The sequence below is a fragment of the Opisthocomus hoazin genome, chromosome Z (genome assembly GCF_030867145.1).
Source record: "Opisthocomus hoazin isolate bOpiHoa1 chromosome Z, bOpiHoa1.hap1, whole genome shotgun sequence".
Classification (NCBI taxonomy): domain Eukaryota; kingdom Metazoa; phylum Chordata; class Aves; order Opisthocomiformes; family Opisthocomidae; genus Opisthocomus; species Opisthocomus hoazin.
The window spans coordinates 65,306,169-65,450,347 of NC_134454.1; the positions used below are offsets into that span (position 1 = coordinate 65,306,169).

General features: G+C 41.5%; 1 protein-coding gene across 7 annotated transcripts; it reads right to left on the reverse strand.

Annotated features, from left to right (window-relative positions):
- Positions 1-37,339: 37,339 nt before the first annotated feature.
- Positions 37,340-102,245, reverse strand: PIK3R1 (phosphoinositide-3-kinase regulatory subunit 1). 7 transcript variants are annotated; one of them, XM_075446831.1, is made up of 16 exons: positions 102,227-102,245; positions 96,607-97,367; positions 64,948-65,040; positions 63,170-63,244; positions 60,427-60,558; positions 59,338-59,539; positions 59,059-59,138; positions 48,337-48,439; positions 47,553-47,651; positions 47,247-47,427; positions 46,664-46,789; positions 45,479-45,621; positions 45,026-45,202; positions 44,850-44,918; positions 42,343-42,513; positions 37,340-41,885 (listed from the first exon to the last, which is right to left on the reverse strand). In XM_075446831.1, exons 2-16 carry the CDS (start codon positions 96,938-96,940, stop codon positions 41,696-41,698), a joined length of 2,175 nt encoding a protein of 724 aa, XP_075302946.1. In that variant the 5' UTR covers positions 96,941-97,367; positions 102,227-102,245; the 3' UTR covers positions 37,340-41,695. The 7 variants fall into 7 exon arrangements, with proteins under 7 accessions (XP_075302946.1, XP_075302943.1, XP_075302945.1 ...); XM_075446828.1 differs by lacking the exon at positions 102,227-102,245 and adding an exon at positions 102,083-102,177; XM_075446830.1 differs by lacking the exon at positions 102,227-102,245 and adding an exon at positions 100,934-101,248.
- Between the last annotated feature and the right edge of the window lie 41,934 nt (positions 102,246-144,179).

Sequence of the window (144,179 nt, forward strand, 5' to 3'; positions counted from 1 at the left end):
ACCCAGCTCGGTATGCACCACCAGCAACTGTCAGCATTGCCCCTGAAGGTGACTGATTCATTGAGAAGTCTTGAAACTGAGTCCCACAAGCTTTCTCCTTTGCCACAAAGCATAAACTCTGATTTATCTTCATGACCATGCACAACTGCAAATATAATTGCCTGTGACAAAAATAAGCTCCTAGCACCCATTCCCAGCTTTTAACTCTGGAGCTGTTTCTGAAGTGCGAGCCACACATATTTACAGTTCTGCTGATGAAAGGTGGGGTTTGGAGGACAGCGCATCCTTCTGGATTGCACCATGCACAACCCAAAAGAACTGAACATCTTACCCTTTCCTCCCCGAGTGAAAGGAGTCAGCAAGAAACTGAAAAAGATACATTTGGCACGTGCAATTAAGTTGAGTTTGACTGAGCTCCAGAAACATACCACATGCTTGTCAACCTATGGAAAGCATTTACGCACTCCAAAGGTTTGGGGTGGTAGACTTGAGGACTTGACAAATGTGGTTGGTTAGTGGTAAGGTACTAGAAGTTGTACACAATGAATTTTCGCGTTCATGCAATGGAGATCCCTGTTCTGCTGCTTACAATGCACTTTGCAAAACTTGCATCTGCAATGCCTCTCCATGTGAACAGGAATTCTCCTATTTCCACGGATGAGGAAATTGCATCACAGAGAGGCTGAATGATTTTCCCTCAAGTCACACAAAGTCAGAAACAGACTGCAGGAACATCTGATTCATCTTCCTGTCTTGAACCATCAGATGACAGTTCCTTGGGATGAAGAAAACAGGCAGATTTTTCAATAGTAGGTCGTAATTTCTCCACTACAGGGAAGACTGTAAGGCCATTGTTCATGGTGTTTGGAACTATTAAGCACATCATTTTAAGAGATTAATAAAATGTGAACCATCATTATGAAAAGATTGTTCCCATCTCTGTTCCTCTTGGTGCTGGCATTAGCAGTGTGATTCTCTGTGCCATTCTAAAGCCACGCAGTTTTTCTCCCTCTTCTTACTCTAAGGAGTTCTCCCACAGGCTCTGTGGATAGGATTGCTATTTTGGATAAACAGTTTTGAGAGGGGTCTTAGAGAATATATGAGTGGTCAAACCTTGCTCCCTGCATATGGGCTTCCAAAACCCACCCTAAGTCAGCACAATAGTGTATTAACTCCCGACAGAAACCAAGATTTGACAAACCAAATTCTTTTACAAACTTTGAGGGAGCCTGCACAGAATACAGTATCATCTTTCTTTCCTTAAGTGCTCAGTTTGGGTCGATTTAAAACAAAGAAGGTGGGAGGAGGGAAAGAAAAAAATCCCAAACCTATGACTATAAGGAAAAAAAGAGAAATGAGTAGAACAAGGTGACAGATAACTAATTTTCACAGTGAAGAAGTATGGTTTTGGGCTTTTTAAGCTGACCTCTGGCATTTTATTTGATCTTTGGGGTTTCTCTTTCTCTCCCACTCTTGTTTTTCTTCCCCTTCTCTGTTATTTCTGAGAGAGAGACAGAGTTCAGAAACTCCAATCCTTGAAACTCATAGAAGCTCCCCTGGACTCCTAAGAGAACAAAATTAGGACAGTTATCTTGTGCTCAGTGGGAACAGATCATGGAGCTAGATTACAGCCTGGAGAGCTGCAAGCAGCTCTGTCTGGCTCTGTGCTCCATGCCTGGCTGCTCCCCGGATGCTGTGAAAATCTCTCTGTACGCTTAGCTACTCAGATCAGAAGTAGGCAAGGAATGGAAGGATGACGAGAGGATCAGTGTTTCCCCTCCTTCCACCACAAAGAGGGGGCGTTCATTTCCAGGATGTATAAGCTGCCCAGAGGATAGACTTGCCCTGCAGAAGAGGCCCTATTAAGAGTCATCAAGGTTAGTATGGCTATGAGAGGTCGTAGTCTGAGGATTCACCGGCATGTGAAGTAACAGGAACGGCCTTTCCATTTCTGCGACATGTTCTCCTCCTTGTGTTTTGCTTTCATTTCTCATTGAGTGTGATAAGAAGGAAAACATTTGGACGTGGCTCCACCGCAAATAATGCCTTTTATTCACATTTGTATGGATTAGCCCTGGTGTAAGAAAAAGAAACTTGGTCAAGGTCCCAAGCTAGTAAAAGGAGTGCTGTGTTGTATCTTTGTACCCTTGGAATAATTGGTGGACAATCATCCCAACAAAGTATAACTTTCCTGAAGAAAGGGTTTTCTTCCCTCTTTCAACTTCCTGTAGGTTATTCTAGTCTTGGGACTATAAGGGGAAAGATTTTAAGGAAGCGCAAAAAAAATAACTCATCTGTCCAATGTAATGCCATTTGTCTTGTAATCAGTGTATTCAGGACCCTTCTTTGCTTGCTTGAATTTTCATCTGGGTTCAGTTATTTTTGGGGATGAAGTCATCTACATTACGCATATGCAAAATGATGAAATCATCTACATTTCCCTGAACCTTTTGCTTCACCACCCTGTGGCACATCCACTGCATGGTGAGACAGTGAAGAACAGCTGGCACAAGCAGAATAAAAGTGTCTTGTGTGCTACTGTAGGATTGTTTCTCTTTGTCTGCTTCCAGTTGTGGGTTGTTAAATGCATTTTGGGCTTGCCATTAGAAGCTAAACACTCAGCACTCACAGCTATTCAGTTGAATCAAATGCTCATCTAATGCTCAGTCTTTAGCTCAGGCAAAACAGCCTGGAGGAACCAGACACCCTGCTGAATTGTAATCTATTCTGATGCTACAGGAGCAAACTCCTTTGATGTAGAGGCATGTCATAAGATTGTTGGCACTTCTACAGTAATTATTACCTAGGTATTTTTTATTACTTCAATTTGGTCTTTGCTCAGATTTTACCCGCTTCCTGTTATTTTGGTGCTAATGAGAACTAACCTCTTTCAAAAGTTTCTTCTTCAACCCCTTGAACAATTTCTGAACTGAGATGAGTATAAAATCCCATGAGCAAGCACACGTTTTTTAATACATTATAGGTAGATGTTAACCTGTAAGTGGTACCAAATGTGTTGTGATACCATGAACTAGTCTTAGAGGCTTGCCTAATGGTCAAAAGATTTAAAAGAAAATATTTCTTTGGTTAGTTCATAATCCCATTACTCAGAAGTGCTTGGGAGCCAAGCATGATTTATAGGATCAGTCAGATCCAAAAACTGTTCCTGCAAGATGCCTAGCTCTGGTTCAGGACAACCAGCAAGCCACCTTCCTCATGGTGGTGTTGACAAACTCTGTCAGTAATGGTGCTTGTAGGTATTTTTCATTAGCTATGGCTGGAATGGGTTTGACTTACATGTGGCGACTCTGATTTCTTTCAGCACTTCTCTGATGCCTGGCTCTGTTAATGTGCTGAAATCTGGAAGAAGGGGAAACATATCCTCTTGTGTATTTTTTCGATGTGGTCATGCAAAGGGCTTCTGCAGTGCCAGGGATGCCTGATGCTTATGTCTGCCGGTCCCTGTGATTGTGCAAAGCTGATTTCTGGAAAGGCTGGGCAGCACTGAGGGCTGACAAGTGGATGTAGAGGTTGGAATAGTCTGGAGTGTGGGAAGGAATTTAGCTGTTGCAAAGGCAGAAAGGAGACATCTCCCTGCCTTTGACACATCCACAATGGAGAATTTTGGGAACATTTGGAGGATGTCTGAATCTGATCATCTTTTCCATGACTTCTGTTTTATTTTCCTTTTTGATGTTTAAACTTGATTTTTTGTGCAGGCATGATTTTGGGACAGCTTGCACTCCAGTGATAGCAGTTTTTCTTGGTATTTAGTTATAATTCCTTATCAGTTTTTAGATGCTCCAAGGAAGAAGTAAGATTCCCACAATGTACACTTCAGCTGTGAAGCAATGAAGGCGTTTGTAGTAGTCTGAAGATGAAAGAAGAGGTTAACACACAGAAAAGATGCATTACTCTGTTGAGTTTTAAGGTACAAAGGGAATAGTGCTATATCATAAAATGATATCATTCTTTCTCCCTGTAGTATAAAATGCCTTGTATGTCTCTGTGCTTCTCTTCTTCTAAAGTATATAAAGAACAGCAAATGATTAAAAGAGCCCCGGTGCACTAAATAAATAACAAAAAAAAAAAAAAAAAAGGAAAAAATCTAACACACTACAATTGTTTTGTGATAAACTGAATTAATGTTATTTAAACCGTTAGGAGATTCTATGCTACCTGCCCCAACATTATGAATACCAATCCTTCCTGAGGACTCAGAGAAACGTTGGTTACCTACTTGTTGAAGTCGTTACAGAACAACAAGCTTTTGGGTTTGGCTGGATACTTAGGGTGCTTCAGTCTTCCTCTTCTTAGACTGAAAAGAGTTATACATAGACCCTGAGAGTTAAATAAAAAAATAAGGGGACACACACACACACACATCATAAATGAGATTTGGATCTTACTTATGCTTGAGAGTATCCAAACAGAAAAGCTGAACAAGCACACTGATTGCAGTTAAGGACTTTGTGTTTCTCCTCTCAAACACAGGGTTTAATACACCTTTCACTAAAGAGTGGCTTGCACGGTAACGCCCCTTATCCAACTGTTCCTGTGCTTTTGTAGCAGAGGCTCCAGTCAGATGTGTTAGTGCAATAATTCATAGCTCATCTCTCTTGGGCCTGATCAAGCCTTTAGCATATCCACTAAAACCTCCCAAAAAGAAATCCTCCCTTCTGTTTGGCCCAAATGTAGTCCTTTCCCACATCATCAGAAAAATTAGCTCAGTCCTCATTTAGGAGAATTACCTTTGGGCTGTTCATCCTATGTCCTCTCTCCCTGCAACTGCATTCTGCTTCCTGCAGTGGAGCTGAGTTAAAGGTCATGTATCGCAGTGACCAGTGTAACCAGTGCCAAATACCTTCCTCAGTAATCAATATCTGCCTGTAAGTGATGAACCTGTTGACTTGTGAAGAATAAAAGATTTGGTCATTCATGTTCGTGTATTTTAGACAGAAGACCTTATTTAAAATCAAATAATTAAAATGTAGTGATTCCATCATGAATTTCAATTCAGAAATAATGGAGACTTGTGGCCCCTAACCAGGGTACATAATAGCAAAGAAGAAAACCCAGACAACATCTTTGATAGCAAAGAGGGTGACTGATCATCAAATTCAGTGGAAGAGTGGAGCAGCCTGAATGTTATCTGGCTGAGCAATTAAAAGGTGAAAGATACACAACTGTGAGTTGGAGATTAAAGAATTGCCCTGTTATTACAATGCCTCACTCTTTTTAAGAGGAGGAACGATTTGATCAGGAGCTTCCAGGAAAAAATAAATTCACAGGCAAAACTTCTTTCTGAAAGACTACAAGTGGCTTGGGAAGACAGGTGAGGGTTTAGCCTACACTGGGAAGAGGGAAAGATGGCTCTTTCCCACCAGGTTTAGCAGAACCACTGCTCTGTCTGAGCAGTGTTGGGGGGAGGAACGCAGTAATACAGGTTAAAGAGCTAATGAAGAAGTGGTCTGCAGACTGCTGCAGGCATGGGATTTAGAATAACAACTCAAAATGAATATGTAGTCAGGAGAGGCAGCTTCTGGAACAGGAGGAGCATAGAAAGTGTTGGAGAAAGTGGTGGCAAAGGCATGTCTCCCTCATCACTGGCACAGAAAGCAGTAAGCAAGCGGAGAGGACCTGCACGATGAGCTCTGGATAAAGACCATTTTTGGCTCTGTCACTAGCCTGTGTGTGTGATAACAGCCAAACCATTTTACCTTTCCTGTGCTTTCCTTCTCACTACGTAAATGCCTGTTTCTCCAGGTTTGCATGATTCTAGCACAGGAGGGCCTCAGCTTTTCTAAGGCGTTCAGGAGCCATGGCAACAAAATATTACCTAATTACAACAGAAATAATAGAAAGGAGGCCACATCCAAGTACAGGCCTGGAAAATGAAGGTAATAACACAGAGGGAAAACACAAAATGTCCATAATCTTTACTAGGAAGGAGGAGTGCTCATCGACTTTGAAATCTCTGGATCTCCTTCCTTTTGTACGTCCCTTTCCCTCTTGTCATTCCTCTTGTATTACGCCTTCATTTTCATAGCTATAAACTAACATTCAGCAGCTAAAATCTGCATGTATCATTCCCAGCTATAGCTTGCACATTGCTACAAACTGCCTCTCTAGCCCTGTTTCCATGGAAATGGAAGCTAGTAGCATGACAAAAAAATAGGAGAAAATCATCAAAAGAGACCAGTCTAATACCCTTATCTTGCTTCTGCTTAGTAGTAACAACAAGGCAAATGCTTTCTATCTAGAGCCACTTCCAGTGGTGGATCCCAAAGTGCTTTCCAAACGCAGCTGTAGTTAGTCTTAAAACATCCCTCAGGTAAATAGTAGTCCCATTTCATAATGGGCAAATAGGCTCTTTAGACCTGAATCTCCCTTCCTAAGTACATACAGAGTCCTTGCTTCACACTGGGTCTTTCAGGCACCGCACAGCAGTGTCACATAGCATGTGACATGACAGGATCATGCTAATGTGTTCAAGAATAGACCCCAGGACTGCTCATCGCATCACCTTCCCCAAGGACAATCTTCTTTCTAGGAGCAGAAGGAAGTAAAATGGCCTGTCCTGGCTTCCTGGGATTACAGATTCAAATTCAATACCACCAAAAATGACAAAAATGGAGTATCTGACTTTCATTCCTACTTCCATTCTCAGGAAAAAAATGGGAATACAGAATGAGAATGGCAGAAAATAACAAAGCATTTCAAGCACCTTTAAAACAATTGCCTATACCATATGTCTGACCTTCTCACTCCCATTTCCATGGAAACAGAGCAGAAAAAAAAAATCAGTAGGATGGGACAAAGGATAGTTACGCAAGTGTAAGTAATGGTTCTCACTAATAGCCTCCAATTTCAGCTGGGTGCATTTTAAGCATGGAGGTTTAAAATCTGGTGGATGTTTGAAGGTGGATCTCTTCCCAGTACAAATCTTCACCAGCTAGTCAGCTCTCTTCTTTCTTGGCATTCATATCACAATCAACTTTATTGCATTGATTGATTCAGCTCGGGTGATTCAGCAAGGTGCTGGCTGCACCTTGTAGTCCTCTAGAACAAATGCATTAGAACAGGTACAAATGTATGCCACAGTCTTAAAAGAAGTCTCTGACACATTGAGAATAAGTCTGTCTGTCTATTTGTCTATCCATCCACCTTTTCATTACCTGTGCACATCTGTGTTTCCACTGGGCCGAGCATGTAGCACTGATTTTATAGGTCAGCTGCCACGCGTTTTGCTTTGCTTTCAGGGGTGGATACAAGCATTGTAATGAATGATATTATTCACTCTGGACAGTACCACAGCTTAATGGGAACACAACAACATTTTTCCTGTGGGTATTTGTTTTACTTTCCTTTGCTGAAAATTTGTATGTCCATCAACAATTCTATGGGAGGCAACAGGTCTGGGATTCCTGGAGCAGAAGGCTCCCAACTTCCTCCTTTGTTTGGCAGAGAGATGAGACAAAGTGGCAATGATGGGTTCACACACACTTGTTTATTTTGTGTCACTGACAGAAGCGATGACAGAAAATTCCAGAGCAATCTGTAATACACAGCTGGAATACCTTAAATCGGTTGAACTGACATTTGGAAAAAAGGAAAGAAAAGGTGTCCAGAGCTTTTTGCTGTCATCCTGGCATGGAGATAGTCCTGCATGTGCATGAGGGGACACTTCTGCACGAATTGACTATTGCAGAGGTCTGTCGGGGCTCAGAAGTTTGCCTGTGGGCATCATTTTGTGTGTTAGAACGATTGGTCAGGAAGGTTGCATTCACACCCTCCTAGATGAGGTATATCCTCCAGGAAACATTCCATCCAATAGAGACGAAAGTGGGGGATGCTGACTGTCAGGACTTTACCCATTTAAACAGAGTTTGCCCTCAGGAAGGACTCACTGAGCAAGAAGCCTGTGAGGCCTTCTACAAAAATTTTAGAAGATGCTGTAATTCTTCATTACAGCTGCCTCAGAGCTACTTCAGATTCTCCTCTGCCCTTATTACGGACCATTCAGTCAGAAAATAGGGAAAAAAATGCCCTGAGGCCAGTAGCAGCCAGCTACTGAAGGCTTAAGCTACTGATGTTAAAATATCCGAAGGAGCTCAGCAAAGGAGACTGAGGGATTTCAATGTGCAAAGGGGAGTCGCTGAGGTCAAGAGAGGGGCAGAGACTCCCAGGGAAAGAAGAGCCACTTAAAGGAGGAGGAGGAGGGGGAGCAGGTCACAGAGTATAATCAGCCTTGCAACATACTCGTTGGGAGAATACAAATGCAGAGTAAGTGATCGGGAATTGTGGTCTGCTTACGGGTATTCTGGAAGCAGACAAACGGGCTGACTTAATTGAATAAGTCATTAACCGTGAATTATTCTTTCCACCTGGATGATTAGCAAGTCTGTTTATTCTTGTAGCCCATTTTGTATTTCTTCACGGATTTCGCTGGTAAATGCAGAACTGCTTGCTTAGGTAAGGCATTTTGATAAAGTAACAAAGTAAACTAGTCAACTTGCTTACAATGGCTTCCTGCCCAAGGACACTTGACACAGATTACATTACACAAAGAAATAATTCAGATGTGACTCTGAAAGAACCGCATGACTCACATTGAACCTTTATTAGAAACCTTATTAATTGTTTACATGTACAATTAAAAAGTCTGTACCTCATTTTGGCCTGAAGAGAGCCAGTTCAATTCACCTTGGACTTTACTAGGGAAAGTCTGAGTTTAGACCAAGTAAAGCTAAGATATTTTGGCAAGGCTGATCTGAACTGTAGACAGCTGTTAAATAATAGTGTCCTTCCACTCCAGCAATGGCAAGCAGGAACTGCCCTACTCACTGCCTAATTTATTTATCTTCAGATTCTGCATGGAAAGAGAATTGCTGTCCTAGGAGAGCCCTACATTTCCGGTTCTAGGAAACAGTCAGGGCAAGCTTGGTCAGGAAAAAAGGCATAGCATTTAATTTCAGCCTTTTTTTGCACAGTTTGGGCAAGCTTTGCTTTCTGCCCCCTCGAAATTTTCAGTGAAGTCAGATCACAGAAAATCTAACAGACTTCTTGCCTGTAACCCAGGGCACCCAGAGCAGTTTTCGTCTTCTGAGAGAGGGAGGACAAAGCTCTGCTCTTGGTCTGATCACCACGGTCATCCACCCTGGGCCTGCTAGGCTTGCCTGTACTTCTGTGAGGGCATGGTTCACCCAAAAACACAACTTTAGATCCAGATTGTGCTTGAAGCTCTCCATATGGCCTTGCAGCCTGCATGGCTCATGTTAGTCCTTCCTTCATTATCACCGCTCTGCTCCAGATGTGTTTCCTTTGTTCCCATAGCCCACGTAGAATGGCTCATTCACTACGTAGGTCCTATCACCAACAGTGACAAGATTTTTAATTTGCTTATAAGAATATTTTGGGTCTGGTGCCAAAGATTCTTCACATGTGAAGAAATGAGGGTGGGTGACCGAAGTTAGCTCCTCTGCTTCCCAGCCTCCCCAATGCTTGCTCTATGCCTGTCTTCCTGTTAAACACTTCTTTGTTTCACAGACTAGTGGTTCTTTCCAGGTCACTTGTCCCCCCAGCTGCCTGAGGAGGAAGGTACAGGGGTCCAGGCACTGCAGGGAGGAAGTCTGATATCCACCCTTAGGAGCTCACTTCCTCTTTAGTCTTGCTTAATGCACCGATGAAATGCTTACCTTAAGATATGTAGTGATGCTTCTGCACTTTTTTAGGGGAATGCGAACTTCTTTGCCGTGCGTAGCTCAGGGCCAGTCCTGCAGGGAAGGGCTGTCCTGCAGTGGGTCCTGTGCCCCAGAGTGTGTTTGCTCTTGGTCCACTAGGACACCCTGCATTGGTGCCTTACAGGTGGTTTTTGGGAGCCAGGTCCCTTTCTTAGAAGATTGTGAAACCTAAGCTCTGGCTTTCTTCCATGACCTGTAATAAATATACCAAAATGGCAAAGAAGGCATACATTGGAGCAAGGTGTGGTAAATCTGAAGGTTTTCTTGCTTGACTCTCTTTTGGAAGCCGTGTGGCTTATTTACTGGACATCCTTTGGGTCTTTTGAGAAGCGAGTCATACACTTACAGAGACAGTCAGGTCATGCCTGGATTTCAGGAACTGTGTTTAGAGCTGTCTCTCTGTTGCCGAGAGCAGCTCAGTTCTAACTCTTTCACACCACAGTGCTCCAGATTGCTGTGGTGCAGTGTCAGGTTGTACTGCTGGGAGATGGCACCAGCAATGCCCCGGGTATGCCATGCTCAGAGATCACAGCTATCAGACACTAGGAAGAATAAGGATGTGGGGCCATCCATCTCCTTAAAGAGATATAGCTGCAGCCCTCTTGCTTTGCCTTTCCTGCTCATGAGGTTGGGAATTTAACCTTGGAAATGCACTTTGATTTTGCAAATATTACCTTCCGTTTCCAAACATTCTTCAGGAATCTTATCAACAATGCTGAATGGTTTTTGCATTGAGCTAAATTGCCAAAATAGCTGTTTAGTTGGTTTGTGACTCAAAAGATCTGGCGTCTGTTCAATGCTCTGCTACTGAGTTCATCTGTGGCCATAAGTAGATTCCTTCTTCTGGCTATAATGCAGAGGGTTGAACTAACAGCAAAGTGGGGGGATTTAATTAGCTAATATTTTGCTTGTTCAGATGCAGAAATTGTCATGGGCCATAACATGTTAAGAAGGAAGGCAGTGAGTGAAAAACAGTGATAAGGTCTGCATAGCTTCAGCATAGCACTGGAGAGAAGAAAAGGAAGAAACACGTTTCTAGAAAGTTCCAACCAGTCCTGTAGCCTTTGGAAATGCTTTAGCATTTATCAGGTCAGAACATTTATCAGGCTAATGTATGAGTTCATTAAAAAAAAGAAAGCAAGCATGTGTGTGTATGTATTCATATATGTAGTTGTACAGTTACATAGTTGCAATTATAAAAGTAGGTTACAGTGGCATAGGTAGTTTAAAGTGATAGCATTTTTATATATAACTCCACACATACATAACCAGAAAATCACACACACTTACATATATATGTATTTTTTTCTGGTTTAAAGAAAGAGTGAAGACCACTCCCAGTGTAACAAGGGTCTCTCTTGAAAAAAAGCCAAATACAAAACCAGCTCAAGTCTATCTCTCTGCCCTTCTAAATGTGGTATAAATCAACTAGTCTATTCAAAACATATTGAAGAGACGGCATATCAAGAACATAGTCTTCACTGCCTTAGAAAACCAGGCCAAAAATCAAGCTTAGCATTTGGAAAGATTTCTGTAGTCCTCACACTCTATCACTTGAAGAAGCAGAAATAATTTTCAAATGTTCTCACAGAAAAACTGTTTTATCAAATTGTTTACCTCTTTACACTCTAATTTCACTGGATTTTTTATTGTGTTTTTCAGACTTGCCTTCCATTTTCTGCCCCTTTCCTTTTTTCTGCTGCAAATAACTTATAAAAGAGACAGGCAAAAGACTGCATAGCCTCAGATTCAGGCCAGGGATACCTTGGACAAACTCCTCCCTACCTAGCAGCTTTGTCTTGGTCTACAAGTAATTTTCAAACTAGGCCTGTCCAGCTGGCTGGTCAGTGACTGTACCCATCCTGTGAGCGGATTATGTCCAGCTTCCAACAGTCTTCAAGTGCTTCTTTGTGTGCTGATGCATGGCTGTGTCCTGAGTCCCTCAGCCATTGCTGCGTCTATATGTGCGTCCTTAGTCCCTGAGCAATTGTTGCATTCAATTGACTAACCCATAGCATTGGCCTCAAAATTGACATCCCAGTTTTGGAAAGATTGGCTGACACTGGACTCAGCTTTGCAGGAACAACTCCTCAGTTGTCTTCCAGCCAATACACGCAAAGGCTCTTGTTCCTTTCCTCCCATTGCCCCAAAAGTCCACCAAAGAGTACTACAGAGTTTGGGCACATGGAGAAATATCAAGAGAGATTAGGAAACCATGAAGAAAATGAGAAAAGGGCAAAACCACAAACTGCTTATATTATTCACTGTTTAGTTTTGACTCAGAGCATTTATTCTTTCTCCTCAACTCCAATTTCAGAAATATTTTGTGTTATTATCTACATGGCGTATGAAGCTGGCTTGTACTGAAGAAGAATGTGGACGCATTGCTGGTTGTCACTGAGGAAGCTTCTCCAAAGTCTTGCTCAGACTCTCTGCGAAAGGAATCAGAGCTGTTCCCTCAGCTTTCCAACCACAGACTGCTAGCAAATCCTGTCCAAAGGTTTTCAGCAGTGGCCACAGGGCTGAGGGCATTTTCTGGGAGCATTCTCACTGAAGAGAGTTCCAATAGTGTTACTTCTTCACTCTACAGAAGATTTTATGGGCAGGACACTGAAATGTGGCCAAAGAGGCTGGACTGACCTCCTACAGACAGACTGATTGCGATCTTCTGGTACTCCTGAGCATCATCCTGCAAGGGGCTCCAGCCTGACTCCAGGGATGTTACAGAAAGTGGAAGGAATTCAGCACCATGTATACAGGGTTTGACCCGAATAAAGTCTTCATTGCCTTTGGGTGGAGCAATTAATTTGGACTGCTTTCAGGGCATGAAAGACATGCTCTAAATAGACTCTCACAGATGATGCAACATATATCAGACTAATCAAGAAAGCTGGGAAACATTTTGCTTTGGAAGAATTTTATCATTTCAAATTGCCTCTCAGTACTTTATGTATTCATCAAACTGTATTTTTCTTGAAATCCATCTGTTTTGTACAACATTTTTTGGGTGATCGGGGATTGAGAGTACATATGGCCATTTTCGACAGGTTCCCATTTCTTGTGAGATCTGAACTGTGGGAACCAGTGCAAAAGGTTCCTTTAAGTCCCACCCAGACACAAGTTCCCTTCCTTTCCTCTCTACTCCACCACTGTGATCCCATTATCAAGCATAGGTTAATTTTCCTAGGCTTCTTGCTCAGCAGCTGCATTTCAAGGAATAGGAGAAGTCTTTGCAGCCTCCTGACATGACCATTGACTAAACCTTGTGTGCTGACACTGCTGATATTCTACGAGGTTCTTTACGTGCTGTGCGGGCACTGGCTTTTGGTCACTTCTGTATCCTTTTGTAGCAGCCTTTGTGCTCCTTGCTCTGCCAGTTTCTCTACTCTCCTACTCCTCCACTTACCTGTTTCAACTCCAGTGAACACTGTCTAATGACATAAAACACAGCAGCTGCAAATATTTGCATAAAAGCACAATCATCTGCTGTGGAACAGTATGGCCACTGGAAAGCCCAAGTACTTTACTTTTCTTTCCTGTACCATATTTAATTAGATCTTTCTACTTTTTAAATTGCTTTTGTAAGCGTATAAGGACCAAGATGGCTTTTTTTCTTCTGGTTTTGCATCTTATTGATCAAGGTGAACTGTGTTCAGTAATAACGTAATACGTTACAGTGAGATGGCAATGTTTGTGGATGTAGTAGGACATAAAGTGAAACTGTGCCAGCCTGGAAGAAGCATCATGGTTTTTGAAGCTTACTGGTAATCTCTTATGCATGTCATTAATTGCTCAGAAACACCAGAATAAATGAATTATCAGACTTTATGCACCTCCCAGTGCTTCAGTAGATGTCCTGTCTACTGCAGAAAATAAACTTTTTTCCTGAAGGTATTCAGTTGCATAAATAACCTGTTAAGCCCATCAGCATGCAGGCTGGGCTAAAGCAAAACATCCATATGACACTTCATTTTTGAGACTATGTCTTTCCCCCATTCTTCGTGGCTGTATTACTAGTCCTGGATCTGACGACTTTTTTTTTCATCCAGTCACAACAGGAAAAGCAGACAAGAGCGTTTTTTGCTTCTCTTCCATGCAATGCTGTGAGTTACTTGACTATAATCCTGTTTCTATTTTGTACAAGAAACCAGCTGCTCTGATTCTGCTTGTAAGCACACATGAAGTTAGTAAAAACCCCAGTGATCTCCAAATTCAGTTATGGCCTTTCCCATTATGTTCTGATGGAGTTAGAATATAGTTCAGTCTCCTTCTTCTTCAGGAGTCCTATGGGGGAAAAAAATCACCAAGAAAAATATTTTTTGAAATTCTGCACGTTGTTAGATGGATTTAGGTCCACAAAGTTTAATGAAATCAAGAATATCAGATCAGATTATATTGACAGAGAATGAGGAAGGGGAGTTAAGCATGTTTTAACTTAGTGAAACACCTTGAAAAATCTCAGTCACTGAGTGGAATAATGCTCACTGGACTCAGCATACTATTGAAGGTTATTTTTTGCAGTGCAGCCTTAGCCTAAATACACCTTCCCTGCTGCTGTAATCTGTATTAGTTGGACACAGATTCTTCAAAGAAGATGAAACACTGTTCAATACTGAATTTCACATTTATTAAAAGATTTCATCTTCTCCTGTGTGATGTTTGCATCACAACACAAATCATCAGCTTGCTTTGACCCTGACACCATTTTATAGGCTTAATAATAATAAATCTATGTCCTGAAATAGTTTCTGCAGATTACAGCAATCAATCAAAATTCAGGGAGCCTTAAACCATTAATGTCATCGGCAATGATCCAGCACCCTGGGAATCCATCTAAATCAACCATTATTACTGAAAACGCTCCTTAAGAGCGTTAAGATAAAGGTAGTATTTTGGAGCATAAATTGCAGTTCTATTTATATCAGCCATTGAGGGATGATTTTCATAGCCATTTTTTTGTATCTGTTTTGAACAAGACAAAGCCAGAACAATTCTTTCTTTTGCCTCATGCAGCTGTTTTGGTTATTGTAATAGAAAATAGAAGCCAATACATAGCAGATTGCTTTGCTAGAGTGAAACTGAAGTATTTGTTATGTAAAGCAGTCTCTGGATTTTTTGAAGGAAAAGGAGAGAGCTGCCATTACAAGTCCTTAGTGCACTTTATGCTGAAACATTTCCAGCGCAAGGCAATGCTCCTAAGAGAAGCTGTGCCTACTTTATTGGACTACAGATATCTACAGGCTTGGTAATTTCACACTCTGGAGTTATGTGACATGGAGAAACAATGCAAGAGTTCAGGATAAAGCAATTCCTTCACTCAGAGACACATCTACAGCTCTTTGTCTTAGGATTTTCTACAGCCATCCATTAACACAGTACCTGAAAGCCTACCATGTAAAATCAATGGCAACAGTGAAATCTTGCAGAACTCAGATACCTTTCTCTTTTGTGGGTAAAACTCTGTTTACTTTCTGGTTTGTGTGCAAATTTTTTTAACTGGTTTTCTTTTACCCGTTTTAAATGTGTTTGCATGTGATATTTTTTTTTCTTAGCTGGTTGGGTTGAAGCATACTGGTGAAACAGAAGGGCCACGTGCTTTGGGGTAGGGTCTTTTGAAAGTGTCTAAACTATGTCCTGCTGATTATCATGCCTAATGTGCCCTGAGATCTGCTTTCCACCCAGCTGTGAGCACACAAAACATCTCAAACACAACAATGCAGGCTCTGTGATCAGCATTATCCTGAGAACAGCCATCATGTTATAAAGATCAGAGCTCCATCACTAGTGTGAATGGATTGAAGATGCCATTGAAGACTAGGTCTGGCCTCACAGATTTGTTAGAAGCTAGCTGATCCCCCAACAAAGTAAACCTAATAGACAGTGCTCAGGCAGTCCAGCAGTCTCCATCTTCAGCAATCAGTATCTCAGCAGAGCTCCAGCCAGATAGCTACAAAACTTACCAGCAAACTCAAAGTCAGAGGAGGAATGTTTAAGTCATGTTGCTACAGATAGGAATGTAAATCTGCTAATCAGACTGTCTTTATCACAAGGCATCTCTGAAAAGGGAACAACTTTTTTTTTCCAATGGCCTGATTTATCCATCAGTATAGCTACTGTTCTGTTGTTTGTGCCTTGACTTTTCCCAAAAATAGAGCAAACACAAACTGCATGGACGATTTTGAACCTTAATATCTAAAAAAGTAAAGAACACAGAAAAAACCCTGTCTCAGAAAGCATGTTGTGTGAGACTCACTGAAAAGCAGTGTAAATTTTGATCTAATTCGAAGGAAATACATCTACAGACAGGTTTTCAGCCTCCCACTTCACACTAAAAAGTGGAATGTGTAAGAGAATAATTTTCTGGTTCCCTACTTGTGAGAAGCACTCTAGTCTCACTTGGTGGCTCCCTGTTTTTGCAACTGCTATAATTCCCTGATAAGAGATTAGCTGCTGTTCTGCACTTGAAATATGACATTGGCACTGTTGTCTGATAATGGTTCAAATCAAGCTTCAGGTGTCTAGGGAGAAAGGTTTCCACAGCTGACTCATTCCCAGTGAGAAATTCTCTAACCTTTGCTCCCCATCACCACAGAGGTCTATAAAATTCTGGTCCCACCAGAAGCAAGCCAAGTTCCTTTACTTGAAGCTGGATTATAGCCTGTGTAGTCTATGCAGTGACGAGAGGCAGGTGTAAGGGGAAAACAAGTACTTATTGTTCTTTCTCATCTGTTCTGTGAGTTAATGGAAGAATAATCTATGAAAATCATAACCTAAGGAGCATGCAGCTAAATCACCTTCTCTTGTTCTCCCCTTAACCTTCTATTTCCTCAAATGATACACTTGACCTTTTATGTCTTTTACATTTGATAGCAGTATCTTTCAAAAACGGACAGGAAATAGTGACCTCGACAACGTCAAATAATTTTATCTACCATTAGATGCCAGTCCTTCTCATTTAACTGATTTGCATTCAGGACTGCAGCTCTCCCTGAGCTAGGTGGCTGTTAATGGGGCCTGCTGCTGTGGTTGGTGATGCAATGAGCTATAAATGCAACCTTTTATTTTAGCTTTTACTATGCAAGTAAAACCAGTTACTGTAAAAGCTGTTTGGGAAAATGAGTGACGAAGCTCGTAAATTGAATAATGTAGCTCATTCTGTGTCTGAAATTTTGCTACAGGAATTGCAGTTAAAGGCTGAAGGTGGGGACCAAAAAAGCCCCAAGGCCAAGACTTTGGAGGTGAATAACTGCTACTTTAATGCTTTAATGGAGTAGAAGAACAAGCAACAAAGATTTTATTAGGTTATTTCTGAGGAAAGTTTCCCAGATGTACTGAACAAAGCACTTTGCTAAAGAGGAAAAGCACATGAGGAGTCATGTAATTTCTTGGGGTTCACAAAATTCCCCAGTGTCACAATTTTGAGGCTGCTCTAGGCTCCATCTCATGGCTGCTACCCACATGGTAGACAGGACAAATGCAGATTTCTCTGGGTTCTTCATCTTTGCCTCTGCTGAAAGATTGATATTCTGGGATCATCTCCTCCAAACTCAGGTGCAATGCATCCCAACAACGAGGAAGTCAGGCAAAAACACCAGGATACCTCCATGGATGAACAAGGACCTCCTGGACAAACTCAAACACAAAATGGAAACCTACTGAGGGTGGAAGCAAGCACAGGTAGCCTGTGAGGAATACAGAGAAACTGTCTGAGCAGCCAGGGATCAGGCTACAAAAACTAAAGCCCTAATAGAATTAAATCTGGCCAGGGATGTCAAGGTCAACAAGAAAAGCTTCTATAGGTACATCGGTGATAAGAAAATGTGGACCCTCTCTGGAAGGAAAGGTTACTTGGGGTATGGAGAAGGCTGAGGTACTCAATTACTTTTTTGCCTCAGTCTTCACTGGCAAGTGCTCCAGCCACACTGATCAAGTTGCAGAAGGTAAAGGCAGGGACTGGAAGAATGAAGAACTGCCAACTGTAGGAGAAGACCAGGTCTGAGACAATCTAAGGAACCTGAAGATGCACAAGTCCATGGGACCTGATAAGATGCATCTGCAGGTCCTGAGGGAACTGGCGGATGAAGTTGTTAAGCCACTACCCATCACATTTGAGAAGTTGTGGCAGTCCAGTGAAGTTCGCACTGGCTGGAAAAGAAGAAACAGAAACCCCATTTTTAAAAATGGAAAAAAGGAATACCCAGGGAACTACAGGCCAGCCAGTCTCACCTCTGTGCCTGGCAAGATCATGGCAGGATCATCCAGGAAGCTATGCTAAGGAACATGGAAGATAAAGATGTAGTTGGAGACAGCCAGCATGGCTTCACTAAAGGCAAATTGTGTCTGATAAATTTGGTGGCCTTCTACAATGTGGTTACAGTTTTGCTGGACAAGGGAGGAACAACTGACATCACGTACCTGGACTTGTGCAAAGCATTTGACAGTGTCCCACACAACATCATTGCCTCTAAACTGGAGAGACATGGATTTGATGGATGGACCACTCAGCGAACAAGGAATTAGCTGGATGGTCACACTCAAAGAGTGTTAGTCGATGGCTCAGTGTCCAAGTGGATATCAGTGATGAGTGGCATTCCTCAGGGGCTGCTATTGAGACAAGCACTGTTTAACATCTTGTCAGCAACTTGGACTGTGGGATTGTGTGCACCCTCAGCAAGTCTGCTGATAACACTTAGCTGTGTGGTGTGGTTGACACACCTGAGGGATGGGATGCTACCCAGAAGGTCCTGGACAAGCTGGAGAGGTGGGCCTGTGTGAACTTCAGGATGTTCAACATGGCCAAGTGCAGGGTCCTGCACTTGGGTCGGGGCAACCCCCCTATCAATACAGGCTTGGGGATGAAGGAATTGAGAGCAGTCCTGCCAAGAAGGACTTGGGGGTACTGGTGGATGAAAAGCTGGACATGAGCTGGCAAACTGTACTCACAGCCCAGAAAGCCAAACGTATCCTGGGCTGAATCAAAAGCAGCATGGCCAGCAGGTTGAGGGCATTCCCATTCTGCCCTCTGCTCCACCCTGGTGAGGCCCCACCTGGAGTCCTGTGTCCAGCTCTGGAGACCTCATCACAGAAATACATGGACCTGTTGGAGTGGGTCCAGAGGAGGGCCACCAAAATGATCCGAGGGCTGGAGCACCTCTCCCATGAGGAAAGGCTGAGAGAGTTGGGGCTGTTCAGTCTGGAGAAGAGAAGGCTACGGGGAGACCTTGTTGCGGTCTTTTAGCACTTAAAGGGGGCTTATAAGAAAGATGGGGACAGACTTTTTAGCAGGGCCTGTTGCGATAGGACAAGGGATAATGGCTTTAAACTGAAATAGGGTAGATTTAGACTGGATATAAAGAAGAAATTTTTTACAATGAGGGTGGTGAAACACTGGAACAGATTGCCCAGAGAGGTGGTAGACATCCAATCCCTGGAAGTGTTCAAGGTCAGGTTGGACAGGGCTCTGGGCAACCTGATCCTAGTGGAAGATGTCCCTGATCACTGCAGGGAGGTTTGATAGAGAACCTTGAAAGGTCCGTTCCAACGCAAACTATTCCATGATTTTATGATCATTAGCAGAACAAGCAAAGGTTAATGAAATACCTATACTATCCAAACAGGTCTGGAAAGATTTAAATCCCTGGAAGCTCTTGGGAAGAGCACATGGACTCTGAACAGCTAACACTTGACACAGTATCCCTGCTCTCAGAGGAGTGTTATCTTATCTGAGAAAAGTGGTAATTTGCACTGAGTTTTATCTCTATGCAATCTAAACAGAAAAAGAGTATTTTAGAACTGGGACGTCTGGTGTGTGTGGACTTCCTGTACTTATGAACATTTAGTCTTTTGCTTAACTTTTGACCTTTCAGTTCTGACTGTCTGGGTCTGGAAATCTGAGGGTTTTGATCTATGAACTCATCTTTCACCTAAACTGCAAATTGAGACATTGATATCAGCACAGCAAAGGAGAAAAAACCACAAGGATCACCTGCATGCATGGTATGTTATATGTCATAGACCGTCCTTCTGGCAACTAACTCCATCCCAGAGATTTCTAACTCTTTCTTGGTTCTTTTGAGGAGCAGTGCAGATTCTGTCACGTTGCACTTTGGTGAAATTACATAAAGGAGATTTGTTGTATCAGTGACAGTGCATATACTACAGTACATAAATTAGATCACTACCTTACAGATCTACATCTGATTTTTAAAAATACTTACATGCATTAATTATTTAATGTACTGAATGTATTTTGTCCTGTTCTACATTCTCTTGGTTTTATACCATGAAAAAGAAATCAGTGAAACCCTTGCAATAGTGTGATCTTCCTGGGGACTAGTGAAGACAAATTAGTATACAAAGACCTCTCTTAAAAGCATGTATGTCTTGGTAAATAAATCAAACATGATCTTTCTGAATTTGGATCAGTTTAATCTTAGCAGATTTCAGTTTCCTTATTTCCAGGTTCCACACCCTAGAAGATACAAAATTGTTCTGCTGGTCCAAGCAGCTCTGGGGTGTCCCAGTTCTGCTGGTTTCAGCACCACTGAGAAGCTATGCTGTAAGGCACCCCTTCCCTCCAAGTGCACAGCTCAGCCCTACGTCTAGTGAAGCTTGAGAAGCTCCTGAATAACATCAAGTACCCCCTGTAGGAGCTGCTAGAGATGTGAGGTCTTGAAAGACTTGAAATAAAGAGTGTGGTTCAGAAATGGCACTGGGGTATCCAGCCGTTACTCCTGCCTGCAGGAACCTAGCCCTACTACAGCTAAAAGACACAACAATCCAGCCCACAAGTTGGAGTGTGTGTTGAAGCTAAAAATTTGAAACTGAGCAAAAAGATACGCATAGTCATAAAAAAATGTACATAGGAAAATTCTTCAAAACTTCTGGAGGCTTTTCTGCTCCTAATCTGAAAACCTAAATCTCTTCCTCAGTGAGCTGGTTCTCCCAATACCTGGCTCAGTCCTTCTGAGTATTTTGTCACTGGATGAAGACCAGAGAGAGGAAGCTGTAGGTGAAGGCAGGCTGGTAGCTTGGGAGAGAGCAATACTTACACTATTGGTTTTATTGAGAGTATAACTGAAGGACTTAATGCTTATAGCTTATAGTTTATGAGGCTATTTCTGAAGCTAAAGATTGAGGGAAGGATTATTATTTTAATTATCATCCTGCTGAACATCTGAGAGGGGCATTTAAAAATCTCCAAACTGTCCATGAGGAAGTGCTGGTTCTCCCTGGATTTTCAGGAGATTAGGCAGGCTATCTGGCGTCTGATGCTCTACAGATCCAAGGGCGAGGGGGGGAATTAAGTACAGTAATGAACAGTAGGATTACAGTTCTTCTTGAGAAAAAACAAATATGATCTTGTATTAAAAAGTGTTAAAAGTATCTCTCAGTCTTTCACTACTGTGTAGACATGTGCTGTGATTCTCCTGGGGTTGAGGTGAAGTCTGGATGGGAGAAGAGAAAGCTGAGAGTATGAAACAGTGTTGCCTGCACAATTGTAGAGTAATGGTCCATAGTCCCAAAATATTTTAAGCATTTAGATTTGATGTTGTGATGAGGATCAGTATACCTAAGGCCTAATGAGGCCTGCAGAATAGATTGGCCATAATAGAGAAGCAACTTTCATCATGTCTTCTTTTTTATGCGTATTATTCTAGATATAACGGGAAGCAACCTCAAGGAGTTATAGCTCTGAAGTGTCTAATAAAATTTCTTAGTCTCGGAATTTGAAGTGTGAAGTTTTTCCTTCTTCAAGATGAAATGTCAGGTGGAAGTGTTGCCTGCATGGTGGATGACGAATTCTGAGTCCAGTGAGGGAGCAGAGAGCTGACAGCTATACAGTGGAGGGTTTCTGAAAACTAGCTGTGATTTTCAGTCACTAATTGTACAACAAGCCTGTGCTTGGCCTGACATCACGTGCATCTGTTAGCAGAGATGTAACAGAGAAATATGTCCCATTCAGTGATTCCTCTTTTAGGGCTTGCCAGTGTTGTATAGTTCCCAGTGGTGACGAATGTTTTTGAATCTGAAGAAGTAAAAAGGCTCAGTAGGTGCTCAGCACCTCTCCTCTCTGAGGACTGAGCCAATGGGCTCATTGCAAATCAGGTCCCAGAGCAGTGCAGGTAGGGAAGTGTGTATCTGCTGGTGGGCAGATGATGAAAGGTCTATAATGCCCTGATTGACATCAGCCCAGGCAAGCTCAGATGCAGTCCTGGGGTAATGCAGCAGTTTGGCTTTGTGTAACAGAGAGCTGGACTTGGCTGGAAGTCCCATCCATCCATGCTGGTCCTATGCTGGTCAGCTACCAAACAGTAGTTTTCCATGCTTTCTTGCCTGCAGCACTACAAAGTGTGTTGTGCTTCACTGGCTGTGTAAGGATATGGTTGAGTTCAGGACCAGAAACCCAAACATTCACAACCATTTGTGATTTTGCCTGATTATTTTGCCGGGAAGAAAAAACAATCCACTGCATAAGCTTATCCTTTAATTTTGAACTCTATTCCTACTTCCTCACAGATCCTGTCTCAGTGGGCTAAAAAGTGTCATTTTTTGCTCATGTTAGCTCAAGCAATGCAACCCATGCAGCTCAAAAACTATGTTAGGCTGCAGGCTAATAGGCTCAAAAACTTGTTAGCTGCCCATATTTGGCTCAGGGGGGAGTTTTGGCTACAATGCATTGAGTAATAAACCTTTAGACTTTGCTTTGCTCTTAACATCATATATAAAAACAGGAAACCATAAGTGTGTAAATGGATTCCAAAGACACACACCCATCACTGATATGTATTCAGATAGATATACCTATAGCTTTACTATCTAACTTCTCTAGCAGGTTTCCAGAGTCATTCACAACAGTTAAATGAAAGCCCAAGCAAAAACTACTGGATATTAGAGAGATACTAAAATTTTTGTAAGTTGCAGCTATGTACTGTATGGTCTTTTCAATCATCTTCTGTTTACTTAGCTGCAACTTTTCTACTCCTAAAGAAGGATCAAAGACTTCTAATCAAAGATACCTTTTCTATATCCCTGACTTGTGGTGAATGAGACTTATTGGACTGAATAGTCAAACAAAAGCAGCATGACAGCTCTGTTTTACTTGAATAACTGTACAGGAAATATGTTCTGCCGTTGTTCCTAATGCACATGGTAGCTTAATACAGGTAAATTCATGCAGTGGTTTGCTTCCTGGCTGCTGATTTCAAACCCATACCAAGAACCAAACTTCAACTTTTTCAAGGATTTAGACTCTATTCAAGGAAGAGATGAGGGCGTTGTGGATCATTACCAATTCAGACCCAGGGTATCTAAACACACAGGTGAACTGGTGTATTGTTACTGCTGCAATTTCATCCCAAGCATACAGCATGATACGGATTTTCTGCCTCCCCAAACCTTCTGGCAGATGATAACTTTTGCTGTTGTGGTGGTTCAGTTTCTGTTTGAGGTAAACAGCAACCATAATACATTATTAAAACTAAGCAAAATATTTCCTATACCACAGTGGAATAAGATTTCATGGGCACAGGGCAGCTCCTAGAACATGCCCTGCCAGGAATCTTCTCCCACGAAAGAGACTCTTCTGCACCAGCCCTTTGGGGTCTGTTACCTCTGCCCCGCTCCTTATGCTTGTGCTTGCATGCCTTCCTTCTCCACGCAGCCTCCACTACTAGCAAATCTTCTTGAATGCTTTCTTTGAAAATCTAAGTAAAAAATACCGAGAGTCCTCTTCCAGTCTTTCCTATTACTCATAGCTTTAAAATAACTAAGCAGTTTGTTTTAAGCCACTCCCTCATCTAATTCCGTGCCTCTAATCAAATTATTCTGCTGTTAGCTGTTCTCCAGTAATCCTCAAAAAATTGTTTTCCAGCTAAGCTGATTTGTAACAAAGTCTCCTCCACAAGCTCAATTCTGAGGCCAGAGCTCTTGGTCCCTACACCCTGACCCTGAGCTTTTGAAGTCTTGAATGTTTCCTCTTGAGATTGTTTTGCCTGGCTGTAGAGGAGAGGAGGCAATGCCACACTGCTGAACAGCTCCACCAGCAAAGCCTATTTCACATGACTTCAAAGTCCATTTGCAATAGCCCCTGGCTTCCTGCTATAGTCCAGAAGTCACTGAAAAGGTATCATCACCTGAGCTGAGGCAACTCGCCAGCTGGGATGCAGTTGTTTTGCCACATCAGTGGCAGGCAACAGTTTACTTCTCTCATGAAATTAAATAAAATATAAATAATATTACTGTTGTTTGGTGAGAGAAAACCCAAGGGGAAGGGAGACCAGTCTTCTGCTCACTAGAATGGCTAATTGCTAATAAGCCTCTGTCTCTGAGTCAGTTTCGGGATAAAAAAGCATCTTTTTCACAATGTAGTGGAGTAGTCTCACCATGATGCTAATAGGTACTTGGAATAAGACTTTTTAAAGAAAGATCTCTTGTTAGTGCTGTTAAAGTAGATAAACAGTGTCTATCAGGGCATATAAATAATCAAATGGGTGCCAGAGTAGGATCTTGAACCTTGTTCTCCTGTATCCCCCCAGTGAGAGATCCAGCCACTAGGCCATCATATCCCTCCAAATTGCCTTCCTTGCTCTGGACCTGTGAATGTTTAATTACTTCTGTGGAAAAGAATAACTCCCACAAAACAGATTGGCATTGATGGAGTCTGGTAATGATGTTGGTTTGCTGAACTTAGTGTGTGGTTACAACATCACAATGCTCTTCCACAAGTGCAGTGTCCTTGGTCACTGGAACCTGCTCTGGCAGGGCAGTTGGACTAGAGGAACCCCAGAGGTCCCTTCCAACCCCTACCACTCTGTGATTCTGTGATTTCTCTCAGACACTAAAAGTGGATACTTGGCAATTATAGAGCCTGTGGAAATTGCTTCTGTTAACTTTGAGAGGTTTTTTCTTTTGTATGTGCATGTGTCTAATTTTTCACTTTTCATTTTGTATGGATTGAATGTTTGCTTGTGCCTTTCCTCCCCACCTTAAAGAAGCATGTGGCAGAAAGCTAAGAGATAAGGCTTTGCTGAAACAGGGAAAAGGAAGAAATGTGACCACTTGTAATGACAAGCTTGCACTGGGTAATTTAGTACACACTCAAATGAATTCCTGCTTGCCTAACACACTGTATTAGTCAGTGTAGCAGTCAGATGGCCCAAGAAAACACAAAACACAAGGAAAAAAGAAAGAATCTGAGGAGGAAAGAACCCACCCATATTCCCAAGGAGGGGTGAATACATTTTTGGTACACAAATACTTCAGGTGAATTGTGTCCACTTTTCCCCAGAGCCATCTAAATCAAAGAGGCAAGTTGATGCGAGTCAGCAGTGGGGTTCCCGTGAACAGCCTGATCTGATAGACAGCTTTTGAACAGCTTTCTGCCAATTAGCTCCTATTGTCACACAAGACCAAAAACGAAGTAAAATGGCTGCAAGGCTACTGAGTGAAACTGAGGAATAAAAGGATAGGACAAAGTTTATCAGACCCATGTTACATAGTGTCTCCTTAACACAGCTTCATCTAGTGCCTGGAATGAATTCCAGATATTTCTTCAGTACCACTGAATAGGAGGAATTGGGATATTTGACTTCAGAGTTATTCAGAATTATATAATTTGGTACCAGTGTGACTCTTTATCTAAAAAGCTGCAGGGAAAAATTGGTTTGTCACTGTCATCATCTGAAAGAGGTTTTTTTTTCGTTTCGGCTTGGTTTTTATGTTTGCAGTGTTTGGAAATAGAAAGAGATTTGATTTGACTAGTACTTGTTCAAGTAATGGAGAATGAAAAAATAGACAAATGGCAGGAGGGAATACAAATTTAGAAATGCATCAGATGGAAATGCAATGACTGATCTATGTTTATTCAGGAATAAATGGGCTGAATCTGACATGATCCTAGGGCTTTTGTTCTCCCTCCTTCCAATCCAAGGTAAAACTTCCTCTTATGGGTAAACACTGGGCAATAATGAAAAAAAATCCTAATTTTTTATTCTTTTCAGAGAGTTTTCCAGAAGCAAAAGGATGGAGGAAGCCCTATTTGAATGACTGGAAATTAGAAGGACTAAGTGATCAGGAAGACGCTTCTAACAAAGCGAATGTTATTTTCATGCAATATGAGTTCTGAATATATGGGCAGGCAATTACCCAATCTATTATAGGCCACTGCGTATTGGATGGCAGTTACTGAACTCTTGGCTTCAACACATTTGAATAGAGCAGTACCTTAATTCTTCTTCCCCTTTCTGTTAATGGGAAGAACAGCAGCTGGGAGGAACATTTGCTGTGGGCAGAGTGTAGATTGCATTAAGGATCAAACATTTAAGCAAAACATTTCAACAGGGATGCAGAACCCATTTAGATTTCAGCTGTGAACATGTTCAATCTTGTTTAAAACTGAGCCTCTTAGAATGCTTCTCCAAAAGCTGAGAAATCCTAGAAATTAAGCTTGCGTTTATGTTTGAAGCAAAAGGTCATAAGAACACAGTAAGAATATCCCCTTATTTGTTTATGTTGACAAATACTTGGTGTAATTTTAGCATGTGCAGCTATGGTACTGTACACCCCAGAGTTAGAAAGTGAGTCTCACGTCCTCTTGGGGAAATGGCATTCTGACGGATTTTTCCAAAACTTTTATTAGATTGGTCATGAGCTCCTGGAGACTCAAAAAAAGAAGAGTAATATTCATGAGACGAAAGATTCTGAAAAAAACCCAAACTGGAACAACACTCCACATTTTTAAAGGTAAAAGTTGACATAACTACATGAAGCTGAATATTGCAGCTGAAGTTATAATGAGCCTAACTCCTAAACCCTTAAAAAATTTGGAATCCAGGTATGAATTATCTCAAAAAATTTTTTTTCAGATGCTGATTAGTGCCCATATAATAGCTTCCTTGGTTTATCATTGCTTCAGTTGTACCCACAGTCTAAGGATTTTACTGCCTTGCAGTTGTAGCAGCAGTTTTTTGCCCAGTAGTCCTGATGGATCTGACTGCCATGAATTTTCCTAATCACTCCTCAGTAGTCACAGTTTCCCGGGTGAAAGCATTTCACAATTCACCTATGTATTATTTGCATTCATTTGTTTTAAATCAACCACCTGTTAAGTTAGTTTGATGCCCTTGAACCTTCTGCTCTGAGAAGCAGTAGCTAAATTTTCTCTGCCTTCTCTCTGTGTTTCAGAAGTGGTTGTACTTATCACACCTCCTCATCAGCCCTTTTTCCAAACTAAAGCACCCTAGTCTAGCTATCTCCCCTCTCAGTGAAGTTGCTCCACACTTTCAACCATCTTTGTTGTCCTACTTTGTACTTTTGCTAGTTTTTTAATCTGCTTTTCTAGATGAAGGAGACCACAACAACCATATGTAGTCTTAGATTTCCACTGTCTTTGAAACAGCTGAATTGCTTACCAGTTTATGAACTGATCTTCTTTGGGTTGGGTACTGTATAAGGGCTTTCTCACAGATTCCGGTTTGATAAGGCAACAGACTGAGGTGTGAATTTCCATGGCCAAGCTGAGGAAAAAAGGTAGGTACAGGACTTCTGACTGATTGTGCTTACAGTGCAAGCTGGTGCTGCAGCAGTGACAATTACTTGCTTGTCCTACATGCCTATCTACACACACAAAAACCCCCGAGCAGCTTTCTATTCTGCACTTTTAGAAGAGGAAATGTACAACTCCCTTTGCCCGTACCACTAACAAAAAACCCACTTCCTCTCCCCCCCACCTCCCAGCTAGCTCCATAATAAAACAGAGACAGAAATACTTGAACCTTCATAATTCAGGTGACCACCACAAGCATATCTTTTCACCAGCCCCTGTGAATTTTCTCTCATACCAGCTGTTTGTCCCATCCCGAAATTGACTCCTGACGACCAGGCAGGTCAAGCGTCTGATCAGACTGCTAATTTCCCCTCTCTCTCTCCCTTACCCCGGTTTATTTTTTAGGCAGGGAGGTGAACATGCAGAAGAACATCAAAAAAAGAGATCCTCCCTGTGGGAACAATATCTCAACAAAGTTTATAGTTCAGATTCAATGGAGAAATAGCTTAAGAGACTCAGGCATCAGTAAAAACAGTCAAGCTCTCTACATGGGTAATACAAGTTCTACTTTCCATTGCAAATATCATTCAGGCACACAAAGTGCATGCAGTCAGGCACACGAGGAGAACAGGTTTCTATGACACTAGTACAAAAGAACTTGATGGGTGCTTGTAGCAGCAAAAGTAGACAAGACTGATAATTTACACTTTCTCACTTACAAATGCAATATCAGTGCTAGATAAATTATTGAAAAAGTTGTCAAATAAATTGCCTAGGGGCTATTATGACCATTTTGCTGGTTGAACAGCATTTGAACAGGTATTCCTCCTGTACTCTCCAAAAGGTATTATTTAAGTTTTAACGTGACTCTTCTTTCACTGAACTTTCTTTAATGAATACCCTTGGTGTAATTTTATAACCTGCTCAGGATTTTTACACTTTGATACCGCTTCCATGCAAATGACCGGAGAAAACTTTCTCCTTTACCAGACCATGCATGTCTTCAAGGCTACGATTCCTGAACAGTGATTTCTGTTCACTCATATTTAAAACTGTTGGTAGAGAAAGCAGAGACCACTTTAAAATATTTTTGCTTAGCAAACTGTCAGTAGAGAAAGCAGAACCACTTTAAAATATTTTTGCTTACCAAGTAGGCAGGGCTAATCACTTTAATTTAACAGTAAAAATAGTAACCTGAATGGCAGCCAAATCTGTCTAGAGGGAATGAAGGTAAATCTGGGGAGATTCTTGTGCTGGGATTAAATGGAGTTAGTGAACCTAAAGAGATTTTTGGCATACACAGCCCGTCATGTGTATTTGTCCATTTCTAGTTCACATGAATTTTTGCTGGGATTGGAATAGTCTGGTGGGAAGGGGTTTGAAACAGAAGACCCAAAGATCTTTTCTGATTTGGAGCTTCCAATCAGTTAACAGTTAGTTATGCTGTGGTATATTTTCAGAGCCATAAAAGCTTGTAACACATTCTTTGCCCTTTTTGTTACTGCTGTGTTCAAATCTTCATTCTTCTGATCCAAAAGATTAGGCAGTATTGAGCTTTTCAGTAAAAATAGGCCAAACCAAAACTGAGGATCTGAAATACCTTTGATTTCTGGGCGGATTAAGTACAGTTATGAAAACACCAGTCCAGTCTGGTTTCTGTGTCACACTCAGATCTGGCTGGGTTTGGTTTCCTGTTCTGTTTTTAAGTTCTGTCTGTTCGAAGCAGAAGGTTTGTGATTTCTACAATTGCATGAGATGGTGTCTCAGGTCGGAAAAAACTCCCAGACTTTGGTCCTTTAGAATCCAAAGCCAGACTCACATCACAGACCAGCTGGGCCTTGAAATGTGAGTATGTAAGTACTTCTGATCTAGATGTCACTTCTTGAGCTGTGATACTCAGTAAAAAACCAAGAAATCAAATTGCTTAGAGAAAAACACCACCATCTTTATAGCTATACAATTACCTGTCTAAGCCTAAGCCTGCCTAATTTTCAAGGAGCTTGAGGCTTCCTGCTGTACTCATGGAGTAACCACTGAAGCAGGGATGTGAATTCCGTCTTCCCCTGCTTCTGGTGAGTACCATGATGTCTGGGCACTATAATCAGTATTCTTCATCCCGATATTTTTTATTTACTTGGAGTAAAACCCCCAGCGAATTGAAACTAACTCTTTGGTGGGGACACCTAGGATGCCTTACCTCTGATTTCAGCCATTGCTCACTGGAGACTCTCCTAGACCTCACATATGCTAAGTGACTACTAGCACGGTCACTATGGGCTAACTGGCTGTATTAGATGGACAGTGGAGTCCTGCTCTTAATTTTGAACACTGAAAAAGTACTGCTGAATCCATAACCCTTGTGAGGGTTTCATAACGAAGAAGTGTGTATTTTTTAATGAGAAGTGTCCTTCTAGAACTATTCTTGATCAACTCTAGTACGTGCATGCTGAGCCTTACACTTCTAATTTCTAAGAAAGGATGCAGAATGATGACATCTTATTCCTGAGTGGGCCATTTATCTGACACAGGAATGTAGCCCTGTATTATCACATAAGTGAGCACTAACAAACACATCAATAACTTTAAATTGCTAAAGATTCTGAGCTGGAAAATTTTGCCCTTAATGATTTGTAGATCAAAATTATAAAGATGAATAAATCCAAGGTTTTAGAAGACTATGTGAATAGAAAAGTAGTCAGTAACGATCTTAGTATACTTCTTTGCTTTGACCCTTCCCCTTGCGTTCAAGTAGATCTCCCAGGAAAACAATCCACTGGATATGGGTAGCTCAGGAAAATATTGGAAGCAAAGTTTTTTCCAGGTCTCATGCTCCCTTTGTCTCCATGGAAGCCAGTTGTCAGAGCTCCAGTGCCAGGTTTGCTTCAGAAGCTACAGAGGTGAAAGAGTAGGGAAACTTCAGATGTCAAGTATATGCTGGGACTGATACCTACAGGTACCCATTATTTTTCTCGAAAGGAGCCTACAGTCAGCTATTTCAGCTTCAAAACTGTACAGAGTAGAGATGACATAAAAAAATAAAAATCAAATGAAACCAGCTGCCTAACTTGTGCTGATGCTTTTTGTGAGCTAAAAAGCTTTGAAGACGACAGCTCGAAGAAGAAAACATGTATGTTTAATTAGGCACTGGACATGCATCTCTCAAGGCCTACCTATGTATTACCACACATGGGAGCACTTCGCTTGAGTTTCTAAGAGCAGACATGTTTCTCAGGTGTGTCTGGATTTCATACCAGGGCGTAAGATAGCCACCATCTTCCCTTGCAGCCCCATTGCCACAGGAAACAACCCAGCTGTGTGGGTGGGAGCAGCTTTGGCCTGTTTCAGCTTGTTCCCCTGTCGGTGGCTGGAATATTGTGATTTGAGGACAGTCAAAAAGACCCCAGTCTTTGTTTTTTGACTGAAGATGAATCCAGCAAATCTGGTGTGGAAATCTTAGATACATACAGTAAGGATGGGGTGCAGTGATGGCGCTGTGGTAGACTCACTTTCCAAGCTCCAGATCATCTTTTCTGGAAAACTCCTACAGCACTATGTTTCACTCATGCAGTGTGGTTACTTTACCGAGATACTGACATGGATTTCTCAGGCTTCTCAACATGCTTTTCACCAATTTTATACCATTTTTAAGGGATAAATGAATTTCAAAAATGAGAGGAGCTTGGCATTTTGAAATGAGGACTATTCATTGGCACAGCTTGGCTAAGAAGCTGAATACATTCTCAGTTAGTCAGCTTGTCTTTAGATCTGAGTGCACGTTACTGGTTGTATTCAGCTAAGAAATGTCAGGTGAGCCCAGGTGTGCGCACAGTTATTGTAGCCACAGTGTCTGCAGCATAGGTATGCTGAGGGAGCGTGTGCGTTCACATTGCTATAGATGTTCGGAAAATAAGGGGGGGAAACCTGTTCATTTAATTGCCACAACTAACCACCTTCCCCAGTAAATGTAGTTTTCTTGAACCATCTTAACAGATGATGTGCTTTTCTGTCTGTGACACCAAAAGGAAGATTCTTGTGAAAAAATTATCTTACCAAGACTTTAACAGCTATCCCTTTGTGTTCCCGTCTGCTTGCTCCCTCTGAAAACAGCTGTTTTGAGCCAGCATTACCCAGGACCTGTCATACACAGCTGGCCAGAAGAGCACACACGTACCCAAGCGACTTGCGCTAACGGAAGACAACTTGGGTCCAGCCTCCAGCCACACCCTCATGGAAGCCCATGTGGCCCAGCCAGATAAGAGCCATTTTCTCCACTAGAGAGCTGTGGATGAGACCTTGCTGGTCTGTGCCTGCCAAGATTACAGTGGGAAACAGACAGACCGTAACAAGATTTCAGTTTTAGTAACACTGTTACTCATAGCGAATATCAAGACATTCTGAAATATCAACATCATTTAATTGTGTGTATTTGTACACCAGTTCGCTTTTTTTTTTTTTTTTAAATCAGTTTGTCCTCTTGTCCCCTCTGAAATACTCACAGTCCTGCAGGACAGTGGCTGTGCACATTTATTCACCTGCTAGATCAGTCTGTCTTCACCTAGGAGCATTTTTCTTTTGACCAGAAACATACAGAGCCTACTACGACGAGATGCAATGCTGTGAACCTATTCTGAGGATCTTATTCACCTACCCTGAGGACTCCTGATGCTTTTGTTTGACAGTCCATGGCTTTCTTGTTTACATTGTCTGTTATCAGTAGAGCAACAGCTGTTTGCATAACAGCTCCTCCTCTTTCACCTCAAGTCTCCTGAAACTTCTCCCCAAAATATTGTTCCTGCCTTAGATCTGTCACTGCATCTGCTCTAGCCACTGAGGCTATGCAAGGCCCAGTCTGCCTTTTCACCAGACAGGGAAACTCCCCACGAGGTCTGTAGACTCTTTTCAGCAGAGCATTCTCCACTGAAAGGTTTGGTTTAACTGGGGGAGGTATGCATAAACTCCTGTACCAAAAAAAAATTGTAGGGCCTGCCTCTTTCATGAATTGTCCATGTAGTAGATGCGTGGGGAATTCCAGACAGCTCCCCGCCCTCAGGCAGAGCTCAGCGTGACTGAAAGGTAATTTGACTGAAGTCCTTCATATCTTAGTTTTATTGTCATAATATCCCACCCTGCATTCCTGGCTATGGATCAACTGGAAGGAAAGGAAGTCAAGTTCCCTAAGTTTCCCCTGGATAAGAAAGGAAATACAGATGTGGTGACTAACAAACTGATCTCACTTGGAAAAAACAGCAGCATCTTCTTCATTCATGCCTTTTCAGCTGACCACATGGCTGGCAAGAGACCAAATGATTCCCCAAAAGACAGGTCTACGGCCTTCACACAGACAGGCCGTTGGAAGGCACTGATAAGCCAGGTCTGAAGCAGTGCCAGGTTTTGCCCTGGAGCAGGCAGAGAAGCTGGCATTACTGCTTATCCACCTTCCTCTGCGTGGAGTCCAGCATTACAGGTCCAAGGAGGACAGGGACCAGCATCTTTTTGAACCTGTCTGCTACCTTCTCAATTATTATAAGAACCAAGTTCTATAAACCAGCTGAATTTCCAGCCCCTAATTAATTGTCCCTTATCATTACGCCTAAGAGCAGAAAATATTGCAGCTGGTACTGCAGAGATTAAAACTGAACTGCCTATCAGCAGGGAAGGGACTGACTTCATCTAACCTCAGCCGCCTTGAAGCTGCATGTCTAGCGTAAGCCATTTGCCTGGGCTCCCCCTCCAGTCAATGGAGTGACTCCAGAGTGTGATTCACAACCCGCTAAGAATAGTGCCTGAGGTAGGTGGGCTGAATCACCCTGGGGAATTGCCTGGTGCGCTCTGTGAAGACAGCTTTGCCAGATGGCTTTGATGACAAGCCTTTCTTTTAGGTGCTTAAAATTAGATGAGATGAATCCCACCTCGAAACGTTCAACCTCACTGCTTTCCAAAAAGAGGGATGAGCTGCAAACTGCATGGGTATGCAAACAGCCACTCTTTTTAAGTGGCAGCCTTTACCCAACAGGTTATCAACCATGCATGGATTTCACAGGGAAGGTGGAAGGGCCCAGGAGCCCCAGCATGGTGCAGTCTACGTCCTTGGCCAGCAGCTGTGGTGAGAGGTACGAGGCTGTTCCCTTCGCTGCTGCCACCTCGTATGGCATGGCTGGCTCCAGTTCTGACAGCTGCTGGATTTGCATTCCTCTCGTATTTCCACTTCATGCCCTTTCAAGTCTCTTGTCCAGTTCAGCGTCGTAACATACAAGCTGCTAAGTGTTGCTCTACCCACATTTTAGATAGGTAAAGCTCATGCCTCGTTGCCTTTAGTGCAGTGACAGGCCTGAGGGCACACGGACACCAGCATCACGTTGTGATGAAGCACTGCCACGGGTGCTGGACAGGCAGGGGTGATGGAGCACCCTGTCACACAAACCAGCTACATGATTCCCCACAGAAGGGGCACCAAACGTTGACTCTTGGTGCGTCTGTTCCACCTAACACCCCATGGACAAATCTGCTGAAGTACTTTGGGTAATTCCAACATAGAAAAATCTGGCAACCTTCACAGAATGTTTCTTTTACACCAAGAACAAGATCTGTGGAAAAATAAAGTAAACCATGTAGGAAATAAACATTTATAGAGGAAAAAATGCTCTCAGGTATGAATTAATTATCTTTCTTCTCAGGCTACAGTCTGCTAATGAGTTAGGAATACCAGACACACGACAGTGAACCCATGATACGAATTAACTATATTCTTGTCCCGTTTTGTCAACATTGTTTGTTCAAAGATCTGAGGATGGCAAGTTTTAGATCCTTTTGTGTGCTACCTGTTAAATTTTTCGTCTGTCAATATTTGCACATGCTTAAATGATGGGCCTAAACTCCTCCTCTTTTAGTATGCAAAGGCAATTTTTTTGTTGGGGGAAAGAACGGCATGACAAGAGGACTCCTTGCACTGCTGTCCTGGCAGGAAACACAGCCTGCCGCAGCCATGGATAAAGCCTGCTTTTTCAAAGAATCGTCAGGACATTTCTGGTTATCTGATTGCTGTTCAGAGGTCAAAGTGCTGGTACTTGCAAAGATTATCCAGAGTTTGAATAGTGGCTGATCAATCGATATCTGTTTACCCAGAAGGTCCCTACACAGTTTCTATTTTTGGTAGTCTATGTATTTGAGGACACAGGTCCTCAAAGGGATTAAAAAAAGGAGAGACACCAGAACCACGTCCTCAGCAGCGCTTCCAAAGTTCATGCCTTCTGTTGTATGAGAGGCAACAGAAAAGGCCGAGAGCCTTTTGCACAGCCCACGGCTGAGGGGGAGCGTGTCTGACCCCGCTCCCCCACGTGCTGTCCCGCAGGGAAGCCAGAACTGCTTATTTTTAGCAGCCAAAGACACTAGCAGGATGCCATTTCTTCAGTTTCCACCCTCTAAATGGGAGCCCCCATGAGGTGTCGGGTCCCTGGGGTAAATGCTAGGTGTGTCCTAAACATAATCATCTCAGACGGGTCCCTCTGCGAACAAGCTGGGCTCTTCCCCATGTCGTAAGGGAGGGCTGCCTCTGCGGGAAGCCACTGTGGGCAGTGAGAGGCAGCCCAGGGCCTCAGCAGGGCTGTGCCGCAGGGCTGTCCTCACGCCCACCATTGTGTGCCCAGTTACTCCTGCCTGCAGCTGTGGGAGTGCCAGCATCTGCCCCCGCAGAGGGGTCCACAGGCACCCGTCCCAGCCCTGCCTGCCCTCCTGCCTGGCCCATTCGCCTTGCAGGGACCCTGGCCTGCCAAAGCCCACCTTGCCCACCATCCCGCCGACCAGTGCTGGTGTGAAGTTCACAGGGAGCCCGGTCGGCTGGCTGAGGGAAGCTCAGGGGACGACATGCCACGTATCACTTCAGCGAGGCCAGGGGAAGGTAACAGTGAGCGGTTCTAAAATCTCCTCTTCTCTTTTTGGCTTCCCACCTCAGACAAAGGGATTTGTGTGAAGTTAACTCGCACACAACTTCACACCAGTCAAGCGGTTTGGCGAGAACCCCCCTGCCTTCCCGCACCCCCCCAACGAGCATTCCCAAGCCTTTAAAAATATCACACCCACTTGTAGCAGCACAAAGACAGATTTAAGCAGTTTTTCATATTCCCTATGAAAAATGACCACCAAGGCTCACCAAGAAAGCAGAGAGGGAAAATGGGGGTGTGTTTGTCCGCAGACAGCAAAAATAGAATGACATTTTTGCAAACTATTTTTCCAGTCTGCCAAGAGTGATTTCTATACAACAGATCATACAGGCAAGAAATCTGTTTGTCCATAGATTTCTGCAGATTATGATCAGCCAGTCTTCATTTCTCTCAGTCGCTGGTAATGGACAATGTGCGATTCATGACCTAGCTAACCTTCCTTTTAGATGTTGAGCTCCGTGGCTGCAGAAGACTTTGTGTTGTCCAACATCGGTGCAGGGAGCAGGAACGAGATAAACTCAGCAACTGTTTAAAAGAATCAGTCTACTGATTCACCCCATGCATCAGCACAGGCTTGGGGCAGACCTGCTGGAGAGCGTCCTGGTAGACGACAGGTTGACCATGAGCCAGCGGTGTGTCCTGGCTGCCAAGAAAGCCAATGGGATCCTAGGATGTATTAGGAGGAGTGCGGCCATCAGGTCGAGGGAGGTTCTCCTTCCCCTCTACACTGCCCTAGTGAGGCCCCATCTGGAGTACTCTGTCCAGTTCTGGGCTCCCCAGTTCAAGAAAGACGAGGAGCTACTGGAGAGAGTCCAGCGGAGGGCTACAAGGATGGTGAGGGGACTGGAGCATCTCTCCTACGAGGAAGGGCTGAGGGAGTTGGGCTTGTTCAGCCTGAAGAAGAGAAGGCTGAGAGGGGACCTAATAAATGCTTACAAATATCTGAAGGGTGGGTGTCAGGAGGATGGGGCCAAGCTCTTTTCAGTGGTGCCCAGTGACAGGACAAGGGGCAATGGGCACAAACTGAAGCAGAGGAAGTTCCGTCTGAACATGAGGAAGAACTTCTTCCCTCTGAGGGTGACAGAGCCCTGGAACAGGCTGCCCAGGGAGGTTGTGGAGTCTCCTTCTCTGGAGATATTCAAGACCCGCCTGGACAAGGTCCTGTGCAGCCTGCTGTAGGTGACCCTGCTTCGGCAGCGGGCTTGGACTAGATGACCCACAGAGGTCCCTTCCAACCCCTACCATTCTATGATTCTACTAACTGAGAAAAACTGCAACAGGTCCACTCATCAGCAACCTAGCCCCACTTTGTATTAGTTGGACTGAGAATATGATAACAGACTTTAATCTAAATTTCTTCTAAGAACCTCTAAGGGCCAGTGACAATGTTGTAATTACTAAAAATTATTTCAAGCCTGTGCTACCTGAGTACTTCAGTCAGGGTGTATTACGTGACTCCTTTGAGCAAAATGTGGAGAGATTTTGGAATGGAAACCTTGGACAGAATGAGAATAGGAATCTCTGCTTCCAGTGTGGCTAGCTGACTTCCCCAGAGGCTGTCTCCTGGGGCAAGATATAAACGGGCTTGAAGAAGTCAGATACCACATACCAACAACAAGGGGACGAAAACAACGCTCAGAATCTGTCTTGCCCAAACCCCCTCTCACTTCTTCTGTCTTCTTCATCCTTATGTTGGTCTTCACAATTAGATGCAGCAAAGAAGCTGGTTAATGACTTCTAACTACAAAGGCTGACAGGCTGGCTTCATGGAAATCAGGGACAAAACTCACACTGATTTCAGAAGAACCAGAACTTTATCTGCAGTGTAAAAGACAGATCATAGATCATGAAAATTTTACTGCTCTTGCAAGAGTACGAGATCAGTGGATTTGTCATTTTGGCACTGTCTGACATGAGACTATTTTGGAGCTGCTCAACTACTCATCCAGTTTAATACTTCGGATGACTGTGTGTCAGATGAAGTTATTCGCTCTCTAGTTCCCCCTAATAATATGAGCATTGGGGTCTCATTTTCAAAGTAGGCCACATACAGACAAGAATAGTCAGCTGGCAAATAGATACCTCAGTCCTTACTGAAGCCTCAACAACTGAAATGCAGTTTCAAAACAATCTTTATTCTGCTTGAAGACTTATTACAATTTTTAAAGCAACTTAAAAACAAAACACAGCTCCATCAACTCTACAGCTTGAACAAAATTTCAAGGAGGCATGTTCTTGTTGTTGCCTTGTAAAGGCAATTTACAACCCACTTTACCCTCCACCTCCTCAAAGACCATTTGAAAACAAAGTAATCTTAATGTTTTAAAGACATTTAACAGAACAGAGCTTTATTTTTAAAAACAAGAATAAAAACAAAATAGCAGCATCTTGGGCAGCTAATGCAATCTCATTAGGACAAGTGCAATGTAACATCATTAACTCCCACAGTCCAGTTTAGTCTTTCAACTGAAGTAAATACAACATAATTCTACATAAAATGTTGCATTTTGGAACCTTGTCCGACGGGAGGCATTGTGCTTTGAGCTGCCCATTTCTAAAGTGACCCTGAAAAAAAATAATATCAGGATTCACTTTCCGAACTTAATACCATGCATAGCAAAAGCACTGTGTGAAAATCGGCAGAAGTTTTCCCCATTAGAAGCATCTGAATGTTTTCCCAAGCATTATTGTTTCATTGCCAATTACAAGACAAAGCCATTTCTTCACTACAGAACAGTTGACACCAAATAGAAAATTTGAAGACTTGGTTTTACAGATTGCTTGACGAGATTTCTTAGATAACTGAACCATACAGACAAGCCTTTTTTTTTTTTTTTTTAAGAAAATATCCAACAACATAGAAACTCAGTTTTCTAACTGTATTTGGAAACATGCTGCACCCACAAAGGTCTAGTGTGCATGTGTGTGTGTTTTTAAACAAAGCTAATGATATCACTTACTGAAACAAGCAAAATGATCATGTTTGGTGAAAATGCACCTATACTGGGATCTATTAATACATAAACAGAGCAGGTGTGCACATATATGCAAGATACACATCCCCAAACCTCCAAATTCAAATTTCAACTTAAGGAAATCAGAAACTCTTAATTTTGCTTGTGGCTTTTGGCTCTCTGTCTTATGTCTCATACTTTCAAAGGCCTTATGAAAGTGCTGCTGCACTGCAGCTTAACTCAGGGATTTAAAATAAAATAAAAAATCCCCCAAAGCAAAAAACCCTAACAAAACAAATCCCACCCTTGAATGATATTAGATGGAAAAACTACATGTCAATAAGAAATACAGAAAAGCACCGTGTTTCTTCAGTTACATCCACGTGCTTTTCTTCTGTATATATTAGTCTGTTTGAGACCAAATCAAAACTGGAGTGAACAATATGGTACATTAAGGACAAACAACTCTGCAGTGAATAGGGCCTTTGGCAGGACTTAGCTCTGTGCGTTAAGGAAGGAGAGAAATGCAGAGGTCACACAATACGCAAGTACCAAAGGAAACCCACTCATGCCAATCTGAGGGCGTAAGTGATCCTCACAAATTGCACAGACCCTGTGTAGGCACAACTTCCCCTTAGGAAGCCCTAAGCACTCATCCTTACAATATAGTGCTTATTTCTCACTGTTGCTTGTGCAAGAAAAGCAAGTGCCAAATTTGCACACACACTATTTGTTTTCTCTGCTACAACCACAGATGAAGAGAAGTTGTACAGTACAACAGGAACAAATGATATCCCATAATGGGCTGGGCATGCTACGGATATGGCCCACTGACACAGCAGAAGTTTTCTTAATATGAGGAAAATTAGATCCAAATGCCTTAACTACGATAAAATTTCTTGACAAATGCTATGTGAAATATCAATTCAGATTACATATATTTTGCTTACAGAGAAAAAAATACAATTTTACTCTTAAAATATTTAACATTCAAAAATTAATATATGTCCAAAGAATATCTTGGATTGCTACAAGTGTTAAATTGTTGTATATTGAACTAATTTGTAACTTCAAGCCCAGTAGTATAACTGGCATGCTAGAGTAATTGTTGGTGCTTTTCATAGTAAAAAACACTTCTTAGTAAACCAAATTTACATGGTCCTACAGGCCCAAAAAGAGTGTGGAATGAGGAAGGGAAGGGATGAAGACTAAAATTCTATTCAGAAAAAACATTCAGAATAATCTTGTAAGTGGTGACTATCCTGGTTGAATCTTGTTTCCTGATACAAATTCTGCTAAGAAAATACATCTGTAGGAAAGCAAAGACAACCCACCAAAAAAAAAGAGCACAAAATCAAAACAAAATCAAAAGCCTTACAGTCTCAGAAATGAAGGAATAATGTAAAAATTAAAAGATAATATATAAAAACTACTGGTGACTGGCAAATTTCTTCTTATTATTTCCAATAGCTTAAGAAGCACTGCATACTTTGAATTGAAACACATCTATCTCTAAAACAGAGCTATTATGAGAGAACTTCATGGGTCTTAGTCTTTTGACTGTGTGCAACTCCCTTTAATATTAATGGTCTTGCCTTTGCATCGTGGGGGAAGAAAAAATTCTTATGTTCACTTAGTTAAAACTTTTCCAAGATTTCTCTGAACTTCATTACTCTATCAATTATTTGAAATGTGTGAATTTTGTAAGTGGTCAGGACAATAAATAACCATTGCAAACCACCCACAGTGACTTGTCCCAGAATTCCAAGTAAGTTTAGTCTAGCGGGATTCATGTATTTGTTTCCTTTAACTAAACCAAAATTCTGTAAGTCTTTGGTGCCTGAAATCATAGAATTCTTCACTTTGATACTGCCTCAGCCTACAAACTTATGAAAAAAAATCTAAAATGTTAAATGTAATAGCCTAATAATTTTCAAAACAAGGCATTTCCCAGTCTTAATTAGCTCTATGTTGTGTCCAAACGTTCTCAGTAAAGGTGGGAGCTTTTTTTCACAATACTAATACAAAAAACAAACCTAGGCAACAAATTAGAGAAACTTCCTTCATATGAAATGAAAATACCTTTACATGCTGACAAAAATTCTGCCACAGTAAGTCAAGAAGTAATATATTCACTATAAAGTGTGGATTCATTCTGAAATCCAAACTATCTATCCCCATAGCCAAATCTCCTATTTTTTCTGCTATCACTATCAGAGAACGATACACAATTTTTCGTCTTCCAAATACAAAGACGATCATGATAGAAGTTCAAAATGCTTCAAGAAGCAAACATAGCGTAGTACCGTATTCTAAAGATATCTCTGAAACAATATTGTTGGACTCAGTGATATTTTGTAATGTTCATACATTTTTTATTGAATAAAGCAGCTTTGAAGCTTATCAGGCACTGCCCAAAAAAATATTTAGTCAAAAAAATTTACGAACTTTTAAAACTTTGAGCTAGTAGCTCAATATTCTATACAAAGAAAAATGTAAAATATTTCATAGTTTTAATTATGAAGCCAACTCTTGCTGGCTTCCTGTACATTAAAAAAAAAAAAACAAAAACAACAAAATGAATAACAAAAAATAATCATCAGCAAAAATATTCTCAGGCAAAAGAAAGAAAGAAAAAAGAAGACAAGGAAACAAGAAAGAAAAACAAGCTTAACCTGCAGATACGCTTGAGAGAAGACTACAGCCTAAAGAAAATACAGTATTGCATAGCACAGTCTAAGAATCTGGCTTTCAGCAAACAGAAAAGGGAAAAGAGAAGCAGTTTGGTATTGATAATTTCCATCAATGATAGTTAGTCATCCAGTACTATGTACATTATTATATACTGTATGCCATTGAAAGTCCTGTTTTCTTCAGTCTTAAATATATTCTTAAAACAGGATTTTTAAATGTCTAAACAAAACACTTCCTGGCACTTTGCTATTACAATTACGCTGAACAACATCCTGTCACTGAAGTCCTTTTAAAGTGTTCCTCAGAAATGAAAGTGCCATTCTGCTACATATCATTCACTAGAAACCAAAAAATCCACAATGCTGTATGTCTGAATCCACTGAGTGCAGAAACACCAAATCCAAGCCAGGTCGTGACCACAAAATTCCAATAACCGAATGACAAAGACCTCTTACACCTTGAGTCTGGAGAATCCAATGTTCTAGCTGGTAAAGCTTCAGAAGTGGTCGTAAACAAGCACCATGGTTAAAGGCCTCTATGTCCCTGCAGGGAGATCAGGTTAGGATTTCTCTTGTGTTTTTCTTTTCTTGATTAAAAAAAAAAAGCACTTCAGATTAGAAACATATGTTCACAGCTTAATACTGTGATCTCTCCCACCGCAGTTGTGAAGGAAAGCTCTAGTCCCATTTGAAGACAGATAGCTTTGATACTGCAGCTCAAATTTTTGAGTAAGGCTGAAAGGAGCCTTCTCTCTCCAGAGGCCTCAATGTTGTCAGATCTTTTCTTTAGGAAAAAAACAAACAACCCAGAGTATGAAGATCTTCATCGCCTCTGCTGTGCATATACTGGGTAGGCTAGTGTGACATTAAGAGAGTCATTGTGCTGCACGAGTGACGTGTGTTGATAATGTAGCACCAGTTCTTTGAGTGAGTTGTACAAGTTATATGGCTCTGCAAATCCATATCCAGTAGGTGTTTTGTTTATCACACAGTGCTTTACTTCTCCATCCACCCTAAAGAGGAAAAAATGCAGACAGTTTTTAGTTTGTCAGTACAGTAAAGTCAAGCTAGAAAACAAGGTATTGGCAACAAATCTTCAGATGCTAGTTACTACACATAATTCCTGTCCTCTGTGGTGGGATAATGGTAAAAGCCTAGGTTTAACTCAAATTCCCAGATGTTTTGTTAGCTTAGGGAGGGAGGAGATAAGTGGGACTTAGCAGCTGCACATAAAAGAGTGCATCCATGCTTTGGCTTTCCTTCCTCTGTGCGAGGCTCATCTATGGGAGCGGCACAGGTCTGAGCTGTGTAGGAAATGGAGCAGCAATAAGGATGGCCTCAGGACTTGCTGGTCTGCTTCTAAGACCAAAGGTCCAATGGGATCTATGCATATGCAAGTGACTATCTGCCCCTGGCTCAAGGGAGGTGCCTCAAATGTGGGTTACATTATTTACAAATTAGGGTACATACACAACAGAGCAGGCATAGCAGCCTTGTTTGCTGCTCTCTCGAACAAGGAATGTTCCATCTCGTTTTCCCCGCAGCAGGTTTTCAGCTTGGCTCCTATTGATATTTCCCACATTCCACGTTCTCTCATCATGATGGGGCAAGTCCTCATCATCTTCTACCATAGAGTATTGGCTATTGAAATAGGACAAAATGTGTTTGTGAAACATGTAGGAGAGCAAAATCCATGAATTAAGTAGACCCCATTTCATATTAATTGAGAAAATATAAGTCAGTGGTTAGTGGGGTGCCTGCCTGGTAAAACTAGGGATGTAAACCATGTAATACTGCACTGTTTAAACCACTGAATAAAAACAAAATGTAAGTTTGTAATTTTAAAACACTCATGTAAATCCGAAGAAGGATATAAAAGGATGCTGTGCTATCTTTCAGAATCTGCTGTGAGCAGTTCATTACTTCTACTGTTGCTCACTGTTTTGGTAAACAGCAAGCCCACAAAATCAACACCCTATGAGTCAGCTTCATTTCCAACGATGAGAACACTTGGTCATCAGTGAAAAATCACGTAATGTATCAACTACAGCTGCTGCTTGGGAAAGCAATAAGCTGTTGTACAGGTAGGTAGATTAATTACTTACATGTGAGATGGTTTTGTGGAAAGGGTGCAACAGTACCGTGCTCTCTCTTTATAACCAGATTATGAGTAGAGCATGTAATACAGAGCCTTCTCTACCAAACCAGCCACCAACTATAAAGCTGATTCAGAGTTATAGGGAACTCTCTGAGCTAAAGCCCACCATGAAAGAAGATGTCTCTGATGCAGCTGTGTGGGCACCACTGTCATATTTTGGAGTTCCAGAGCTCCTCACTCCCCCAGCCACCTGCACTGGTGGGCCCTGCCTCTCCTGCTCACCTGGCAATCAGTCTGTTTGGCTAATGTATTTAATCTCTCTGTAATAGGTTTTTAATCAGTTTTCCCTGGTCTAAGAAAACATGACTTCTCATTCATCCACAGTTCTGTCTTCCTGAAGATTCTCAAAGTAGTCTACAGAAATCAGTAATCTCACACATAACACAATTTTTCAGAAAGAAGTAGGGTTCTTTTGCTTCAGGTGACACTCTCTCTAGGTCCCTTATACTATTGCACTCCTTTATCCTCCACGATTTTCAAATACGTTCAGCAGTGGCTCTATTTTCAACCAGCACCTAGAGAAAGCGATTCCTACTTTTCCTGCTGCTCATTACACTGACCTTTCCTGCATTGCAGCTTTTATTCTAAAGTCATATTCTGAAAGTTTACTCTTTCAGCAGAAACCTGAGCACTTACCAGACTCACTGGCAAGGAGAATCACAGAGTGACAGAAAAGGAAGATTTTCTTTAAACAGTTTCACTTACTATTTTGATGCTACACTAAAACCATGGCCTGCCATTGTTCTTTGTTCACCATTTAAGTGATGGGAGTACTACTGGAACTGGGTCCCTACATATTCTCCACCGTATCATCTTTGACCTGTGCTAAGACTGGGTGAACGACATGGCTTTAAAATGAGTATGCCATTATTATCCCCTGCTTCTACCAGCGCAGCCACAGCAGAGATGATTTCCAGGATAACAGTGGGAGACTCAATAAACCAAGCCAAATTAAAACAGATGTGGACAAAGCTAGAATGTAAATCCACAAAACAGCCACTGCTGCTTTTGCTATACGTTCAGCCAGGCAGTGTAAAGGTCATGCACAGGAAACTACACAGGCAGAAAATGTTTGATATTACTATTATTCAGACAACTTGGTTTTTCTGTTTGTTCATTGTTCATTCTTACTACACTTTTGATATTATTTTGTGGCTTGCTTTTGTTTAAATTGGGTCTACATTCACACCACCCAGGTGCCTTTTGCTTTTTTCCCAGGAATGAAGTGAAATATACCCATTAGCCAAGCCCCTGTCAGAATCTATAGTAAACTGAATTGCCGAAATGAGAGAACACCATCCTGCCATTTCCCAGAAAAATTAATCAGACCACAAAACCACAGAAGGACCACTCCTCAGTATATACAATTTTGTCATCTTCAGTAGCAATGTGATATACTGATGTGGGTACCACTACGCTAGATAGCACCATAGTACCAACACCTGAAATTAGGAAAAGGCTTGCCCATGCCTAGGAGACATTCTGAACAACTTATCCACCCATATGGCACCTCTGTAAGATACTACCACCTTATGATCTTTATTTTGCTGGTAAGAATAAAGACACAGGTTAAATTCCAGTGCTTTGCTATAGTAACTTGATTATACACTTCCCTGAATAATGGAGAGTAGGGGGTGAGAGACAGAGTCCTTTGTAATACTTGTATGGTGAAGGCTGCCATGTGCTAACAGTGTGCATTGTTACTGGAGACGTATGATTTAGATTTCCTCTGTGTGGTTCAGGAATTAAATATGCTTTTTCTCACTTATGCGTAAGATGATTTGAAACACCAGCAATGTTTAAATCTTTTAATACTCACTCTTCTGTATTTTCATTTCCAAGCCATTCATTTAGCTTCTTTTGCCGAACACCTTTTTGAGTCAGCCACCTGGACGATAATTGCAAATAAAATTAATTGTTAGTCACAGAAGTTGGATACCAATTAAAAAAAACCTCTAAAAAAAAGAAGTTTTGTTAATTCATAATGATACTTACATCAAGTACTGATCTCTTGTCTTCCTCAGCTGTATGAGGTCTGGCTTAATGCTGTTCATACGCTTGTCTATCTCTCTGTATTCAGCTGCTTGCTTCTTTAAATCCTCTTCTAATCTACGCCTGCTGTCCACAATTTCACTTATTCGAGACTTCAGTTTTTCATAGTTGTGCATAATTCTGAATGGAATAATATGGTAGGTTACAGTCTGATGATGTCTTATTCATAACTTTATAATCTGCTACTTAGCAATGCAGACCCTCAAGAGAACAGATTTGTTTCTCCAGACGTAGCTATATATTTTGCGAGTTCACATCTATGCCATTTGAGGGTTGCTTTGCTTACAACTGAACAACTTTGAACTTGCCATCTTGCTTTAGTTTTAAGCAGATCTATACTTCGCATTGTTTCTTTCTTCAAAATCATACAATTTGAAATGCAAATAAAATACTGACCTTTGTATTTCTTTTTCATTTCCTTCCCGTTTAAATTTTTCAATGTATTCTTTACTGTATCTTTCTTGTGTCTGACACTGCTCTTCAAATATTTTTATTGTTTCGTTAAATGCTTCAATAGCTGTTCTTTTCATTTGAATTTCCTGAAAATAAAACAATTGTTATTACAGTTGTTATCAGACATAGGGGATGATTCATTGGCTTTTATCACAGAAACACTTCAGTATATTGTAACAGAAGACTTCAGTACCCCTTTACCAGAACACACTCTGTCTGCAGAGCCTTAAAACACAGAGAGAACAGGCCTGTGCAAAAGGCTAACATGATGAGGCTTTCCATGATGAAGTTTTCCAACAAAGAAAAACTGTTAGACAAAGAGCCAGCTACAATCTTTGTTCTGTACAAATAAATTTTATTTGTGATGATTAGAGTCTTATGGCAATGCATTTTGCCCTTTGTATCAACTAATGTCCTTAGGGACTTTCTGAAATAAAAGTGTAAGACATTGGCCTGGACAGGTCTCAAGAGGTCACCTAGTCCATCCTCCTACCCCTGCATATCTAGTTGATAGCAAACTCTTTTAAATCAGTAGTTCAAGTTTCCTGCACTTCTGCACCTTTCTTCAACTACTTTCAGGTGTATTTCCTGCACAATTTAAGAAGCAGTCTCAAGTCCAGGTCTGTAAAAAAGTACTAACTCACTGCCACTTCAAGACTTGGCTAATAATTGATTCAAATGAAAGAAAGATAGGGGCAGCTTTTCATTCCTGCCCTGTATCTACATACACCATCTCTTTGCCTTGCATAGATGAAACCAGACTTTTCAAAAACTAACAATAAAATACAATGCTTCCGTGCAAATATATCTTGAAAACTGTAACTCAGCTTGACGAGGTCAGTATGCAGACGTGTTGGTAAATCAAGACAGTTCTGTGTTTGCTTTGGATGTAGGTGTCAGACTTGGGCACAGGGAGGGTTAGGTTACAGGTGGTGACTGTTAAAACACGAGTAAGCTACTCTACTACACTCAGCAAGCAGCTCAGACATGTTTCCTCTTTTGGGCAATGGTAGTGGTGGCGGAAGGGAGGGGGAGAAGGACAGAAGAAGATGGCAGTATGAATTTATAGTAATCTTCTGCTAAATCTACAGAAGTCTTCCACTCTCTCTTGTTTCAAATCTAGCTCACCTGAGATGTTCTCGTGTAGTCTTCATAAAGTCTGTCATATTCTCGGCTTTTCTCTTGGAACTGGGTATTATATTCATGTAATTTCTTTCCCACTGCTTCAATGCTATCCTCTTTTACAACTTGATCCTGGAATGATGAGCAGAAGGAAAGATACTCCATAAAGAGACAAACTATATCGCACCGATTTTCAGGATAAAACTGCTTAAAAATGCCTAGACAGTTACATGGTAAATATGACTCCTCTTTCATCAATATGGACTTATAACACACTATATGCATAATATGCAAATGAGAAATTAATGACAAAAAGCAATTTTGCATTGCTAGTGTTCAGCTGTAGACCGAAAATGATATATTTCATCATTAATGAGTGGGATATTTATTAACATAAGCTTATTTCTTAATAATTTATCTGCAGTATTTAAAGTTTTCATAGCTGATTTTAAACAAAAACATCCATTTTTATACCCACTTTGTTTTTTCAAATATTAACAGAGCTGAAGCTCTTCATGATAAATGACTCCCCGCTCTGCACCAACTTCTCTGTATTCAAGTGAAACACAAAGAAAAGAGACCAAATTACCTGCTGGTACTTAGATACCGGATACAGTAATTTTACATCCAGTTTAGGATTATATTGGGCTAGAGACTCATTCCGGTAGTGGTTTATTAGCTCGACCACAGAGTTGAAAGTTAACGGGTCAGAAAAGCCGTATTTTCCATCTCGATGAAATATTTTGATCAATTTGTTATTTCCTCCTTTCCTGCAAATCAAATTTGTTGAAAAGTTAGGCATACTTTAAGTACTATTTCCTAAAGAACACTGTATTTTAACTGCAGTATTGCATTTTACTGTCAAGTATTACACACCTAGTGTAACTAATCTTACCGTAGCGTAAGTGTGTAGTCCCCATGCATTTTGGTTGAAGCATCTCGTACCAAAAATGTACCATCAGCAGTGTCTCGAAGCTTCTCATTTACTTCTTCTCTAAAGTGAAAGCAAAAGTAACCAATCACTTCAGCTACTTCTCACTCATTTATCCTCTCACTGTGCTCTAAATTCTTGTGTTTTAAAATAAGTGGTTTTTATAAGCCTTCTTGATCACCATAATAATAAATACAGTTATTCAATAGCTTATTTAACATTGCTGGAGAACAACTGTGATATAAAAATGGTATGTCCTATGTCCTTTCACTGCTGGCGTTAAATTATATTAATGCAAAGGTCCTTCTGCTTGTTCATACAAGCCTGCACAATTGGGAGCAGCCAGTGCCAGTCTTATGTACCTATATATAGTACAGTTAAAAATGTTGCTAATACATGGCACTTGTTAGTCTGGCTTGTTAACTATTGTGCCTACAGCTGAGGTTCTGCATGAAAGACAAGCAGAAAACACTTATTTCTTGGTGTTGTCTTCTCATGCTAGCATTTCATATAGCTGTCTCAAAGCAATAGAACAATCATTTTCCATACTACCTTCTAACTGACTGCCAGTAACTTTTTAGTCATGTTTGGAATAGAATCAACTATAATATGTTTGTGTTGGAAAATATCCTAAAAATGGCTCTTAGAACTGTAATTTTTCTATACTTAAGCATAATACATACACACAGAATAGCATAGCAAGAACATAAAGCCAAACATGAGAAATACATGTCTTGAGCTGACTTACCTCGAGATATCTCCCCAGTACCATTCAGCATCTTGTAATGACATGTTGTTATTCATGCCGTTGTTAGTTACACTACTAGGTTTTGGTGGCTTAGGAGGCAGTGCTGCAGAAATGGGAAAAAAAAAAGTTGATTATAACTCACTGAAAACCTGACAAAATATTTCTTGAGATCACAGATTATTACATGAATGAGAAAAAAAAGCATAGTTACAAAACAGTTTTCCATCACTAACAGTCTTTAGAAGACATTAGAGGAATTTAGGTATTTTACTGAAAACACTACAGTTCAACCAGATGTACTGTTTCAAAAAAGTATGTTAGTCTTGCAATAAAATATTTTAAGCCAAATATAATATCATACTCATCTCCTCCCCCTGTGAAGAAAGCATATGAGAAAAAAATATTCTGAAGTTTGCTTTTACCTTCTTCCACTATCTCCAGGTAAATATACATAATGAAACATATAAGATTTCTTTTTTCCCCCATGTAATGATCTTAGAGGTCTGTTGCTGCTTCCTCACCTAGAATCTGAGTAATAAAAGATGCAAACCCACAGCAATACTGTATATTTTAAGAAGAAGAAATGTTTTTTGGCGATCCTCAGCATTCCGTGTGATGATTTGCCAAAAAAACACTTCAAGTAACCCATCTGTGACCCAAATATCCCTTGTGTTAATCTGAGTATTCTACAGAATAAATTGCGTTCCAAATGCCAGGACTGATTAAAAACCACATCCCCCTTTTCACAATGTCAAAGCTGCATACGTATACCAGTGGGTGCCAGAGAAGATACTGCAGCACTCCTGACTTACTAGCAAGGGGGACTACCTTGGAATCAGGATTAAAAATCAACCCAGCTCTTTCAGTTCTCCACTAAGTACATCATTCCTTATCAGCATCCCTGCCCTGTGTATTATGACCGGCTACAAAAGATAATGTTTCTAAAGTTGCAATGAATATCAAGATAGCACAGTATTTTCATACAATACGAAATAATGATGCAATATCGGGTATCCAGTTAATATTGCTAGATTTTAAAATCTATTTTTCATCAAACGATCCAAAACAATGATTTGTAATCATCGTTTCAGGAAATAAAAGTGTTATTACAGCATCTCTTTTTAGTCAAAGCATGGAATAGAGACAGTACAAAAAATAATAAAAGGAATACATTTTTTTTTTACGATATAATAGCAGAACTAGAACTACATCTGACAGAAACAGAAACAGGTCAGTTCAGTAAAAACTCAGTTAAGTAAGCAGACAGGTATTTCTACAAGTTATGATTCTGATTACTATAACCATGCACTAAACGACAATTTAATTCTAATTTATCAAAAAAAGGAAAACCTATTTGTATCAATGCCAAAGTAAAGAAATCCTACATATCCAGTAAGAATTTTTCAGCAGCTATTGTAAAAAACAAAATGAATTAAGTCCTCCATAATAAGACTGCAGTTTTACCTGGTGGATCCATTTCTATGTAAAACATCAAGTCTGTGCCACAATTTATATCTGTCTTAGGATATTCCATATCCAGTTCTTCCATATTCCAAACAGTATTGTACATTTGTATGAGTTTCACTGAGTAAGCTCAGATACAAGAAAAGAGTCAGGCTCTCTTTGTAATGGTGTCTTGGAATTCATTTTAAAACCTATAAGGGGCTGCACTGTAACCTATTACATCATAATCCTCAGCCAATCATGTCAAAATAATGTCACCAGACCACTCCTGTTTCATCATTTTGTTCTACATTAATCTTAAAACAATTTCAGTTTCAGAAAGAATCTACATTTAGCAGAACTGCAATATAAACCTGGTATTACAAACAAAAGGAGTGAGTGGGCTCTTCTCGCCTGCCTTCCCAGCTCATTTTCCTGTCTTTGCAGCATGGTACAGTCCAATCCTGGCAGGATGACAAAAGGCTGATATGCTGCAGCACGTAGCTCTTACACACAGGCGCACACAACACATGCACACACACACACAGGGCAGCTCCCTTTAGAAGTAGGTCGGTAGAATGTCAGCCGCATTCTCCTGCTTGGATGCCTGAAGTTTACCGTGCAAAAAGGTGTAAAAGGCTTCTGGACCTACTGCACATATTACAGATGCAGAAGGGAAAAGAGTGTGACTCTGTGTGTGTATCCATTACATACCCTTTTTGCACATATGCACACACAGAGGCATATATATCCCCACATAATGAAATATGGATTATGTTTTTGAACTGTGCTGATTTCTCTTCATGCACACACAGGTCTGATATACTTGATAGTATTTTTATATAAATAAGTGCTTACTGCAGAGATATCTTCCCCCCTTTATCATTATGTAATAAAATCCAATTCCTATTGATCTAGATTAACTCATTTTGAAATCCAAAAGCCAAGTACTGTAATCTTACATTCAGCAGACTTGCCTAAACCATGGAAGAAAGTTAAAACCGAGCAAGATCTTGAAACGTGATTTTGCTGAACATAAAAATCCAGTCTGTCAGGATACAACAAGATTTAGACTGCCTTTTCACACTGTTTCTCTACCCTGTTCTCACCGAGATATCTATCAAGTCAACTGTTCTTAAAAGCAAGAGTCCCTTGTCAGTGTCTCCTTCCTCATTTGGCTTTATGTCATCAGTATCCTCCTACCATTTAGAAATATTCCTTCTTAATTCCCCCCCATCACTGACTGTAACTCTCTCAGACCTCTTGAAAGAAACATGCACAGAATAGACTATTAATTCCAGAGCAGAATGCTATGTAAAGCAATGCGAATGCATTATACTCACTATAATCTATGGGGGCAGAAAACCAGATACGAAAAATAACCACAACAAAGAGTAGCTGTAGCAACTATCTGTGCCTATATCACAAGAAATCCAACTGCGGCTGAAATGTGCTCTATCTCACAAATACTCATTAAAAAAATGAATGCAATTTATATCCTTCCCAAATATTTCACACTTATCTAACCCCTCTCTGTGCCCCTCAGCAGCTTGCCCCTTTTAGACAAGCATTAACATACAAGAATGTCCGCAGTACCAACAGCAACAAAAAAATGCATGCTAGTTTGCTTTATACCTTATTAGCAAGCTTAAATTTATTCTGAAGTAGACTCTCCCCTCCCTGTTTAGGTAGACATGCTCCAAAGATTCCTTCCATTTCCAAAACGAAATAGGATACGTAAAATCATCCCAGACACAAGTCCAAACACTGAACTTGGAGGTTTAGCCCACCTGCTACCCAAGCAGTTGAGTTGCCAAAGTAATTATTTAAGTTAGGTTATAAAGATTTCCTACAAAGACTACATTGCTGCACTTAGGTCTCATGTGGGATCAGTAAGATTTTTTACACTATTTAATAAAGTCTTCCAACAAAAATTACTTCTCCAGGGTTTCACTGGTGGCCAAATTCTGGACTGCCCACAATTGTACAACCAGGTTAGTGCTCAGCTCAGATTAGCCTAGCTTGCAGGCAAGAAAAGACAGGAGGCAGACAGGCGATTCCCCCATTCCCTGTATAACCTGGAGAGGTACTGAGGTAATTGACTTCCATTCACGTATCTTAAGACCATGAAAGCTCTACGTGGTAATCAGTTATATTAAAATACTTCCACAAGGTGACGAAGAAAACACATACAGAAATTCAAAATCACTTACTTTGTAAATTATGCATCGTAAATGCTCACCCTTGTAATACAGCCTGAAAATGCAATCCAGTAACCTAAAAAATTTGTTGATTTCCTCATACAAAAATCTTGCTCAAAAATTCCCCCCAAAACTCCTTTTACTAGGAAGCTTCTCTGAAGCTACAAAGAAAAAAAAAAAACAAACACCAAAAACGGAGATTGCTCTGCTTTGCAACCAATGTTCCATAAAAAATCCCTAAAAAGCTGTAACATGCAGTGAGAAAATCCAAGCCTTTTCTCTCTTCTTAACTGCTTAAAGCTCTGTGCTGTGCAGAAGGTATCCACTTACTCTAGTTCATCATTAAAAAGTGAACCTGACTTTAGTACTGTTAAAAAAAAAAAGAAAGAAACCGCCACCCTCGGTAGCTTGCACGCCTCTCTCAGATAAAGATCTCAGTTTCATGATTAACTTGGGCAGGTTCAAATATTTGCTGAGCCAGGGATTTCAGGTGGGGGAGGGGGAGCCAGATTCAAAGTAAAAGTTGTCATCAGCTAACAAGTGGCCAATGCAGGGCTAACTTTCTCATTTTAGCTAAGTAAATGAGAAGACCATTGTAAGAGGCCTTAAAATAGTCCCTGTCACTGGCTGCTGTGTGCAGTACTAAAGCTGAAGCAACACCATGAACAGCCAAATACAGGAAGTGGCTAACTTACTGCAGAAAAACACCAGAACCAAAATCTTCCTTGAAAAGAATTGCATCTCTCAAAGCAGCCCTGTGCAAGCAAAATAGCCTGCTTGCAAGCACAGCATCACCTCCTACACACTCACGCCGGATCAGAAATATAGGTGCTGCCTGAAGACACTTCGCATGATGCTCTGAGGCATTTTATCCATTTCCTACAAACTGAAAACAGTAGAAAAAACACCTGTCTGTACCCATGGTGTTTTCCAGTACGTCAGGATTGTTCATTTCTTGGACAGGCAGGCAGGAAAAGGGATTGTGCAGAGAGGGAGCAGCTTAGTGTTTGGTGCTAAAGGAACAGAGCAGCAACTGAAGAGTCTGCCCCCCTTTGCCTACAAAAGGTTAACTGCTTGGCCAGCTATACTTTTACAAGGAAATAAATTCGAAGTGAAAGGAGAAGCAGACCACAAGATTCAATTCAGAGAAAAAAGCGAAGGGGATTAATATTTTCCTCCCACTTGCTGGAAACGGTGAGAACGCCTGGTAGCTGTGTTCCCTGAGATCAGCTTGTGCTCCTTAGAGCAGTCAAATGGCATTGAAAAGTTTTCACATCCCGAACTCTCCACCTACCAAAATCCTCCTATGCTACAACATACCAAACCCACTTGTACCTCATAACGAAATCCCAGATATCTGCAGTGGATTTTTGATGTTTTTCTGTTGATTGATTAGTTTCGCCTATAACAATCCTAGTTTTAGCTTTCCTAGTTTTAGACTTTGCCTACTTGAACAACTGTCAGTTATATATATAATTTAAAGCAGCACAGCCATAAAGGTACAGCCTACTTCAAATGGAGACGGTAAGCCACGTTTCCAAACTAATGCAGCTTCTGACAGTAACTGATATGTCTCCTATTTACTGTTAAAATTACAGAAGGGGTTGATAATTCTTTTTGGTTTATAGGGCCACAATACAGAAGTGTATTTTCAAAGGAGAAAAGGCAACCCAAACCTGGTTCACAGAATTGTTTATCATTTTAAAAAGCACACGTACCCACACAGAGATAAAAGATAAGGCTTTGCTCCTAAGTCCAATTTTTTTTTTTTTTTTTAATTTCAGTGCCTTGTGTGCAAAAACGAGTTCCTAATCACCCTGCAGAAGAGAATCAAGTGTCTTGTCAAAAAAAGATACTGGCACGTGCACCCCTGCATTTTCACACAATTGCACTATGTTAACTTTTATTTAAATTAAAATTTCAGAACCTTGAGTGGTGCCCATTGGACCTATAGATCTGTACCTGCAGAAAGTCAGCAACCTACTATTTTTTGCGGTCACACTCACACTGCTGTGTCTGTAAAGCATTTTTTTTTCTAAAAAATGATGTATGACAGCAGGAAGAGAACTGATCAGGTTTGACAGTCTTGCATGTGTGCTACACACGCACACATGTTACACATCGCACGGAAACACACACACACATCAGTGCGTATAAATTTCTAATGACGTCGTACACGCTGTTTCAGTTCTACCCGACACTGCCAGTCAGGCACTGACAAACACGAGGCACAGACCACTCACCGCCAAAGCCCAAACCCAGCACACCGCTCTCCCAGGCCCCGTGACGCCGGGCGCAGGGCCGGGCCCCATTCGCTTCGGAGGGGAGCCCTCTGCCGGGAGCCGACCGCGGGCGCACCACCGGCCCCCTCCCCGCTCCCGCTCCCAGACCCGGCCGCGGCTCTGCCCCGACGGCCCGCTCCCCGCTCCCGGACCCGGCTCTGCCCGGACAGCCCGCTCCCCGCTCCCAGACCCGGCCCCGGCTCTGCCCCGACGGCCCGCTTCCCGCTCCCGGACCCGGCTGTCCCCGGGACGGCCTGCCTCCCTCTCTCTCCACACAACACTCAGCACTGCCGACAGTCCAGCCAAGCCCATGGCATGACACAGAAAAGTCCTGAGAGGGGACAGCGTTCCTACGTATCTGCATCCCTGGGACGCTACTGACAGGACCATGGGCTGAGTCTGACCACCACAGTGGTCCAGGGGAGCTTTGTGTCTGATTCCAAGGGGAATGCTACCACACTTGCTAATATTTTCAAGTCCTGCGTCCAGCTCTGGAGCACCCAGCACAAGCAGGACATGGAGCTGCTGGAGCAGGTCCAGAGGAGGGACACCAAAATGATCCGAGGGCTGGAGCACCTCTCCTATGAGGAAAGGCTGAGAGGGTTGGGGCTGTTCAGCCTGGAGAAGAGAAGGCTACAGGGAGAGCTTACAGCAGCCTTCCAGTACCTGAAGGGGTCTACAAGAAAGATGGGGAAAATCTTTTCAGCAGGGCCTATTGCGATAGAGCAAGGAGTAATGGCTTTAAACTAAGGAAGGGTAGATTTAGACTAGATATAACAAAGAAATTTTTTACCATGGGGGTGGTGAAACACTGGAACAGGTTGCCCAGAGAGGTAGTGGATGCCCCAGCCCTGGAAACATTGAAGGCCAGGTTGGACGGGGCTCTGAGCAACCTGCTGTAGTTGAAGACATCCCTGCTCACTGCAGGGCGGTTGGGCTAGCTGACCTCGCAAGGTCCCTTCCAACCCAAAGCATTCTATGATTCTACGATTTTATGATTTTATGCAGCTAAAAGCAAAGCGTCTGCATCTTACTGCCACAACTGTCACCCCATCACCATGAAGTGAGCAGTTCCGTGGAAGGCAGTCTCATTACCTCACTCCTTCTTAGCTATGACCCTGCAAGTAGTAAAACCTACCTCTTCACACTTGCAACTGCAATATTTCACAGCTTGAGCCATTATTTACAAGTCTGGAAAATGGGAGTAAACTGGGGTAGACAGTCTAGATGAAGCAGCTTCATCAGAGGCTTCAGTTTGCCCGTACAGGACAGCAGCTCCTTCCAGACACTGCAGCAGCTAGTCTTCTGCTCCCCACCAGCCAGTCTGCCTGCAATGTCACCCACCAGCTCCCCACATCCCCTCGCTCTTCTGCCATGGCCCTCTTCCTCTTTGCCCTCCTGTGGTACAATACTTCTTAATCTCACACACCTAAAGCCACTCCATGCTCCTTAACACCCCCTGACCTGAGAGCACCCTCATCTCCGAGTTCCCCCCCAAGAAATCCCCCCCAACTCTCCCGCTGCCCCACCTTCCTCTGCACAATCTGTCTTTCCAGCTACCAGCTCCAAACCCACCGCGTTGCCCGAGCACCTGCCGGGCGCCACGGACAGCCCTGGGACCAGCAACCAGGGCAGGCCTCCTCCAGACAGGAAACCCACGAGAATTTACGATCCTTGAAAATGAACTGAAAAAAAAACATCCAGTGTTCTATGCCTACAGACAGAACCTATTTTTCAGTATTTACCTCTAAAAGCACATGCGCCTTCACACCTCTACATGATGTGCGTGATTCTGTGAGACATAAGCAATACTGCTATCTATAATCTGTTATAATTAAGATACATTCTTCTAATACTACTGTTTTGAATAGCATATTTAGAGACATGCACTTTTGTTTCTGACTGTAAAATCAGCATTGCTCTTTAAAGCCTGTGCAACTGTTCATCACGCTGGGGCATTAAAACAGGATGCTCAATCACCCAGCTTGGCCACTAACACCATCTTTTGGCTCACCTGCTGACAAACTTGAAGAATGAGACAGGAAACAGAGAACAGATCTGGTTACCAGTTATTCAAAACACCAACTATTTCTCCAACCTTACTTCTCCAGCAATGTTACTTTGTATTCCCTTAGCACACCCAGAGGCACAGCAGGTATTTTAACTTTAGTACTTTAACTTCTGTGGAGGGCTAAGCATTACCCTAATTCACAAACTAAGACACATAGTTTGCTGCTGAACACTGCGACAGAGGAAAACAATCAGTCTAGAGTTGTTCTGTGATTAAAAAGATAGAAAAAACCTCGTAGCTGCGCAAGGATCTCCACCCTATTCAGATCAGTTATCTCCAATGCTGCATTTAATGTACCTACGTACTGCATAAGATACCACTAAAACTTCATGCACAGCTCGTTTTAGACAGAATCCAGGCTTGAGAATAACAGAAAGAAAAAAGAAAGGAGGAAGCTATCACTCCAGCCTGTGAAACAGAAGAAACCTGGCAGCACTGGCTTCCCTGTTATGGCTTAGTTGTCATTACAGTATTTTTGACAAGTAAGATTTTTCTGCTTAAAACCTCTTAACTTCTGCACTTTTAAAATACTACTATAGATTGTCATTCTCAGAACACTGACAAATATGTGATCTTCTCTAGGAATCTTCTTTTTATTACAATGTCTCTAAGCATTTTTCATGGAAACTCAAGCCACTGCAAGCAATAATCTTGAAGATGATAACTCTGAAAAATACATCTTAGAGTCTTCTACAAGAACTATAAAAACAGAGCACTTCAGATGACCAGGTCACTGAATGATTTTGGTGTGGAAAATGGACTCATGTCCTAAGCCTGTATACTCACATAACATTCTATTAAGACTCAACTTTTGAAAATTATGCAAGCACTTTACATGCCTAAGAGCAGAGGTGAGATAACCACAGACTACAAAGCTCGAAACTTTGTATCTGAGTTTTTTTTCACCATATTAATAGATGTGCAAATATTCTACTAAAAAACATCCACTGCCCAGGGTGGTCTTTGAAATGCACAGGGAAGGAGGAGTTCTATTTTTGTAACAGATCATATGAAAAATCTCAGGAGGATCCTCAGAATAAACTATTGCATTACAAAATATTAATTAACGCAGAAGCAATGTTAAAAAAAAGGAGATGTTAGTTTACAGATGTTAATGTAGTGTCAAACCCTATAAATATGATGGATACAGCCACACTTCTTCAAGCGCCCTAATGATACTCTCAGGATGACTAGACTCCTTGTTCTCATTAGTAGTTCTAACACCAACACATGGATGATATGCAAACAAGGGATCCCTTAAGTGCAACTTACAAAACTCACTTTCAAACTTAAACTCTCACCACTAACCCTACCTTTGCAACCTCCCAGTCAGTGCCTCTGGCCATGCAAATTTACATACTCGAAAGCATTTGCAAACATATAACTAAAAAAAATCCTCTTAGCAAACTCTTCAGAACATCAGAGGATTCAGTAAGGTATTCTGCTTTTTAAGGCTTATAACAGGTAGCAAAGAAAATAATTCTTTAACAATTCGCAGTTATTTGTTGATTTGTAGTAAAACAGGATAAATAGTCATTAAACATTTGGATGGTCTTGGTTGTCACAAAGCATTAGGAAGAAAAAAACAGTGATTCTGTAAGTGCCTGCTTGACAAAATTGAACAAAACAAAATAGGTATACACTAGCTGAAAATAATGTACATTAAATATTAGGGAAAGGTTCCTAACTAATAGGGCTGGTAAGGCTGGAAAAGCCTTCCAATCAAAGCAGTAGGAACAAAAATCTTAGTCATTTTTAATTAATCTTCATTAGCTGATAAACGGGATTATACAATGCATCTACCTGAAACAGGAGAAATAAGGCATTTTGCTGCTGCTGTTTTTCTGCTGCTGTGCTCTAGCCCTCCAAATCTTAAGCAGTCCTACAAATACTACTGCCGTGAACTTTACTTTGTACTTCGAATAGACAGGGGGGAGAGCAATGCTCTGTTCACCATCACCCTATCCTTTGGATATTCTCTGTTAATAAACTGTAAAAGGAATTACTTTAAGCTAACATCAAAAGTCCCCCTGTGTTAATAACTTTATTTGCACATAGTTAGCAACTCTGCCTTGCTCCTACCACATATGCAATTTTAACCCAGGGATTTTTGCATAAACTAGAGGTGGGTTTTACTGTCGGTTGACTAAATTAGATGCTAACTCACAGAATCAATACAAGTATTATCTAACTTTCCTGAATAGGGTTTTAGTATTCTCTGTGTTGATAAACAAATCTTTTGAGTCTCTGGAGTAAAAAATACACATATGTAAATAAAGGGGGAAATAGTACTTTCTTCCGATGATCTCTATGGGGTAACGTAGTTCTAAAGAAAATTTGCCTGGGGGTAGAGTGAGAGTTAAATAAAATCTCCAGAATTTACCCGACCACCAGCACCACTGTATGATATGCACCCTGTTGGTGTACAGGTCTTGAAAATACATAAATTCCTATTCACTGTTTAGTGAAAAAGAAATTAAAGTCCTAAGGCTGTAAACACTATGGGTATTAAAATGATTTTAATGAAAAAGATAATTTCTTATAAAATAAATGTTGCACACCACTACAGAACATATGAACAACTTCTACTTTGTTCTGTAATTATGCACTTTTGTATTTAGTTTGATTAAAAATGAAAAACAATGAGCATTTACTGTCCTGACACTGAATTTTAATATTTAAGAAAACAAAGCTATATAACTTTTAAATTAACAATATTTTTTACCTGGTACAGGCTGTCTCTCATTCCATTCACTTGTGATTAAAACCTCTAGAATTTTTATGTGGTGTTCAGTATTATCAGAGCTGCAAGAGATGGATTTGACAGTAAGAACTAGGAAGAATGCAAAAGTTTATGTTAGCATTATTCAAAAAACATTGGAAAAATTCACAAACATGCCCTCCACATTAGAAGTAAGGTCAGAAAATTAAGCCATTAAACTTACTTTTGTATGCAACTAACCCATATTTACGGTACAAAATATAATAAAGATAACTCACATACCTTGCTAGCTGGAATTTGAAAAGCAGAGGGCTGAAAATTTCAGCCAGAGACCTTGCATTCAAGAGATTTTTGCTGGAGGTTTGACAAACTCTGAGGAAATGTTTGAGCAAATACTGGAGTGTGAGCCAGTACTGGGGAGGTATATTTGGAGATCTGATGAGTTTCTTCAGCAACTGAGCATGTTCCTCTGAGCTCTGCACTTCTGCAAGCAAACAGATAAAAGGCTCTTGATATCAGCACAGGAACATGCAACAAGTAAAATGAAACTATATACGACTCCTTTGGAAGCATCGATTTTACAGAAAACAAATAGTAATTCTGTCGTTCATTAATACCATAAGACTTCTTTCTTCTTTTGAAAAAAGTGAAATGCTCAGAGAAGAGTAAAGAACAAGTACTTAAAAGTCAAATGGAAACAGATATGCATTTTGGTAAAAACCACAATGTGTTCAGAGTGTACTGGTAGAAGTCTGTCTTGTGTTTAGCGTCACACATGATTGGGTAATTCTGAGATGCACTAGATAAGTCTCACAGGTGCGGTTCTAACTTTGAAGGTTACCAGTAACAATATCCTGTCCTGAGATATAGAACAGAATACTTGGCCCACGTGTTGAAAGTCTATAAGCTGTACTTGTTTGAAATGACCGCTGCAGATGATGAATCTTACATGCATGTATTTCTCACTTCGTAATCTGCAGCTCCCAATGTACCGCAGAACACCATGACCTCTAATACATTTACTTTGTCAGCACTGATAAAAAGTTAAAAATTAGCTTTCTACATACAGATAAGTCCTTGATTCCCCCCTCCCAGTTTTTCTATAGTCATTCTACTTACTAAAATGAAGAGAACTGTGCTATCCCTTGTATTTTCCATTATGTTTACCTAAATAGGTAAGTAAATAATTCCTGTCTAGATCTGAATTGAAACAGCTTTCATCAAAAATAGTGAAGGTGTATATGTTTTCTGAGATGCTGCCAAGCTGTGCAGAATCTTTCCTGTTCTGTGGGTGACAGCTGGACCACTAGATATTCAGAATCCTAATAAAAGCTTTTTCGTTTGACCTTTGAAATAACATCATAATCATACCTTGAGCTACAGAAATCATGTCACTGTAAACAGCTGCTGGAATGATGGGATTTGGCAGGTCCAGGAGATACCTCTTCAGAGCATCTGATAAAGTGTTCACATCAAACGTCTCTAAATCCAACGAAGTGGCATCTAAGAAACAGCAACATACTTTTTAGAAAATAGAAACTGGAAAAAATATACAGGCTCATGGTATTAGGGCTTTATACCAAGCCAAAACTGCTAACTTATATCTGGTTTATGGGGAACAACTTGTAAGAAAGAATGTAAGGCACCAAGAAACATCTCTGCGATGAAAAACATACAGTGCTCAACAACATGCCCAAGCCTTTGGCGTATGATGAACCAAATGGCTTCCACAGCTGCGTGTGGCCTTCTGTCATATACAGTGCAGGGCTGAACTCAGAATAACGGTAGTGACTTGCTGCACGTTGGCAATGTTATGGAACATAGAATATTTTTAACAGGTCTCTGTTTTACCTGTAAATATTTTGTATAAGAATTAAGTATTAATCAAGGGTCCAGGCAGATGCAACTTCTCTACTCGTAGCTACTTCTCCTATGACTGGAAGTTTGACTAACAACTTGGGGCTCCAAGTCTGTAGATATATACACGTGCAGAACTGGGTGCCTGGTGTTTTATGCAGCTGTCAGGATTTATCTTGTAAAACCTGATACTCTTCCAGCATAGTTATGACTTGGGATAAGGTTTGGGGAATGTCACATAAAGGACTACTTGTTAGCATGGAGCAAGGAATATCAGCAGCAAAAATAAAAATAGGAAAATGCAGAAACACTTACTTAGTGCAAGCAAAATTAGAATTCATGAAACTCTGGTGCAGTAAAGCCCTAAATGTTTACAAAGATCCACATCTGGTACAAGAATTTAGAGCTACTAATGTTGACCAACTTTCTAGGGTAGCCAAGTCCCCTGTAAAATAACTCCTGAACCTATTTGGCCAGTTTGAACCAAATTCAACAGGGAAACAGAGAAACCAGATATGTGGTGTGTCTACACATACTGTCAAAAAAGGCACCCAAGTGAGGGTAGTGAGAATCTCAGTGCTCCTCCACATCCTTTCTGTTTTCCCCAAAGGAAATCTGGCAGTATAAGCTCAATTCTTATCAGAAACCAAAGAATTTACATGAGAAAAAAGACACTATGAATGGCTCAGACGATAAAAAAAAAAACTTGCAGTGTGGGTATGAATTCTACAAGAGCAATTATGTGTCAGAGAATCCAACTACAAATTCACAAGAAATAGTTATCACTAGTCTTGTTGCTCACCGGACGTTTTTTATTTCACAAGCCAAATTACATCCTAGTTCATTCAGTGTTGACTCAGTCTCTGAAGTATATCCCAAATTATTAGAACAAATACATCAGTAAGACCAAACTTGTGGTACTCTGCAACTAGTTGGGTGTAATGTCATAAACAGACGTGAACTCTTCCATCTGTTGAGTTGGCCAGATGCATGTCAGCTTTGATTTTGGAGCTAGATGGCACTGTGTTGAAGCTAAGAGGCAGTTATCCAATTAATATGGAGAGCGTTTTAACCATAAGCAGAACAGCACGCTGATACAGTTCACAACTTTGAGACCAAAGCCAACTTTTCTCTGTGAATTAGCACTTTGCTAATTCAAAGAGAGAAGGCAGAGGAGATGAGATCTGTCTGTATCCATGGATTTGGACACCCACTGCACTGGCTCAGTTCTGGAAGATTCTGATCCTATCTTAAAGAGAACTCTGAAAGATACACTGTTCCTAAAGGGTATGGTCCTGTTTTCTTTTCTCTAACCTAATTACATTTTAAATAAGAATACATGTAAACCACAAGTTCTCGATCTCAGGAGACAGATGAACCCTTCACAAAAGCACACCTTGGTTCAGAGACTTAAAAAAGGATTCAGATATATGAAAAGATACATTCATATTGGTCCCACAGAAAATCTGTATTTATCTGGACTGAAAAATATAACTGCAATGCTCTTTTACGCAAGTGGAAGCGTACACCCCCATTGTACCCCAGCTTCCAAAGGCGTGGTCATGCACTCCTCCTCCAGTTATCTCCTGATACACAGTGTAACTGAGTCTTGCCACGCCAGTACTATTCCAGCCTGAAGCAGAAATAAAACGTACCAAAAGAGAAGGAAATACATTTCAGGAAACCTGAATGGTTGTGTTGTGTTAGTGGTATAGCTGCATTTTACTGTTCAAAAACCTGAGAACCCAGCCTACTGCAGCAACATTACTTCAATTCTCTCTTTCACTTCCAGCATCATCTCTGCAGCAGGCAGGGAATGTGCAGCTATTGCCTCTCCACTTACTGGACCAAAAAAATGCACACACAGAATTGTATGTAAACAAATGGACATTTGTTTACAAAATAATAACCTGCAGCCTTACAGGAATAGCGTATCTTTATCTTGCTTCTGAACAAAACACCTTGTTTTTCTCTGCACAGCTAGATTGTCAGTCCTTGAACAAGCAAGTGACCAAGAAAGGATTAAAAAAATTAGCCTTGGGAAAAAAAACATGCAGTGAAGCGATGAGAAAAAGACAACCTGTAAAAGTGAAAAATACCTTTCATATTAAGCGTAAAAGTTGAAACCTTTTTTACTTCTATTGTCTTTTTAATATTACATTATTCAAAACCATCACATACATATAAGCTCAGTAGGGGAACAGAGAAAAGAGGAACAGGCTCTGTCTAGTGCTTTAAGTAAGAGAACTGTACTTACCACATTCAAGAATCTGTCTTAATTCTGCTGAGCTGCTTGAGCCTTGTGTTCCGTACAAAGTTGAGCACTCCAGACCTCCAAAACAAAATTGATGGGATACATTAATATTCCAGTGACCGTTGCCATGACAAAAGATAATTCTGTTTTCTTCAATTAAGTAATTACAGTATAAATTAGCAACATTCTCCCACCACCATCTACCTACCACAGTATGGAATGTGATTGCTTTTTAAGGCTGTAAGACACCTCTTTGTACATGCAAACTTCTACGTCTGTAGAAAGAGCTGGCCAAGGAAGATCAGATATGCCAGCAGTCCTACCTTTTTCTGTACATCTGTCTACGGGCTGGCTATAGAAGGCCAGGACTAGGAAACAGATTCACGTACCCCAGGGAAGAAAACAGCGTGCAAGAGCAACATACTCCTTTACACTCTACATGCCAGCTGGAAACACCAGGTCTTTCAAGTGGGTAAGAAGTAAGCAACCTGAGCCAGGCCATCCCACAGGAATGGGACAGGGACATGACAAAAGTTCTAATGCATCCTAATTAGCTTGAAAGATTTAAAGGCTTCTAAGTTACAAGTGTGCCTAACCTTTGGCACCCTATGCAGTCAGCAGAGACAGAAAGCCCCTTCTATGTGACAGGTAACCCTTAGGTCACCTTCGACAATCCACAGAACTCACAGTGTATGTAAGGTGAGTGTCATATCACTGGTGTGAGAGAAAATGTCTCTATATGTCACATAATATGTCTGACAAACCACCTGAATAAAAGACACCAATACAGCGTTTTCATGTGAAAAACACTGTTTACAACTTCCCCACTTCAGAGAAAATAGAGGAGACACAAGGAAGGACACCACACCCAGGGATGCAGAGCACCAATGATTTAATAGTATCAGTGGCATTTCCTGGAAGCAATGGTTACTTACGCAAACTGTTGCTAAATACTGGCCCTTCTCATGGATATTAGCAACCTCCTACTCATTCAGTAAAGGCTTATGCTCTCTTAAAGTGTCAGAGCAGTATGTGAGAACCTGTGCCCCAAGGACCGCAGCCTGAATCCAATCAGGGTAGCACTTCCCCTCTTGCTCCTCAGCTGTAAGGCCATTGAGTGAGCAGGACCCACTAGATGCTCCTTACCTCACCAGGACTACAAAATTGACATCAGAGGAAAGGAGAGAAATAAGGCAAAAGAGGCAGGACATAGCAGAAGAAACAGGAAAGCCTCAAAAGAATGGAGAGACAACAACATGGGAAAGCAGGAGAGCAAAAAACCTTAAAAATAACACTGGCTGGCTCAGCATACAGCAGCAATAAAAACTGGCTCCTGAAGCATAAGAACTGTTCTTGAAAGTTTTTCATATATAAGTCTTTTATTTTTTTGTCCCACTTTGGGGCAAAATATTACTTATCTAGCTGTGTATCCAATTCAATGTTATGATGGCATTTCCATAACCATTAGGTTATAATAAGGTGCTTATTGGTTAGAAAATACAAACCAATACCAAAACCTTCTCCCTTACCTTCCAATAATACTTATATTAGTCAAGTTATTAAATGTCATTTGAGGTAAGCTTTGTTTTAGTTCCTACAGTTCAAGTAGCGTCTACTGAGCAGAAACAAATGCAACAAACCTTAAATAAGATTATATCATATCTGTTGAGTAATGTGATACATTAGCAGCTCTAGATACAGGAGATGTCAGCTCTGGATCAGATTCTACAGTTTTGGCTCAGATAAGTACAAAAATCTTGATAGATCATTCTTTGGCCTACCTTTCTTTTCAATTGTCTCCACTATCTTGATGAGAATTGGTGGAGCAACATCAGGAGGTGCGAACTGCTCTGTAAGATCTGGAAGTGAAAAAGCTGTAAAAGAGAAAGAAGAAAAATAAGCCAAGCTATAGTTGAATGCAATTTCTGTTTATGAAACTCATGACGCATAATGCAACCAGTTAATTTTTAAATATGGAACAAACATCCCACTTGTCAGGCCTAAATGAGAATAACAACAAGTAATCAGAAAGCTGAATATAAATGATGACAATTGCATATTTACAGCATTTTCTTTTAGGGACCTCAGTCAGCCCTTGAATCATCCTCCATATTGCCTAGGAAAAGAAAACACTATAAAAGTTTGCAGTCTGCAGATGGGCAGAAATACAATGCAAGGAAGAAAATGAAAAAATCTTTTGATCTGAAAAATTTACACTCAGTGTGCACCAGATGAGGGAGCTAAACACATCACCATCTGGGAGTTGCTGATGCCCTGGGTAAAACACACTTACAAATGCCTGAAATAGCAGTAGAAACAAGTATTTCACACTCATGCGGAAGTTCAGTAACTTTTGCTTTTTGTCAGTTTTCAAGCATAATACCATTAACAGTATAGTTTTCTTGAAGCAGGAATTTTCTTTTCTACAATGACTGGTTAAGAATAGTGATATGATCAGAAAGGGACATTTTGCAGATTCAAACCAGCCTGCAAACGGATTTTATACAAAGTCAGTTTTCATGCAATCTAGTTTCATCACGGAGAAAACATACTGTATAAAGGAATGTTCTGGCTCTGTAACGTGAGGGATGATCTATCTCTAAACACTGTATTTTTGCCAAAAGAGTAATTCAAAAGTTTTAGAGTGGTCATGTTTAACTCTTGGAAAGCAAGAACATTTACATACAGATATTACAAAACTACTGTCAGAAACATCTGGCATTGTTTGATGGATTCTGATTGGTCAACAAAGCTTAATCACTGAGGTAAAAATTGCCAGTTGCCTAAGTCATGGTGATCTCTGCCCAATTAAACTCACCACAGACAAACAGAGAGCAATGCTTAACACACACACACACACACACATATGTGCCTGCATGCGTACATATACATACATGCACGCACATGCACACACTGTATATCTACAAGACTGAAACTGAAGAAAATTTTTAGGATAACTACATAGAAGGAGAAAAAGAAAAAAAAAAACCACAACAGCAAAATATGAATAGAGTGTTTTTAATGAAAAACTTTGAGATAGCAAAAATATAAATATACCAGAACTGAGAAAGAGAAAGCAGACAATTTTGGCTGAGAATTCATTCTATTCTGGAAGAAACAACTATATAACTTTCTAAAAATGCAAACAATTTAGAAGTAGTAAGACAGCAAGGAAGGTACAGAAGAAGTCTGGAAGTTCAGAAAACTGAGGAGAGAAATGAATAATCATTAAGAACTAGTAAAGGAAGTGGAGCATATTGGGACACTCGAAATATGTCACTTGCAAAAAGAAGCAGAATGATGGTACAGTAATGATGGAATACTTTCCACTCCATTCATAACTAAGAAGGACATTAGAAAAACATCTGTTCATCATAGCAGTTTAACTGAAGAGGCCCAGAAAATGAGCATTCAGCAGTCCCAAAAGAGTTGCCTAGGCAGATCTTTGGCCTGCTGATGTTACTTTTTAATGATTCGAGGAAAATCAGAGCAATTCCTGAGGATCAAAAGAGTTCGAATGCCCAATCCAGACTCTGAAAGGACAAGTAAGATGACTACACACTAGTTACATTATCAGTCCTGGGAAAAAAAACAGGAATATCTGATACTAGACTCATGTGATAAAGCAACAAATGACAGCACTGTAACTAAGGATTGTCTGCACAGCTTTTTAGAGGATAGGTTCTGTTAAAAACCACTCTACTTCCTTCCTTGGTCACACCACAGTTAGCTGAAAAATGCAAATGAGTAGCCATAATAAACTCAAAAGATTTTTCAGATAGTTGACAGTATAACACTGTGATTAAAAGCTAAATTCAAAGAAATCACATGTCACATAGTTGTAGCTGACCAACAGATCTCCAATATAGTTATTAACACAGAACAAACTGCTCAGTGAAGGAATGGACTTTTCATCTCCTTACATCTTCAAACCACTTTCAGGTTCCACCTGGAACATCTCTTTTAACTTAACATCATATCTGCTTCATCAAACACAACTTGGGCTCAAATGGATGCTGCACTCCAAACAGCCTCTGCTGAGGCATGCTGAAATACAGACCATCTGATTTATAAGATTCAGATCAAATAGTTCTTTTAGACCCAAAATTATGAACCTATTTTAGGATGAGGGAAAATCTATTAAAATAATAAATTATCAGATCGGAGTCATATCAAAGCGTATGCTATGAAAATACTCAAATTATGAGATACTAATAGACTCACAGAATGCTAAGGGCATAACATGCATCCCTTACATGGTAGCAGAGAAAGAACAGGTTTTAAGAACAGAGTTTTATGTATTTTTACTTATGAAAGTAACTTTCTGCTCCCTCATGTAGCTAGTTACATTAAGTGAAGTTGCATCATCTCTGAACAAAGATGCCCATCTCATAATTCCAGCAGCATGCAGCAACAGTCAACCGTCTAAACTGAAACTGAGGAAAGAAAGGCGAGACACAGAAGGAGAAACAGAGACACAGGACGGAAGTCAAACTTGACAGACATTTGAAACATTTCAGGTCACAGCTTGGCAGTTCAGGGATGGTCCATCTAGGCTACTGAGCAGAGCAGAGGACTATGCTTTCTCACATTAATCAAACTGTGCCTTGAAATGATGGCAAGAGATACACACCAAATACCTACAAACAAGATGTACTTAGAAAAATAATTCCATTTCCCACTGGATTTATATTTTCTACATAAGTGACAGAGTCCAAGCGAAGGTCTCAAAAAGTCTCAAAAATTAGAACCCAACATCAGGGGAAGACTTCAGTTCATGGGAGGAAGCCCTTGCAAGGTGAAGAAAGACAGTACAGAAAACTGTGTGTCTCCATGAGACGTAAAGAATGGGCTGGATGTAGATCTTACACAGATTACCTAAACAGAGAGTGCCTCTTCCTGCAACCTACCTGATGCTCCATGCTTTTCATCTACACTTTAAGCAGGATCTTAGCTTATAAACTAGGTTTGTATCACAGTCTGCTACTGAACCTCTTTGCTGCACAGTATTCTTGGATCAATAATACTCTTAGTGAAAAGCTTTTGGCAGTTACGCATTTACCTTTGTATTTATGCAAAACCCATACCTACAGAACATATATATGTAAAGCAACTGTCATGCTGGTTAAAAGGAAAGATTTCCAACATTCCTTTGTGACCCTAAAATACGCAATTGGAAAAAGACTAACATTTTAGGAGTTCAGAGGATTTCTGACGTCTCTTCCTTCCTATACCCCATTCCTTTTCTCCAAAACTAGAAACGTCTGTCTACGAGGGACATTACTGAACTTTCAGATATGAAGAGAGCTTTTAAAACAATGACAATCTATTCCATAAGTACATAAACTGTAAAATAGTTACGTATTTGACTGAGAACTCAGGATGTTCACCTCTCTTAACAGTAGGCACACACTGGTAAGTATAAGCTCTACAGCAAAAAGACACAAACGCATACACAATGGCAGGTACAAAACCTGCAGTTACCTTCAATGCAGCAATGACAAAACAATACATCTAAGTCACAAAGTTTTAGTGCTCAGCACCATCGAAAAAAACACTCACTTCATCAGCATGTAGGAGATGGCATTAACAAATTAAAATCACTTAACCTCCCACTTGTTCTAGCATTTCCTACTCATTGAGCCATCTCCAATGTAATTAGCTCATAGCATGATACTGACTTGTACTTTAAACTTCCCAACTTTTGCACAAAATAGAAAATTATATTAATTTAAAGGCGAAAGGCCTAACAAAACACACATCTGTCAGGCAAAAAAAAAAAAAAACTTAACCGCACTTTTAGAACTGAAGCCGTTTTATAACATTTACACAGAAGACAACCAAATTTGGGAACAGTGCCCTTCTATTTCAAAATGCTGAGAGGCAATGGCAGAGGCTAAACTGAAGAAAACTACACCTAATTTTGGGGGAAAAAAACCCAATTTCACTCCCAGAGCCAGAATACAAGATATCCTTAAAAAAGTCCTGATTGTAGATAAAGTGTACCAGAAGAAAACTCAGCATGCATATTAAGATCTACAGAGGGAAAGCAAAACTTTTCAGATAGGTCAGTTTTAGTAAAAGAGAAGAGAACAAAAGCGCACATGCAACCTGCTTTTAGTACCTGATTTCAAAAGTATCTTTTGCTTTGAAGCACGCTGTAGCACAGCACAGAGGTTTGGAGAACCAAATCCACTCTTAAGAATCTGGGCAACTTTGTAGATCCCTTTGCCACAATCCAGAATCAGTTTTTCACTTAAAGCAATCATTTTTCCCCCAAATTCCTGTAATTTTTCTGAAATTCCACAATCTCCAAAATATTAAGCTGTCATACAGTTTTCATGTCTTCCTTCTAGTCACAAGTCTGGTAGTGGGTCTCCAGATAGTAAGGAAGCTTCAGATGACACATGATAAAATCTGGATTTTCCACTAGTTCTATTTTTACCTTGCCACAGTGAGAACCAATGAGATGAACCACAAGCCAGGGTTCGCTCCAGTCTGCAAATCCTTCCCTCTCCCTGATACAGACAGGCCTGAACAGCTCTAAGGCAAAGGCAATGTGTGGGAGACGGGAGCATACCTTAGGTTCAAGGGTTGCCAACACCGCTACAAAGTGCAAGATGAAACCAGCACACAGCTGCACCTTTTGGAAGGGTTCTCAGTAAAAAGAGATACTTTAGAGTTAGTACCTGGCAACGACAAGTGGAAATTTAAGGCTTGAATTTGGCTTCAGACACTTCTGAGCCATATCTTTCATTACTGCTAGAGTAAGAATGAAAATGAATGTAAAAAAAAGGATTATAACTTAAAACGTAACAATACACACCATGGAAAGGAGCTTAATTTCCACATATTTTACAGGAACTATATACTAACATTAGTTGAATTTAGCTTTGAGTCAAAATTACTCCATGTGTGGTGTTCTTTTTCTCAGAAATGGCATTTAAGTTTGTGCATATATATTGCATTCAGTGACAACACAGCTCTACATAAAAGTCTAACATTTGAGAGCTCTGGTCTTAAGATGATTATAACTGGCTTCTGTGCATGCAGATACACTCTTTATGCATGCAGCTGTGTTCAGTAACATAGTGAATTGTGCATTCATTGGTTTACACATACCCGTGTTTGAAAATCATACAGTATGTCCAAACGTGAATGGTTTGACCAGCACTCAAATTAACTATAATAAACACAAGCATATTCATTAACACAGAAGAAGAAATGCAGAAGTAACGGCCCTTGTCAAGAAAGTTGTGATAATGCCTGCAACAAGATTAGCCAGCAAACTATGAAGAAGCACAGGCTGGTCAAGCACCTAAAATACTTTGCCAGTGGCACCATCAGTCACATAATGCATGACAAGTTGTGCACAGTGAAGGGTTTTCCACAAAGCTCAACACCCATGCTCACTACTGAAAATTCCGGGAAGCGTGGGAGCTTGCTTTCTTGATTGAAATGCTGATATTTCAGCAGTTATGTTCTTGACAAGGTATGGAAAATAGAATTAAAAAAGTGTTCTACTATTATAACCCATCTTCCCTTAAATAGAGTCTGAATTTCAAGAAGAATCCATAATGGCTGAAGTGAGCATACGATGTCAAATTCAAGTGAAGACACATGAGAAATGGGGGCAGTTTGGTACTCCTGCACAGCCTGCAAGGCAGTGGCATGAACCGAGGCAGATCCGCGTGCTCCCGTCGGCTGGCTGCCGGCGAACCCCAGACCAGGGTAGGCAGCGCTCCCGGAGACGGCGCGGGAACACTCCAAAAGCCATGCCTGCAGAAACACGCGTCCGGATGCTGTGGCACTGGAGAGCGCCACGAGGTCCCTCCGCACGTGCGGCGGCATGGCCCAATGCTTCTCACAGCCCTGTGTCGGCAGCTGGTCCAGATGCAGAGCCCTAGCCTCGCAGCACTGGCCTCCATCAACCAGGGCAGAAAGGCCACACCAGCCTCACACCCCATCAGAGAGTGAAACGACTCCTACTGACACAAAACTCCTAGCTCTTAGTGAGAGAGCATTTCATAGTCCGTCATTTGTTTCTTTAGAGTCTTACGAAGCAGGAAGTTCCTGCAGCTACTTTCAGTAAAACAGTACGAAAGAATAAAAAATCCCCAAATCCTATACCCTATGGAGAAAGGTTCCATACAGATCTGTGCTTTGGGTTCAATGCCAGACCAAGACAGAAAAAGATGGGTCTGTTATTACAAATAAATACCAGAGAGAAACTCACTCTGAGATTTGAGGATCGTAACCTTGCCTTGGCATTTGTAATTTCAGAGACCCTAATGCATTTACCAAAAGAACAGGAAAGAAAGTGCTTAGAACTGCCCAATTGCTATTAGCAAAAGGTTTTCACTGGACAAGGATGAAAGACAAGAAGGTGAGAGTGAAGACAAAGAAGTTGATGTCACTGTGTGTCTCAGATAAATCGAGGACTGCAATAGATACCAAATTTTGTTGGAAGACAAAAATAATTCTCCTTGGACACTATGGACCTGAGATGATTTAGTTTGGCTACAGTTAAATTCTCATAGAGGCTGAAAACATCGCTGAAAACGTCACTGAAAACAGCAGGAGAAAGAGCTCCTCAGGGCTCAATCACCTTCTCCAGTACTGGTTTCTTTAGAAAGATTTTAAAAGACATCGCTATTCATGGAAAAATATGAAAGAGATTTAAGCTTCAGTGAATTTGACACTTCATTACAACTGGCTTAATAAGTCTGTCTACTATTACTTGTCTTTTATTTTTATCTGACGTCGTCAATCAGGAAGACTGCGGACTCAGAATACCACAGAAGCCTTGGCAGCCAAAGGAGATTAGATCCAGGAGAAATGAAGAGAGGTGAAGACTATCCCAGCACTAGAAAAAGGAATGGTCTGGCCCACCAACACTATCAGCCTTCGGGGTCACAAGAACCCATTTTTACAGAGGCAGAAAAATATTTGCGAGTCAAGATTTACTGCGACAGGAATGACTTCAGAGCTATGAAAAGGAACAGGGAAATGATGTCTGCTGGTGACCTTACGTGACTGGAGTACAACTGGGAAGCCGGATGGAAATACCACTAAATCTAAAATCCTTCAATACTGTGAGACTAGCACAGCCCACTTCTTCCATCAGTCAGTAAGTGTAATGAACTTCAACTAGTCTAGTTCATTCTAGTTGGGTATGAACTAGAGGACAAAGTGACTACTTCATTCAGAAGTTGTCTGCTAGTGGTACACTGAAGATTTTAGCCACAGAAGGAAATACAGATCTGTACTGAAAAAATGGTTCACTGCATCAGCTGTCACTGCTCTTACTCCTTCGTCTTCAATGGAGAAACACCTCAATAATGCAGAACACCCTTCCTAGGGCATCTCAATGACAACATTTAGCCCTCACAATACTCTTGTTAATAAGCTTCTGGACTTCAAATAGCTTTTTAAAGCATCCATACTTCTGCTGTGATCCTACATCAGTAGCACAGAGTGTCGAGAACTCTTCCAAGGGGCTTATTCCAAAGGATGATGACTGCAGGAGTTCTCACCAGCATCATCTTCTGAACTCCACTCAGTCCTAGTGCACTCCGCAAAATGCAAAGCCAGTACCTCCAGAATCCTCTGCATGAGGTAGGTACAACAACACCGCCTATAAGCTTGAAAAAGGGCATTTCAAACTGACTTTTGTAGAAAAATGTACACAACTTGTTGTAATATATGTAGCACTTGACAGAATAAGGCCAGGTAGTCATTTTTCCAAGAGGACAAATTATATGTATTATGACTGGGCCACCTATAGTCCAGCACATTGTATCTAGGAGGGTCAGAATAAAAACTGAATGTTACTTCATTTTATCCTGGCTACACATAATATGTGGAAAAAGACACAGTCACCTGTATAAATCAATGCTGTAACTGAGACAAGCCAAATACTTTGCCTAGATGCTTTCCAGGGTTATCAGCACATATATGCAAGCAATGATCTGACTGATAAAATATCATGTGCATGGTGATTATGCAGGAATTTTGGGGGGCTGGGGGAACTAATTCCTCTCTTCACCCCCATTTATTAAGTTGCACCAGCTGCACTCTTAGAACTAAGGAGAATACGGGGCAACTATGGGAACAGAGGGGAAACTAGCCCAGGCAAATACAGACTCGTGCAAGAAAAAAACCCTATAAACTATAGACGGCAGAATTAGACAGAACAAAGCTTTCATTTGATACAGAAAGTCACAATGTATAATGTACCAATTCTCCCAAAAGAAATCTGGGGTCTCTTTACGCTTTTCTGACATAAAAATGAATGCTTATCACAAGGCTGCTGCATTAGTCAACAAAGAATTCCTTCAAAACAAAACAAAATGAAGGTGTAGAGAGAAAAAAAAAAAAGAAGACAGTGTCTGGCTTGAGTAAATTTTAACTGCGCAAATAAGCAGAAAAATAAAACCATGAAGCAACATAGTGTAGAGTACTATATTCCTTTATAATAGCTTAATACTTTTAATAGCAGCTGCTAATCATGTTTCACACCTATTAATTTAATGTTTCATAAAGCCCTATTTCTATCATCTGTTGAAAGGGAAATGATACTGTATGTACTGGGAAGGAATTCTGTACATAATATTCTACCAGATTAAATCTCAGTAAGTTTATGAATTATGAGCTGTCAGGCACTTTTCTCATCTGCTACAGAATATGCTTCTTAGAAATAGGAGCTATAAATAAGACAACAGATGTTCTTTGTTGGCTTCAACTGAAGCACAGATAAATTTTAAAAAGCGGCCTGTAGTTAAGACTGTTGTAAAGACAGTACTTTGCTTCCCTCTATGGGTGAGCTTTTGCAATATCCCTTTTCAAACTAGAACTGAATTTAGGATTTGAAATGGCTGCAACTATTCACAATTAGTAATAACATGATTAGAGAAACAAGCAGCCCTGTTATGAGGAAAAATTGCAAGGCTTGTTCAAATAACATTAACTAAGTGCAACGATGAGAAAAGTGCAATACTCTGGCATGCAGTACACTGCATTATAATGACATACATAACGCATAAACTGTTTTGCAAAAAAAACCCCTCCAAAAACCCAAGGAAGAGATGGGAAAGCCATCTGCTTCTTCAACTGTTCTTGCAAAGAGCTGCGAGATAAGCAGAAACAGTAACATATGCAAGAATGTAGTAAAAAATTACTTTCTGCTGCTAAGTAGAGGAGGGCACTCAACGAGCTGAGGAGCACAGAGGGGGCTGAGGACAGACACCACTGGAGCTGAACCCCACGCAAGCTGGCACTAGGGCTTCATTACAGCCAGTCTCCGTAGAGGTGTGTCTCATCTCCTTCCCACGGTCTGGAGCACGGAGCATGGCTAGAGGCTTCCCACACTTTTCTCAGGGGTGATGCATAATTCCCTCTTACCCCTCATTCTCAGGGATCACCCCAAGCCCTGTGTGACGTGCAGGGGCACAGCGGGTAGCAGTGTTCTCACAGTCCCGAGGAGCATCACTTTACATGGAAGAGCAGGTTAATGCCTCTAAACAGAACAAGCTAGCACAGTCCTCAGAGCGTGATTCTGAGGACAGAGAAATAAAATATTTCAACTAGCCAATACATACTTTTGGTGTCTTGTTGACGTTTGCAGGTTCTCTGACAGCAGTTTTCAGTCAGAGAGATATTAGCAGACGAGAGGTGAAATGTGGTGTGGGTACCAAGTTACTGCTTCCCCACTAGCAAGGACACGATGACAGAGGTGACAGTAAGAGAGGGACAGGACAGGGTCAACCATGAAGCTGGACCCAGTGAAGTGCAAAACATTGCCTTTTTTCATCAAGTGAGGCTTGTTATGTTCCCTCCTCCACCTCCAGGTTCAGAAAAGAGCTGAGCTCTGCAAGAATTTGTGTAACTCGGACCAGTTCTCCTCAGACACACTAACTTGCAATGAAGAACTTACCATTCCAGCTCCTGGCAGTAGTTTGACATGAAACCATACTTGATATCAAGAAGGAGAATACATGACACTGAATATTCAAGTGTAGTGTGGATAGCACAGGTGTGAGGACAAACAGCACAATCAATTGGCAGCTGCACCTCATGACCTATTTATCAGGTTCCCAGCACAAACTTCAGGTTATTGTTGTCATTAAACATCCATTGCAGTAGTAGTACCTAGAAGCCCTTATCAGAAGGGTAACAAACTTGTGATAGGTCTCTACAAACAAAACCTCCCTTACAGGTCTTATGATTAACTAAGCAGTCTCTTAAAATTGATGCCAGCTGCCTTCCCACAAACTCTACCTCATCTTTCCCAAGGATATTAAAGCCATGACATTCTATTAACTTCTGCATTCCAGACTTTTTTTTAAAAAAAGAAACAGTGAAACTCTAGTAAAAGCATAATTTATTTTAAAGAGACCATACGTAAGTTAGCACATTTTATTTTACTACAGTCACTGTGGTAGTCACTGTACCTGCTATCAGGAGGAAAGCTCCCTCTGTCTGATGCCTGCTATACTACACACACACATAAAACTACATTAAAACAGCATCAAGACCACAAGGTCAAGCACTCAAAACTTAAGACAACAAAGAACTAAGGCTGCATGTGCTATTTCAGTTCTTCCTTTCGCCTCTTTCCACATAATGACATAGCATTTTTCCCGTGAAATTACTCTGCCCATTTCAGCACACAAAGCCTAGTGCTCTCAAGGGACAGAACCCAGCTGAAGAGATGAGGTATTTATTACCTGGAGCATTATCCAGACTGTAAAAGAACACATTGTCGTTCAGTTGGTTAACATTCTCCTGCTTACTTTCCTCTCCAAACGTGAATTATCTACGAAGTCATTTCAACTCAGCTTCCCATGCACGAGTACTTTGCTCCACAACTTGTCCTCGAGTTCTTCCTAGCCAGTGGTGAAGGAAATACATACTTGGTTGTTTCTCAAAACTTTCATCACGTAAGTGAGAGATAACTGTCTATCTTTTAAGGGAGGGAATATTGAGGTGCATCTCAAGAGGCATGGAAAACTTAGGTTCTAGCCAGCCAGTCACAGTGAGACGATTTCAATGACCTCCATCAGGAAAACTTCACAGAGTGAGTTCCCATGCTGGAACCATTTTACCTAAAAAGCAGTGACATCTATTTTCTTCTAAACAGCCTGGCAATAACCAACCCCAATCCCCTCTCCACACACCCACGGTGATGGTTAGTAATGGTGCTCCAGCAGCATCTGCCCTTTGTAACAGAGACAGGACTGCTGGATGGATGTTCACTGTGAGATACTGGGGATGCTGGAACTCTCTCCAGGTTGACCAATCCCACCTGTAAAGGAGCCCTGTTCCTTACTGCTGTTTCCTTTTTTTCGGTACCACGAAGTTGTTGCTTATGCAAAGCCATCACTTAGTTTGTGATAATAACTCTGCTTGAGAAGCGTATTTTAGAACATTTTCTTTTTATTCAATAATCATAACACATAAAAATTCAGGACAGTGTGTTGTTTTGCTACAAAAGAATACTTTGTTTTGCTACCTTTTCGCTGTGGAGAAACTAATGGGGAAAAAACCCACCAACAAATCCCCCTCAAACTATCCACAGGCAAGCAATCTAGAGGAAAAGAATAAGCTGTTCACTACTGCAAGAAAAAGATAGTGTGTATTACTGTGCTTGAGAAGTCAAGTTGTTTAGATCTGGAAGTTTTACATAAAAGTACTGGCAGAAGATGCTGACAGATAAAAGCCAAAACAGCTCCTTCATCTTGGGAATTATGGGAAACATTTATAAGTACACCGCAAGTTAAAAATAATGAGTGTATAGCAGTCACCCTGAAAAAAAAAATGCAAACAACGGTAACAGCAATCCAGCATCAAAAGAACTTTTCTATTCTGGAAACTAATCAAGCCTTTTTCCTACTCTTCAAAATTAACAAAAACACAAAGAAGAAAAATCTCAGGGCTCTAGCTGTGGCAACAGAAATACAGCAATGCTGAAAGGCAATCTTATAAGAAAGTAAAACTGGGTTAATCCTTACAGTCATTAAATCATGGGCTGATCTGACATAGATACAGAAACAACAACGTTATTAGGAAATTCCTGAATTGGATCTACAGAGAGTTAATCCCATCATTGTTTTTAATTTCAGATGAAGAAGAAAACTCTCGGTCTGTAAGATTTTTTGACCCACACCATACACCTGTCGAGATTTCTCTGCATAGCAATGCCAGCGTTGATTTTGCATTCTAATATATTTCACGCCATCAAGATATTATATAAAAGGATGTCACAGAATATGAAGTACATGTACTTAATGCATGAACTTAAAGACCTCTCTCCGATAAATCACTGTTTGCGCTCCACTGCTAAAGTAACTCTAATTTAGACCTTCGTAGTTAAAGCAGTGAATGAATTTTGTGGACCTTTACAAAACAGTCAGGGTCTCAACTCACTGGCTAACTGCAGCTGGACAAAGACCTTCACTTCTGTAATGCTCAGCACACTGCATTGCAGAAATTCATATAGTGCAAAATATGTTTACAGGAAGTATAAAAAAATAATTGAAAATAACAACATAGATAGTGCTAATGAAATCTAGCATGAAAAACTGGCTATGTTTTTACATTACCATCTGCAAGCCAAAGATTAAGTGAAGTCAGGGTAAGGAGGTATGGAAAAGGATTTCGGTCTGCATTAGGAACATTAATTCACAAAGAGACTAAGAGCAAGAGGCAAAGCCTCTCTCTAAGAAAACCCAAGCATAATTCTTAGCATTTCAAATTAGAGAAATCCTTTTGCAACCTCCATGCAACCCTACATTGTTTAAGAGTTTCTTGGGGTCTAAACCAAAGAAAAATGGATCGCTTTTGAAAACAACTGTGTGTTGCGAAGGAGTGAGGCTGAGCAGAAAAGGCTGAAATAGCTGCAAAAAAAATATTTTGGAAGTGGTCTTGGAAAGCCTAAACTGCAGAGGGGCTGTGCAAACTGAAAACCCATATGCATCTGCTTAAGAATTTACATCATTTTCCCTGTGATTTTTAACTCAGGCGGATCAAATGAAAGCTGCTCTTCCACAGAAGACAACAAGGAGGCAGAAGCTCTTTTAGCATCCTCTACAAAGACTCAAGCGGTGAGTAAGAACCACTCTGACCTGCTGCTTCCCTTTCTTGTCTCTATCACCAGGCAGCTGCCCTACAGGGCCTCTTCCAGCACAGGTCAATGTGCTGTGGATGTTCTCTGATGTCCCTGTAGAAGATTCATGGGGAGCATGATCAATGCTCAAGTTGACTGCCTCTGAATTTAGTGGAGTACTGAGTGTATAAAGGAGCACGCCAAGAAACACTCATCTATTGAATATTTCAGTGCTGCAAGTGTACAGGGCTTCTACAGGTCACACACACAAAAAACCCACAGCAGTTTTTCCACCATCCTGCTCCTGCCAAGAAAGTTAGCAAGTCTTCTAACACATCCACATCTGAAAACACAATGGCACTACCTACCTATACATTTATCTCTATTTCCACATATGTAGAAACAGAGCTTAAATCTACAATTACTCAGTTTCAGAATGTTGGTTATAGGATGCAATAAAGGAGTAAAATTACATCTCTGACTTGCACAAGATGTGATCAAACGTGTGAAAAGGTCTTCCAGTTAATGACTCACTAAGAAATAGGTGCAGCTTTATGAGGCTGAAAGGCTGCTGGCTAGAAGGAGTAAGCCTTCTTCCACACTGGCCAGCAAGGACTGGGAATTGGCTGTTCTTCTGTCAAAACGCCAGGTATATCCTGGTTGTTTTCCTGCTAACCAACTGGGGGGGGGGAGAGAGAAAAAATAAAAAAAAGGAAGTCTTACATGTCTGTCTTTGTTATTGTGCTCAACAGGAATCCTCTGGCCATTTTGCCAAAAAAAAGAACCAGTTACCTTTATTTGACCCTACCAGAAGGGAACACCTCTTTCTTGTTTCATTTTGCCTTTTAAAATAATTTATTTATTTATTTACTTATTTAAATGTGGGCCATGGCAAGAAGGGAAAGGATGTCTCACTTGACTCCCAGGTGGAGAGTCCTTCCAGAAAACCAGTTCCCTGTCGAGAAAGGAAGGAAGAGGAATGCATTAACTTTAAACTGACCTGATTTTTCTAACAGGCTTATGACTCTGTTTTTAAGTGTAATTCATATGAACTGCCTGCTACATCAGAACAAGCGTCTTTCCACCTATTTCTCCTTCTAATTTTAACCTTCCAAACTTGTGCATGAAGTTGGAAAAACTTGTATCCTAATTAGCTCAGCCATGTCATCTTCAGAGAACTTTACTGAGAATTTTACAAGATGAAGCTCCTCAAAAAAGGCAGATGTAGCAGACAGCTGGTGTAATTCAGGTCAGCTCTGCTATGCTACCACCAGGTACCTGATTCTTGCAGGACTTAGAATTGCTAAACAGAAGCCTACCACCTCTCAAATGGTTCTAATATTTCATGGTAAATGTGCCACTAATAGTCGCTTTTAAAGAGATCAGTATGAGCAATCATCTAAATCTCAGCCTTGTTTTAAGGGACGTGCTTTTTGGGGTTTTTTGTTGTTTGTGTTTTTTGTTTTCTTTTCTTTTTAAATAGCGTATTTCTTGATTTCTCAGGGGAGCCAGCCCTTCTGCTCCTCTCTTTCTTGTGTTTCACTACATCAGTCAGCTTTCCACCAGTCAGCTTCCCACATATCAAATCTTGCTCTCAAATTGAGAAGACTTAGGGGATAGACCAACGAGGCTGGTTATTCTAATAGCATTCAGCTAGGAATAAATAATGCAAACGACCAAATGAATATTCCAACCTGTGCTGCCTGAGATTGCAGAGGGACCCAACTCTAGTGAGAAAGTGTGAGGCCACAGGTGTAGACTTCTCTAGACACACATATTCAGCTTGTTTGGCTGCTGCTTCCAAAACCTTCCAGGATAGTGTAGTTCTAAACCACTACCTACAAACACTGGGTTCATTTTTGTTTTGTGTTGTTTAGTTTTCCCCCTAAATAGCTACAAATTAGTTACCGTCAAAGGACATGCAGAAATTTAACATATACTGGGAGTCCATACTGTAGTCCTGCATCAAGCTAATCAAGACTAACAACAAAGTTTCAGAGCCTGTTAGAGCACCCACTTATGCCATGGTCTGACAGTGCTTTGTAAAGCTTCAAAGCAAGCTGCTTTTTTTTTTTTTTTTTGTTAATTTCAGTCAGAAAAATAAGCAGGGATTGAAGATTTCTGACAGGCTGCAAACAGGTGACCAAATCATACTTAACATGACAGAAAACTCTGTATTTTCGAAAACATTAAATTCATACTGAAGTGAGAGAATTTCATGCTTTTACTTCTGTATGGCTATCAGCTTGAGCCCAATATAACAAACTGGAACCACATTTAAGTCTACTTGTTCCTGCTGGCTTTATGGCTTCTCCATGCTTTCCGCACATTATACGCTCTCTCTCTTTCTCTCTTGGCATTTGGTCTCTTTCTCCTTCTGGCATTCTGTAATCCTGCCAGCCAAAGAACTTTGCTTTTAATAAGTAGATATGCCAACTTAAACACCAGTCTCCCAAGGCAATCAAATAATGAAACACACATGTATGTACTTGCACGTAATCTGTCAAATGCCTCTCTAGCCCACTACAAATGATTTTTGCAGTTCAGGGTTTTCACAGGAGCATGCATTCATAGAGTCTTGGTTTTCAAAGATCACATGCCATGGTTCTTCAGAGTTCTGTCTCTTGTTCATACACACAAACCCAACGACCCTGCAATTTCCGTATCAGTATCCAGAAGACACAAAATACTAAAAACCTGAAAACACAAAGGTTGTGCCCACAACTTCATATGGAGTAAGCATATCCTTCAATTTCTCCAACGTGGTGTAGAGGTCTGGTGCGAGACAGCACAGATTCCTCCATGGCAGAACACTCTTGCCATGTTGCTAGTGTGTCTGGAAAGTTAATAAATAACCATTCCAGGTGTCAAGAGCATATACCTCCCCCATTACTCATCTATCATCCACACTGAAGCCGCATTGATTTCCACTTTCTAAACTAGTATTTCCCAAAAAAGAAATCTAATGTGTGATGCTAGCAACAGAGTAATCCAGGAAAAATGTCTGTCACACTGGTATGAAGTTGTACTGCCACACCTCTTGATTAAATATGGTTGCAGTTTACAGCACGGCAGAACACAGATGTAGCAAAAGCATCTTTCAAGTAAGCAAGTTACTGATTGGTATTAGAAAACTAAAATCAGGTTTCAAGGACTGTAATTTACTATATAATGTCATCATGTGCAAAAATTCCTGCACTGGGAATCACAGCTAGGATACAGTGAAAAAAAGTGCAACTACTAGAGACGCACCATAAAAATGTAAAGCAAAAGGTACTTAAAAAGTGCATGTCTCTGAAATGCATATTTCTATTGCAAGGCATGCTTTACATGTACAACAAAGTACTGAGAACTTGCAACTCTGAATTCTCAGAACTCGGAAACAAGTGAGGCAACACTAAATTATGTCACCACATCTGCTGAATCTGTGCACTCGCATTCTAATAATTCTTTTGCTTTTGATGCTTTTATTTGGATTCCAGCTGGTGAAGCTGGATGATGCAGGCAGAAGTATGCCAGGCAGATTTGTTCTGCAAGGAATCGTCTTGGACATCCAGTACTCAGTAACTGAAGCCAGCCATCGAGTGAGCAGATGGTACTCACTTCTCGTGACAAACAGAGCCTTACACCGTCAAATCTAATGCAGTTCTGCTTCCTGGTTTTACTTATCTCAATGAACATTTAATGTTAGAGTTAAGAGTTCTTTAAGAGTTCTGTCCCCAGATTCACGTTTTTTAAGTGCTTTTCCATGACCTCCCTATTACAAAGAAATCAACCTTAAACTATCTTTAAAAAGTATTTTTTTTTAATTGTCTTTTGGTTTCCCTCATTCCCCACAGGAATCATGATACACTTTTGCTCACAACAGTGTCCTGAAGATGACTTAACATTTGTGAATATGAAGCTCTGTGAAGCTGTTATCAGCCACATTGCTGGAAGGAGCAGTAGAGGCAATGAAGAAGCCTGTTTCCAGAGCAGAGCCTGAAGGTTGTGAAGAAAAGCTGGTTCAAGACCACAAACTCAACAACCAGAATGAAGCAATTCTCATTCAGTGAAGACCTCGACAATGAACAAAGCAAGCATAAGTGGGAAACAGGGTCAGGCAACTGTAATTAAAATCTTTATCAGATGGCATACTCTACAAGAAGGTGTAATTACATGTACAAACACAAGTTTTAGATGCATAGTTTTGTAATCTTAACAATGTTCTCCTACTATAGTGCATGTGTATACTATTCACTGTATATACGCACATGCATCAAGGTAATAAAGCTCTGTATTTATCACAAATGTAATAATTTGTTACAATAACAGAATACACATCTAAAACTGTCACCATATAATTTCCTCAGTTATAAGAAACCCTCATTACCATCACACTAGTTGCCTAAACAGGCAGCCATGAGAACAAAAACAGCCTTGCCAAAGTATCGAGCAGCACAGAGCAAATTTTTCAAACGCATTAGTGAAGAGAACTAAATACAACGGAAGAAAATAATGTGGTGACAATAGTCTCTATAGTGTCATCACCTAATACAATTAAATGTGTGTGCGTTCCCCAAATGAAGACATTTCTACTACTGAATTTTCAATTCTTATTACTATGTATATAATGGCTATATAGTGTGTATACATAGATACACTATATATGTAAATGGCTAAAAAGTTAAGTCATCTACATAAAGTATGTAGTAAATGGAGGAGTTTGGACTAATTAGGAATATGCTTTAAATCTATCTACAAGTTATAAATTTGATACAGGAATTAACGAGTGAAATTCCATGCCCTGCATTAGCCCAGGATCTCTGAAGAGATGATTGCAACAGTGTTTCCTTTCTGTGTCTTAGAAATCGGTGAAAGGACAGTCAGGCACTGTTCTCTGTATCAGTGTTTATCATGTAGTATTTCATGCACACTCATATCATATAGTATACTGCAATCTCTTCAGAGCAGAGCTAGCATTTGTGCTTCAAACCCTAAAGGCAACGGGAATGTTGCCTGATAGAAGTGCGAGTAAGAACTGTGGGATTTGTCCCAGTGCTGCTAAGCCCTGACTATAGGTCTGATCCCATTCGTTCTGAAGTCAAAATGGGTTTTGCCACCAATTTAAGTGAAAGCAGAACAGGAGCCTGCTGCTTCTTGTATGAACAAGTCTTTTAAGTAAACAAAAAACCCATCAGTACTTTAAAATAATCTTATTTTTAGTTTGCATCCAAAGGGATTTTGAATAAAGCATTTTAACACTCTGTTTAGAAGAGAGCATCTCACATTAACAAGCATGAGCATGTTTGATCTGAACTACCATAAAATTTACCACAATATTTGCTTGACTGGCTATTTAGATCAAACAGACAATGAACAGCAAACTCCCCCCCCAACCACTCTCGTCTTACTGGCATGTTCTTACTGTGTCATAATAAAACCCTAGATACTTGTCTTAGAGGAAACATCTGGAGAAAAAGCATAACAGTTAGTAACCGTCTTCCTCTTTTTTGCTGAACTGTACATGCAACTCAAAGTCCTGCATCTTAAATCACTGGGGAAGGGAAAGGCATTCACAGCCTGCTATCCTTTTCAGAGCAAGTTTTAGTATCGAAGATAGAAGAGACTTTTAACCATCACTATGAGAGCAGTCCAAAACAACGATTAGTATTACACACAACAGATGAGTGCCAAATGTTCCTCTAGCAGACAGTCAGAACTCTCTCAAAAGCCAGTAGGCAGCTCAAAAGAAGAGAGACTTCATGCTAATCACTTTGTAGTAAATATTGCTAAACCAGTGATTTAATATAACCCTCCAAAAGGATCCTGATAGTAACAGGATTGTGAAAATTTCTCATTTCACAGAAGGGGCGGCAGCTCACACAGACTACCACAAGCATTTTGGAGTTGTCAGCACTAGGTCTGACCCAAGAGAAAGTTAGGAAAACATGAAATGCTAATCTTTCAACCAACGGTAATAAATTATAAAAACAGCAGAGCAAAGCGAATTAAAATATTCATCCCTCTCTGCCCTTGAAGACCCCTCACCGAGTGAACAGAGGGCCTTTTATTTCTTTTATTTCCAGATATTTGAGACGAAGTTTTTGTTACTTGCCGTTTTGAATATGTGTTCCTTAACATTGTCTCTATTGACCAGGCCAGACTGCAAGGACCACTAAAAAACCCCTTTATTCTCAGAACTGGCTTGCATTGGAACAAAAGGCTTCCCTAAACCTTCCCCTCCGTAAGAAAACTGCTTATGTAGGCTAACGACTACCCTCTTCTGGCTTCAGAACAACAGAGTAGATTTGGACTGGCAAGAATATATTCTAAATTATACTCAAATATCTGTACAGCTTCAACTCCAAAGTGCCCAAAATAACTTGCTTCAAAATGTCAATGGATGACATTTTCTGATGTTTCTCTCACGGGAACTGCTATATTGCAAACAGTGCAATAAATATGAAATGAAGAATGAAAGACTGTATTACAGTAAGAGGCACAATGCCTGGTCAGCCAAAAGCGTCCTGTCCTAGCAAAGCTTTCACAGAATCACAGAATCACAGAATAGTAGGGGTTGGAAGGGACCTCTGTGGGTCATCTAGTCCAACCCCCCCGCCGAAGCAGGGTCACCTACAGCAGGCTGCACAGGACCTTGTCCAGGCGGGTCTTGAATATCTCCAGAGAAGGAGACTCCACAACCTCCCTGGGCAGCCTGTTCCAGGGCTCCGTCACCCTCAGAGAGAAGAAGTTCCTCCTCATGTTCAGACGGAACTTCCTGTGCCTCAGTTTGTGCCCATTGCCCCTTGTCCTGTCGCTGGGCACCACTGAAAAGAGCTTGGCCCCATCCTCCTGACACCCACCCTTCAGATATTTGTAGGCATTTATAAGGTCCCCTCGCATCCTTCTCTTCTTCAGGCTGAACAAGCCCAGTTCCCTCAACCTCTCCTCGTAGTGGAGATGCTCCAGTCCCCTCACCATCCTTGTAGCCCTCCGCTGGACTCTCTCCAGTAGCTCTTCATCCTTCTTGAACTGGGGAGCCCAGAACTGGACAGAGTACTCCAGATGAGGCCTCACCAGGGCAGTGTAGAGGGGAAGGAGAACCTCCCTTGTCCTGCTGGCCACACTCTTCCTGATGCACCCAGGATCCCATTGGCCTTCTTGGCAGCCAGGGCACACTGCTGGCTCATAGTTAACCTGTCGTCCACCAGGACACCCAGGTCCCTCTCCGCAGAGCTGCTCTCCAGCAGGTCCACCCCAAGCCTGTACTGGTGCATGAGGTTGTTCCTCCCCAGGTGCAGGACCCTGCACTTGCCCTTGTTGAACCTCATCAGCTTCCTCTCTGCCCAGCTCTCCAGCCTATCCAGGTCACGCTGAATGGCAGCACAGCCTTCTGGTGTATCTACCACACCTCCCAGTTTGGTGTCGTCAGCAAACTTGCTGAGGGTACATTCTAACTCTTCATCCAGGTCGTTGATGAAGAAGTTAAACAAGACTGGGCCCAGTACTGACCCCTGAGGGACACCACTTGTCACCAGCCTCCAACTAGACTCAGCGCCGCTGATGACAACCCTCTGAGTTCTGCCATTCAGCCAGTTCTCTATCCACTTCACCGACCACTCATCCAGCCCACACTTCCTCAGCTTCCCCAGGAGGATATCATGGGAGACTGTGTCGAAAGCCTTGCTGAAGTCAAGGTAGATAACATCCACAGCTCTCCCTTCGTCTACCCAGCCAGTCATGTCATCGTAGAAAGCTATCAGATTGGTCAGGCATGATTTCCCTTTGGTGAATCCATGCTGACTACTCCTGATAACCTTCTTTTCTTCCACTTGCTTCATGATGGCCTCCAGGATAAGCTGCTCCATCACCTTTCCCGGGATGGAGGTGAGGCTGACCGCCCTGTAGTTCCCTGGGTCCTCCTTCTTGCCCTTTTTGAAGATTGGAATGACATTGGCCTTTCTCCAGTCCTCGGGCACCTCTCCTGTCTTCCAGGACCTCTCAAAGATGATGGAGAGTGGCTCAGCAATGACATCCGCCAGCTCCCTCAGCACTCGTGGGTGCATTCCATCGGGGCCCATGGATTTGTGGATGTCCAGATCGCTTAAGCGATCCTTCACACAGTCCTCCTCGACCAAGGGAAAGTCGTCCTCTCTGTAGGCTTCCTCTCTTACCTCCGGGGCCTGGGATTCATGAGGGCCAGTCTTAGCACTGAAGACTGAAGCCAAGAAGGCATTCATTAGCTCTGCCTTCTCCGCATCCTCCGTCACCAGGACACCCGCCTCATTCAGCAGCGGCCCCACATTGTCCCTAGCCTTCCTTTTGCTGCTGATGTAGTTGAAGAAGCCCTTCTTGTTGTTTTTGACATCCCTTGCCAGCTTCAATTCCAGGTGAGCGTTGGCCTTCCTCGTCGCATCCCTGCATGCTCTCACTACGTTTCTGTACTCTTCCCAAGTGGCCTGTCCCTCTTTCCACATGCCATGCACCTTTCTCTTCTGCCTGATCTCCGCTAGAAGCTCCTTGTTTAACCATGCAGGTCTCCTTCCTCCTTTGCTAAATTTCTTTCTCAGGGGGATGCATTGCTCCTGTGCATGGAAGAAGTGTTGTTTAAAAAGCGACCAGCACTCATGGACCCCCCTGCCTTCGAGAGCCCTGGCCCACGGGATTCCTCCCAGTAGCTCCTTGAAGAGGCCAAAGTCAGCCCTCCTGAGGTCCAGGGTTTTGATCCTGCTTATCGCCCTGCTTCCTCCACGCAGGATCCTGAACTCGACCATTTCATGGTCACTGCAGCCGAGTCTACCTCCGACCTTCACATCCTCCACCAGTCCCTCCTTGTTTGTTAACACGAGGTCCAGCAGCGCGCCTTTCCTTGTTGGTTCCTCCACCACTTGCATCAGAAAGTTATCATCGATGCTCTGTAGGAACCTCCTGGATTGCGCCTGCCTAGCTGTACGGTCTTCCCAGCTGATGTCAGGGTGGTTGAAGTCCCCCATGAGAACCAGAGCCTGTGACTGTGAGGCTGCTTGCAGCTGCCTGTAGAAGGCTTCATCAACCTCCTCCTCCTGGTCGGGTGGCCTGTAGTATACACCCACCGTAATGTCACCCGTGTGAGCCTGTCCCTTAATTCTAACCCACAAGCTTTCAACTCCTTCTTCACTTGCCCCCAGGCCAAGCTCAATGCATTCCAGTTGCTGCCTCACATATAGAGCAACTCCCCCACCTCTCCTTGTTGGTCTGTCTTTCCTAAAGAGTCTGTAGCCATCTATGACAGCATGCCAGTCATGCGAGTTGTCCCACCACGTTTCTGTGATGGCGACCAAGTCGTAGCCGTCCTGCTGTATAATGGCTTCCAGCTCCTCCTGTTTATTGGCCATACTACGTGCATTGGTGTAAACACACTTGAGCTGGGCTGTCAATCTCACCCCTGGCCTTGGCACTCCAAGCCTAGGCTCATCCCTAGTGAGCTGGGCAATATCCCCTTCCCCCTTCGAACCTAGTTTAAAGCCCTCTCAATGAGCCCCGCCAGCTCGTGGCCAAGAATTCTTTTCCCCCTTTGTGACAGCTGAACTCCACTTGTTGCCAGCAGGCCCGGTGCTGTGTATACCTCCCCATGATCAAAAAAGCCAAAATTTGACCGATGGCACCAGTCCCTGAGCCACCTGTTAACCAGGTGAGTTTTCCTGCCCCTTTCAGTGCTGTCCCCTGCCACTGATGGGATGGAGGAAAACACCACCTGCGCCCCTGATCCCTCAACCAGTCGCCCCAGTGCCCTGAAGTCCCTTTTGATGGCCTTGGGACTTCTTTCTGCTACCTCGTCCCCGCCAACCTGCATTACCAAGAGGGGGTAGTAGTCAGAAGGCCGCACCAGACCAGGGAGTTTCTTCGCAACATCCCTAACCCGGGCCCCTACTCCTGTATCAGCAGACATGGGAAGACCAAGGGAGCAGATTGCACATTTCTGCACCCTATGGTGCCCTGGAGCCTCACAGCCCTTTGCAGACCACAGCAGGGCAGATTCCCCCTCAAGCATTTGCCAGACTTCTAGGAGAAAAGTGGGAAATGATGGGGGACCTTGCCACGGCGTCTGTCGCTCCTCACCTGTGCCAAGCAGCTGTGTCTCGGCAAGGAGACAACTCAAGGCTAAATTCATAAGCATAACAGACGTTTTCATGTCTCCATCCAAGAGTACCACAAGGAACATCGTGAATTAGCAACAGATGACTGGAATGTGTGGTCACAGGGTTGAGCACCATGTGCATGTAGGAAAAGGACTGCAAATCTTTGCCCTTAACTGCCTATTTCTGGAACATTCCCGGATACAAAGATAACGAAACCAGACACAGCTGTGCAGCCTTAACTATGACTGTGCATAATTAGCATTTTCTTTCATTAATTCCCTAATTTAAGCACTTTGGTCTATCTCCAGCCAAAAACAGATTAGGAAGAGGGTTTGGAAATTAAAAGGTAACTTCACAAAATAAAAGCCTTCCCTTTGAAACAGACTGCTGGAGATGCTGTAACATGCTTTGAAGCACAGGTCTGCAGCATCTGATACCATTTAAAAGTTACTTTGCCAAGAATAATCCTCCATGCTTGTCTGCTACCTACCAGTCTTGTCCAAGTGGGATGAGGAGATCTAGGAAGAAACAGGTGACAGCACTAGAGTTTTCTCTCCTAACCCAAACAAATAAACTCCACTGTTATATCTGTAAACAAGACATACAAAACCAGTGCAGCCATGCCTCCTGTGAGGTGCATTCCCTCCTTCAAATAGAGATCTCAGGCTGCACTACTCTCCCTTCCTTCCCAGCTGGGGAGCAGGAGGCCACAGTACAGGAGTGCTCAGGCATGCTGCATCCAACAAATCTGCTATTACAGGGGAGAAAGAGCAAGTAAAAGACCCCTTGGATTATACCAATCTGACGTGTTTAAGCAGTATAGTTAGACTTTTGGCCAGTATCTTTACATTTTTAAGTGTGTGGATGTTTTTTAAAAGGAAGCATCAAAACTTTAAAAGAAAGCAGAGTTAACTTCGTTTGGTTTTCCAATACACAGAAACTCAACTTGAAAAAAAAAAAAGAAATACAATGAAACCACAGAGAAAAAATCAGCCTCACCTATGCCTTGCCTATTTACTGAAAAACACAATAGCTGCTCAAGATCGTCTGGAAGCTGAGTGGACCAGAAGTAACTGCTCTTTCTGCACCAGGTCTGCCTTCTGCAGCAGCAGCTTTGGACACCACTGAGCGATCTGCCAGCACAGATGGAAACTGGTATGTTCAGATCTGCCAAGGGTAGATCTCACTTCTTGCCCTCGACAGCCACAATCTCTAGTGAAGAAACTATCTCAGACATTAACCTCTGGGAAATGCTCTAACACAGCAAATGATGCCAAGCATATACAAACAGATCCAGTGGATTATACAAGCAAATTGTCTGACAGCTAACTAAACTGTTAAAGACCTTTTTCATCATTCATGCTATAGTTTACATAGTAGTTTTGAAGTACAAGATACATCTTAAAAGACATTTTTGAAGTGTAGAAACCACACACAACTACTTCAGGGTAGTAGCGTGCTTTTGAAATGGTCTTGAGGATTTCAACTGTAGACCCTTATTACCTGAAAAGCTGTCAGCTTAAATATTATTTTTAAATCCTGTCTTCTGTGCAAACTGTTTTATAAAGTGGATCAGTATGTGAAAATACAGAACAGTGTTTGGTTGCTATTCTTGTGGACTGCTGCACACAGCATTCATAAAAGACTGAACAAAAAGCAGTCAAGTAGTACAAAAAGTTACACCTGCTAACACTTTACCAAAAGACTTCAGGCAATGTGCAAGGATGCAGACATTTCCATAACAAAGTGCAAAATAAGTAATACGTAACAAAAAAGAAAAAAAACACCAACCCAAACCTCCTCTTCTATTAATGCAAGCACAAAATAGGACTGCATTTGAGACACATATTTTGCTGAAAACATGAACGGAAGTTAGCAAGTATTAACCACAGTTTGTTTGGGGATTTTTTTAATGCAAAAAATTCTCTTTAAATTCTCCTAAGTACCTAGATTCTCACCGAAGTATTCTCACGACTTAAAACCCTTCTCCAGTTAAAATAAATATTTCTTTAAAATCCTGTAATTCCCCTTGTCATTCTTAGTTATGAAATGAAAGCAGTTCTTTGTATTCTAGCCTTCAGATTGATTTCATGGATGTTCATCATGGAAAGCAGCTTTGGAGCAAGACGCAGATGTGAAAGAGTGCACAGCCAGCTGCAGTTACAACACCTGTGTTCTTTCACACAAGAAAATCTAGATGCGTATATGGCATCACCCAACTATTTAAGTGGGCACAGTTATTTGCTCGGGGTGCAGAATGATCCATTCTTGGCAAATACTTAGTACCATGTGTTGCTGAAACTCACAAACTGATGTTATCACATGCAAGACTAAGTAAGAACTATTTGCTAACCAGCATTTTTTTCAGATGTTCCTGGATCACAGCTACAGGGACAGACTAAAATGGTTCCAAGGAGAGGAGCAGGCTAGTTCACCTTTGCCTTGTTTTATTATCTGCCCCAGGAGCAAATGTGTCAGCAGGAAGTATTAACAGACTGAATTAGTATTACAGAAGGCTAAAGAAAGGTAAGCAGTCACTCAACATAATGCCACTGTTGTAACTACAGAAAAGCATATTAAAATTGGTGCAATACAAAACAGACAAGTATTTCTTACAGCATCAAAACAGGAGTGTCTTATTCTTTCAGTTTCTTATTGCAAAATGTGTAACAAAAAGCAGCATTTTGTTAGACTAATTGATACAGCTAGGGAAAAAAGATGTATCTCAGCCACACAGGCCTTTTCAGGTCTGAGGTTGCCTTTGAGGATCGAAAGTGGGGTCTGTGCGTCCGAAGTAATATATTCTTACCAGAAATATCGATTGATCAGTTAAAATATTCTTCTCAAAATCTCCCTCTCACTTTCACTCTTATCCTCTGAAGATTAAAACACCACACATAAGGTGCTGGTTTTTAAGCTCCTTCCTCCCTCTCGCTTCCTTCCCCCTCTACCAGCAGGTGGGGCCACGCATCAACAATGAACTTCCTCAGGTCCACTGCTGAAGTGCCGTTTGTACTAGTGCTTGAAGCATACTCCCGTGCTCTCTGTGGTGCTTACAAAGACTTTTTAGTTACTACCGTCCCGATTTTATTACTGTGAAGAAAATGCTCTGCCTCACTCTAACGCAGCCTGAAAAATCCGCTTTCAGATGCATGCGCTCATTTGGCAGCTAGAAATTTGCCCTGTACACCAAGAAACGTGACCACAAGGAGCTGGCAAGGCTCTCTGGCGTGAACCTGCCCCATTTCTCAGTGTGAGTCAAAAGCAACTGACTGGTGAAGTTCATGACTGCAGGGCAGTTCTGATGACTGCAGCGGGACCAAGGCTTATGTCAAACTGGGCTTTTTAGAATGAATCCAAGGGCTCTGGTGGCAAAGATATTTACCAAATGATATAGTGACTCATCACTTCACCCCATCATTTCCTTTTTCCATTTGCCTAAATCAGGAGAGATGATGACAGTTTTCTTCCCAATGGAGGCTCCAGGCTCACTGCATTCCACTCACCCTTATGTCCCCTAATTTACAAATGTAACTAATTTTCAGAAACGCAATTGCTTTACTGGCTTTATAGCAAAACTAAAGAAAGAAATCCAACAGCATGTTCAGTTCAAGCATTCACAAACGGTTTTATGCTGTCCATCAGTCTCAATCTTTGTCAGATATAGCATGACCTGGTCTCTGAATGGAAAGAGTTTCCAAATGTTCAGTGTCATTATCTCTGTCTTAATTTGCTGATCTGTATCTGCTGTAGGAGAAAATTGTAAAAAATGGTGTTTTTTCCAAAAAAAAAAAAAAAAAGAAATCCATGTTACAGTTCCATCACAAGAAGCAAGAGCTTTGGATTATTTTTAGGCTCTAAAACAGCTGAAATGGTATGAAGTGTCAACGTACACAACCCTTTTAAGTTACACAGGAAGTTGCAGGAAGTTTCAAAACATCAAAACAGACAAATTATTCATATGAGTTCTGATCTGCCCTCCTGCAATCTGACCTTCAATTCAAAGTGGGAATTTAGCATTCCAAGTTAAATCTGAAAGTATTTCTGCCAATCAAAGGTTTACGGTCCAAAGTCTGCTTAAGCTCAGCCTTTGCAAAGCAGGTAGAGAAACAACACTGTATAAACCAACTCTAAATGCACACAGCCGCATCAGACAAGCTGAATGAAAATTCACAAAACTCAGCTGGACTCAGCCCTATGTAGTTCCAATTCAAAACAGAAAGCATTTCCAGAAAAAAAAAAAGTATTTTCATACCAAATATTTACTACTTCACATAAACCTCTTATGTCTAGTGGAGGGCATAAAGATCACGCTGTGCTGGGTCTCCACCGTTGCAAGTGCCTTGATCCCTCCAGCAGCAGCCAGTCACCCTTGCCTGGTGGAAGAAGAAACCTTGGGAAAAGGTAGGTTGGGCCAGTGAGAGCCTCACACCAGCAACAGGAACTAAATCTGCCTTGCCATAGCTCTGACCTGCACCAGGTTCAAAACTGAAAGGTGCCAGTGACTTCCTGGGGCTCTTGTATCCCATTTATTTTCACATCTTATCAGAGGCAATAAAATATAAAAAAAGCCCCACAAACTCAGACTCAATCTACTTCTTTACTGACAAAGGGAAGTGGAAGACAGGGAAAATGCAACAGTCCTAAAATTTCAGTCTAGGAGCCTCAGTTCTGCTCTTGACCAATGGTTCTAGAAATCTAAATGGGTCATGGATATAATAAAAATCTGGGGAAATATTTGACTGACGTGTTGTAATAAATAAATGAATATTTTAATAGAATTTGAGACCACCAGTAGTTTTGTTTTCAGATTGGTTTTTAATATTTAAAGACCTGCCTCTGTATAAGTAAGACTGTGACTGCATAATACAGTGTCCTGATGAGCAACTCTGCCCACATTGCTAGCCTCACTGACTGCAAAGTCTGTTGAGATGTCTATGATAATTTCTGTACGGGTACCACACCATTGTGAATACTGGCAGCATTGTGCCTAAATATTGCAGACTTGATCTAATATAAAACAATCTGGACACTGATGAGCAAGTGATCAAGCTTAACAAGGCCGGGTGAGGGAACATTCAAAGTAAGTAATTAAGTATTAAAGAATACTGAAATTATTAGAAAGTATCTTCTTAAAAAAAAAAAATCTATGTATGTGGTAAAGTTAAAAGAACTTATATGATTATACACGTTTTCTCTAAAATATCCACTTAAGTTTCTGATATTCAACATATACACAACAGCAGTACACACACAATTGACTCTTCACAGAATGAAAGAAGTGTATGGATAACAAATAACTGACATATATTCAAGAACTCTGCTTCCAGTTCTCCATTAATTTGTCATTTTGATCCACAGCAGTTTCAAATCATCTAGTACTGAAAATGTAAACTTGACTGTATTTGGTCAAGCAAGTTTCATGCTATGCATTTATTTATTTGAAATACACTCTAGGGGTGTAGAGAGAAGTATGATCCTGAGAAGAATCTTCTGGCCCACTGCCCATTACATTGGCTGCTGGACAATATTTACTGTGCTACTCCCTGCACCAAATCTTATATACAGAAACAGTAAAGCCACCTGAAAGTCAAACATGTATTGCTACATTATTCTTTATCTGAACTGTATTTCTGCCGGTACCTCTGTTTCACCATAGGTATAAGTCTTGTATCATTGTGCTCACTTCAAAATTTCACCTTTTTTTCTTTACAATACTCTTTCAGCACATTATTTCCCAAATTAAGTTTTTAAGACTTAAAGCACTCTCTGCCTTAGTTCTTCACAGTAAAAAGATCTTTTTAAAAGAGTCCACTTGCTATTACTTTTCCCAATTTCTTTAAAGTAAACATACATTATTTTGAAAGTAATTAAACCTGACTCTTGAGCTATTTGGAGTTAAATTTTGGTGTTTCCACTAATTCTGTTGAGGGGGCTCTAATTCCTGATTCTAGGGCATTACTGAAGGTGCCTAGCCTTTTATATGAAGCTTACAATCTTTAATTCAAAAGGAGTTAGCTGAATTTAGCTTTTTTTTTTTTTTAACATCAGAAAAACACAAGGCTGGGTTGCAAGCTGATTCTTAAACATTTTGGAGCATGGCAGGGTCATGTGCGCAGACTTCAAGACTAAGATTCCCAGCTAAATTAGCACATTTTCTTGTTTCAAATTCGCTCAGTCCCAAGCTATTAAAAATTAACACATTGTATGTAAATATACTATATATAGGAAATGAACTTCAGTTTAGGAGAGATCTAATCACTAAGGCTTGGAGCACCGTCTCATTCCAAGGAAGCAGAAAAGTCTACATTAAGCAGAGCCCCCGAAATCTGCAGCAGAATTTCCCAGAGAAACTCCCAGCAGCTGAAACCCCTATATATGTCTGTTACAAATACAGTTGCGGGGCAGGCTCAGAAACTGCAAGATTAGCAACAGGACTTCCCAGCACAGGGCTGTGGCCAGCTCACAGCGTTGAGCTGTGAACAAGAGCATCAGGCAAGCACGACTACAGAGACCAAGCAAGCTACAAAGAACTACTTTACGTTTAAAACAATAAATGCATCAAAGCCTGGGGTGCCGGTTACTTCACCACAGCAGGCACATGTAAAGAATGATATTTTCTTTCCACACTCTGCCTCTTAAAATGACCTGTCAGCACTGAGGCATCTATCCAAAGAGCCATGTTTATTCTGCAGTTACATATCATGGAGACAACCACCTCCACAGGTGGTTGTGTGTAACATCAGTGTTACCTGATCAGCACATATTAATAGCCATTACAAGGAATGATCAAAGAAGTAATCATGTTTTCTTTCAAAAGCACATACTCCGTTTTCAAAATTCGTCTAATGAGAAACCATGCAACTAATGACTAGAGGCTGAAGAGTCTAAGGACTTAAGAAATAGGGACAGTTTAACCTCAAATGTCTCTACACCCCCACCTGTCCCCACCTTCCTTCTAACAATGTACACCTGGGCATTATACACTTACAAGCAGCTCTTGAGCACTTTACTCTCTATTAAGCCCCCACCAACCTAGAAATACGTCTGCCAGGTTTCCACATACAATTTGCTATATTTCCATTCTTATCTGTGTTGATTACCTGCACAGCTGAATATAAACTTGTAATAGGCACAGTGCGATGGAAGCTGACAAACTTATACCCCAGCTTTGCAAGGGATGCTGCAAACACCTCTGTGGAGGCAGAGGGTGATGATACTATTCAGGACTAGGGCGTCACTGTCAGAATTAGGATCACATACTACAACTTTTATTTCCTACAGCCAGGAACACTGATAATTTAAGAAGTTTTAGATGTTGAAGCACTATAAGCTATTCCAGAGTTTTGAGAAGGGAAAGACCAATGTAACCCCTATCCTGAGATGGATTTGGCTTGTTGATATGCAAGCCCCAAATATCTGAATGACCGTAGGTAAAGGAGATAAATCACTTGGAGAAAGGGTGGTTTGTCTTTGTTTTAACCCTAAAGTTTTTCCACTTAAAAAAAGAGGAGACTCTTTCTTCTATTAACAGAAGAGTTGCAGATCAAATTTTGAGTTCTGCCCATCATACTGTGGCATATGTAGGTTAGAAAGCAATTCATGTTTAAATAAAGCAAATATCTTCCTTTGCTTATGTAAGCACAATTTTTTCTACTGCATGCCGTGCTTCCAAAAAACATGAAATCTCTGTTTCTCTTTATCATCATTCCGTTGTTCATTTTTAAATACCTGCTCTCACATTTAATGCTGCAGGTAAACCTCCATGATAAATTATATATTTTTTCGCTGTTAGCAATAGATTTATCATAGGAATATACTGTTTATTTGGAATTCGTACTGTTGGATTAACCAGTAAGTTTCTCAGTTGTGACTTTGATGAACCACAGAGGGAGACACATCCACCAACTTCTTCAAAACCTAAAATAAATGTTACCCTGCTCATTCTCCATTTAAGTCCTTACAGTTGTGAATTATAAGCATACTTTCCAACCTGTGAGATGTACCTCACAGTAAGTTACTGGTCTCTGTGGTGCCCGAGACAAAGCACATGAAATTACAAAGTGTGTAAGCTAAATACTATGAAGTAGAAACAATTCTTAATTGACTGAAATGAGCCATGCACTGAAAAAGCTGACCAGCAGGTGCTATACACATAAACGTACAGTCAGAGAAGTCTATGAAACAAAAATATCTCAAAAACACGGGACACGCCTTCCGAGAACAGTACTGACCTTGTTGCTCACTCTCTGCTTCAACTTTTGCAGGACTTGGTGCTACAGGAAGGGGTCGAGGAGGACGAGGCTTTGGAGTTGGGGGAGATATTTTTTTTCTTCCAATGTACTCTACATAAGTTCCTGGGAAATCCCCCCTCTCCCCAGTGGTTTCATTAAAGCCATTTAACCAGCCAATTTCCTCTGGCTTTGCTTCTTCCCCTTCACTGAATCCAAGTGCTAGTAAGGTACCTTTATTCACAGTTAATATATCTCCTAAGTGCAAGTCAATGTCTTCTTCTCGCTCTTTTTTGTAGTCATACAAAGCTCTGTACTGATATCCTTCGGCACTCATCTTGGCAAATGATTTAACATTCAAAAGTGTTATTAAACAGCATCAAAATTCAATTGTCCAGTTATATTTTTACATACAGAGTGATTCAAGATGTATTAAATGGGATCACAAAAATGGCAATAGCAATGTCTAAGTAATAAAATCCACCAGAGAATCAAGAAGCACCAAGAACTGTCATTTCACTGCTGATGTTTTTACTGATGTTTTTGTTCTCAGTCAATGATTGTTGCAGAAGTATGTGTTCCACTTCTACGTCTAGCAATACTCTTCCAATTAGTTCCTTTTCTGCGCTTGCTGGCACTGCTGGGTCTCCATACTCAAGTGCGGCTGATTCTTGTAGCCGGTCACACCTTCTTCAGATGTACTTGCTACAGACTGCCCATGTACCTCACATACGCTGCCGTCAAACTCTGCACACATGCTCTTCCTGGAAAGAGAAGAGAAAACTGGTGAAATCGTTTCAAATTCTCTTGATGATTGTGAAGTTGGGGTTCCACTTAAGACTTAAGCTTCCTTGGTCCCTGGCAGAGGTTGTGTCCCACAAAAGAGCCCTAAATAACAATATAGAGACCTCACAAAAATATCTGCCAGTTAACGCTTGGTTTTTTATATGGCATGTATGTCTAATTACTTGTAAGAAATTTGCACCTCTGCAGTATGAGGCATGTTTCCTTCTCCGTGCCTTACGGCTACTGAAGTCTCAGAGTGAGAGGGCCAAGCCCTGAAGCTATACCTTTAGTGTAATATCTAACCTGGCAGCAAGATTTTACATGTTATCTCCCTGAAGATACACCGCCACAACCCTTCCCCACAAGAGGTCTGCCAGGACAGAGGTGGAGCTCACTATAATTAACACTGATGCTCACCACCGGGGTATTCAGTCTCCTGCTGTTTATGCAGAAGGTGAGGATGGGCAACAGTCCCCAGCCAAAAGCCCATATTCCAAAAACCTATTGGAGGGAGGGGTCTTTTCATAATCTGCAGAAGAACCAAAAAGTCCAACATGCTTTTGCTTGATGAATACCATACTTCTGATTTCTTAAAAAGAGGGTCTTCCCGACTCCCCCATCTTCCAGACGTTTTTTAATGTGGTTATGGTATAATACTAGAAGAACAACCAGCAACTGAAACAGGCACGCCCAGACCACCTAAGCAGCACTAGCAGGAGGAAAATATCAGGGAGTATGCTTAAATTACGCTACAGGCAAGAGAATACAGGGCCTGAACATTTGACTCAAGGTTGCCCAACCACAAAGTAAAAAGGGAAAACATGACTAAAAAAAAAATCAATTTAGAAAAAAAGTACCTTAAAGACATATAGAACAGTGAAAGTTTTCTAAATATTATTTCAACTGTTACTCATTTTCATCTACTTAAAAAGACAAGCCAAATCATATTTTGAAATGCTACACTGGCAACCAGAAAGTGCTAACTACTCAAAGTTGCACTGAACTCCTGAACTATAGCTGAATAAAAGACCCAAGGGGGCTACGTAATACCAGTAGGTAAAATACTGACTGTGTACTATGTACTTAGTGTACAGAAAGCTGATTTTTTTGAGACACACTCCCTTTTACATTGCAAAGAGACACCAGGAGACAGGAGTGGAACAGGGAACCTCTGACAGCTCTTTTCCACACCATTTTCTCTAATGTCCCAGTCATTAAGTCCCTAGAACATGGCTTAACTGACAAGCCGAAGTGTGTTTGTAAGAATGTGTATGGGTTTCCCTTGCCAGCGAATGACCCTGATCTCTAATTTGTACACGGCTCCTCTTCAGTCCATCAGGTCTAAATATAATTCCCTGCAGCTTATTGTGCAACATCTTTCTTAACAGAACACAGAAGAAAATCTTGTAAGTTCTCGAAGAACTTCCTTATCATCCCTTGCAACCAGTTTTTGCTGTAGGAAAGAATTATCTGAGCCTGAGTTAGACTTCTTGTTTCAAAAAGCCTACACGCAAGTATCTATTTTAACAACTTGCAAATCTATCCACGTGGATTAGGCATCCAGCTCCCACCAAAATTTTAATAAGAAATTTCTGCAGCCACTTCAGAAAAACCAAACTATGCTGCTTTAGCTCACACCACCAAACAGCACAGACTTTGCAATTAATGTGAAGAGAGTTTCACTGATTCTTCATTTTGCCTCTTCTGCCAGAGGAAAGCATACAGACAAGAGCTAGAGGAAAAAAAGGAAACAAAAATCCAAAGCATAAGTATCAATTAAATTGTACAGAAGCCTCTACAAAAGTGGGTTCCTCCCATTTCATATAGCAAGGGAACAAAATGCACTTACACACCTTAAATCTAAGTGTTGAAGCTAATCTAAATGTTTCCAATCAAAACCAACTATGCACAGCAAAACCTGCTAGCAAATTACCACTTTGACTCTAAGCATTCCGAAATATTTATTTTCTTTTTAAGAAAGGTTCAACAATTGCTCTGCTGCAACTACTCATTTCACTCCTACTGCCTACAGGTATTCTGGCAGTCCACAAAGTAGGTCTTCTGAACACGGCATAATTTAACTGACTTGACCTACTCCTCTGAGCTTTTATTATCAAATGTATCGTAGCAACTTTATGGCCAGACATTTAAAATGAGTACCTGTATCTCCTACACATGGTACAACAATACAGAACTGGAAGTGTTGTAATAGCATAAAAACTGCTTATGACAGTTTTTAAGCATATTTTATAAACTCAAAACCTGAATCAGATAGGACAGAAGTCCAATTTACTTACATGTTAGAACAACTCAGTGCAGTTATGGTAGCAAAGTTTCCCTAAATTCAGTTTCCCTGGGGCTGAGAGCTGCAGTAACTCCTCAGCACCGCCCTTGGTACAGGGCCCCCAGCATCGCATCTCCAGACTCATTTATGGTTCTTATACCTGGAGACACTCTCATGGCTGAGCCATGCTGAATTTCTTGGATTTATGCCTTTTTCTGTTCTCACTGTCTGTCGTGTTTCAGGATGGAGCAAGACTCAGACTCCAAGAACCTTGCAGACAGCCCGAATGTGGGGACAGGCATCGGTTCTCCATACCAGGCCAGTAACACTGCAGTGTCTCCAAAGACTGCTCTGTTAAGACTGCGTATAAACAAATTCCCTTTACTCCAAGTGAAGTTAATGTGCTATCTGCACTCCGACATTTCAACTCAAACTGACTTAAGCTGATCAGTCTTAAAATAAATAGCTCGGAGACCATCTTAGATAGAGCGGGGGAAAAAAACCCAAATGCTTTAGGCAAGAAACATTGTTATATTTGAGATGATGTATTACTGGATTTCCATTTGGCCGGTGGAATGGAAAAGGAGGAAGAAGTATTGTAAGAAAATCAAACACGCATTTGTTTTTTATTTACTAAGAGGTTGATCCCAACAAAAGATTCCCGAGTTGAGGCAGAATTCTGGTCTCTCAGCAGAATGGTTTATGTTGGGCATTTCAACAGTTCTAAAAATTAAAATTAAACAGAAAGATGCGAGAGATTCTTGTAAATTGAAGTGGAAAAGGAACGGGACATGAAAAGTTCCCCTCCACTCCCTCTTCCCCCCTCCCTCCCTCTCAAAAATGGTGTCTGGCTCCCACTCCAATGGTACCCAAGCATTTCCTCCCACACTAGCTAGCATTCCTTTTGTGACTGAAAATAAAAACTTCTACCCTGCAAATCCATGTTACTATCACCCTGACCAGACGGGTGCGTGTGTTACTGATACGGCACGCCACACAAGACAGCAAAGATCTTCTTCACCTTTATATCAACACATTTAATAACCATATCTCCTCATACTGTCACCTCTCATACCTATTCCAAAAACCTCAGGGGAAACAGTGCCTAACACGAACATCCCTCCCACCGCAATTATGAGCTTCATCAACAGAAGGGCACACTGATGTACTCGGGGAAGGACTGAAATAACGACAGCTGAGGTGCAAGCCTGGAACCCACCTGGAGCCTGGCTCCCCTCCCCACCAGGTGCCTGCACACACCTGGGACCCAAACTGCAGCTGCCCCTGCAGTAGGAAGCTGCTGCTCTCCAAAGGGAGACGACCAAGGTAAGCACCACACCGCAATACTCCTTTCTGCAAGGAACCGAGGTCCGTGACGTATTGTGAAGAAGGACGTGCACGCTTGTCATGCCTTTATACCACTTTCAGTCTTTGACAGAGCGATTTCGAGCCTGTGGAGATTCTACCGCTGAACAAGTTCAACTATGTACACATGGAAGAAGTACATTAACTTCGCTGCGGACACCGTAAAGCACATCCCATTCCAAAACGTGTCAGAGAGTTTATATGCGCTGCAAACCTAAGGAAAAAGGCAGGGCAGCATCAAAGCCACTTCAGAAAAATCGTTAAAGCAATAACAACAGTAATCAAAAGCCCCGGGAAGGCAGTACGAACCGACCTCGCGTCCCGTTAAGAGGCCGGCCAGCTGACCCCTCCGGGAGTCCCGCACCGGCGCGCACCCGGCCGGCGCTGCCCGCCGCTATCCGGGGGGCCGCAGCTCGCTCCCCGCGCCCGGCCCCGCAACCCCTCCGCCGCCGGGGCACGGCTGCGCCCACACGGTGCTCCCCGGCCCGACGACGGCTGCGGAGCCGAGCTTGGCGATGACCCGGGGACAGGCAGGTGCGACGCCGCGCACTCCGCTCCCCGCCCGGCGACGGCCGCCTCAGCGCTTCCCAAGGACGCCCTTTCCGTCGCCCCGGGGGCAGCGGCCGGGCGAGGGGGCAGCCCGGCTCCCCGCGCCGAACGGCGAGGCCGGGGCTCCCGGGCAGCCCCGCGGCCGCCAGGCCTCCCCCCCCGCACGGCGCGCCGCCCGCCCTGCCCGCCCAGGAAGCGCCGGGCCGGGCCGCCCCCGGCGGCGGGGGGAGCGGCTCCGCCACCCCCGGGGCTCGGCGCCGGCCTCAGCGGACGACCCGCCCCGGCCTGCCGCGCCGGAGGGCTCGGCGGCGCCGCAGCCTGATCCGGTCCGGGGAGAAAGTTGCACGGGGCGGCGGCGCTCCCGCTCGACTCGTCACCCCGCAGCGGCGGCCGGGTCCCGGGCGGCCGCACGGTCCCGCACCGCCCTGCCCTTCTTTCCTGCCCCGGCACCCGTCCGCGGGGCAGCGCCAGGTCAGGCGGCGGCATTCACTTTACCTCAGCAGCAGACGCGGCAGCGGCGGCGGCGCCGCCGCCACCGTCTCCCTCCGGCCCCGGGCAGCTGCCGCCGCGTCGCCTCGCCGCTCGCCGTGCGCCCGTCCCTCCGCCCGCCCGGGCCCCGCTTCCCCCTGCCGCGCTCACCGCCCCAGTGCCTCAGCAACGCCGTGCCCGCCGCCGCCACTGCCTCCGCCCCACCCCCCGGCGCGTCCACCAACCCGCGCCTCCGCCGCCCCGCCCCGCCCGGTGACTGACGACGGCCGAGGGGCGGTGCCGGGGGCCGGGCTCGCCACAGGCCGGCCGGGGGGGCAGGCGGCCGGCGGCTGTGCCGGATCGGGGGCCACGGGCGAAGGGAGTCCGGGGCCACCGCCTCCGCTGCGGCGCCCGGCGGTGCGGGCGGGGCCCGGGTGCCCCTTCAGCCGCGGGAGGCCGGGCTGAGCGGCAGTGGCGGGAGCACGTGCTTCTGCCTAGTTCCTCTTTGGGGATTTTTATCTTCTTTTTTTTTTCTTTTTCCTTCCCTCCCCCCCCACATTGACGTAACGTGTTGCGTCGGTGGAGCGTGCCCAGCTCAACAGCGCCGTCTCTGCCCCCCGGTACCGGCGCCGCGGGTGCCCGGCGGCGGCCTGCCCAGGGCTTCGCGCAGCGGGCCGCGGCCCTCCTCTCGCCCGGGCCGGCCCCGCAGCCCCGGCCGAGCCAGCGCGGCCTTGCAGTGGGCGCAGTCGGGTGGGGCCGAGGTGGCGGGTGCTGGCAGCAGCCGTTAACCACCACGGCGCGGTGCCCAGGGTCGCCGGGCTGCCTGCAGTGTTCCCTGCCCCGAGGAGCGCCCAGTCCCCAGTGGGCCTGGCAACGCAGGGCCGTGAGGCGGCACCGCGGGGCTGCGGTGAAGAGCCGTGCGGCTGAGGGATGCACCGCGCTGGGGCAGGCCTCTGCTCAGAGGCTGAAGTTGCGCGCGGGTGCTGCCGTGGCCCAGCTGCTGCGGGTGCCGCTGTGCGGGAGGACGAAGCGGCTTAAGCGAGCATGTAACGCCCAGGCTGGCAGGGGGGTGAACGCGAGGGCAGCCGTGCGAGAAGCAGGCTGAAGGTTCATCAAGACCCATGCTGCGAGCGCAAGTGCTGGGGGCTGACCTGGTTGAAAGCAGCCGGGTGAGAGCCGCGTGGAATGTCAGAAGCGTTTGTTGTGGGCAGAGTGCAAGGATCGGGCCTTGAAATGCCCCGTGAGAAACTGCGGGACTGGTAAAGACAGCCTGAAGTCTTAGGAGCGAAAGAAGAGTGTGTGTTGGCTTGGGGGAGGAGGGAAGAGTCTGCCTTGCTTTAGTTTGGCAGCTGGGCATTCTGAATCAGTGAATTAGCTTATGGCGTGATGGTGGACAATGGAGAGAAAAAGTGGAACAGTTTTACTACAATGAGGTGTAATTTTGGCCAAGTGCAATGGATCAGTGAGCATGGTTTTGGAACCCTTAGACTTCTGGCGGTATTTTTGCTCAGGAATGTTCTAAAACAAGAAATTTGGTTGTACTGAGTATGGGAGAAAAGTGGAAATCTCCTATCAGCTGTAGTTTCTTTAGAAGATGCTCTTCCATGGCCTCTTATGCTTTGGAGAGGAATTTATTTTTTCCCCCATTGAGTTCCTAACTTTGCAATCTTCTGAGAGACAGTAGGATGTTTCCTGTCACGCATTAATCATTTCTGCACTGATTCATTAGGACTCTGCTCACTTCAGAACTGCAGATGACAGCTCCTAAGGCCCCTGGGGTGTCAGCGTGGGTCAGACCCCACGGGGGTGTAGCAGAGCACTGTGAGGCTGCAGCCGTGGAGTTGCAGGATCCAATCCCTGGAAAATGGTAAAAATGCCCTCATTAACCTATCTGGCAATCTAAACACACGGAATGACTTTTAAATTAAACAATCCTTTTGGAACAGAGGCTGGTGTTTGTACGTAAGTAAAAGCATTGCTGTAATTTGAATACTAAATAGCAAAATTGTTGAGGGAAATGTCAGCTCTCATCTCATACATTTTTATGTGGGGTTGAAAACGCAAACAGAAGCAGAGTTAAGAAAGAATGTTCCATTTCTTCTGTCCAGACTGCTGTCTCTGGCGTTTGCTGTTGCTGAGGGCAAAAACAGCATGGATTTTGAAGGGGATTAGACAGACTAGCTGGTTGGAATGCCAGTCCTGGGCACTGGCCTGACAATGGGTATTTAAGGGAACTAAAAACCTCTCGAGGAATCGTTCCCAACTGGTGAGACTAGGCTTGTCCCATAGGTGAAATGCAGGGCTGGAGTCAGTGGCTGCGCTCCTTCCCCGCAGGCGTGGTGTCCTTTGCTTGAGGGGGAAGTCTCTGGGGCATGGTCCAGGACCTCCTTCTTGCCTCCCCTCTGTCATAGCTGAGCATCTTCGCTGCTGCTTTCTTTACCAGTTTTCCTGCTTGAACTTGACTTTTGAGCTCACTTCAAGCACCTCACTTGCTGCTTGCTTTGTCGATGAAGGAGAGAAAGGGACCCAAAGGAAGGAACGTAGGCAATAGCAGCAGATTGCTTTGTTGCACCCCTGGCTGACTTTGCTGTCACGTCTGTCATGACTTCTGTCTCAGAGTCGTTCCAGCTCCCTCACATCCCTTTCCCCACAGACCCCAGCGTTATCCCAGTGTCTCCAGGAATAATTTGCTGTGTCTAATCGTGGTGGGTGAAGGTTGTGCATATGGCTTGCTCCAGCAACACTGCAAAGCAGTACTCTAGTGTAAAGCCTGATAAGAAGAAGGATGCACAAGTTGAAAACCTGGGTTCATTCTTCAATCAGCTACTTTTCAGGAGGTCTTAAGGACTGCGTGAAGTTTTTGCAGATACATCTTACAGTGGGTGTAAAGCGTGTCGATGTGTTTCGCTAGGTCTAGATTTGTTGAGAAGGATATTCTTGACCAATTAAAAGGTTAAATCATTGAAGCAACATGTGAACAGGAGGGATTTTCAAGGCAAAAGTCAGTGGAAAGAAGAAAACACAGAAGGGTGAAATAAGGATAGAGGACAGGATTATCAAGGTACAAGCCATGCACACTTGTTCTTGCTAAGGAAGACAACTGTAGTCTCCATCTGTCAGAAGATCTCTTGAGCATTTCTGCCAGAGGCTGCTTAGAGGAATACGATAAGAAGTCTACGGGTCTTTTGTTCAGTACTCATAAGAGTCAGGTGATTTGAGCCTTTGCATCTTCTGGGTAAGCTTTCTGTGGGAAAGGTCACGCAGCACTGGAGAGAGTCTACCCTGGAAGTTCCCTTTCCTCTGGCAAAGAAGTTCAGCTTGATCTTAGAAGGAAATTTTAAAGTATGGAAATTGAGAGGAAAAAAAGGACTCATGGGAGGATTTGTGGGGAAAGCAGAGTTCCCAGAGCATCAGATCTCTTCCACTACAACTGGCAAACTCCATTTTTCTTCTTTACTGGCACATTTTAAGCAGGGAGATTTCCTTCTCTTTCTTCTAAGATATCAAAGTAATCCATTTGTAAAGTAAGATACTTAGATTAGCGTATTTTGTCAGTGCTGAATCTGATCTCCTGGGATCGTGTGGGCAAAGGTCAAGGAGACCATGCAGGGGAGTTCTACTGGAATATATGAAGGCTAATGGCATATGCCGTTTACTAGGTTCAGAACATGGTCCTGTGATTTGTGGCGTAATATTGTACCATCCTGCAGCAGTGGGATTTTCAGCCAGCTGCTTTGAAGGTTGAAGCTGGAAGACAATCAAAGCTTACATTCTTTCTTACTCCCAAAGTTGAAAATTAATTCATACAATGTAACTATGCTGTTCTACTAGCACAGGTTACTAAATGACTCATGTAAAATTCCCAAAGGAGTGACTGTATTGGGGAGTCAGGAAAAACTATCCATAGTTATTGCAGACGTGAATTAAATACACAATAAATAAAATGGATCGCAGGAAGGACAAGCATCAAAGACACAAAAATGGTGATGTTTTCCTGTCATAGGAAAAAGACAAAGGACAAAGAAAACATTGCTGTTCAAAAATGTGGTTATAAGTGTGTTTCAGAATACAAAACAGTAGCATGAAAAGCAAGTTCCTTCACTGCTTACAAGCGTTTTAGCATGTAGAGGAAAAGAATGAGCTAAAAATAAGGTAGAGGAATCTAGGAAAGAAAGAAGCAAAGCTTGCTATCATATTAAAAGTCAGAGAAGCCTGATGACAACCTTCATGTTAAAACTGGAAGGAAGCTGATTAGCAGCGTGCCAGTCATGCTGGGCATCACAGCGTGATTTGATTTTAATTTATCTCAGTTCTGTGGGAAGGATGGAATGGCTTCTAACCAGCCAAAAACCTGACATCAGCAAGAAATATTGGTATCTCAGCTAATCAGACACATCTCCCTTAATAGACATTTCTGGGGTATGATTCGCTTCATGCTATGGTGGACATGTAAGTTTTTTTTCCATTCTTCAAGATACAGGAGACTGAGGAGGCGATGGAATCCCCAGCACTGGATGTTTTTAGGAAAGCTAGTCAAACAGCTGCCTGGCAGAGGTGCTGGTTGTCCTGCCTCAACCGGGGAGATGGAATAGATGACCACTGAAGGCCTTTTATGATTCTGTAAGTGCACGTATGTATGAATTATCAGAAGACACAAACCCTGAGAAATCATACTTTCTCTTAACTAAAGTTTCTCACCAGAAACAAAGTGGCTCAAAAATTGCTCCCCAGCTCCCACCTGATATCTCGAAACCGGATGGCTGTAGTTGTGAAAACAGAGGGCTTTACCTCTGCGATATGAACTGTTAGCAAGGAGTTTCACCAGTTTGCTTTGGAGCGCATTTCTAAGACACAAAACTAGCGGAAAACAAGATTTCTGTGTGCAAATCACAGACAGAAAATACTTGTGTGTTCATGAGAATTCTTCAAAATATTTTGCTTAAAAATCCCAAGCTATTTTTAATCATCTGAAATTTGACTTTTTATGTATTTTTTTTCTCTAGTCTCATAATTTTGCTAACTAAGTGTACGAAACTTTAAACTTTGTGAAGTAACCTTTGAAAATCTGTAAGATTTTTTTTTTTTTGATCTACAGACTACTAAGATGGGTAAATAGACAATGTTTTTCCATGTCTGAAGTCAGCATAATTGATAAAATAGTGTTATAAATATCATATCCGCAAATGCAACATCTGTGTTTATCTGTCAACCATATAAAATTACATAAACATAGATTCTGCTTTTTATGAAATCTATGAGTAATTCCTCCTCTGCTCTTTTGGTGCTTGTACGCTAAGGGATAGAAAAGTGTAGGTTTGACAGCCGTGCAAGACTCACGTCTTCTGTGTAGACAAGTGGTGCGACGTGAACAGAAATGTTGCACGTTTTCACATGCACGGTATCATTTGTGCACTGATGTCTATCAGCACCAGCTGAATAAGACCACCGGGAGTAATAAGACTCCCATGTGTAGTAACGTATCTAAATTTCCAGGGCCATCTGTAGATGTGTTTTCTACTGAGACTGTTTGCCTAAAGATGCCATTTGTAGGCTTTGGTATTGACATCTGATCAGAGGAAAATTTGCATCCTGCAGCAGTGAACTTGGTCTGAGAAGAAGATGCAGTTTAGTTTAGGTTGAGACTGTTTAGTTGTTTTGTATTTGTTTGTAGTGAGTAAGAGTTGTCTGTTTTATTCCAATAACATTAGAGGTGGAAGAGGTCACATCTTGTTACCAATTGACTGAGCTATCCCAGACCCTTAGATGAATTATTCGTAGGAGTCACTTATCGCAGTAAGTCTCAATATGGGTACTTGATAGATGGCACCTTCCCTTCTCTTGCAAAGCGTGTAAGATGCAAGACCAAGCCTTGGAAAGCTTGCCAATTTAGACGTGTTTCTTGTAGAGTCTGTGAAATTGACTGCAATATGGGCATGAATAATCCAAATTCTGCCAGGCAGGAGCATGTGCTGTTGCTCCTACATAAAATACATCTTGAGTGACATCTCTAACAATTACAGTACTAGGAAGCAAATACATAATTAGGGCTCATCCTGTGAAGCTAGTAGGAGTTCAGGGCCAGAAGGAAAGTGTATTCAGTTTCCTCTTGCTGCCTGAGCTAGGAAAGTAGTTCTTTTTTATTGCAGCAGTAAATGAATGAATCTTTGCTGTTTAATCTGGTGGGCCGGAGCTATCATTTTTTTAAATCTTGAGACAAATTTACATCATGATTAATTAGCTATACCATGATATTCTGTGGCTAACTAATGGCGCAGCAACAAGGCTTCCATTTGTTTGTTGCAAATTTTATCACACGACGTGACAGCTGTCATTCTAGCAAGCTCAAAATGATACTATAGGTGCTGTGAGCTGCACCTTAAAAAGTCAGACTTCCTTAAATCTCAGTTAGCTGAGGAGGCTGAGAACATTTGCCTCTTACTTTTTCAAGGGAAAATGCATGGCAGCAAAATGCTTTTATTATTTCTACCTACTCCTCCTTCTTGGTAGGAACAGCAAGTGGAACTAACAGTGCCAGTTCCAGCTATAGGAGAGGGTGATTCATTATGGGTCTCCTCAGTGCGCATGTATACCAACACATATGCATATGTAATTGACAGTTAACTATGCCTGTCATCTGAGCAGGGTGTTCATGTGGTTTTGTGGCAACAATGTAGTTGCTGTACTACAAGGAGATATGGTAAAAATGTTACAAAACTATTACACGAATTTCAGTGTTAAAAATAAGCAGTTTTTAACAGTTAACAGGGCAATTATTGTTTGGAACCCTTTTTTTGTTTACGTGATCTAACTTTGAAACTAGCCCTGTTTGGATAAACTGGAGAGGGTGGACTAGATGGCCCTGAGAGGTCTTTTCCAACCTGAATTATGCTGCAAGTCTGTCGTTCTGTGAAATTTGAATTGCTTTTATTTTCATTTGGAATGTAGTGGAGTCATTGTATTGTAAGTGACATTTCTAGAAGAGTATTTCTTTGGTATGTGTTACTAGGACACCTTTTTAATAAGATGAAAAATAGGATGTGACAAATGCATGTGAGCTAGTATATTTCAGTATAAACTGCATAGTTGTTTAGAAATTACTTTCTTTGAAAAGATAGAAATAGGAAAAAGAACAATGTTATTTTGGGGAGGAAATGGAGGTAAAAACTTGAAGAGCTCATATCAAGACAATTGCATCAGGAATTTGCTAAACTGAAAAACCCAACGAAAGAAGCCCTCTGTTAGTAGCAGAACAAGAAAATGCTATCCTTGGTGTTCAGTTGTCATCTTCATACTATCAGTGAGCCTCAGAATAACAGAATAATTTAATGTTTTTACATGCAGCAAAAGCGGTGAAACCTCCTCCCATTGTGACTTTATCTGTTTAACCACAACGAAAGGGGGAGGGGGGGAGAAGCGACAGAAACCCACAGTTTCAAAGTAAGGTTTTGGGGTCCAAGGAAAAGAATGGAAATTTAAAGATAAGAATGGTAGTGTCTGCCCATTACCCACCAATTTGTACATTGTTGTTGCATGTTTCGTATGAGAACAGATATTTCACTTCTGTATGACTTTGGAATCAAAATGCATTTTGGAAAAGAAGCACCTACCAATAACCTTTACAAGAGAGGGAAATTGCAGAATCACAGAATCGCAGAATGGTAGAGGCTGGAAGGGACCTCTGTGGGTCATCTAGTCCAACCCTCCTGCCGAAGCAGGGTCACCTACAGCAGGCTGCACAGGACCGCATCCAGGCCAGTCTTGAATATCTCCAGAGGAGACTCCACAGCCTCCCTGGGCAGCCTGTTCCAGTGCTCCGTCACCCTCAGAGGGAAGAAGTTCTTTCTCATGTTCAGACGGAACTTCCTGTGCTGCAGTTTGTGCCCATTGCCCCTTGTCCTGTCACTGGGCACCACTGAAAAGAGCTTGGCCCCGTCCTCCTGACACCCACCCTTCAGATATTTGTAAGTATGTATTAGGTCCCCTCGCAGCCTTCTCTTCTTCAGGCTGAACAAGCCCAGCTCCCTCAGCCTCTCCTCTTAGGGGAGATGCTCCAGTCCCCTCACCATCCTCGTAGCCCTCCGCTGGACTCTCTCCAGTAGCTCCTCATCTTTCTTGAAGTGGGGAGCCCAGAACTGGACAGAGTACTCCAGATGGGGCCTCACTAGGGCAGTGTAGAGGGGAAGCACAACCTCCCTCGACCTGCTGGCCACACTCCTCCTAATGCATCCCAGGATCTCGTTAGCTTTCTTGGCAGCCAGGGCACACTGCTGGACCTAGAACAGAGCCACGTAGTGTCCGGGAGTATTTGTTACTGGTGTAGGGGTGGGTTTTTTGCTTTATGATAAGCATAGGTTTGGATGGCAAACAAAAATAAGTGGCTGGTGCAAAGATACTATGATCACCCTCAGATCATGGTGAAAGCGAGCTGTGTTGTCTGGAGCAGGGTCTGGTCTCTCAGTAGCCTTGTTTGAGTGTGCCAGCTGCCTGAAGCATGAACTATGTTATGAAGTGCAATTTATTCATGCAACTTGCTGCTGAAAAGAGATCCCTTGATGTGACGCAGCTGTGGCTTATGATATGGTCACCAGCTTCTTAAGAGACAGGACTGCCTTTGGCCCGTTTCCTGAAGCACCGCTTCTTAAATTAAAGGGATTTGGGGAACTTTTAGCTCATCAGCTGTGTCATATCGTAAGTCAGATCTCAGAGGGATCTCGTGACAGCCTGGAAGATGTAAGAAATAGCTGAACTCAGCACAGAAATTAATTGAGACAGTAGCCAACATAAGAAGTCTGGAATGTGACACAGAAAGAAAATGGTTTGACTTTTGTGAGTCCTTGTAGAGAGAAGGTCTTAAAAGAAGCACAAGATGCTGATAGCTTGAGGAAGGAAAAAAAAATGCAAAATGTATAGACTGTGGGAACAGAGTGATATGGTGGGATGCACTGTAAGAAACATCATTGTTGAATGCAGGACAGAAGATTTGCTGCTACAGCAAAACATTTTCTTGGAATCTGATGAGAGGAAGTGCTATTAAAGCAGTGTGACATGTTCTGAAACTGTGGCTGTTGTATGTGACTGAACTCAAAACTATCAAGGGGCTGGACCGTGGGAAGCAAATCCCGTCTTGGATTGCCCTGCAGCACCTAGGACTACGATCCACTTTTTCTGGAATGCCATGAAGCAGAAAGTGGTGGTCCAGGGAAGGCCAGTATCCCTGCAAGGCTGGCTTCTCTCAGTGCTTGTATAACCCTCAGCATGGAGGCCTTTAGATATTTAGATTATAAATATAATTTAGATATTCACAATTAAGTGTCACCCAGAGAAACTCCAAGTTGGGTGAGCCTGTGATGTGCCTTGCCTGAGGTAAGTGCCTTAGTCTAGCCATAACTGGCACTCAGTTGCTTGTAATAACAGCAAAATGGAAGAAGCTGGAAAGCAAAAACATGGCTAATATGATTCTATGATTCTAATATAAGCCACATGAAAATTGAGTTATAGGGGCATGTGTGGTAGATTCACCTGTGAAAAACATTGTAAGCGGTTGTCTTGGGAGAGCTTTTCTTCTTAAGGTAGAGAGAGGCAGAGGGAGGTCTGGGTGAACAACATGTGTTGTGTTTCACATGCTGCCCCGTGGTGCTATACTCAGAAGAGCTGGATGAACACAGGGTCTGTTGAATTCGCAGCCCGGTATCTCAGTTTTAAATCACTGAAAGCTTCCCCTGTGTCTTTTTTCTTTTTTTTTTTTTTTTCTTTTTGTGGTGGCTAATGGTCTACAAAATAATGCAGAGAATGCTTAGAATAGCATTTGAGTGATGGAGCAGTGAACTGAAAAAAAACCTTATTCAAAAGAAAATCAAGGATCTTACAGTCTACAAAGATTCTTCACTGTGGGCTAGGAGTCCTATCTTGCTTCAAGTTGGAGAGTATCGTGTATTCTGTATTTTTAATAAAGCATTACAATTCTCTGTAAGGACTAAGATCCTATAATAGAAGTTTGATTTTCTTCCATTACTTGTAGTGGGAACAGGGACAGGCTGGATGGATGCCTGATCTATGTATCTGGGTCCTGTACAGTAATGTGACAGCTAAAATGTGAATGAAGTAATTCCAGTAAGCCCGGTGAGCTTATTTCCTGCACAGTGCTGTATTTCATGTTATATCAGCACTGCATGGAATCATAGTGAGCCTTGGCAAGGAAAAGCTCAAGCGAGACAATTTTTGGAGGTACTGTGAAATAGATTTCACTTCCCATGCCAGTATTCGTTCTGAAGCCTCGATATTTCTTGAAGAGTCCTTCCTCCCTCCAAAAGAAAGCAGGATATTCTGTGTGTTGCCCTGGCTGTCTCAGTCAAAGGAGACCTCCTCGAGGTAGCTTATGCTGGGTGATGAGGCCAATGTGATTATAGAAAAAGGAGAAAACTTCTCTTTTGTTACTCTTTCCAAACAAAAAGACAGATCCCTTCAGTAGCTGTGCTGCAGGGGTGTCTTCACAGCAACAGATGTGCTCCATAGCTCTCAGTTTTCATTGGCTTATGCTCTGTGGATAGATGCATCACTGGGACCCAAGCCCCAACTCTGCTAATCTTTGGAGCTGGCATTGTGAAAAGAGGCCCAGTCTGGAGAGCTGTGTCGTGAGAGGCAGGCAAAGGGCTTAGGTCAGCCAGTGCCTCCCTCTGTGCTCAGTACTGTTTCTGATGGCACGGTGCACAGTGCTGTTTCTGTTGGAGGCTTCATTCTCCCTGAAAAATGCTGTTGGGGTTGACTTGCACACGTGACCTTGATTCAGTGGTGCAGTGTGGTAGAACAGGGAAGCGTGGTAGCGCTCAGGGTTGTTGCTAAGAGTGGAGTGGACAGTCAGGGTTAGGATCAAGCTGAGGGTTTACAGAGTGAAGAGCCTGAGTCTCAGTGCTTTCCCTGCAGTTAGACTCCAGCTATTGGTAGTAACTTCCATTCCATAATGTGTCAAGCAACACACAGATCCACTGGAGGAGAGCAGTGCGAAGCTGAGAGACCTGCTAGGAGTCTGCATAGCCTGGTCTGTGGCAGATGAGCTCATGCTTTGCGTATTAACTTTATCCTGCACATGGTCTGTACAACTTCCTTCTTCCCATACTTGCCCATGGAACAAAGGCCTGGGTTGGTAGGTCTACATCTTTGCCAATTCAACAGTCCTGGCTTCTCACCAGCCTTTATTTATACTATAATCTGAGCAGAAATTATAAAGTTCTGTGCTTGCAGTCTGTTCTGTCCAACTCATCTGGCCACAGCCTGCATGCTGGAGCCTTCTTATCTGCAGCAGAGCTGGGCAAGATCCTGGTGGGGCACTGTAATGAATCACCAACTCAGGCCAATGGGAGCTTGATTCACAAATAAGAAATAAAAATAACATTCTCTGGGATGGCTTTAATATTTGAATGTAATTTTTAATTCATAGAACTGAAGCTTTAATACTCAGATACAGCCCTCTGTCACGCCAGAAAATTGCTGACTGGTATTTTATTTATGTATGTCCACTACCTGGCATGATAACTCCAGGTGGAATGTATTCCACTGAACATTCCTTAGAAGTTCAGGACGTACCATACCTGTGTGAAAATGTGTTTTACTCCTTAGAAAACCATTGTCATATCTAGTCCCATAAAGGAATCAAACCACATAGTCCCATGTCCTTGTGTTGAGCCCTGTTGAAGCCTGCTTGTCAATCCTCACCTGAAGTGAACCAGCATGTATTTATTTGTGTCACCAGGTTATTTATGTATCTGGGTTCATTGCTAGTAAAAGTGTGTAATGCAGACAAATCTGTTTAAAGGACTCCGTTTCTGGAATGTTATGAAGTTAAAGTGTTAAATATTCTTGTCATAATTATTCATCTTGTCAATAGATAAGATTTCATGGGATTTTATCATTAGGTTATCATACAGGTTTCTTAAATAGTCACAAGTGCATGTAACCGTATTCCTCTATCTACCAATAAAAGTACTCACCACTGTGGGAGGGAACAGATTACAGATCAGTGATAAGTGATACGTAACACAGAAACAGTATCCTAAATACTTTGATCCATTTTTATACTACCATGTAGGAAAATGAAGTCTTCAGCAAATCTTTTTTGTATTGTTATTCCTATGAAGAATTATTCCCCAAATCTCCCTGCTAAGTGCTAGTATTGTTCCTGATAGAATCCACTTTATATACTTGAATGCTAACATTTACAGTACATTTTCTCATTTGTTTTTAAGCCATGCTCAAATTAGCAATTAACTAAAATAGTTGCTTTTGTAAATGGACTATAAGAATAGTTAATAATTTATGTTTTTCTGATTCCGGAGTGCCACAGTGTGAAAACGAATGACTAATTTGTTGTTGATATGGGAAGGAATTTTAATCTTTTATGAGAACATCTTGGCTGTGGCTATGCTTATCTCTGAGAAATAGAGCTGGAATTTTTCGGTGGGCAATTTATGAATATTATCTGAGGAAGCGTTGAAAGCAAAAATAATTGAGTGAGGAACTAGTAACAATTTCCTCTTCTGTGTCTAAGATTTTTTATCAGCCACTTTCCAAGCAAATTGTTAGCCCAGATGGAACTGAGCATTATTTCAGAACCATAACCGTTCATTTATTAGTTGAACATGTATCTGCTCTGTTATAGGATTCAAAGGTCCGTTGTTACAAATAAACGAAGAGAGAAATTTGGCTCATTTTTGATAAATATTCCTAAAAAAGGGATTTCATGATCAGTGTAAGTGTCACTGCTGCTTCAGTTAGGATTTCAGATGAGTCGATTGTCTTGTTGCATTCTAAGGCCATTTCCTTTTGTCATGCATCTAGGGTCATTTTTCCATTTAAAGATCAGCAGTGTGACTGTAAGTGCAGACCAGGTAACTGTAGGGGCAAATCAATGCTCTGTCCTGACCACTAGCACTCCCTGGTGCAGTGCCCTAAGGATATTTTTATGCAGCCTGCCTTTTTGTGGGTGCAGTTGGTAGACATAAGAGAAGAATGAAGCCCTGGCCATCTCCAGGAGTCTCAGCTCTGTTTTCCAGGTGTGCAGCCCAGAACCACTCTCCCACATATGTATTTCCAAGAAATAAGTAAATCTTGTTGATAGTGGATCTACTACCTATGTCACCTGGTGAACACAGCATACAGAGGCAAATTAGTTTAAAGTATTGTCCCTTGTAGACTTCTGGTACTACTGTTGATATAGTGGTCAGTAAAGAAATGCAGAGAACAGCGAAGAAATCTCTGTAGCAAAACCCAGGAAAGATGACATGGCCTACCGCTCACACACATGCATGCACGCCCACACGACCCACATCACTTTCACACTCTGCAGCTTACGTGATCAGAGTCTCCCCCTGTATGAGCCACACTTTTGTCCAGACAAGGAGGTGAAATGACTAAATGTGCTGCTAAGCCCATGGGCAGTATCAGTTGTCTAAATGAAGTGGTCATTATTTGCTTTGGCAGAAATAGTGACTTGAGACATGTTTCTTAGCCACTTTCTTTGGTGGGTGCTCTAGCTGCTGCCTCCCTGTTCTTCTCTTTTACCTCACTGGTTCCCCAACCCTCAAGACACTCATTTTACCTTACAGTTCCTGCCTCAAGGAAAGGATGCCTTTCTTGCTTGCATAGCACCGAAGACTACAAAACTTCGGTCCACACAAACCTTCTGAATGATGTTGTAGTATAAATAAACAATGACTTCTACCTTAGCTTGCTAACTCCAGTAGCTGAGGCAGATTTCCATTCTTTTCATGTTTTGCATTCCTGGTATAGTGACTAAATCCAGACTTAGCAGATCCCCATCCGTGGTTCATGAAAAGTCATTTCTTGGTCCTTCTCATTATAGTTGTCTTCTTTTGCCTGGGTGGGGCAAAGGCGGGAACGGAGATGAGTGTGTTGAGTGCAAAGAAAGCAAAAGCAAAGGAAAGGGAAAATAGTTTTAACGTCCTTGTGTGACACTAACCTGCCTTGGAAGAAACTTGTCCAGGGGTATTTGGCTATTGCTTTTCCTAGTTTTGGCCTTCTCATTTTATTTGAGTTAGCATGACCTTGTGAGCTTTCTATAATGGAATTCTTTGTTTTCTCTTTGGGAAACAATACAACTAGAAATTAAAATTATTTTAAAAAGAAAACTATCAAATGTTAACGTTTGCAGTGACATAGATTTTTATTCTTTTCGTGCTCATTTTTTGAAGGAAAGTCTGTTCTTCCTTTCTTCTTGCAGTCTAATATCACTTCTTCCGTAATTGCTTGGGTTTAAATTTAGTGCTTCTCTGAACAGATTTCAAAGCATTTCCCTTCTCTTAACAGAAAAGTAGAAAAACATTCTGTACCTTTTACCAGTTTTTCTAACAATGCACTTTCAATTTTGTTAGATTGGGGTGAAAGAGGGGCTGGAAAAGCCCTATTATACTTCTAGTTCATGTTCTTCATGCCAAAATTGTTCCATATAGCCTATTCTCAAGTGCCTTGAGAAATACCATTGTAAGTGGTTCTCCCACTCTTCTATTTGTTGTAGGATTTCATGCTCCTTTAGATATCACTACTAAAAAAATTTCTTTGTGTGTTACCCTAATTTGACTCCACTTCAGACAAGTCATATCCCTCTGTGCCTACAACAGGCAACTTTCTCTTTTTGTTTTCAGGAGTCTCACTCCAATAACTTTGTGGAGAGAACCATCCAGTGCGAAATAACATGCATTAAGATCTACCATTTCAAGGAATCTAGGGTCCTGAATTCAGATACCGAAAAGTTGTGAGTGACAACTTTGACTGTGCTGGAATTAATAGGTGTTTGTGATCTTTCACCAAAAGTATAGGGGAAGAAGTGGTGTGTGCCAGCTGTTCTATGGGACAAATATTCTTTTATTTTCATGTAACAATTTATCATTTTAATTTCTGTGTCTTCTGTGTGCTTCCTAATAATGACTCCAGAGATGGAGGATGACACTGAGACAGGGAGAGAAAAGTAGGATACCAAGAAGTCCAGCTCCTTCAGCAAATAGGCTGTCTTGCCTCCTTCATTCCTCCCTGTGTATGTCATACTGATACCGTGCTGCTTCAAGTTGCTGAAAAGAATTTTCATAGGAACTGGGGAGAGGAATTATTCAGCTTAATTTCTTTCATTTCCCCTTAGTAGTCTTGTGAGTGCTTGGAGCAAAAAGCCCTGAACCGTCCAGTTGTTTTTTTGTTTGCTTGTTTATTTTCTTTCTTTTTGCAAGCATCAGAAAAATGACATCAGAGCATGTACAGTGTAGAAGCTTTTTGTGCTTGCATACTAAGATACAAATACAAATACGTACACGAACATTGGTGCTGCCCTGCTGGTTTCGTGCTGCAGAGTGTGTGCTATTGTTGGCTACAGACTCAAATGTCAGCTGGGTTTGGAGTCTTTCAGCTTATGATTTCATCTTTGCAAATGCTGATTTTCAGAAGTCTCTTTATATGCACTGTAAACTGAAATGTACAGTCTGAAATAGTTTCAGACATTAAATGCTAATCAAAACATTTTATGGTTGAGTTATGCCTGCTTCCACTGTTTTAAAAATCTGCTAGTGAAATCATGTCATAGTACTTTAGATTAGATGCCTAACACTTGCTTGTTTCTGCACTTCCCCCACCCAGACAAGCCACCATGTTCAGTGAGCAGGACTTAGGAGTCTAAAAGGCACACATTGCTTCTGGAACAAATCAAACAGAATAACACCATTAATATTACCATTTCCATGCATGGCTTAACATTAGGGAAGTTGCTAAAGTCAGTTGCCACCTGAATTTGGTAGCTACCTTTAAAGATCATGCAATTCCTTTAAATTCCAGGATTAATCTCATTATATGACATCACAGAATGGGGTTTGATGAGCTTTTGAATGTCTCAGTGGGCATAATAGGTGATGGGAAACAGTTCTGCCCACTTAAAGATTTCATCCAAGTCCTGCTATAAGGACTGGAAAGACACCCATTGACTTCACTGGGAACTGGATGAGGCTCTAAACGTCAATAAAATCAAAGAAGTCTCGCAGTGCATCGGCCTATCTGGCACACATTAAAAAAAACAATTGTAAATTTTGAAAATGAGTCTTCTTGCAACGTAGGCCAATTGGTCAGCTGCAAATTTGGCACAGCTGTGAAGCATGTGTCCTGGGCAGTCTGCAGGAACATGATGTTCTTTTACGCTTCTGAGAGCTTTGGAGGCTGAAAAAAAGGACTCAACCCAGTGCTGAAGACTAAATGCTGAAATAATGGAGCTAAATACAGAAATCAACAAATACTTTACAAAGGTGACACTTCTTTTGGAATAAAAGAAATTAACAAATCCCCCAGAAGTTGGAACATTTTTACGGCAAGTGTACAGCTTCATTGTGTGTCCTGGAAAAAAGAACAAAATTCAGAGAATTCTCTGGCAGAAGCTGGTGGAATTTGACCTTTATATCAATGCACTGTAGAAATCAGGCAGAATTCCTGAAAAAGGAAAAAAAATAAGCATGTAATTTTCATGCTTTAACCATCTGTGAGGGGAGTGAAACTCATCCAAACAGAGGAGAAGCTACTGAGCCCTAGACATCCAAACTGCTGTGCAGAAATGTTGCTGCTCTGTCTTCAAGCAGAAGTATGATTTTGCAGCACAGACTCCTAGCTGATTCTGTTAAAGTCTCGTGTAGTGGGTACAAACTCCAGAAAGAACAGGTAGATTTGTAACTGCATACAAAGATGCAAGAGCAAAAATGGCAGTCGAATATTGTGGTTGATGTAATGTGCAAATAGAGCACAACACATGCACACTTAGGATTGAAAACAGCCACTGCAAAACTGGTTTTGATTGCCCTGATTTCCCACAAAGGAAGCTTCTCATGCTTAGAAAGCAGGAATAATGTCATTAACGGCAATGGAGCTTCACCACAATAAAAGAAATGTGAAATTCAGTATCTGTACCATGCTTTGAACAACAATCTGAAGAGACCTCAAGTCTAGCGTTCTTACAGCTCAGCGTTCTGCAATTACATAGCAAAAGATACTTTGGAATTCCTGCTTTCATGTCTTTGAGGGTAGTCTGCACTGGTAAAACAACATATCACAGTGTATATGATTAGTAATTAAACATCCCCATGACCTAGATAGCTGCTTCTTTCGTGTAATTGTACCTTTCCAAGGAAAGTGGATTCCTGAAGAGTATAGTTGCAGTTGTTAAAGGGACTTGAGAATTTGGTTTCCAAACAAAGATATTAAAAAGTCACTGTTTAAAAAATGAATCTATGCAATTTTAAATTAGCATTTTAATTTTGGGACCTTAGAACCCCAAAGTTTCATCTGCCTTTTTGTTTTGCTTTTTATTTCCAGCTGCTGCATGTGATCTGGAGTTCTCATTCTCCTCCCTTGCTTCCCTGCTAGCTCCGAGTGCCTTTGTGGCTGTGTTCCACAGAGACCCAACCCGGCGAGTGCAGAAAAATACATTAAAAGATTTTTTTTTCAAGGGTCATTTTAAAACTGTCATTTTCAGTAATTCAAGTTCTTTTTTCAGTGATACAAATTGACTGCTAGTAGCTTAAATTGACCCATGGATGCTCATGGTCCATTTCCACCTCTGTTTCTATGGAAATGGATGTCAGCCTGGAGAGGGGGGAATGATTTTAAACATATATTTCGTAAAAGCTGTCACCTACCTGATGTCCTTTTTCACTAAAATCTGACTTAGAAAGGTTTCTGGTGGCAAAAACAAAGCCCTGCTGACTGGTTTCAGCTGCTAGTTGAGGACTGGGCACCAAAATGCATTTTTCAAACATATACAAAAGAAAATCCCAAGTCCACTGGCTTCTAGATCCTGATTTGTCATTGTCTTGCGTCCTGTGCAATAATTCACCGTATCAGGGAGTGTGTATAAAATGCTATGAAAGTAAGATGGGAGAATACAGAATTACCAAAGTGGGATAAGATTGCTTTGTTCCTGCATTCAGTGTTCTTGTAAAGAACAAGGCAAAATGTGAAGGAAAGGGGGGAGAAAAAATGGCAAATATTAAATATCTCCTCCTAAAGGGACCACAGATATTGCTGGGCACCTTGGCTCTCCAGAGAGGTTTTTCAAGCAAAGTCTAATGCAGCATTTCTTTCTAAATGGTGTTGGCTTGCAGCAACATTTCCTTAGGAAGAGCAATTTTTTTTCCTCCAATTCATGGATAAAATTCTGTTTCATTCAGCAGATAGCAGTATTTATATAACTGAGAGCAAAATTTTGTCCTAAATATACAGAACAAGTGTAAAAGGCTTTTTTTTTCCCAGCAGAAGACTGAAAGAATGTAAAACTCATTATGATTCATTGAAAAAAATCCCATCCATGTCTCTGATGTGTTTATACATCCGCACACATGATCTCGGTCTCATATAAAATACAGAGGAAGGATAACATGAAATGAGTATTTACACGGATTGATATGACAAACAGAAGTCACTCTTCCACTTTGCTAATTAACTTCTCTGGCACAGAGTGTGGAGACAGAGAACACCTGTCCTGGCGTGTGTGCTATTTCAGTAGATTTTGGAAAATTGCCACAATCTTGTTTTCATGACTCTTTGATGGGTTCTCCCATTGACCATCACCTGTGTTTAGGTTATTTCAGTCAGACGTAATCTAACATGCAACATGCATATTTAATATCTGTAACAGGGCATACTGCAGAGTCTCAACAGTGTAGCCCCTGACAGATTTAGCATGCTGAGCATTTTGCATAGTGCATGACCCATAGATTCCATATGTGGTTCTCATTGTCCAGGGTCCTGCCCTTCATGCCTCTGTCATTGTGTACTTTGTCCATCCACTCCATTGATCGAGTGGCAACATACTTCATTGAAAATAGTGTGCTGACCAGTTTGTACCTGGTTTGAGCAGTCGACGTTACATTGATCTTAATACAAAGAAATCTTTTTGACAATTAGTCACAATAATTTTCTCTGAAGAAGAACTTTGTCCTGGAACAGTTCCCACCTGGAAGAATGATGTACCATCATGTGGCAAGTTTGGATTTTCAGATTCACTGGAATAGGCTGTAGAGAAAATTCTTTCCTTGTTGGATTATTTTAATGCTTTTGGAAGTGGGTAGGAAAAAGAACCTTGATTTTTTTTCCCCAAAAATGCTGTGCTGTTGTCTGAGGTAGTGTTTCTTTTCATAAGCTACATTCCCACAAAAGATCATATTTCCTTCATAGAGCTGCTAGGATGTGTGACAATAATCACTGATCATAGTACCACAGAGAAAACTGAAGTCCCAAGGCATGAACATGCTTAGCATGTATTGGATCAATCAAATCTGGCAGTGGTGACGAAAGGAAGTACTCATCTGAAAACCAACAGCATATTTAACATTATGTTGAAAAATTGTATTAGTTGAAAAAACAGTTTTCCGTTGAAATGAAGTGGACAAAAATGAATGGAAAAGAAGCCCTCTCAGCCAGTCATATCTGAAAGGCTAACACTGCTGATGGCAAAGTATTTTGTTGCTACTTTTATACAGATGGCTGCATAATATTCACAGAAGGCATGATTCTAGGAGCCAGTTTTTCAAATGTCATCTTCTACATATGTAAGTGCAAATGGGTCCCAGCATATCACTTGTGCATGCAAATGATAGACCTAGCATTTGCACATCAAGCACAGATCAGCTCTGGGCATTATCCTACAGATGGACAGATAAGGTGTGAATTACATTTGTTCAAGGAAAGGCAAGCTACAAATCCCTTTAAAAAGATGGTCTCTGGGTTTGTCTACTCCCAGCAACATAGAGCTGCTGAGGTAAACATTTACTCCTACACATTTTTGTGAAGAGAATTTTTTCATCTTCTTGGTCTGCTCTTACTACCCTGTTTTCCAAAGATCTGGCACCATTTAGTGCAGCTTTGCATTGCAGAAACGAAGACAGTTTTTTAAATTAATGTTGGCATGGCCTGTCAATAATTACCCACTTACCTCTGCACAAAAATTGGCAGGAAGGAAATATGCTGGGTCCATATTAGACGACTGGATTATTTTAAAACATTCTGTGATATACTTGTCTTTAATCTGTCATTAATCATGCATCTTTGGCTGGGAAGTTACCTTATTTGTGCTTCTGATTAAATATAGTCACTGTGTGATGTAAGGGGGTTTTTTTTCAGTCTACTTATTGGTGAGAATAGATTTCTTACCAGAATAGCTAAGACTATGAAATTTTGGGCCAGGCTCTTAGCAAGTCTAAACTGGGGCCATTGACTTCTATACCAATTATTGAGTCATAGACTGAAAATAAACAGTTTCATTGAGACTCATAGTAATTTGGAACAGTGTTAAACGGCTAATAGGCTGCTATATATAGATGTGACACTACAAATGTGTAAGCTGGACATGCATCAGATATCTCATTGAAAGTTTTTTCACTGCTTCACTGAGTAGTAGAGAAGTAGTGAGGTTTCACTCTTACTGGGAGTAGCAGCAGTTCTTCAAATAGTATCACTTTAAATGCCTAACATGCAGTAAATTCCCTTTTGCATGACTGATTTTACTTAGTGTTTATATTCCAATGAAAAATGTCACAAACTTCTTCTCTGTTTAAACACAGCTCTTTCTATGCCTTGTTTCTGAATTTGATGAGAAAATGGAGGCAGGACATATAATTTTCAGTTTTTAATAGAGATTTCTTGTTAGCCTTGCTTCAATATTCTTGGTATTTTTTAAGGTGCGCAGTTAATTGTGCCTTATTAGTTCATTTGGTGGCTATTTGACACCAATAATGTTAACACAGGTGAAATAAATTCATGGAAAGTATGGAAAGTATTGTATTTCCAAAGTTCTCTGCCAATCCGGTCATATGACAAGGGGGGACTTATCATGACACACTTGGTTTTCTAATTAGAGGTAAACTGTATAGTAAGATGTGAGCTGTCTGACTGTTACAGTACTGCATTTTGGCTAGTGAGCCATAAACATGTTTGTTGGGCTTCAGTTGTATAAACAATTGAGAATATATATAATCATCCATGAAGAAGAAGAATTGAGTGAAACTTTTGTTTGGATTCTGTGGGAGCACAACTCAGATGAGTATTAGCTTTCTGATTAAAGGCAACAGAATTGTTTTTACAGGTTTTAGATCTTTGCATGTGTGTGGCTGACTTAAATAGACAATGCCAGGGAGACAAATTTCAGAAGGCATGTTGTATTATCTTTTTTTTTTTAAACTGATGAAATTGCAGGGCTTAAACAATGTAGGGTGTGGAAGACACTGCAGGAAACCTACTTGTGAGCCCAGGGAAAAGGACCAGAAGACCCAAAGTAGTAGACACGGAGTAAAGTTTTCCTAGAAGTAGAAACAACCAATGAGGCATGCTGCTATGAAGCTGAATGTAGCAATAGCTAACACAGCTGTTTATCTTCTGAATGAATGGGATGAAATTAATAAAATGAGCATTTCCTTCCTGTCCTTCTCCCCACAAATAGATTCAGAAAAAAAGGCCTTGGGACTTTCTTCTTCCCTTTTGAGCTTAAATCTTCAAGGTCTATTGTTTCTGTATTTGAATTTCTGTAGCAATCTGTGTAGTGAATATCACATAATATTTGCTCAGAAAAGTGCAAAGAAGTGGAGAAACTGGGCTGCATCTTTAGCCGTGAATAATTTTGAGTGGGAAAGAAATGGACCAAAGCAGCACTACAGGACAATTAGCTTTAGGACATGAGCTTCATGTTTCACTACATAGTCATGTCCAAAGAGGGGAATATGTAATGGATTGCATCCTGTAATTCAGTTCTTATGCAGCATCTGAGAAGAGCATTTATTTCTGCCATTCTTCCTAAAGTCATACCCCAACATGCATTTTGCTGAACACGGAAGACAAACATCTGACATGAAAAATGAAAGCATGTTTCTCCTGCTATGAAACAAAGTATTGGACTAGATAGTCTCTTTAGACCCCTTTCCTATCTCATTTTTGTTGATTGTATTGTTGCAGGCAACTTCCCAGTGATCATACAGTTTTCTCTGAATGATGGAAAAACAAAATTACAGTTAACTAAAATTAAAGCCTTATCTAATTTTCATTCACAAATTCACTAGTCAGAAAGGAAAATGCAGTTGAAAAGAAAAATGTCCCTGTCTCTGCTTGGATCAATATCAGTCTACTGCCAACATATTAATTCCTTCATGTGGAGGTGCATTTTCTTCTTTCTCCAGTGCAAATCCTGATTCAGGTCTCTTTTGCAATCCCTTGTCAGTGATGGATAGAGTTTTGACATATTTGCAGCTAAGTATATTCAAGATCAGTTTATACTATAACATGGAACTGTGCAGGAGATCTGAATTCTGTGTTGGGCATATAATTTCCAAGATGAGAGACCCATTTCAGTTTGCTTAGTCTACCTTTTGCTTAGGGAATATAGGCATCCTCATGCGAGGTATCTACAAAAGATGAAACTGTATCCAAGAACCGACAGCTATTCAGAAGGGGCAACAAACTAACATGAATTCATCTTGAAGTGACCAAATGTGAAGATAAGTTATCGTAAATACTGCCAGATTTGCTAGATGCTCAATACATGTGGTAGACACAAACCAGGCAGCATTCTGGAGGCAGACATACTCTTAGAGGGCAAAGGCTACTCCTCTTTCCAGTGCTGTTGCTCCATATGGTGGCTATAGGAACACTGAAGTCTCAGTGGCATTTCAATGTGCATAGCCTTTCCACATACTGCTGAGTGCCAGATTTGTTACAGACAATTCTTGAGACGTCAGGTATCCTAGATCAATAGTTACCGTGCAGAGTTCTTGAACTCTAGGTCTTTGGCTCATGGGTGGCTGTTAAGGGCTTCAGGACAGTTTCAGAGTGAAGCATTTGTAGTAAGGTATGGAAGAATGACATTCTGAGATAAATGTGACATAGCTCCTGAAGAAAGGTAGGTATGGGTCTATAGATTGTTGTTTCAAACAACAGTTCGTTTTTCCTCATTAAGTAAGGAATTCTACCATTCTACTCCTTGGACTTCATACTGGGAAGTAAATGCAGGTATGGAAATTTTACAGCTGGCTCAGAGAGAAACTCAGGCATGGAAATGTGGCAGAGGAGAGACTGTAGGTAATTCTTATTTTCTTCTATATTTCCAACATGTCTTGAAGGTACAAGAAAAACATTGTTTTTTATCATTGAATTGTTAGGTGGATTTCAGCATGGAGGTGAGAGAGGCAACAGCCAGAAGGCTTAGGTTCTTGCTGGGGTCAGTCTTACTCCATACTAAGAGTAGCCGCAAATACGATTTCCTATATTTTTAGCATTCATTTTTACTACCTGACTTCTGTGACTTGTATCTCTCATATTCAGACCCTAGTTTTAATGATTGCATAGGTCTTCACCTTTCTCTCATGTATGTTTCGCTGCATTATGCCTCTAAGTGCAAAGTGAACAGCTCTCTCCTGTACCTGACACTGTCTCCTCATTCAGAGGATACCACCCCTCATTCAGTGGCATGAATTTATAGCCTCTATAGTCAATCTCCTTTATGTTATTCTGTACTCCTGGAGCACTTTGGAACTTGTCCCTGGGAATGGAATGCAGACTAATAAAATTCCAGAGTACGTGAGGTTTATAAATAAATTAAAATAGTCTTATCTGAAGTACTTAGAAGGGTATTTGCCAAAACTAGCTGTAGGCATGCACAGATATAAACCCCTTACCATCTCTTTTTTACTTCTTTAAACAGTTCATCCATCCACTAGAGCACATGAATAAGTTGCTAGTGTAAAACTTCTGTTCACAGCACGCATTGCTCTGCATCTTAGCAAACACCATTTGCAGTCCCATTGGCAGATGCTTCTGGAGTCACATAGGTGAGAAATACCTACAGTAGACTTTGACTTTTCCCAAAGAGTTTTACAGCTTTCTGGTGTGAAGAGAGTCATATATTACTTTCACTGTCCTATGTCCACTTTTTAAAGTATTTCGGTAGAAGAGAACTGAAGGAAATTCATGACTCCAATCAAGCATCTTCACTTAAACCTATGCGGATCTTCCAACACTGGAACAGGAACTGTCATTTAGGAACTGCTGTACTCCTCATTTGCTAATTGCTGTCTCACAACTACTTTAGCCTTATAAGCCAGTTTATGGCTTTGGAAATGGAAAAAAGAGGTCAGACTGCAAATAAAATAATCACTGAGTGATAAGCAATTTTTATTTTTAAATGCATCATAGCTTGGACAAAGAGAAAGTATCTGTTTTTCTGATAGAGGACAACTTTTTTGTTCTGAATTTGTGCCAAGGCCAGCTTTTTTGTTCAGATTTATTTTGTCTGTTAGTTTTAAGTCAGCTGGTATAAGTCAGAAATGTCAAATGACCCATCTAAATTCGGTTTGCTTTTCCAGACATGATTATAGATTCTACTGTTTCAGGTCTTTGTGATCCAGTTGCAGGGCATAAGTGAGCCAGAATGAAGCCTCTGGGTCTGGGAGGATGGTGAGCTGTACACATGCCCCACTGTGGAGGCTGTGTGCCAGGCAGGTTTCAGGGCGGACAGGAAGGCGTGAATCCCATGCCTGTTCACTCAGGCTTTGTGCACAGAGGGATGGGTTTTTATTAGAAGCAGATGTTTGATCTAATCTGAATTGTTCAATGCACCTTATGGCACCTTCAAAGAACGTAGGGCCTTCCTTACGTTTCCACAGCAATGGAAGGACACCAAATCTGAGCTCCCACTGCAGGACACTGTACAGCTCAGTCTACTGCTGACCATATTTCTGCCTCAGATTTGCTACTGTTTCTTAAGTAGATATTTGTCTGTTTAGATCTTTCTCCTCTGGCTTTGATCCCATCACCAGGAGTTTCCATTTTCAGCCTATAGCAGAAGGCTGCCACAAAATGAGTTCAGCTTTCAGAACATGTAGAATGTGTGAATCCATTGAGCTTGTCAGGTGGAAGAATGGGGCTTCGGTAGGCTTAAACAGATGTTATAAATACTACTCATAAAAAAGCCTGCTCCTATTTAAAAAAGTTTTTTTGAAAAATGTCTATGCTTTAACAGCACTAAAAAATGGAATTAAAGTAGGATTAGAATTTCAAAGTCAAGTGGCCTACTGCCTGTTCCTTTCTCCGACAGGACAGCTGTAAGTGTATGGAGTTTTATCTGCTAAAGAAACACATGACAAGACAAGAGTTACTAACCAACAAACTAGAAGATGGCTTTTTACTTGCAGACTCTCTAATTGAGTTTGGAAACATCCCCAATAAGAATGTGATGGCCAAAGGCCAGAAGCAGAGCTCATCAAGAGGGGTGGGAATCAGACTGTAGAATGAAATAAGAAAAAATATGTTAAATTTCTTGTGGAGTTATTTCTTAAACCCCAAAGGGTTGCTTTTATCATTTTATTAATTTCAGTATTACTACAAAGCTTCATTATAATTTGCATTTTTTTCCTAAACAGAAAATAGGATGCTTAACATGAAATCCAGTTGTTCGGAGGAAAACTGCAGAAACACAATGAACTCCAAATGAATGCTTTCGTTTAACTGGTGTATTTCAACAGATCGTAAATCAGTGAGGAATTTTCACATCTTCTGTAGCAGCCACTGTACTAGTAATCATTTTTGTCTTATGTACCCTAAAAACCAGAAGGCACAAAAGTGGCCTACTCTTTAACGTCTCCTTTTCTTCTGGATCGAATGACTTGGAAGTGTTTGCATCAGTGAATAGCAAGCTCCAAGAGCAGAACTTCTTTCACTTCATTTTATAAGTTGATTTCTTCCTTAACTGGAGTAACCTTTAAAAGTCAGTCTTTTAAAAGGTCTTCCATCACTTAGCTGTTACTGATGTCACTAATGCAGTAGCAAATTGAAGAAGAAGGTGAGAAGTTCCCTCAGCAATACCAAGCACTGGGCCTCCCAACTGCAACGTTTTTTGCAGCAGTGTAGTTGCCTGTATAGCACCAGCTGTCAGAACCAATTGCTTCCAGAATGGTTAAGCTATTCTACAATAAATATCTTTTTGTAGTTCTAGATGTTTCCAATGCCTGAAATCCTGTTTCAAAAGGCAAGACAACTCCCATTATCTGCAAGGCACGATACATTTATCTTCCCTTTGCAAATTAATTGGAGTGGTGGATAGAGTATATAATCTCCATTATTTGGAGAAATGAGTAGTCAATGAGAACCTGACTTGTTCATTTGTAGGTAGAGCTCATAAATGCAACTGCAGAAATTGGAGCCTGAGAATGGAGATTCAGGGTCCAGTCCCCACCCGCTGAAGTCATTGGCACGTATCCCGTTACTGCTGGACAGAGTACAACTAGACACCATCTCGCACACTTTGTATCATATTTAACTTTCCCAACTGAATGAGTAACAATGAATGGCTTGAGTCCCTGGCTTAGTCAGTTCTGAGGTAATGTCCAATATTAGCTTGCTCTTCTTGCCTGTCCATAGATAATTAAAGAACAGCTACATCAAATTCAGTTGCCATGAACAGCTCCTTGGGGATTGAATCTACAGGATCTACATGGCTAAGCAGATGAATCTGGCTATACATCTTGACAGAAATCCCAGACTGCAGACACTTACTTAAATTCCCATCACCTCTATCAGTGTGAAGTACTTACAGCTCTGGGTGTCTGGGCCTAAGTCATCTAAACCGGGAGTTGCAGCAAACTGGATATGTAACTAAGGCACAAAGCTTATGCAAAGTAGCTTATTTAGGCTTCCATCTTCAGTACAGCTGACTTTAGTATTTGCATGTCTTTTTTCCCCTTATTGAAATCAAAGGAGACACTCTTTGTAACTTGCATGTAGATAACTGAATCCATCTAACAGCACAACTTACAAATTACTTTGTTAACACAGGGCAAATCCACGTTAACTTCTTTGTCCCTGGACAGAGGCAACCCTAGCTAATCATCAAACTAGCTTTGACGTCCAGGTGTAAGTTCCTTTGGATCTTCCACTAGAATCATCAACTGAAGTTGCTCATTGCCTAAAAAAGAACAGGATCTTAAGTTTTCAAAGCCCAAAAACACATAGACCAAAATAAGACCTAGTTTAAAATTTCCTATTCATATTGCTTTCATCTGCTTTCGTCACTGTTATTAAAAAAGGTATTTTGGCAAATGTAATTTATGCAACTTCTCTTCAAGAAACTTTCAAAAGCTAGCTAACAGAAATTATACTTGAAACTTTCAAATTCTTTGTTTTTCATACTATGGCATTTTAAAGTGATCTTCAATTCTGAAATAAGGCCAGCAACAAAATAAAATTTGCTTATCATAACTCTAAGCCAACACACCTTTTCCTACCTTTGATAACCCGCTACTGTCAGCTTCTCACCATTCCTTGCCTGCTCCATGTAGTTCTTAATGTAGAATTGCAGAAATAGTGTGAATGATGCATCACATCAGCCAGTCAGCATTATAATTTCTTAGTGACTTATTAATACAATGCATCAGCAACATACATTGCATAGCTTTGTTTTCTTTGTAGTAACAGTAGTTAAATAGGATTTGGGGTGTTTTGGTGAAAACCATTGGGATTTTTTTCTGGGAAAGAAATACAGCATCACCTCTTGATGTAAGTAAAAATGGGATTTAAAAAATACTCTGAACAATGCAAGGAATTGGCCATTAGAAATGTTTAGCATTCATTTTATCAGGGAGCAGGATGACAACGTGAGAATTTTTCAGGCAGAAACCAATGGAATACAAAGTGTTCTTCCTCACCTCATGTCACACATCAATTATTAACATTCCTAAAAATTTCTCTGTCCCTCAGTCATCTCCAGTTAATGCAAGAAGATGTATTTTTTCTAATGCTTTCTTTTTATGCAGTCCACAGTAAGGGACTTAGCTGTCGAAAGGAAGGGATTGTCCCAGAGGCTAATTGCAAGTACAGTAAAGTTCCTTGCTTTGAAGAAAGACCCAAGTTCTCCAATCTATTCTATACCGCGTAGTGTTAATTCCACTACCCAACTCAGTACACAATTCGGGAATTAAAAACCATGCCCTAATCCTGAACTTTCAACTAAACCATAAAGTACCCTTTCCTGTTTCCTTCTCCTTCTCCCTCCTCCTGCCCCCACCACACCAAAAAAACAAAAATCAAAATTAAAAAAAAACTGAAGGGGAAGGGTATATTGCTATTTCCCTACCATCAGCAGGCACTTGTGGTGAACACTGGTAAGAGTGTGCATCGTGACCCATTGTCATCCTGTATGTGGATGAATGCTGACCTAGTGTGGCTGTCAGTTACTTCAGCAGCCCAAGTGATAGATCCATGTGGTTGAGCAGAAGCCTGCTGTGGGGTAAGGCTTGTCAAGCTGGCAGTGTACCCAGCAGTACTTGCAAAGCAGATTGTACAAACCGTCTGATATTGCAGTTAGTGCTTTCTGCCCTGAACTCGCAACTGTCTTTCATTCTCAGGTCAGTGGTTTTGTTTAGTTCAATACTTTACTTCACCTGGATTTTTCCTTACTGCTATTGAGCTGATAATGCTAGTTAAGTGCAGTGTAGTTAAGCAGACAACTCGAGAAGGGACTTAAAATCCTAGGAATCAGTCTCCACGTAGCTCAAGTGTATCAATTACACTAAGTTCCTTCATTAGGTACTTGGACATGTAGGATGAAAACCTCTACAGAGATATGAAACTGGCCTCAGGTGTAATTCCCAAAGCTAAGGCAATTCTGGATTTAGAAATTCCTCCTAAACTTCAATTTGCTATTTGACAGCATATTGCACAGACCCCTAAAGCAATACCCTCCTCTTCGAGATGTTTTGATGTTCTGCTGTGATCGTGGTTGACGCTGCACTGCTGCTCAGCACAGAAGGGAACTCCCTGTGTACCAGCCATGATGATATCTGAGCAGCAACACTTCTCATTTTTCGGGTTTCCTATCAACAGCAGGCAGTTGCCCACTGGCCTCAGAACACACCTCACCAGTACTCAGCCACATGTCTCTGTGTGAGTACTGCTGCTTATCTCAGCTGGCAGCAACGGCAGCTGGTTTCCCAATCCAGCTGCAATCAAAAGGGTCTTTGATCAGGTATTACAATCACAAATATGGCAGTTAATGGCTGACAGACCATTAAAAAGCTGCTGCTTTTTTTCTCCTTTGGTAGTTGTGCCCTAGGGCAAGGTGATTTTTTTCCACAAATGCTGTGAAAACCCCCATACAGCTCCATCCTGCTTTCTGCATTTCCTGCTGCTTCCCTCGGCATCCACCTGCCCTCTAGATCATTCTTCTTCCCCTGCTTACCTTTGCTCTTGTTCCACACCCGTAACAGTTATTCCTTGATCCTTTTCCTCAGCTGTCCTTGTTCTTTGAAAGCTTTCTGTAGGATTGAATGTATTTCTCTCAGTCTGTCTTACAAGAGGGACTACTTAGTTCCCCAAACAGTTTGATCTTTAAATAAGAAGCCCTTAATGTCTTTGAAGTCAGATGCAGAGATCAGGTTTTCTCGCGTGACTAAAATTTGTCTGTCTTTTTTAGTTTCACATAAATTGTGTGAGTCTTTCTGTACTACCCTTCTGTCCAGGATCACAGTATGCAGACATAGAATCATAGAATCATAGCAAGCTTTGGGTCGGAAGGGACCCCTAGAGGTCAGCTAGTCCAACACCCCCGCAGTGAGCAGGGACACCACTAACTAGATCAGGTTGCTCAGAGCCCTGTCCAACCTGGTCTTGAATGTTTCCAGGGATGGGGCCTCCACTACCTCTCTGGGCAACCCGTTCCAGTGTTTTACCACCCTCATTGTAAAGAATTTCTTCCTTATATCTAGCCTAAACCTACCCTGTTTTAGTTTAAAACCATTACCCCTCGTCCTGTCACTGCTGTCTCTACTAAACAGATTGTCCCCATCTTTCCTATAGGCTCCCTTTAAGTACTGAAAGGCTGCAATCAGGTCTCCCCGCAGCCTTCTCTTCTCCAGGCTGAACAAGCCCAACTGTCTCAGCCTGTCCTCATAGGAGAGGTGCTCCAGCCCTCGGATCATTTTTGTAGCCCTCCTTTGGACCCGCTCCAACAGTTCCATGTTCTTCTTGTGCTGAGGGCTCCAGAGCTGAACGCAGTACTCCAGGTGAGGTCTCACCAGAGCAGAGTAGAGGGGCAGAATCACCTCTCTCGAGCTGCTGGCCACGCTTCTCTTGATGCAGCCCAGGACACGGTTGGCCCTCTGGGCTGCCAGCGCACATTGCCGGCTCATGTCCAGCCTTTCCTCTATCAGTACCCCCAAGTCCCTCTCATGAGGGCTGCTCTCGATCCTTTCATCCCCCAGCCTGTAATGATACCGGGGATTACCGCGACCCAGGTGTAGGACCTTGCCCTTGGCCTTGTTGAACCTCATGAGGTTCACACAGGCCCACCTCTCCAGCTTGTCCAGGTCCCTCTGGATGGCATCCTGTCCCTCTGGTGTCTCAACTGTACCACTCAGCTTGTGTCATCTGCAAACTTGCTGAGGGTGCACTCTATGTTGCTGTCCATGTCATTGATAAATATATTGGAACAGCACCGGTCCTAGTACGGACACCTGAGGGACTCCACTCGTCACTGGTCTCCATCCGGACATTGAGCCGTTGACCACTACCCTTTGGCTGCGACCATCCAACCAATTCCTTATCCACTGAACGATCCACCCATCAAATACATGGCTCTCCAATTTAGAGAGAAGGATGTTGTGGGGGACCGTGTCAAAGGCTTTACAAAAATCCAGATAGATGACATCCATTGACAGACACCTGTATTGTCTCTGAGGGCTGGCAGGAGAGCCTCAGGCAGTTAACAGGCCTTTCTAGTCTCCCAACAAGATAACAAAAACTTTCAGTTCTTACTTTTCATCTTTTATTTACATCCTCCAGCTTGCTGCATAGATAGACTCTGATCTTGTTTCATGTGTCTGAAGAAGAACTTGCTGAGGACTCAAGGTGGCCACTGAAGCTTTTGCTGAAGTCTTTGTCTAGTGACAGTAAATTTAAAGCCAGAAAACCAGCCTAAGTTCCAAAGGGGGTGAGTAAAAAGGACTTATATTTGTGGAGGTGGGTGCAGGCTGTGTATGTAAGAAGTTCTGCTGTAATGACTCCAGGCAGAACTGCAATAATATCATAATCCCAATAATATTGTAATACATTTTACAGGAATAGTTGCAGATATTTTCTACAGCTGCATCTATACTGATACAGTTGGGAATAATTTCCAGTTCATGCCTCTCAGCCCTGTTTTGATCCCATATCAAGGCAAGACACAGACTTTGATGGGGACAACTCCTTTCCTTCCCTTTTCCAGTTCTTACAATATACCTCAGGCAGGAGTTACACTGTGTTCCTGGTAGGTGCCATCCTCTGGCATTTATCAAAGTAAGTGTTCCCTTGTAATTTACTTGGTGTCATGATGTGGTTGAATGTCAAGCGTGACTTGCCTTTCCTCCAGTCGGGTACAAAGGTAGCTGAAGCAGGCTGCCAAGACGCTGGATGTAATACAGCCGCCATGCTAAGAAGTTTATTGAGCTCCTGGTTGCAGTGATAGCATGATGCAACTTGCTGCAGGCCTGTAATACAGACTAGCTAAAACCAAGTTACTGCTAATTGATCAGACTCTTATTACAATCTCTGATCTTTGTTTGCCTCACCTATGGCTAAGTGAGGATGCAGGTTCCTTCATCTGCTCTTCTTAGGAAATGTCTTTATGCATTCTCCTCATAAAAGATCACCCCCAGAACTCAGCCCATACACCAAATCTAGTTACAGTCCACTAGCACCTTCTGTCTTTGGGGAAAACAAACAGCCTTCTTCTTCGAAGAGCCACAGAATTTCCTCTGTTACAAACTAGTCTTGAAGATATGATTGCTATATGTTACCTCCCCTATCTTTTTAATCATAAATGTAAATATCTCTGTGTTCTCTTCCATCCAATTTGGAAAGAGGAACATTGCAGACTAATGATCCAAACCCTGTAACATCCCATATATTTTCCTGTCTGTGTGGAAAAACAGCTCTCTGTGTTCTTTGCCACTGAGTTCTTAGAAAGCCACAGCAAGATAAGAATGCTGCTTAAACATATTTTGCATCTAGAATAGTACAAACAAAAAAATCTGTAGAAAACCTTCATTACAATGTAAGATCAAACCCTACCCTTTGATTTTCAATAGGAGCTGCCTTCTCCTTTCTCCCCTTTTCTGCTGCTGCAGGCTGCTTCCTAGGAGGCTAATGAGCCCCAGGTGACCGTGACCTTTGCCAATTGACCTTTGCCTCTCCAGCCTGTGGCCTTAAGACCTTTCACCCTCGTCATGCCCTGGTAATAGACCTTGCCACATGTAGTTAACTCATCAACCCTCTACCATATTTGAAATCCTATTATTAGGTAACAGCATTAAAAGCAGCACCAACAGCAAATACGCTCAGCAAATTAATGATAGATTCATTTTTAATTAATATCTTAAAGGCAAGAGTTTGATTATTCATGGAGTGAGAACGTGCAAGGATTGCAAACACAGCTGAAAAACTAGTTAGTTAGTTGTAATAATATATTGGTGGGAAAGGTTACTCTTGCTCGTGCTGCGTTAGACATTGTCGTGGAATATTATAATGTACTTCCTATATCCCATATGGTAACCATGATGTGCTTGAAAAGATCTGTATCTATTTTGGTCATCCTTTGTGCTTGACAGCTCTCAAGGTGACACCAAATTATTCTTCTGATCTTACGGATTCCTGTGGAGCTGCTTCTCAAACATTGATCTAAGACATGTGAGAAGAGTTTGTCTTGAAGTAGTATTGTCAGACAGCATATGGAAGTTAGACTAAATGTAGCTCATCTTTAACCTATGGAATCAGATTCATTAAGGGATTATTCAAAAACCTTAAGTATCTGAGTTGCAAGTGTTTGAGCTCTGATGCGTACATGTTATGAACACGTATGGCCAGCCAGCTTCCTTCACAGAGGGTGAAGGCCGACACTTTTCTGGAGTGAAAGTACAATCTCTAGAATAACACATAGTCTTGAAAATATCTTCAGTTAATATTTTCAGAAAACAGAAGTTGTGTATGTGTTGCGCCCTCTGAGGAAGCATTTGTTTGGGCAAATCTTACTGCCTCTCAGAGGTCATCCATGACAAATGATAGTAGGTGTGCACATCTGGCCTTAAATATATTTCAGAGTTAAAAGGAGTTTCAACAGGAATGAGGTAAAAAAATATGTGTCACATGAAAAACTGCATATCTGGCAGCAGTCTGTGTCTGGTGTTTCATATGTATGCAGTATGAGGTGTATTGCGAGGCGCTTGGGAAATTTGACTCAAATTTGACTCTCTCTCAAATGAGATTGCTGATGCAAGGTGAGGATTACTAGAAAAGCCGCATTAATGTGGAAAGGCAGCACACACCATCGTCAGTCATCAACAACCTGTTGATAACCAGAAGTAGTTTATTAGGACCCCAGCAGGGCCTCAGCCCTGTATGTAATGCTAGTCAGTTCAAAGCAGTCCTACGTAGCCCAGTGTACAGTAGTCAGCTGAGAGCTATGTGTTCCCTAATTAGATATCTCTGACTACTTTTTAGCATTGCTTGAGCAAGATGTGTGTAAAACTAGCTGCTCTAACATACTACTGTGAGGTGAATATTCCTTTCCTAGAGAATAGCAAAATCTTCTTCACAACAGGAAGGGAGGTTAGTAATTTCAAGAAGCAGCAGAATTAGTTTGGAAGATCAGCAATGGAAAGAACATAGGTCGGTAAAGACCAAGCAAACAGATGCAATATGAGGGACCTGACTCAGAACTCAATCTGAATGGGAGCTGTGAGCTAAGAGGCATGAGAGGTAACAGGACCTAATAGGTTGTCTGCAATGAAAATGAATTCACCTGAAAGAAAATCAGGGGAATCTGAGATAAAAAGAAATGGGAATAATGCCTGATTTTATGTAACCAATTTTACTAGAGTTGCTCAGAAATTTCCAAGTTGATCTTCTTTTTCTATTCAAAAATGTGAAATAAATAGCACAAAATCAGCTCACAGAAAAATACTTATCTGTGAATCTGGGGACAAACAGGAAATTTTTCCTGCAAGGAGAAAAGCAGAAGTTGCCTGCCAGACAGATTTCTATCAGAAGCTTGCCAGTTTGCTCAGCTGTGTGCTTGGCCACCCACCTATAATGTAGCCTTAGGTTCATCACCTAAGTTTTAATAGGTTGCCACCCCTGGAAGCTCCCATGCTGTGTGCTGCCCTAAAGATCACCACTATAGAGGTTTTCAGATTTGCTAAGTGCATCTAAGTGACACCTAGGAGCTGTGGTTTCTTCTGTTGTTGGTAGAAGTTTGATTTGATATATCGGAAATGAAATGCTTGTCATGATTTCAAAATAAAATGTGGTGGGAATTTCCCCTTTCCAAAAAAGCTTTAAAATTTCTGAAGACATTTTGGAACAAATTGGAATATCTTTCTCTTCCAATTTTGTAATACCTAATGCAAAGGAAATCCTTGCTTTCATCAGCTCTAGCAGTTTTATAACAGAATGGCCAACACTACCACACACACTTTAGCAACAAAGTGGAGTTGTATCCGAAGATAAAATTGGCAGGGTTAGCAGTAGAGGCCATGCTTGACTTCACATAGCTTGCCTTATTTTGTTTCCATTTTTCACTTTGTTTTTTCCTTAACATGCATTAGTCATGTCAGATTAAAAACCGTCTTCCTGAAAAGTGAGGGCACAGCTATTGGCAAGCAATTGCAAACTCAAGAAAAGACAAAGGCACCAGAATGGGGAAAAGGTGACTTATTCAGGGTAGATGTAGGCCAGGAAGATAAGTTGCTTTTGGAAGGATGCTGTGATGGTTTATCAAACTTAAACTTTCTATCCATTACCAGTTAGTACATTTTTCTAGTTCTACGCACAACTTCCTTTCCTAGATTTGCTTAGAAAAATGTAAGGGGAGATTGAACCACTGAACTCTTCTGGAAGGGAATAGGAAACGGGTAAATATTATTACCGAATTAGTTATAAAAAAAACCCCAACACTGAAGAGTTTCGCAGGTCTAAACACTGAACCTTTAAATAAAGCAAGTGAAATGCTAAGTAAATATAATTACAGTTGGTAGCACCTCCCCTAAATACATCAAATAATCAGTCACATTATCCTGTTTTGGCTAGGATAGCAGAAGCCTTTGATAACTATCACAGTTCTGTGTCGTGAAATCATACAATCTGAATCATAACATGCTGTTAGCGGATTACTCATGAATGGATGAAGGTTCCTGCTACATTCACACAATTTTTTTTCATATTTTTATGTCCACTGAGGATGTGGGAAAGTCCCTATCATTTGAGCATCCCTCCGGTAAGTTGGACTTCTGACTTGACACCTCTGATACATTGATTACTTAGTGATATGAGAGTGCCAGCAAAGATCCTGCGTTGCTTCTGGGTTGCAATCTTAAGCAATTGATGTTCTGCAAGTGGCAATGCATTTCACTGCTGTACAAAACATAGATCACAGCTGTGATGGCTTTCATCCTTTCTGGCTGTAAAGAATGTTACAAGGAAAAGTTGAGGGTCATAGGTCTAAAAGAAATCTTTCTTCTGGAAAGTAAAAAGAAATCATAGTTCAACAATGAAATCAAGAGCCTTTCGAGGTCAGCCTATTTTATGTCCTTCCTGTTTGCCAAACATGAGGGAAAGAGTAATCTCTTTTACTAACATTCAGGCTTTGTCAAACAGATTGTAGGCAATACAGATGTTGCTAAGGGCACTCACTCCAACATGACTGGACCCCAATCTGGATAAACGGTGTGGGACTAGTTCACCTGATTTCCATTTGTCCAAACATAAAGGGAAACGCAGTGGAACATATATATTCTATGCATTTCTTTAGCCATATGTGTTTGTCATGAGGAACATGCAATGAAATTAAACTTATGGTCAAAAGAGAAAGTGAGGAAATACTACTGCTATCTCTGATCCACTCAAGGGTCTTTCTTAAAAGCTGAGAGAGTTTGTCCAAACAAGATGATTATTGTTTCACAGTAAGAGGGTAATTCAGGTTCTCATCTCTTTCGTATCATCACTAGCTGTATCAAGAATTAAGATATGAAGTTGCCAGCAATAAAAATGTTTGCAATCTTTTATGAACCTGAAAGAACATTAGTTCCACTCTCTAGAGAAATAGATTTGCTCTGTATTCCCTGTGCAAAAATTTTTGTGTTCTATGTCACTTAGTTATGATGCTGGGAAACAAAGGGCTGTGTTGTCCAGCTTTTTGATGGAGAATTGTATCAGTATTCTGTGATTTTGAACTCTCAGTTGGGAGTAGAAGAAAAGGCTGGAGCTGTTACCATTTCTAGTCTTTTGTTGTTTTCAGTTTCAAGGAAAACAAACCCAGTGTCAGTGTATACAGATGAAATAAGAGTCACAGGCTAATAAATGCTTTTGTTTGCTCTTGCAGTCAGCCACTGAGCACTCCTGTAGGACAGTGCAAATATAGGCTCTGTGTCGTATTATTGGCTTTCAAGGCACGAGTATAGGATTCCTCATAGTGTTAAAGCCTTTCACAGTAAATGTCTATGCTATAAATTTTGATGTGCTTCCCAGCTGAATCGATGCTTTGAGTGGAGACAGACTGGCTGGAGCGAAAGTAGTTAGCTTTGATTTACCTCTTCACTATTATTCAGTGCTATTTAGAATTTGAAGTAGTGATATCAAGGCATGTTGGTTGGCTTCAGTTTATATATTGAAATAAAATGAGTGCTATTTAACCTTGGTCAATACCATACAACCTGATAATGATATTAGGGGGATGAAGTAATGTGTAGATTTGTAAGACAGAGACAATGAAGCATGATGTTTGCAAATAAATCCATTGATGGATGAGTTTTCCTTATTAATCATTCAGTGCATGTTTTTTGTGCAAATCCCTGAGGGGTTTCCAGAATTAGAGAAGTACTTGTGAAGAGTCTGGATGTGTGCCACTTCTTAAGCACCATTTGTATTTATTCTGGTTTGTAATGTTTGGTTTGCATATGTTGGCCATATTCATGGAGTGCATCTCAGCTGCTGCTTTTCCTAGAGCTAAAACAGTGAGTTAATTATTAGTGGGCCTAAAATGGGTAGTGCAAAAGAAGCGATCCATTTTCTAAATCCTGTTCTGACACTTTACGTTTGTTCGTAGGTATCAGGGTGCTTCTGATATTTCTTCTCAGTTGAAATTGTAGATACTTATGGAGTTGACTGATTTCCTCGCTAGTTCTGTCTAGCTTCCTAACTAAGAAGCAAAGTATGATTTCTCTTTTCTTTTGGAATCAACCAGTGATATCAGGGTTGCTTTCCAGATTATTATTAATGAGATTGATTAACAGTTTTCAAGTCATTAATCCTGTGCAAAGCTCCTGTGATCTGCTACAAATCGTAGTTGAATTTTAAAGGGCTATCAATACTGACACTTTTAAGTAATACACAATAAAGAGGGCAAGTACAGGTGGGAAAAGAAGACAGACGTGCAACTGTCCTGAGTAAGATCAGTGATCCTAAAATTGAGCAAGTCCTTGCCAGCAAGATTTCAGGGGGTGGTGCATTAGCTATGTGTGAATCCTTAGGGGCCTTCTGGATGGGAATGCCTGTCAACTGTGGCAGCTATAATTTATAGTCCTCCAAGCACATATTTGGTCCTCTGCATATTTGTCATGCAGTCTGGTGGGCCAAGGTTAAGCCAGAATTAGGATATTTATATCCTGAATACTATTGTCACCAACCCACACCAGAGATAGACACAGTTAAGCCATATTTGGCCATTGCATTAGACACCGTGCACTCAAGGGAAGTTTCCAAAAAGAAGAGGGGAAGGGCTGAGCAGTATCAGTTGTTACCATGCAGCAAAGTGACAATTAAACACTCTGCGTGTACAATACTGGTTAATGTCTATGCATGCAAAAAATGTGACCAGCTCTCACAGAAGTATCTGTTCTTACTGTGCATCATGCCATACTGTTCTTGCTTAGGCAAAACTGTCAGCAACTGAAGGTGGAGCATGATCCTGTGCTCTCAGGCCTTGCTTTTTACTCTCCATGTCCTAGAAATGAAGTAATGTAAACAAGGTGAAATATAGAATGCTTACGGCCTTTCATTAAAATAGAATTCTATAAATGAATCTCAGTTTATCCTTTCTCATCTCTGTCAATATTCTCAGACCCACCCTTACCACAGACTGACAAAAATGTTTAGCATTTAACTGCAGAGCTGTATCAGCTGAATTCGAAATAGTAACAACTGTCAAGCCTCCAGGTCTTTCAGAGACTACGAAAATCCAAAGAGTGTGCACAACACAGACCCTGCAGGCAGAGTGAAGCCACAGCAGGAGATTTAGTCTGTCTTGCTTGTCCCAAAGGTGAACATATTCAGATTCACACTTGGCTTTTTATTCCAAATACGGAAGATAGATGTGGGGAAGGAGAAGTCTGCAGAAAACTGTGTATTTTCAAAGTAGAACCACGTATAGCCCACTAAGCTGTCAAAAGATTGTTGTTCCCATACATTAGTTGTAATGGGTGGCAATTCATTTTTAAAAGACTAGTACTAGAAGTTTGAGATGATTTCCTCTGTTTGGCTGGCTGTGTATTTTGGATGTTGTATGTAATGCTGGTTAGAATATTCTTAAGATGGCACCTAGGGAAAAAAAATAAAAAGGTCTAATTGTGTCTTTTCTGGAAAAGATTCACATGTGAATACAGCCAGGTTCCAGCTTGCATCAGCCAGCCTGGGAGAGAGTGTTTGGGGAAGATGAGGAGGAGAGAGACTCTGCAGATGCAGCTCTGCAGATTTAAAACCAAGAGGTGTGCGCCTGACCACATCCTTTGAAGTGGTTTCTGAACCAAATCGGCTTGAAAGAGCCTGGGAGCAGCTTTCATCATCTATCTCCTTGGTGCCCTTCCTTGATTAGTGTCAATGAGCTTGAGAGTGAGGGCTGAAAAAGGCTTGCCTGTGCGCCACTCCTTGTTCTGTCCCACGGGCAGGATTCAGAGAAATGCAGGCAGTGAATCTTTAATTTTAAATATTTTGCATGTGAGACTAATATAACCACCTGTCCAATTGGCTATATACAACACATGAAATGTAAGTGTGGTTGTGTTGCAACTGACATAATTATTGTATTGGCAAAGTGCCAGTACCTGATATAATTTGAATATCCTGGGCTATCGGTGTTATGCAGTAGCTTGTCTCTGAGCAGACTAACTCTGCTGATATTTTTAAGTAGTTCTTGCCACAATATAAAGTTTTAAATCTAAGATGGTCTAGTTTTATGCAGTAGAGTAGATCTAGGTGAATGTAGTTTACCTAACATTTCCAGAATGAGTGATAATTATTCAGGAAGACAGTTGTTCTTATTTCTTGGTGTGCCTCTGAGCCACTCGAAATACACCTTGGAATTTACAAACCATGATGCTGTAGAACAAAAAAAGCTGAGCTGTAACTTCCTGTTTATGACCTTATACTGATAAAACATGCTTGGAGATTTGCATGCATTTTACAGTATCACTGACCAATATAACAAAATATGACACATCCTCTCCTTGGTCAGTCTTGCCTTACAAGGGGTCTGGTTCTAAAATCCCACCATTACCAATTCATCATAGTTCATTATAATCAGTCACTAATTACAGTTTCTCTATATTTACACTAACACTGCAGTTCAGTAGCTTTAGATATAAAAACACAAATCTCACAGAAGTAGCTATTTGGGAAATTCCCGATTCCGTATGTCAAAATACCAACTCATTCAAACCAAAACTGATAGTAAAACTGTTTTTTAAAAAATATCCTGATTCATAAATTGGCCAAAACATTCTCTGTTGTCAGAATGAAGTTAAAAGAAAGTGGGTTTTGGTTTAGAATTGTTTTCCATTTCAAAATTCTTCTCAAATTACAGTAAGAGGGAGGGGAGGAGGATGAAACGAAACAAAGCTGTCAGATGAGCAGACATAAATCAACACGAATTCAACTAACCTAAGAAATGGGAGGAACTTCTCATATAGCAAGGATATGAACAATTTAAGACTTCATACACCAAATTAATACTTCAGATAGGGGCTTAAAATCAGTGGGCTAACATGGCTTGTGCTCCGTACTGGGACAGTCAGGGGTAGCAAGAGCACTTCATAGCTTGCACCACCAACAGTAACTTTCTGGAGATTCCCAGGATTTGTTCTGGTGCACGTGATACTATGGAAAGCCTGTCATCCAGCATTTAGGATCCATCTCCGTGTGACAAAGGTTATGTCGAGATGTGAGGAGACCTGCAACTCAGTGAGAAACTGGCAGACTCATTGCCTTCCACAAATAACGCAAGACTTTCTTGAGAAACTGCTACCTTGCTGTCTGGCAGCAGCCAAACTCCAACATCATTCTTTCGTGTTCCTTCTCTGCCATTGTAACAGTACTGTTGATTAGCTTTTCTGTTAGCAAGGCTCATAACTTTGGATCATGTTCAACCACTCTGCTGGTTTCAGAGACTCTGCTTTGTTAAAGTGCTTTCTAATCTCCATAAGTAATTCTTCTGTGTCAGTAGCTGAGGTCATCTATTCTAATGGCAAGTCAATTGCCCGTATGCACTATAACCATACCATTATTAAGAGAAAAAGCCCAGCATCGTATTGAGCCACTAAGTGCATCATTTCTAGTAGCCTTGCATTCCATGGCAATGTCAGTGTGCTACTTCATGGGTATATTTGAGTACGTGTTTTTCTAATTCTGGCACCACAAGTTTCAGAGTTGTTACTGTACTTTCAAAGATTGACTCTAAATGACAGAAGGGCCTCAAAATTGGCTAAAATATTCTCTAGTCAGTGACAATTACACACCAGTTTGACAGCTCTCACAGTTTAACAACTCTCTTAAGGAGCTAACAACTACATCAGACTCTCATCTTTCACTAAAAAAATATATACGTAAATAACACTCCACAGACTGGCCTATTGAGCAAAACATGAAAAAGGTACACTGCAGGTTCAAACATCTTTAGGTAAATAAAAAGGCCCCAGCATGTATTTGTATTTAAAATCTCGTTTTTAAACCAACCTCTTCAGCTTTTTGTGAGCTAGGTCTTTTTCTTCTCTTTTTTTTTGGACAGTTGAGGGTGGCAAACACACCAGGCTGTTCCATGGCAAGAAATTCTAAAGACATTCCAACTCTCTACTTTTATCACTGAAAAAATGTCATCCAGTAGTAAGCTTTAGATGCCCATGTAACTTGCACATAAAGATGTTTCTAGAACGGTTAGCATTTACTCCTTAGGAATAATTATCTTTGTTTTATATTTGATGGAGAGACAGGAGCTGATGTGTACAGATTCATTTTGGTAAGCAAATATATAATGATACATATACCTGCAATGGAAGATACCAGAAGTACTTAAAATGAGAGAAGTCTTTGTTTCCAAGATGAATGCAGTAAGTTTCAGTATGCAGATTTCAATTTCTGTTTACAAAATACTTCTGTGTTTGCAGTGTTCTTGTATGCATAATGTCAGGTACTGCCATTTTCCTTAGCATGGGATTTTTAGTTTTAAGTAAGATTCTTTTACTATGGACAATTCTGAGAACTAGGCAAATATTACAGTCATTCTCCTTTGGCAAAGTGACCTCTCAGTGCTATGGTGTTGAAACTACAGTTGTAGAGGTTGTTCCTTGATGTGAAAGAAGGAATATGCCACATTTTCTCTGCATTACAGTTAAGAATTTTGCAAAACCTATACCCAAGGCAATTCTATGCATCCGTTTACAAGTCTCATGCCAATTATCACAAAGTATACGACAGGATGAATCTTCAATGATAAGGGCAAAAAATGATTTTGTGAATTTACTTTAAGGTTTTTACATTCAGTGAGCTAAGAGTCTTCTGAAATTCCTTAAATTAATTATTAGTTTAAACTGGATGTTTTTCAGAATATCCTTTATATTTTTGGTGCTGACTCAGATGTAAAAATATCCAAATGAATGATATGCAATTTGTAATGCCAATGATGTGATGTGCAATAGACTTTTTATTGGCACAACTCTTCAGTGTTTTCTGTACACTGCAAAGCCATGGAGTACTTTTCAGAGCACTGTAAATTAGTCCAAGCTAAAACTTCTTAGCACCTTATGCTATCACCATCACTGCA

What these genes read in the sequence shown, in the direction of transcription:
- PIK3R1 (XM_075446831.1), bottom strand. Translation starts at nt 96,940, where the DNA reads ATGAGTGCCGAAGGATATCAGTACAGAGCTTTGTATGACTACAAAAAA. An exon ending in ACTACACGAGAACATCTCAG is followed by an intron (nt 45,622 to 46,663) that starts GTGAGCTAGATT and finishes TTTTATTTTCAG; the next exon opens with GAAATTCAAATGAAAAGAAC. An exon ending in ACAAGAGATCAGTACTTGAT is followed by an intron (nt 44,919 to 45,025) that starts GTAAGTATCATT and finishes ATTATCGTCCAG; the next exon opens with GTGGCTGACTCAAAAAGGTG.